At 42.3% G+C, this 139,200-nt stretch overlaps 1 protein-coding gene and 1 long non-coding RNA gene across 5 annotated transcripts; one reads left to right on the top strand and one right to left on the bottom strand.

Moving 5' to 3' along the window:
* Nucleotides 1-25,484: 25,484 nt before the first annotated feature.
* WDR1 (WD repeat domain 1) lies at nucleotides 25,485-52,668 on the bottom strand. Of its 3 annotated transcripts, XM_073342499.1 has the most exons (15): nucleotides 52,438-52,667; nucleotides 51,930-52,051; nucleotides 47,749-47,839; nucleotides 42,810-42,957; nucleotides 38,985-39,165; nucleotides 36,903-36,980; nucleotides 35,966-36,046; nucleotides 35,628-35,861; nucleotides 34,633-34,720; nucleotides 33,233-33,389; nucleotides 32,329-32,416; nucleotides 30,100-30,210; nucleotides 29,465-29,638; nucleotides 27,029-27,173; nucleotides 25,485-26,417 (listed from the first exon to the last, which is right to left on the bottom strand). In XM_073342499.1, the coding sequence occupies exons 1-15, from the start codon at nucleotides 52,451-52,453 to the stop codon at nucleotides 26,308-26,310; spliced, it is 1,824 nt and encodes a 607-aa protein (XP_073198600.1). In that variant the 5' UTR covers nucleotides 52,454-52,667; the 3' UTR covers nucleotides 25,485-26,307. The 3 variants fall into 3 exon arrangements, with proteins under 3 accessions (XP_073198600.1, XP_073198602.1, XP_073198603.1); XM_073342501.1 differs by lacking the exon at nucleotides 36,903-36,980 and having other exon boundaries at nucleotides 52,438-52,668; XM_073342502.1 differs by lacking the exons at nucleotides 51,930-52,051; nucleotides 52,438-52,667 and having other exon boundaries at nucleotides 47,690-47,775.
* Nucleotides 52,669-52,849: 181 nt separating this feature from the next.
* On the top strand, nucleotides 52,850-107,673 carry LOC140910747 (uncharacterized). Of its 2 annotated transcripts, none has more exons than XR_012158722.1 (3): nucleotides 52,850-52,938; nucleotides 85,880-85,931; nucleotides 104,144-107,673. It is a non-coding gene; the product is annotated as an uncharacterized lncRNA (long non-coding RNA). The 2 variants fall into 2 exon arrangements; XR_012158723.1 differs by lacking the exon at nucleotides 52,850-52,938 and adding an exon at nucleotides 53,289-53,467.
* Nucleotides 107,674-139,200: the final 31,527 nt, after the last annotated feature.

Raw genomic sequence — 139,200 nt, 5'->3', positions numbered from 1 at the left:
TCCCAAAGACTCAGGAAAGAAACTCAGGATAGAGCCAAAGGCCAGCATGGTCATAATACTTGAATACATAATACATAATAATCTGAATCATTTCAGGGCAAGAAAAACAGACTTTTCCTAGCACCATTGTAGGGCTGAGACTGTGATAGCCAACATCCTATTCTGGGGCAAATGCCTAAAACAGGATTCTGCCCTGAGCCTGGAGATATTCCAAACTGAATTGAAACAGAGTTCATTACTAGTTCTGAGTCACAAGCCTAAAGCTTTTCTGCTAAGCACATAGGCGTGGAGGGGAGAGTAGGAACACATCCCACCAGTTCCCAGTCTTTTGTTTGCTTTGTTTATATAACTGTCCAATATGGCCAAATTAATCCCCAGTGTAAACTCACCAAAGTTGGTGCATTTATACAGGGATGGATTTGGCACAATTAACAGGGAGTAGGGAATCTGGCTCAACATAAAAAAATAAATGTACCTTTGTCAATTTCCTGAACTATGCCCACATCAAGATTTCAAAAATGGTTTAAAAAAAGAGAATGGATACAGGTCTGTCTAGCAAGACTGAAGCATGAACTGCTGCAACAGCAATTAAACCATTTAAGTTACATAGCGAGTTATGTCTTCCAAATGTAAAACGAATATTAACTTGATGGGATATAGTCAGCAGACTTTATGGACTAAACACAGGGAAGCTAACTCAAAATTAAAGGTAACAAGAAAAGTGATTGAGAAAACTGAGGATAGAACCATTTTTTTTTAAGAACATGGTTTGACAACTACGCATTCATGCTTTGTTATTGCTATGTCTTGGACACTGCTATGTATGATAGGTAGACACCCCGGGTCAATATATTTTACTCTTTATCTTCTTGAAAAGCTGATTGGTGTAAATTATTATTATTTATATTGCAGTAGCACATAGGAGCTCCAGTCATAGACCAGGACCCCATTGTGCCAGGCTCTGTACCAACACAGAACAAAAAGATAGATTGTAAGTTCTTTGGGGTAGGGTCTAAGTACAAGACAAGAGAAAACAGATGGCTACAGGCAGACAGAGAAGTACAAGGAAAGAATATTTTCTAACTAGACAAGCTAGCCTCAACATGGGGGGAAGGGGTTGGACACACAAGCCAAGTGAATTATGTAATGGCAGCAAACATCATGTTAGTTCCACAATTTCTGAAAATATTCCCTTGGCCCTAGGTGGTCCTTAGGACCTGAAGGTCCTTTGGAATAACAAAATGAAAATACTATCGGGGAAAAAATGATAAATATATATGGGAAAGCGAGAGAGAGACAGTTTCTTGGAACGTGCACTAAGAAAGTGCTCAATGAAGTTTTGATGTGAAGCTAAGTGTGTTGACTTGGGATCCCATGTTAAAAATAGAAATTTAAATGGGCAATAAAAGAAGAACCTATCCAAACTCAGGGCCACTTGCCAGTATTTACCTAAACCTGCTTTGCAAAGAAGTGGGTGGAGGAGAGGGTTATGGGTGTTGCAATATTGCATGTGGCACAATAGCCAAAGAGCCATTTTATAGGTTCAGGACTGGCTGTTGCAATACACTGCTGAGTCACTCTTCACAGTGCCTCTGAGAAGGAAGCACTTGACTGCTTCTGCTGATGGCAGGACGCATGCTGGCTCATTGGCAGGCTGTAACCACCACGCAGCCTTCAGACCACACTGTGGTAGCACGTCGTTTTGGGGCTCTTCCGAACAGTCTCAGAAGAAAGAATCTTTCTTTGCTGTGTGCACATCTCACAGTACTAATAGGTTTTCTATGATCTCTCCCACCTCCCCGCAGCAGCCCTTGTCCAGAGCACAGAGAAGGATTTAGTTCTTTTAATTTATAGATGGTTCTTTTTTTCCTGTTTTTCTGTGGGATTAGTAAAAATATTTGAACACTGATATAAAATAATATACTTAGCTTTACTAGAGAAGGCACTCCCATGCCAGCAAATTCCAGTTTACTTTAAAAAGTACATATCCATATAAGTGGTTTTGGCTAGATAAACCCAACAAAGAAAGTTGGGAAGAAGTCTAAAGAGGATAGCCTTTTGCTTGTGGCTAGGATTAGTAGTAATGACAGTAAGATATGTACTTAAATAAGCAGAACTCAAAACAAAGTTTAACACTGACTTTCCACAAGAAATTGAACGCATCCTGCTGCCTGTCTATCAAAGCCATATTGAGGAACAGATAAGAAAAATGGAACAGATTACAGGTGACAAAGAAAGAAAGATACATACATACATACATACATACATCAAGCTGACCCATTTGGAGAAGGTTGGTCTGGCATAAAGGGCCAACCAATCCTCCAAATTAGAACATGTCATCTGTGTGGGTCCCACAGGTATCATTTTGTTAGTTCTCTAGTTTCCATAGAATCAATCAAGCTACGGAGAACCTCAAATTCTAAAGTAAAAAGAGAAAACAAATAAACACTGAAAAAGAGAGGGGAGTTATTTTGCAAGAAACACAACAACTTTCAAGGTTTTGTTTTTGCTTTTGAAAACAAAAGCTCAATATGTTGATCCTTCAGGTCACTTTGGAAATAGAAAGTTATAAGAGGAGCCACAAAAGGCCTTCGCAAAAAGAAAAGGAGTACTTGTGGCACCTTAGAGACTAACCAATTTATTTGAGCATGAGCTTTCGTGAGCTACAGCTCACTTCATCGGATGCATACCGTGGAAACTGCAGCAGACATTATATACACACAGAGATCATGAAACAATACCTCCTCCCACCCCACTGTCCTGCTGGTAATAGCTTATCTAAAGTGATCATCAAGTTGGGCCATTTCCAGCACAAATCCAGGTTTTCTCACTCCCCCCACCCCCATACATACACAGACCCCCATACACACACAGACTCACTCTCCTGCTGGTAATAGCTTATCAAAAGTGATCATCAAGTTGGGCCATTTCCAGCACAAATCCAGGTTTTCTCACCCTCCACCGCCCCACACACAAACTCACTCTCCTGCTGGTAATAGCCCATCCAAAGTGACCACTCTCTTCACAATGTGTATGATAATCAAGGTGGGCCATTTCCTGCACAAATCCAGGTTCTCTCACCCCCCTCCAAAAACCACACACACAAACTCACTCTCCTGCTGGTAATAGCTTATCCAAAGTGACCACTCTCCCTACAATGTGCATGATAATCAAGGTGGGCCATTTCCAGACCACTCTCCCTACAATGTGCATGATAATCAAGGTGGGCCATTTCCAGACCACTCTCCCTACAATGTGCATGATAATCAAGGTGGGCCATTTCCAGACCACTCTCCCTACAATGTGCATGATAATCAAGGTGGGCCATTTCCAGACCACTCTCCCTACAAAGGCCTTGTATTCGGTGGCTTCCAGGGGGAAGAGAAGTAGAAAGTACATCTCCCCCTCAGATATAAGAATCTGCCGGTGTGGTTACCAAGTGAAAGATTTTTCCAGAACTATCAAGGAGGCGTGTGTGATCCGAACAGGACTTTGGGAAGTGTCCAAGATCAGTGTCATTGGATATTAATGCAGTAATTTAGCACCTATATAACTTTTTTCATCTGTGGATCTCGAAGCACATTACAAAGGACTGTAATATAGCAGATTTGCAGATAGGGAACGTGAGTAAAGAGGGGTTACGTTTTCCAAGGGTCACACAGCAAATCCTTAGCAGACATAGGTTTAGAACTCAGAATGCCTGATTCCCAGTGCTTTACCCTGTTAGCCAGACCATACTGTCTCAATAGACATACTAGATCACCAGGTTATTGATGGGGAAGTAAAAACCCAAACACAAAAACAATCTTTTTCCTAGTTTGAGTTTATTTCCTCGTTTCATATTTATCAAGTTCTTGTCTCAGACTGCTATTTAGTCCCTTGTAGCCCCTGCCAACAAATCCATGTGTTTCGCTGAGAAATGCCAAGCCTCTTTTATAATTCTCTCCTAAGGTGAATTCAGGTGACCTGACTGTGACATACCAGAGGTTCACTCAGTAATTGGGTGGACACAGAACTCCCAAGGGCCCCAGTGGGGAAACGGGAAAGCGAACTCCTCCAGCCCAAGAATGTGCCCCTCCAAAAGTGGTCAAATTTTTATTCCTCCCCACATCCCCACTCCCAGCTATGTCTGTGTGGGCTGCAGCCAGCCAGCCAAACTTTGAGTTTTACCTTAATTATGTTGCACACCTCCAATCCTGGATCTTTCCCCAGAAATTTATGACCTGTACTGCCCAGCTCCCTTTGGACAGTTCAAATATACTAAGTCTGTTACTCCTTTAAGGGAATAATATGCCATCTTATTACTTTAAATAGTTACCCAACTCTTCAGCTTAAACTCACTAGATTAGATAAAATAGTAAAATGAGTTTATTAACTACAAAGGAATAGATTTGAAGGGAATAGAAGTAATGAGGCATAAAAGTCAGACATGGTTACAAGCAAAATAAAAATGTTTATTGGTGTCTAACTTAACAAACTATATTAGATTCAAAGCAAAGTTTTCTCACCACATGCTTCCAGCAATCTTAGTGACCAAACTTTTTAGGTCAGGACCCCTCCCCCAGAGTCCAACAGCCACTTCCTTTGTCTTTTCAGATGGAGTGAATGCAATGGGCAGGGTGGGGAGAGAGAGGTGTGTCTTGGGGGTGTCTGCCCCTTCCTTTGATAGTCCTGTCCCTGTTTGGAGAAGCATTTCCAGCTGGGAGCAAGGCGACAGGCAGTCTGTCTGGATGGAAACTCAATGCTGTTTCTTTGCTAAGATGTAGATTTTTGCCCCTGTTCCCTTTCCTGCCAAAGAATGGTCGCTTAGCATGGTCATTAGCAGATAATGGTCCATCAGCCTCATTTATATCTGACTGAAGCATCAGCTGGCCCTTTGTCTCTGAGGAACTGGGTTAGCCACTCCCCAGACTTACCTAGAAAAAATACTTTTAGGGCTTGTCTACACTGGCACTTTACAGCGCTGCAACTTTCTCGCTCAGAGGTGTGAAAACCCCTCATGGAGGTGGTTTTTTATAGGTGCCGTGACTACACAAGCCACATTAAAGTGCTGCCGCAACAGCACTTCAACATTGCTAACGAAGACATGCCCTTAGTCATGCCCTCAGCTTACATTTATAACTTTACATATAACCCTGCTACGTGCATTTTGTCATGGTAATACTGATCAGCAAATTAAGAGCATGTAAATGATACCTCTCAAGGCATACCTTGTACAAACATTATTACAATAGTGTGTAGGGTGTGAACAAGGGGGTACATTCTGTAGCACTGAGTAATTGAACAATGCAACCAGCTGCAGTCCCTCTTCTGAAGAGCTGTTGAAAAGGAAGGAACTCCTATCACCTACTGTAAGGAAGTTCTACTCCTAATAACAGTAATTATAGAAGGTCTTATTGTACATGAAGGCCACCTCCTGAATGTCCCCTTAAGAAAAGCACCCTATTTCAACCAGGTGACCATGAATGATATCACTCTCCTGAGGATAACACAGAGAGATAAAGAACGGATGTTGTTTGAATGCCAGCAAACATACACTGCAATACTTTGTTCTGCAATGATTTCTGACTACAGGCTACTGGCCTGGCGTGGTAAAGTGTCCTACCATGGTGGACGGAATAAGGCTGCCCTCCCCAGAAACCTTTTGCAAAGGCTTTGGGTATACATCCAGAAGAGCTTTATGGAGATGTCCCTGGAGGCTTTCCGCTCCATCCCCAGATACATTAATAGACTTTTCCAGTAGCTGTACTGACCACGAATGCCAGGGCAAATTAATCATTAAACATGCTTGCTTTTAAACCATGTATACTATTTAAAAAGGTACACTCACCAGAGGTCCCTTCTCCGACTGGCGGATCCGGGAGGCAGCCTTGGGTGGGTTCGGGGGGTACTGGCTCCAGGTCCAGAGTGAGAAACAGTTCCTGGCTGTTGGGAAAACCGTTTTCTCCGCTTGTTTGCTGTGACCTATCTACAAGCTCATCATCCTATTCTTCCTCATCCCCAAAACCTGCTTCCGTGGTGCCTCCATTTCCATTGAAGGAGTCAAACAACATGGTTGGAATAGTGGTGGCTGAACCCCTATAACGAGAGTTATAGTGTTTTTGTTGTGTGGTTGCTGTTGAGTATTTCAGGTTCAACCTGAAGCAAATACTTAGGCTTGAATAAAGACTGGGAGTGGATGTGTCATTACACAAAGTAAAACTATTTCCCCATGTTTATTCCCCACCCCATACTGTTCCTCACACATTCTTGTTAACCGCTGGAAATGGCCCATCTTGATTATCACCACAAAAGGTTTTGGGTTTTTTTTTCTCTCCTGCTGGTAATAGCTCACCTTAACTGATCACTCTCATTATAGTGTGGATGGTATATAGCACCCATTGTTTCATGTTCTCTGTGTATATAAAATCATCCTACTGTATTTTCCACTGCATGCATCCGATGAAGTGAACTGTAGCTCACGAAAGCTTATGCTCAAATATATTTGTTAGTCTCTAAAATGCCACAAGTACTCCTGTTCTTTTTGCGGATACAGACTAACATGGCTGCCACTCTGAAACCTTTTGTTATTCACACACTCTGTGCTTGTGAGTGGACAAGTATTGTCTCCTAGAGACACCCAGAGGCAGTGGTTAATTTTCCCTGATTACTGGGTGAGGGGTTGAGCTGGTTCTATTTGTATCGTTAAGAGGAACAGCTAGATATTGAACCTGGCCCTCTTTGCCGCCGACTCCACCTGACAGAAGGTGTCATAAATATAAAGGGAAGGGTAAACCCCTTTTAAATCCCTCCTGGCCAGGGGAAAGCTCCTCTCACCTGTAAAGGGTTAAGAAGCTAAAGGTAACCTCGCTGGCACCTGACCAAAATGACCAATGAGGAGACAAGATACTTTCAAAAGCTGGGAGGAGGGAGAGAAACAAAGGGTCTGTGTGTCTGTCTATATGCTGGTCTTTGTCGGGGATAGACCAGGAATGGAGTCTTAGAACTTTTAGTAAGTAATCTAGCTAGGTATGTGTTAGATTATGATTTCTTTAAATGGCTGAGAAAAGAATTGTGCTGAATAGAATAACTATTTCTGTCTATCTTTTTTGTAACTTAAGCTTTTGCCTAGAGGGATTCTCTATGTTTTTGAATCTAATTACCCTGTAAGATATCTACCATCCTGATTTTACAGGGGGGATTTCTTTATTTCTATTTACTTCTATTTTTATTAAAAGTCTTCTTGTAAGAAAACTGAATGCTTTTTCATTGTTCTCAGATCCAAGGGTTTGGGTCTGTGGTCACCTATGCAAATTGGTGAGGCTTTTTATCCAACATTTCCCAGGAGAGGGGGGGTGCAAGTGTTGGGAGGATTGTTCATTGTTCTTAAGATCCAAGGGTCTGGGTCTGTAGTCACCTAGGCAAATTGGTGAGGCTTTTTACCAAACCTTGTCCAGGAAGTGGGGTGCAAGGTTTTGGGAAGTATTTTGGGGGGAAGGACGCGTCCAAACAGCTCTTCCCCAGTAACCAGTATTAGTTTGGTGGTGGTAGCGGCCAGTCCAAGGACAACGGGTGGAATATTTTGTACCTTGGGGAAGTTTTGACCTAAGCTGGTAAAGATAAGCTTAGGAGGTTTTTCATGCAGGTCCCCACATCTGTACCCAAGAGTTCAGAGTGGGGGAGAAACCTTGACAGAAGGGTTACACATCATTTAAAAAAAAAAGTGGCAAGTGAAGATCCAGACATTTGCTGTTTGTACTAGCTTTTAATTTTCAAATAAAAACAGCTTAAGCCTTGTAGTTGACCAGCAATAAATATCATAGAATATAGGGGTCATCTGGTTTAGGAAAAAATGTTCTTCCCTAAAGTTTATTGTTTTATCAGTCTGTCATCCCACAAGCCATATCTATACATTTAAAATGTGCACCCTCAAGAAAACTGGGACCAATGAAGATCTTATCTATACACTTCAGACACGCTCAGCAAAATAGTATCTAGGGGCTGATTACAAAACTATGTGTGTCAGAAAATTCTTTCTTCAATATGAACTAAACTTCAGCCTTCCCTTATTTTAGCTGTATTCTGTTATGCAGAAGAACATCTTAAGGATCTTCTGCTGCTAAATTATTGTAAATTATTGATGTTTTATTCTGTGACCAGTCCAACAGGTTGTGCATAACAACAAGAGCTTCATAACACCCCTCTCAGACTCTCTGTCTAGGAAGCTCAGCCCTTAACGGTACAGTCCCAGTACCACATCTTCTCTTCCAAGCCATAACTTAATAACAATAACACTTAAAACCTTATTAATATAACACATAATTGCAAATATTTATAAGCAGCCTAATAACTAAACTTACTATCAATGTTCAAGTAGTGCTTGAGGTGTCCCGTGGTTTAGGTCTCCTCTGGAAGGTCAGGATGCAGGGACTCTCATGGGCAAAACATCAGATTCTGTGCCCCTTATCTCCCTCCCTTCTGGGATTGGAGAAGGTGTCACCTATTGCTCTGTCATATGTGCCCATGTGGGGACAACCAAAGCTTAATTTGTGCTGGGTCTTGCTGGGGCTCAGTCCTGGCACCTCTTTTCATGCCGGGGCAAAAATCCCAGCACCTCTTCTGTCAGTGGCATGTAAGGCGTTACCTTGCAGGTACAGCGTGTGCGAGGTCACACTGTGTGGTGGTTGCCATTTTGTAAAAACAAAACGGCTTCCTCCAGGCAATGTGACCTCTCATGTATGGTACATGTGAGGTCATACTGTGCAGAGGACACCATTGTTACTGCTTGAGCCCCAGCACCTCTAGCCTTGCAAATTAAGCATTGGTGACAACCTCATACAACCCCGGGGCAATTGTTTATGACACTACTGCAGTCTGCAACTATTGTTTCCCATCATAGAGATACAGTGTCATTTTCATGACCTGGTGGCAGCTCACCGGATCCCAGTTTATATTGATACTTTTATTTGCTTTATCTCTCTACACACCTGCAAGTCCTCAGGGACTCGGACATCACTCTCTAACAGTGCAGCAATTCATTTTTCTGTTGAACAAAATGTCAGGAGGTAACAACCCAGGCTTCATTGATGCCATTCTGCAAATTAACAGTGATAAACATGGATCAGAGTCAGACTCCACCGCCTTTTTCAGAAGGGTGTTTTATTATTTGACACCGTTTTCTACCAACCCATTGGACTGGGGATAATGGAGACCAGTGGTCACATGTCTAAACCCATATGTCACTGCAGACTACCCACTCATGCCCACTAAACGGTGGCCCATTGTCAGACATTATTATGTCAAGTATGCCGTGTCTAGCAAAACTAGATTTGATATGCACAATCATCTGTCTAGCTGTAGCGTCTTCTAGTCAGATATATCAGCGAAGTGAGAATAATAGTCTAGGACAAGTACAGCCAACATAAACAAATCTATGCCTACTTTGTTCCTAGGCGCCAATTCTTCTTGCGCCACCAACATGGGCTCTTTCACTCGACTTGCCCTATATTTTTGGCATTCACGACAAACCTAAACACCTTCCTCAACGTCACTGTTCATTTGAGGCCAGTATAAAACATCTCTGGCCCTTCTCATAGATGTTTCAATCCCTAAATGACCTTCCTGAATCCTTTTTTTAACATATTTTTCTGTAACACCTTAGGTATCATCGTCCTTTAAACAAAATCCCATCTAGAACTGAGACCTTCCCCTTAAATTAATAATATGGGCTGGTAATATGCTGTCATGGCCACCATATGCTAATAGCCTTAATTGCTTTCTGCAGGGTCTCAGCCTGTGCAGTAGTTCTGGCAATCAAAACCCTCATTTGATCTGAGACCAGACGTGGTATGTTCTGTTTGTTTTTAAAACTCAAATTGACATGTAGAAAATCTAGCTCTGGACTTTGCTGCACTGCATTTTTGTCAAAGGTCTAGCCAGTGTGTCTGCAACCACCAAGTCTCTCCCAGGTTTGTATTCAATTTGCAAATAATAACTTTGTGTCTGAAAAAAACAGTCTCTGTATTCTCACACCCATGTTTGGCAGGCCCCTTCTGGCAACGGCAACCAGTGATTTATGGTCAGTTTCAACTAACACAAACGTCCTGTAAATAAAGAGATAAAACTTTTTGCTTCCATGGACTAAAGCCAGAAGTTCCATTTTTATTTGAGTATACTGACACACAGTTTTTGTTAGCTCTTTTTGACACATAGGCTATAATGTCGATTTTAAAAAAAAAGGTTCCAGGGGCCATCCTCGTGGTGACAATCTGGTAAACCTAACTTCAGTACCAGCCAAACTGGTTGAAACTATAGTAAACAACAGAATTATCAGACACATAGATGAACACAATATGTTGGGGAAAAGTCAACATGACTTTTGTAAAGAAAAATCATGCCTCATCACTCTATTAGAATTCTTTGAGGGGTTCAACAAACATGCAGGCAAGGGTGATCCAGTGGACATAATGTACTTGGACTAGGGTGACCAGATGCTCCGATTTTATACGGACAGTCCCAATATTCACGGCTTTGCCTTATATAGGCCCCTATTGCCCCTCACCCCCGGTCCCGATTTTTCAAACTTGCTGTCTGGTCACCCTAACTTGGACTTTCAGAAAGCCTTTGACAAGGTCCCTCACCAAAGGCCCTTAAGCAAAGTAGAAAGTCATGGGATAAGAGGGAAGGGCCTCTCATGGATGAGTAACTGGTTAAAAGATAGGAAACAAAGGGTAGGAATAAATGGTCAGTTTTCACAATGGAGAGAGGTAAACAGTGGGCTCCCCCAAGAAGCTCTGCAGTCCCTAGAATTCCAGTACTGCTCCTTGTGGACAGAACCCAGTCAGAGCATAGAATTGCCACAGACACAGTGAATTAGAATTTGGCTCATTATTATTGGGATATATGACATAAAGCTGCCTCACAGGCGACGCTAATAATCTCTGTACTAACAAACTTTATGTATGATAATTATAAATCTGTGAGCCAAATTCTATTGGCAGTTACACTCAGGCAACCCCAGTGATGTCAAGTGATGTCACATAAGTGTAAGTGGGAACAGAATAGCAAAGACATAAACAATCAAGCTAAATGCCAAAGGTTTCCATCCTATCTCACAAGGCATGCAGTTGACTTCATGGTGATACAGGAGACCACGCATCCTCCTCCCACCACCCGGTTACTTCAGGAGAGAGAAGAGAACTTAAAACAGAACTTAGGTGTAGGAATTTTTCCCTTCTTCCTTCCAGTCTAATTCTCAGCATCAGTTGGCAAAGTTTTAATATTTCAACCCAAAAATCCATAGAAGGTGTATTTTGGTTGCACAAAAAATAAACTAAATACTCTGTAACAAACCCTTTAGTTTAATAATGCAGTTTATTAGGAAAAGTCAAGGGCTGGCCCTGGTAAAAGGACAAATGTCACAACACATATTTACAAAAGTCATACATTTCCCCTCTGTCTAACATAAGGAAGGAGTTTTAAAACCATAGCAGTAAAACAACACAAGGAATGTCATTTGTTTTGGACATTTGTACAGTCCTGCATCTGGTGGTTTTATTCATTCATGGTTTCATTCAAAGGGATTGTGGTCCATTAAGACTGAAGTCAAGTCTACCCTTTTACACTGCCAGGCTACACATGCTCTATTAATGATATGGCAGAGTGTCTCTAAAAAGACATAACTTTAAAAAGCTATTTCAAGATGAACCAACCTACAATGAATGAGCCTAGGAAGAGGCTTGATAGTAGTTGAAGAGGTCAAAAACAAACATCCACACAAAAGAAAATAGGCCTATAGAGATGTTTTCAGAGATGTTGAGCACCAAGATCTCTGATGGTCTTCAGCTGGAGTCGTGAATGCTAAGCACTACTGCAGTTGGGCTGCTGTAATCAGAGCTCTGAAGGAAAGAAGAAAGGCATTGTAAATGTTGGGATTACCACAGAAGAGCCAAGGCTGGGAAGGGACCTCCTGGGTCATCACAACCACTCTCCTGCTATCACAGGCAACCTTGTCATGTATTGCCATTTATCAAGCTCCATTTTCACAATAGGGGACAGCAGAGCAGCAGCAAATCAGGAGGAAGAAAGAAAAAATGTTAAGGACCAAAGCTCCAATTCCTGCCTCTGGCCAAACCATGACAATAGAAGTGATGCCAAAGTGACCAGAGAGAGTGAAAAAAAAATGCCATGGGAGCTCCATCATGTTACGCACTCATTAGGGGCCTGTGTCACCTTCCCTTGACATTAATGGAATATCGCCCATTGGCTTCAAAGATGCAGGATCAAACCCTAGGTGCATTTTGGAGCTTTCAGCATTAAGTCCCTTTTTAAGGCTTGTGCTCCCTCTGTGACTGACTGAGTTAGCCATAGGGACCTCACATCTCAGAGTCAGGGAGGGTCTTTGTGTGTACTTTATCTCTGCAACAACATTCCCAAGAGCACAGGGAGGATGAATATTTCCCCCCGAGCAAGAGATGGAGCTTGGAAGTCTTGTTGAAAATACCGAGTCACCACTGAAGGGTGGGAACCCCTTCCAGAAGGAGTAGGGCCTTGTAGACTGGCTGAACTGCACAGTTCTGGTTGGTCTTTGTTATATAGTGAACAGGGCTAGAATTTGGTCCTGTATCTATAAAGAGTGACATATTTTTCCCCCTTCATTCATGTTTTCATCATGAAGCCCCACACTGATCAAATAGATATTTTTTATTACTTAGGCTCTATGGCAAGCTGGACTTAAATTCAGTGGCCAGTTCCCCAGATTCCATAGCAGTCAGAGTGGAGATTCTGCAACAGCTCCATTTAAACTAAATCTCTGAGTTTTCAGTGAATTAACTATGAAAATGAGCAACAGCCAGTACAGCAGCTCCTGAGTTATTTATTTTTATATTAGATTCTGTTTGTTATCGTGTTCCAACATTTGCCAGTTTCCAGGGTGCCAAAAAATGTTTGTGCTGACAACATAGATCACAACAGAAGTTGTCAGGAGGTAAAGTGAACCTTTGGGCAGTTCGATAGGGCTTTTGGAACATGGCGAGCCCTGGGACACAGTTTGCAATTGTGGAAAAAGCACTTTGGTTGAGCATTTCTTCTATAATTATCAGCAACGAAAGAGTTAACAATGCTGTTGTTTAAATTGTCTTCTTTATGTTTCAGAGTTAACAACCTACTGGGACAGACAGGGCAGTTCACACTTCTTGTTGCAAGCTGTAGGTTGCTATGTATTTATGTTAGAGAAGGCAAGGTCAAAGAAGTGCGCCTTAGACTTGGAGTGGAAGGTGGTGAGGTTTGTGATGGTCCTTAGCTCCTGGGGGATTTCCTTCCACAGTCTCGGTCTGGCCCCCCAGGAAAGTTCTGTCTCCTGCTACAATAAGCTTTACTTATTGTAGAGAGCTCCATTGTGCCAGAGGAGTGGAGCTGTCGATCCCAGTTTTCATTGCAGTTTAGGTTCAGTTCATGTTTTCACAGTTATTGCCACAACCAGAGCCCTACTTATTAACGTTAATTTATTTAGTATTTATACATCACCCAAAATGATTGTCAGGACAAACAGAAAAATAAATTCCCTCCACGAAAGAGCTTACTATCTAATTTTAGATAAGAGATTCATGTGAACTTTGAGAGGAAATAGTTACATTGCCATTATGATGAGCAAATACTATAAATGAATAGTTACTGAAAAGTTTAATGAATATAAGTTCCTATTAACAGAATGACAGAGGCATAGTGGAAAGGACAGGAGTCGTAGGAAACAAGTAAATTTCCACCACTACTTTTTGGGCATGATCTACCATTGTATTGCTCCACACTGGTGGAGTAATACAATGGCGAATCAGGGACAAAATACCTAAGAAAAGAAAGAAATGTTGATGTCATTGAGCAAGAGTTTAATGTTACAGCATAAATACATACAAAGATTAAAAAACAATATTTTAATTATACTAAAAACTACTTTAATTGCACTTTTAGTGATTTATATTATATGACAAACTTTGAAATAGTACCTTACGTAACATTTGCCCCCAGTGATTTTTTTTTTTAAAAAAACTTTGTTTATATTGAATTTTCATGACTGAAGGAAATGTAAAACCAAACTGTGCAGGCAAATTAAAACTAGGGCACATGTACTGGACTGCAGTGTCAATTGAGTTTTTGGAGATGTCTCTGCAGTGCAGTGTGTGAACTGTAATCAATAGAGAATTAAAATGATCCATGTAGCATTACGATGCTATCTTAAATTGGGTGAAAACTGACATGAAGATCACGTTAATCTATAAACGTGTTATGTGGAATTATATTTGAAAGCAAGCACACACAGAGTCAAAGAGATGATGTTTGAAATTAGAGATGAGGTGGTTCAAAAGGATGCTCCAGTGCCTAAGGCAAGGGGCTGGGTGTTGGGAGACGTGGGTTCTAATGCTAGCTTAGCTACTGACCTACTTGTGTGGGACAAATCATTTTGCTTCTTTATGCCTTAGTTTCCCTATCTATAAAATGGGCATAACAAAATTTACTTTTGTTAAGCACTTTGAGATCTACTGATGAAAAGCACTATAGAAGAGCTGAGTATTATTTGTAAATTGATTTAGGCCAATCTCTAACTATTAAAGACCAGGTTGAGACCTTATGTGGGGGACAGATTATCTCACATCTGCCTACTGTGAGGTTTCTTACATAGTCCTCTGAAGCATCTGGTGCTGGCCACTGTCAGACGCAGGATACTAAACTAGATATACTTTGGGTCTGATCTAATCTGGCAAGTCCTCTATTGCTAAATAATTAAGAAGGCAGTCCTACCTCACAAAATGTTTTGCAAATTAGTGTTAGCATAATCCACTTTAAAACACCACACAGTGAGTTATGTCTATACGGGTCATTTGAGGGCAGACCTCAGGCCACAAATCATGCTGACAGTTTTCATAGTTTTGTTTTCATAGTTCCTTTAGCAATTTGTTCAACATCACAAATCACTACTTACCTAGTCAGATATGCAGAAGTAGGTGACAGAGCAATATCCCCTTCTAGGAAAAAAATGTACAGTTTTATGAGAGAAGTAGGACTACTAACATAGTGCTGTGATAAATAAGCTAACAGCAGCATAATATTAGGAACAGTTCTCCCTGCCATACACATAGCATGTAGCAGGGACTGTAATTACTAACATAATGCATATCATATGCATGATGTGTGATGCTGAAAGACTGCTGAAGGAAGAGTGGAAAAGATTAGATCGATGAAGTCATGTGATAACGCTGAATGTTAGCTAACAATGAAGTATTACATTGCTTAGGCATGCCAGAATAGAATTCTATGCTATATTGGACTGATTAGGTCATTAGTTCATCACCAATTACAGTACAGTACAGTACAGTTACCGGGGCCACTTATACCATACAGGACAAAATATTGGTAAACCACAGCAGCACCAGCCCTCTCTGTGCTAAGGAGGCAATTATACACAGTAGGGTAGCAAAACACACTGGTTGAGCAGTAAAATGATTTTACCCTGTAACTCATTAGAACATTCCAAGCTGTTAGAGTTGGTGTTGTGAATGGAAGAATGGCTAGGTGGCACTCTGTCAACGCTTGATCATCTCTGAAGTGTAAACTCAAAAAATCTCCATAAGCAGTTTCCTGAGGCTACTCACTTGACCTTCCCATATGCATTGCTAAGAGGACAAACATTTACAATGGAAGAGGACAAGAAACAGGAAATAGATTGTGGGAAAACAAAACCAATCAACTAAAACTACTTCTATGTACATACAGTAAAGTTAGACACATATTGTACCAGAGTCCTGCTAGTAATACAGATCATTTGGATAGTTGATTAATGATATGTTAACAAAACAATAACTAATATACGCCCAAAGGAATTTATTAAGTACAGAGTCTAATATAGCTCCACATTCCAATAGAGTAGACAGCACATTAATTGAATTGTTATTATAAAGTCTTGTTATCTTGTGAGAAAGAGTTTATTAAGACAAAAGGAGGCCAGCTGCATGGAGAAAGATTCTTATACTTGTTGGGTAGACCCCTGTACAAGGCTGCCTGGCACAAAATGACCATGAAGGATAATTCATTTTTTTAGAAGCATGGGATTGTGGAGAAACCAACTAGCTACAAATTGTGTGAATACAATATTATAGCTATAATTTAATTATTATTACTAATACTACACATTTATATAGCATCATATATTTATGCAGCATTTTACAATCTGCCTAAAATACTAGGGTTGTCAAGTAATTAAAAAAATTAATCACAATTAACTGCATGATTAAAAAAATTAATCGTGATTAATCACACTCTTAAACAATAATAGAATACCATTTATTTAAATATTTTGGATGTCTTCTACATTTTCAAATATATTGATTTCAATTACAACACACAATACAAAGTGTACAGTACTCACTTTATATTTATTTTTGATTACAAGTGTTTGCACTGTAAAAAGACAAAAGAAATAGTATTTTTCAATTCACCTAATTCAAGTACTGTAGTGCGATCTCTTTATCATGAAAGTTGATCTTACAAATACAGTATTATGCACAAAAATACTGCATTCAAAAATAAAACAATGTAAAATTTTAGAGCTTTCAAGTCTACTCAGTCCTACTTCTTGTTCAGCCAATCGCTCAGACAATCAAGTTTGTTTACATATGCAGGAGATAATGTTGCCTGCTTTTTGTTTACAATGTCTCCTGAAAGTGAGAACAGGTGTTCTCATGGCACTGTTGTAGCTGGTGTCACAAGATATTTATGTGCCAGATGCACATGCTTCAACCACCATTCTAGGGGACATTCATCCATGTTGATGACGGGTTCTGCTTGAAAACCATCCAAAGGAATGCAGACTGATGCATGTTCATTTTCATTATCTTAGTCAGATGCCACCAGCAGAAGGCTGATTTTCTTTATTGGTGGTTCGGATTCTTTAGTTTCCGCATCAGACTGTAGCTCTTTTAAGACTTCCGAAAGCATGCTCCCTACCTCAGTCCTCTCAGATTTTGGAAGGCACTTCAGACTCTTAAATCTGGGGTCAAGAGCTGTAGCTATCTTTAGAAACTCACATTGGTACCTTCTTTGTGTTTTGTGAAATCTGCAGTGAAAGTGTTCATAAAACAAACAACTTGTGCTGGGTCATCATCCAAGACTGCTATAACATGAAATATATGGCAGAATGTGAGTAAAACAGAGCAGAGGACATACAATTCTCCCCCCAAGGAGTTCAGTCACAAATTTAATTAATGCATTATTTTTTTAATGAGTGCCATCAGCATGGAAGCATGTCCTTGGGAATGGTGGCTGAAGCATGAAGGGGCATACTGTCAAAGTCAGATTCAAGACTCACAAAATTTGTCAGACCACTCTGTTTATTAGCAAAGCGCTTTGCCAATGCACCCAGATATGTGAGCCTCCTGCAAAAGCTCAAGCTAACTTATTTAAACAGATAAGGGAAAGCCAATTTAACGTAAGAGACAAAAGGAAGCAGAAACTGACAAATATACATACATATCTTATTTGCATACTAACGTTTACCAATCTCCTAGCTCAGCAGGAGCTCTAAGTTAATTAGTTTGAGGACCCATTGTCTCACACTCCTTAATGTTTCTCTTCCTGACAACTATATTTCAACAAAGCCTTCAAGCAGCATTTCTTTAATGAATTATAATTTCAATATAATTCATTCTACTTTCACAATACAAATGTTTAGCATATCTGGCACGTAAATACCTTGCAACGTTGGCTACAAAAGTGCCATGCAAATGCCTGTTCTCACTTTCTGGTGACATTGTAAATAAGAATAGGGCAGCATTATCTCCTGTAAATGTAAACAAACTTGTTTGTCTTAGCGATTGGCTGAACCAGAAGTAGGACTGAGTGGACTTGTAGTCTCTAAAGTTTTACATTGTTTTGTTTTTGAGTGCAGTTATGTAACAAAAAAAATCTACATTTGCAAGTTCCACTTTCAGGACAAAGAGATTGCACTATAGTACTTGTATGAGGTGAATTGAAAAATACTATTCCTTTTGTTTATCATTTTTACAGTGCAAATATTTGTAATCAAAATATACACTTTGTTTTCACTTACAACACAGAATACAAGATATATATGAAAATGTAGAAAAACATCCAAAATATTTAATAAATTTCAGTTGGTAGTCTCTTGTTTAACAGTGTGATTAAAACTGCGATTAATTTTTTTAATTGCGATTACATTTTTTTAATTAATCGCGTGAGTTAACTGCGATTAATCGACAGCCCTATAAAATACATTCACTGTCCACAAAACCTTATAATCTAAGATATCAGATTTAGTGAGAAAATTTATAAATGCCATATGCCAATACACATAGGCATATTCTGATCATTCAAAGGGCTAAAGAGGCAGAAAACAGAATCTATTATTATGCAGCTGTAGCAGGTACGAGGTAGACAATCAGACACTCAGATTCCCAAAATCCAGGCTTGACCTCCCTATTCCTAAAAAAATACTCAATTGGTGAAGAAATAGTGTGCTGAACCTTATTCAATACTAAGAGACTGGCACACTATATTCCAAGGCCTCAGCCTTGTGAGCATGGCACTTCATTCTTGGTGTAGTTGTCCTCAAGGCCTTATTTACATTGGTTTTACGACACTAGAATTTTCCACAAAGTTGCTTGATTTATATCTATAAAAGTGCGAGCAGAATCATACCTCTGTGAGAAAAAAACAGCTACTCATCTTCTCGTAACTCTTGTTCTTTGAGATGTGTTGCTCATGTCCATTCCAATTAGGTGTGTGTGCGCCATGTCTACAGTCGTCGGAAAGTTTTTCCCCTAGCAGCACCTGTCGGATCGGCTGTGGAGCCCCCTGGAGTGGCGCCTCCAAGGCGGGTAATATAGGTCCCTGCCGACCCATCGCCTCTTCTGTTCCTTCTTGCTGGTTACTCTGACAGAGGGGAAGGCAGGTGGTTTGGAATGGGCATGAGCAACACATCTTGAAGAATAACAGTTATGAGAAGGGGCGTAACCATTTTTTCTTCTTTGAATGCTTGCTCATGTTGATTCCAGTTAGGTGACTCCCAGGCCCTAACCAGGCAGTGGGGTCAGAGTTCATAGAATCGCTGACTGGAGCACCACTCCTGCCGAATGCTGCATCATCTCTGGTGTGCTAGGTAATCGCTTAAGGAGAGGTGAAAGTGTGAACCGAGGACCATGTTGCCACTCTGCAAATGCGCTCTTGTGGAATGTGCTGTTAGTGCAGGAGCCAGTACTTTTGCCAGATCATAGCATGCCCAGATACAGGACCTGATCCACCATCAGATCTCCTGCGATGAGACCAGGAGACCTTTCATCCAGCGTGCAACTACCACAAACAGCCGGTTCGACTTACAGAACTCTTTGTGCATTTAGTGTAAAAGTCTAGCACTCATTGAACGTTCAGGGAGTAGAGCCTTTGTTCTCAACTATCCATGTGAGGCTTAGGGTAAAAGACCGGTAGGAAAATGTCCTAGTTGGGGTGGAATTGGGACACAACCTCTGGGAGAAAGGCTGGGTTTGGTCTAAGTTGCACCTTGTCTTTATAGAAAACGGTGTAGGGAGGGTCAGGGGAGGGGCGCCTCTCCCCTGGCTGCAGCAGGTCCGAGCCAGGCTGGGTTGGGGCTGGGGGAGAGGAATCGCTTCCCACAGCAGCCCTGTGTGCCTGAGTGATGCTAAATAGGCTGCTGCACGGCTGCGCAGCTTAGAGGAAATTTAGGTCACCACCACTTTCATTGCATAATTGATTACTAATTATTACTTATTGCAGATTTGATTTACCCTCTCCTTGATGCTCTGTTAAACATGATCTATTGATAAGTAGTATATTAATTGCAATACCTAATTAATTGATCAGTTTATTGTAAAATTGATTCATTGCTGAATGGTTCCTTTTGTTACTTCAATCCACTAATTCAGTGCACTGTCTTCAACTTCATTGCCATACCCACTGCATAGACTTCCACTGCTGTGTCACCAGTGACACATGCTAACTGATTTACCACCGAATTTACTCACTAACTCAGAACATTCCTCTGTGTCATCGTCACTCTCTGCATGAAAAATTGGCTAGATGATGTGTCTCAAAATGTAATTGTAAAAAGGGAATCATCATTGAATGGCTGTGTTTTTAGTGGGGTCCTGCAGAGATTGGTTCTTGGCCCTATACTATTTAACAGTTTTATTAATGACCTGGAAGAAAAACACAAAATCACCACAGATAAGATTTGCAGATGACACAAAAAATTGGGGAGTGATAAAAAAATGAACAGGATAGTCACTGATAGAGTGGGGGTCAAGCAAACAATGTGTGTTTTAATCAGGTTAGATGTAAATGTATACAGCTGAGAACAAAGAATGTAGCCATATAACAGGATGCGGGACTCTTCCCTGAGAAGCAGGAACTCTGAAAGAGATTTGGTGGTCATGGTGGCTAAGCAGCTGAACACAAGCTCCCAGTATATCACTGTGGCCATGAGGGCTAATGCAATCCTGGGATGCATGAACAGGGGAGAATAAAACAGATTTTAATGAGGAATCCTTGTAGCACCTTAGAGACTAACAAATTTATTTGGGCATAAGCTTTCATAGGCTAAAACCCACTTCATCAGATGCATGGAGTGAAAATACAGGAGCAGGTATAAATACATGAAAGGATGGGGGTTGCTTTGCCAAATGTGAGGTCAGGGTAATGAGATAAATCAATTAACAGCAGGATACCATGGGAGGAAAAATAACTTTTGAAGTGGTAAGAGAGTGGCTCATTATAGACAATTGACAAGAAGGTGCGAGTAACAGTAGGGAGAAATTAGTATTGGGGAAATTAAGTTCATGTTTTGTAATGACCCAACCACTCCCAGTCTCTATTCAGGCCTAATCTGATGGTATCCAGTTTGCAAATTAATTCCAGTTCTGCAGCTTCACGTTGGAGTCTGTTTTTGAAGTTTTTTTGTTGAAGAATTGCCACTTTTAGGTCTGTTATTGAGTGACCAGAGAGATTGAAGTGCTCTCCTACTGGTTTTTGAATGTTGTGATTCCTGATGTCAGATTTGTGTCCATATATTCTTTTGCTTAGAGACTGTCCGGTTTGGCCAATGTATATGGCAGAGGGGCATTCCTGGCACATGATGGCATATATCACATTGGTAGATGTGCCGATGAACGAGCCCTTGATGGTGTAGCTGTTGTGGTTAGGGCCTATGATGGTGTTCCTTGAATAGATATGTGGACACAGTTGGCAATGGGCTCTGTTGCAAGGATAGGTTCCTGGGTTAGTGGTTCTGTTGTGTGGTGTGTGGTTGCTTGTGAGTATTTGCTTCAGGTTGGGGGGCTGTCTGTAAGCGAGGACTGGCCTGTCTCCCAAGGTCTGTGAGAGTGAGGGATCATCCTTCAGGATAGGTTGTAGATCCTTAATGATGTGCTGGAGCGGTTTTAGTTGGGGGCTGTAGGTGACTGCTAGTGGTGTTCTGTTACTTTCTTTGTTGGGCCTGTCTTGTAATAGATGACTTCTGGGTACCCTTCGGGCTCTGTCAATCTGTTTCCTCACTTCACCAGGGGGGTGTTGCAGTTTTAAGAATGCTTGATAGAGATTCTGTAGGTGTTTGTCTCTGTCTGAGGGATCGGAGCAAATGCAGTTGTATCTTAGAGCTTGGCTGTAGACAATGGATTGTGTGATGTGGTTTGGATGAAAGCTGGAAACATGTAGGTAAGTATAGCAGTTAGTAGGTTTCCAGTATAGGGTAGTGTTTATGTGACCATTGCTTATTAGCACTGTAGTGTCTAGGAAGTGGACCTCTTGTGTGGACTGGTCCTGGCTGAGGTTGATGGTAAGGAGGAAATCATTGAAATCTTAGTGGAATTCCTAAAGGGCCTCCTTCCTATGGGTCCAGATGATGATGTAGACGTCATCAATGTAGTGCAAGAAAAGTAGGGATGTAAGGGGACGAGAGCTGAGGAAGCGTTCTAAGTCAGCCATAAAAATGCAAGTAATCATCACCTTAAAATTGCTGGAAGATGAAAGAACATACACACACCAGATGTTACTACTGTGCCATCTAGAGTTAGAACCACACCACTGCAGCTCATTGTACATGTCAATCTGGTATAAAATTCACTTGTGACATGGGGAATCCGGAAGCTAAATCTGACAACAAAGATCATTACTGCTCTCCATACTAAATCTGGCAGTTACAGCCTACCCATGTCTCTTGTAGACTGTAGGAAATACATAGAATATCAGGGTTGGAAGGGACCTCAGGAGGTCATCTAGTCCAATCCCCTGCTCAAAGCAGGACCAATCCCCAATTTTTGCCCCAGATCCCAAATGGCCCCCTCAAGGATTGAACTCACAACCCTGGGTTTAGCAGGCCAATGCTCAAACCACTGAGCTATCCCTCCCCCCATAGCTCATCCTTTCTAAATGGCACCCACTGGCAATGAACATCCTTCTCCATACACAGGTGACTATCACATGCCAGAATACTGTTGCTACTGGGCCCAGGTTGGTAACTACTGGTTTATCTCATCCCTATTATTTATATCGGTCATTGTTTCCCTTCTACCATCTTATTCTAAAATAGTGACAATTTAAGTGAATGGTCTTGTGTTGTATCCCTTATCCCCTTTCTTTGCTTCATCTGTATATACATTTTAAGCATTTATTCTAGTGAATTTGTGCAGTGCTCAAATCAGGCTAAAAACTAAAGGGCCAGATTTTTCCCAGTGCTCAGCATCTGGTTGGTTCTGGATTTTTGGAAGAGCCCAGCAGTTTACAGATGTCAGTTTTTCAAAAATGCTCAGCTGCTATTGAGAGTCATCTGGCCCCTTCCTACAAGCATTTAAATAGAAGCTAAAAGTGCAGAGATCTTTTGAAATCTAGCCCAAAATAAATTAGAGCATTTAAAATTAATGTTTTTGTTTATTTAAAGGCAGAGGCAATCTAGATTTCCTTGAATTCCTCCTCTTTTTTGGAGCCTATCATGCCAGAGGCAGTAGTTGCAAGAGTTGGATTTTAGAGTACAGCTGGTACCTCACCTGTGTCTCCACACACTTCTAAAGGCCTTGGATCTAAAAGTTTAACATGCTGGAAGCAGATTCTCCCTTTTTTTAAAATTATTTTTTCATAAAGAGACCACTACCTAAACTAAGAACAGGCTTTTGCCATCTACATTAAAATCTAATTTTGCATTAATCTAGTTAGTTTATAGGACTCCTACTAGTTAAAATACTAGGTATTTCAGAGAAAATATATTTTCAGTCATGTGAAAAGAAATAGATTGAACTCATCCCCAGAGCTTCTCTAGACCATCTCTTTCTACTTCATCCCCAGCAAGCCTCTGCTGTAATAGGTCTCTCTGCACATTGTTCTCATCTCAGCTGCATGAATAGCCCTGTAGCACTCACTCTCTCCACTGTAGCATAGTGGGTGTTCTTTGATGGATGCTAGCAGTTCATTTAGCCTAGACTAATAAATCCTATAGGCAGCCAATCTACAGACCCAGCAGGCCTTGTTCTTTGCTTTTACCAAAGCACTATCATTAGACTGCAGAAGAAATCACTACCTACCCTATTTTCTGATGAAGATGTGCATCTTTGGAAAACAGGGCCTAATTCCCATACCACTCCCTTAACGGAAACCCCATTCTCAGCCTAAAGGCTCTTTTCTTGAACATCTGAAATACTTGTAATCATGGTCTTCACCCCACCCCCTTAAAGTCTTTAACAGTTCTTACAGGACATAGACACCCACTTTAGAATGGCAGAAGAGGATCTTGCAAGCTATCACTGGACAGCATCACACCAAAGAACTCTGATGAGAATTGTCACGAGTTTGCTATTGTACTTACTGAGAGGACGGTGACAGTCATTCACAAGTGTTATTAGTCAGTACAATAGCAAGTTGGGTCTCTTCATATTTTATTCATTAGGTTCTTCCTCTAGATGGTAGCAGTTTACTGTATTTTAGGAATTTCTATCAGACATTTCTAGTTGTATATTGAGTTGCTACACAACCAAAGAAGTCATCTTGATCTAACCTACCAGATTAGAAACCCATAATCAATGCCAATAATGAATCTGACAGAAGCTGAAGCCCAGAGTATTCCTACACCCTGCTATCTAAGCATTAGTCATAGTCAACACAAGTGTCTCTGGCTAACAAGCACTTACTAGTACTATCAGACTCAGTTTAAGACTAATTTCTATGGGCAGTAAACTTAACCACTTTTGGCAAAACTAGAGAAGAGCTGCCCTCCGCCAGCCAGCAGAGCAGTGCTGGACTCTGCACAGCACTCATTTCCCTTCCACCTCCTGTAGATCACACCCTCCAACTGAGATATGGAGCTACTAGAGGTGGGCTTGGAATAGCTTATTTATTGGATGGCAGGGAGCCTCAATAACTGGTGACTTTTCCATTAAAAAAAAATTCACCACCACAAGATGGTAGAACCACCTGTAGTGAATAACTCAAGTAGTTGTTTCAGTATAATGATAGTGATCATTTCATTGATATCACATTTGCTTGTTCAGAGAAGACAGACTTGACTACCACAGAAAGAGCAGATTCAGTGCTATAGCAGTGCCTCCAGGTCATATTTGAAGAACAGTGGTCACTGCACTATAAGTGTACCTAGACTACTATATAGCCAAGGTTGTTAGCTTGGCACTTGCTCATCACTCTTCACTTCAATTATGTGCACACGTACACTCCTGCAATTTCCTGTCTTGAAGTTCAGTGTACAAAGATGCTGAAAGATAGGGAACGGTGCAAAAGGCCCAGTCAAGAATAGCTGATATAAAATAAATATTCCAGTTTTTCCAGTGAAAGCTGCCTTAGTTGTTGAACTCTACAAGTTGGCTTTATGTCAGAAGACAAAAGGTTGTTTTTAAATTGTAACTTCCAGACACTCAATAGCTTTCCGTTAGAAAGCCCCACACTAAACTATTTGGCAGTGAAAAGTTTCCATGAAGGTAACGAATGAGCAAAGGCCAGAGAGTGGGTTTCAGGAGCAGAAATGCTTTCTGTGCTGCCAAGAGTCATTAGAAACAGTGTGAAAACCAGGTAAGCTGGAAGATTTCCCACAAGCAAGGGAGCATCAATTTTTGGGGGGGTGGGAGAAAGAAGAGAGATTGAATATTAACATGTGATTAGAAAAAAAAAATCCAGCTATTTAAACACTTTGAAGCTGTGGGCAGTGGCAGTTTCCTCTTTGGCCACTAGGACTGGTCATGTATCTACCACTTCACACCAACACTCCACAGATAACTAAGTCTTTTTGTCTGCTCTGCCAACCCTCAGAACTTCAAGTCCCTTCCTTAAGGCAAGCTTGACAGTGAATTGTAGGGTGGGGAAAATGAGTGATATCTAATCTAAACAGTTTGTTAATAGCTCTGTTGTAACAGTGTGTATTTCTGGAAAGTGCAGAAGTAGCAATCAGAAAACATTTAAATTGGTTTGCAAAAATCACCTCAAGTCATAACAATGATTCACTTTGTTTAATTCCTGTACTGAAACAGGTGTTATAATTACTGCAAATTTGTTTACATCAACTTAATTCTTCTCAAAAGGAAACAAATTTATCTTTCAACAGAAGCTAAGGTTCTCCCCTGACACTGAAATGACCAGACATTCCTCAGTTGTTCATAAGGTAACAACGATGTTTCTGGAGTGAGAAAATGCCAATAGAGTTATTTGTAAACATTAAACCGACAACAGTAAGTACATTTAAAATCCCATATTTCCATCCTAAAATAACCACAAAACTTTGACAGGAAATACATAGAGTTTATTATGTGTGTACCCCATTTCATTATGTGGAGGAGGAAATCTGAGGCAACAGTTTGGTGCAGTACAGACAAGCAACATAATATACAGTAGCTGCACACAGCTTGATTTGTTTTGAATCACAACTAAATATTCTTACTATGACCATTAGTACAGAAATGTTCTGCAATTAGAAAAAATGAGAAGTATTTCTCTCATGCTGTACAATCTCACAAGGACTCTGGTAGAAAATAACTGATCATGTTTAAATTTTTCATGCCAACTTGTTCGGCTGTTGCCTCTGGAATGTTCAGCACAAAGGTTAAGTTCCAGACATAATTTAAGTGCTTTTCATGTGCAAACTGTTACTGGCTAAAGCTTTCAAAGTACATTTAATTACAGATATGAACACCCTGTAAAGATATGAGGATATGATAGAAGACCCATAGGCCATTAGAATTTTTTTTTCTTTTAAAGAGAAATGCTATGTTCCACTGCAGTAGTTCTAGTCCCTGATGAGGTCCTTCCAAGTAGGACTGTTCACTTGTAGGAGATAGACCATTCTTTGACAGAAGCATCATGGGATGTTGTTACCAGGGTATGTTCATCCAGCCATGCCAAGCTGCTTACATGATGTAGTCTATGAGCGTCTGTACAGATGGAAGGAGATGAATTTTTTAAAAACTCACAATTTAATATTAAGAATTGATAGGTTATCACAGTCATCTTAGGACAATATTTTTATTTTGAAAAAAATTTGAATTAGAACATAAGAACGGCCATACCGGGTCAGACCAAAGGTCCCTCTAACCCAGTATCCTGTCTTCCGACAGTGGTCAATGTCAGGTGCCCCAGAGGGAATGAACAGAACAGGTAATCACCAAGTGATCCATCCCCTGTCGCCCATTCCCAGCTTCTGCCAAACAGAGGCAAGGGACACCATCCCTGTCCATCCTAGCTAATTGCGATTGATGGATCTATCCTCCATGAACTTATCTAGTTCTTTTTCCAACTGTAGTGCACAAAGTACTTGTAAAATGCAGTTGCCTGCAAAGTGCACTTAGTGAGTGGCCGTCTTGATCCGTAACATTTAGAATGTTAAAATTACATTACAGAGGGTAGACTAGATGTCTCCACCCCTATCTAGGAGGAGGAGAATTGCTAGTGTAGTTCTGACAGAGAAAGCACTGTCCATATTTCGAGAGAGACGAGTAATTCTCAAAACTAAACCTTTCTAGCAAAGAAGAGGTGCACAACGTACCTGGTATCTTGACTCTGGTCTCTGGGTCACTTAAGGTCCAAACATAAACCATCATGTCCATGCCCCCAGAGGCAAAATGCTCATTGTCTGGAGACCAGGCAAGGCAAACAATTTTTGCATGGTGTCCATAGAAGATGTTATGTTCCTATTGTGGAGTTATTGGGAAAATGGTGTTATTTTACAGACTTCAGGTAGCTATTCTTTTACCTGTGACATTGTCCCTCATTAACAGGCAACAAATTTTAATATGTTGCTAGAAAAAGTTAATATATCTGTATACCCCAGGTACACAGTAAAATTCTAAGCTAAGTGCCTTTTACATTTGAAAAGCATGGTTATTGCACAAGTCTGTCATGGGAGTCATTTAAAATGTCCATTTTATGTTATTTCTATAAACATCTGAAAGGAGCCAACAGAATTCAAACCAAAATGGATCAAAAATGGTAGGACTGGATGTTCAAGTTTTCAGCAAAAACAAATTGGAGATCCTAGAACTCTCAAAATGTCCTGCTCAGCCTCAGCTGTAGCACAGAAGGGGTTGATTGAAGCCTTTGAAAGCAGCTGTACAGTAGGTGTTTTGAGAAACAACCTATACTTGATGGTGACCACATCCTGAATGAAATCTTTCCCAAACACCCCCCACTGACCAGAGCACCCCAAATCAAAGTGGCACCAGCCTCTGCCACAACAGATGCAAGACTTCTACAACTTTCTAGATCCCCAGGTTCTCCACATGTGGCGTACCTCATCCAGTCCACTAAGTGCCCCAACAACTGAGTGAGTGAAAAAGACACTACGCTCTCAATTGAGCTCAGACAGAAAAAATGATAGAAAGGAAAAAAAACATAACCGTGGGCAAGCATTTCTCACAAAAATGATCACTCCATATCGGACCTCGCAGCCCTTGTCTTCAAAGGGAACCTATACAACACCTCCAAAAGATGAGCCTGGGAACTTAGGACTGATCCTTGGTGTCCAGCAGAGTTTAATACAGACACTGGATGTATGGCTCATTACAATTATCTGTAACCCACTAACCCTCTGTCCTACAACAACAGAGGTGTTAACTACCCATGGTCACCTTAGGTGGTCTCTTGAATGTGGGTTAAATACATAAGTGGAACAGATAAGGAATTAACTGTGACACAGGGTATGCCTACACTTAAGATGGTACAGCACCACAGCTACACCACTGTAGTACTTCAGTGTAGCCACTACTTAGGCTGGTGGGAGGAGTTCTCCTGTTAGTATAGGTAATTCACCTCCCCAAGAGGCAGCAGCTAGGTCAAGGGAAGAATTCTTCAGTCAGCCTAGTGCTGGCCAGGGGATAGCTCATATTATGTCGCTCGGGGATGTGGATTTTTCACACCCCTGAGTAACACAGTTAAGCTGACAATTTTCTAGTGTAGACCAGGTCTGTGCATCTTTCCCAGATGTGAAGAAGAGTTCTGTGTAAGCTTGAACGGTTGTCTTTCCACCAATATAAGCTGGTCTGATTTTTTTTAAAAAGTAACCTTGACCCACTTCATCTTTTGAGAAGAGAAACCTTTTTAGTTCTGCTCAGAGCCAAGAGTGCAAGACAATAGCATGGAAGAAGGAACAGCCCCCCCGTCCCCACCTCCTCGACATTCCATTTCAGTGCCATTTCAGTCCAGCTAATTTAAAGGCTTCATTCTCAGTCCTTGCTTTCTTTTTTTAAAGAGAGCATATGGATTATCCCCAATTCCTCTTCTGCCCATTTCAGTGCATGGCCTTCACACAGAGTTAAGCACTGTGGCTAACAAGTTTTATTAGAAAGTGCATCTTACAGTTCTGCACAGATTGCAGTCTAATCAGACTACTTACTCCCTCAGGCCAACCCAGTTTCCAGAAGTTATGGAAATCTTTGCTGACATGCACACTGATGGATAGGGAAAGACTTGTTCAAGGTCACTGTGCGTTGGTTGTGATTGAGGTTTCCATTACAGACACACTACAATGCAGGTCAAATAAGGAACTTGCGAGACCCTAGATAGTTTATGTTGAATAGCAGCAAGCCTACCACAGATCAGATTGCCCCTCCCCCTTGCAGGTCACACCCTGCCAAGTGATTTTTAAAAGGCACCTCTGATTGGAAAGAACTTGTTTTCTCTATTTTTCTCGTTCTCTAATTTGGATGAAGTTAGTATCTTTTTTCTAGTAACCAACCTATGCTGCTCTTTCCTTCCCCTGACCCAAGGTCATAATTTTTGTTTGAGACTTCAAAACTGGCTGTTGTGAAAATCATCTCAACAGGAGATACTACAGAATTACACACAAGTAGGCATTAGTGGCATTTGACTTTTTACCCCCAGTACAGACTAAGTCACACCTGGCTGTGCCTTTACTTCTACACACAGTTTTAGGACTAATAAATACTTTTGTTGGAAATCATAAGTCAGATACAGCAATTCTTACCGCATAGCCATCAGCAACACTAAAGACAGTGACAACTTTGTTTGCATCACAAACTGCAAGAAAGGCACCATCGTGAGAATATGCCAGGTCAGTCACAGGACCTTTAGCTTGCAAGGTCTTCTCATCGATTTTCAGAGAGGTTCCTTGGATTGAATATAGATGGACATTCCCATCCTGCAAGTTAATAATGAAAATCAAAGCTTTACAACAAAAATCAGGAAGGTTATTAAGTTAGAGGATCATATGCAATTATAGGTATTTCTCCCTTTGAGAGATACAGTCAGTATTTTTAGGGTATATTGGCCACATGTCGTCAAATTAAAAACATGCTACTGCTTTAAGACATGGGCGGAGAGTTTTGAGAAAAAGCTTACTTGATAACTAACTAGGGAGAATATGTTGGGGAATGTATACTAACCACAAAAGTGGGAGAATCTAATGGAAGGAGGCCAGAAGATAGCAGTTTAACAAAAAGCCCAACAGCACAACTTTAAATTAAAAGCAACAATATTCGTATACTGCCAACTTTGATATCTTGGTGCAGCAATAGCTGAGTGATGTTTAAAGAACAAGCATAACTAAAAACCCCACAACCATGGAATACTGTTCCAGTGTTCACAAGAGTGTATCCTTACCAGGCCTCCCACTGCAGCGGTACCACCTCCTGGGTGAATGGCCACCACTTCTGGTTCATAGCCAGGGTCATCAACTGCAAAACATTTCTTCTTATTCTTCATCAAGATGATCTATAAATGTAGAGCAATGTACCATAGAGACCATTAGGTTCAAAATGCTTGACAGGCTATAGTGTCTCGCCATACATACTAGTGCACTCTGCTCGTCAGCCACAATAGGAGTTACTACTTCATTGGTTCAAAAGAGTATTGAGATTCATTCTCATCTATACAGATTAGAAGTGTATAAAACACCTATACCTTGCGACCAAGCTTTTTCCTCCTATGAGCATTTGACAGGGATGCAGGTACTGCTGCAGACCGCCTTCAATCTACTAACTGCAAGCAGTCAGGACATGCTCTTGCATACAGTTAGCTGAAGTTCATTTAGTCACAACAAAAGAGGGGCATGAAGAACTCAAGCATTTCAAGCAATGCCTACTATCTTTTGTTGGGATGACTGAGTTACAAAGTACAGGCTGTTAATATCATGTGCAAAGGGTCATTTTGCTGTCCAGTTACAGTTTCCCATTAGAGGCAAATCATAACTAAAAACAAGTAATTTGGATGACACAGTTGAGATCATGAAAGTCCAACCAACATCCTTTTTAGTCAAAAGCATTGCAAAGGAATGTAAGTATGGGTGGCTGGTGAACCCTGGGCTTGGGGAAGCAAGTGGCCAGCTCACCCTTTTTGCCTGAGGCCCCGCCCCTCCTGTCAGAGCCCAGAGGCCCTCCCTCCCCCAACTTGCCGCCCCCCGGAGCACAGGCTGGCCCTCCATTAGTCCCAGCCGCAGGGGAAGAGCCCCCCACAACACAGCACCAGGAAGCAGGAAGAGGTCTGGGGGCTGAGTGTGCGTGGGGCCATGCAAGGCTGTTTGGGGAGGCTCAGCCTTCCGTGGCCTTTGATACCCATTAATGTAAGTGCGGTTTTAAACAGACACATCCCTGAAGAAACAAGGATCTTTGGTTCTGCTTCATTTGAATCATGCTGAGGAGCTTGAGTAATCCTCCAACTATCGTAGAGTGTGCTCCAACAATAGCCAAGAGATCCATATCTATGGTGCCAGGTGATAAGCAAGCTGTACACCAAAGATTGATATAACAGCATAAGTGGACTAGCCTGCCAAAAGTAACAAATGTTTAAGCAAGAGACTAAGAGGAGAACTAGTCCCTGCTTCTATATTTTTACTACTGACCAAGGTCCTAAAACTGTTATACTGACCATATCCAATATAGTTATCAGCGACTAATGATTTTGTGTTTCTTATATTAGCAATAATCTCCCTTCCAATTTTTTTTTTATTTTATTTAAAGATGTTAAGTATCTATTGGGATTTTGGTTTTACATCTGTATAATCACTGTATGAGCTAGAAGGTTAGATATGTATTTGCTCCTGCTCATTAACAGAAAAAGCTACCTTCCATATTTAAAGTGTTCACACACACCCACCAAAAGGAGAAAAACAAATTAAAGAAGAAACCAACACTGCTGTAATCAACACTGGATTCAAATTTCAGGTAGATTTTCATGTTGACTCAGCCTTTTTAGGCCACTAAATCCAGTGACCTCATTAGAGGCATATGGCTACATACAATTCAGGCACTGGATTTAACAAACTTCGCTTTTCTACCAGTTTTAAAGTTTGATGCAACCCCATAGCATGGATGCAGGTATACCTTGATACTGGTGTAATGCATCCACACTAGAGGTCTGCACCAATTTAAAATAGACAACAAACTGATTAAAAAAAATAATCAGTGCCAACACTGTATTTAGACAAGTCTTACACCAGCAGATTCTTTGATTTAGTTATGTTTGTACAGAATTTAAAAATAGTAAGGTGCTATGTAAGTGCTACCATGGGCTAACATTAACAGCTGATCCACATTGACAGCTGCCTCTACCAACATAGAATCCCCCACTGAAATAAGTTTTAGAAATTTCTTAGTGTACCAATGACATACTCAGAGCATTAAATACTGTATAGGTTACACAAGGCATGTCTACACAACCAGACCCCTGCAGCTGGCCCATACCAGTTGACTTGGGCTCACAGGGCTTAGAGGTCCTTACAGCAGTGAAACAGCTCTGCAGCCCGAGCCCCACAAGCCGTAGTTGGCTGGCCCAGGCCAGCTGTGGGGGTCTAGTTGCTGTGTAGACAGACCCAGATATTATCCTGATACTTACTTGTCCAATGCATATAACTACTGTATATCCACCAGGACCAACAGCTAAACATTTTGGTTGGACATCCATTTTTACAACATCCTGGCCACTGAAAAGAAAAATACAAATTGCTTTTCCGTGTCTTTATTTTATTCATGTACAAGTCTCAATTCAATAGTCAGCCATTGAGAGATCCTTGAAAAGTTACCATGAAATAGGTCTGCAATATGCAGATTCACAATCACGATCTACAGCTGGATTCCAGTCTTAGGGCTTATCTACATGGGGACACTTGAGAAAATTAACCTGTTTTAAAATTTTTAAAGTGGATTACTTTACCCACATTAAATTCTCATGGGGATACTCCGATTCAGAATTAAAAAGTGACCTTAATTCATCTTAATTTTACTTCAGAGAGATAGAGATAGACTGGGTAATCCTAAAAGGACTCATCTCCTGAGGAGGCAGGATTGGCGTAACCCCAGGGGAAAGAATGGTTTCCAAAAAGAATCTTAGAGCTTGTTTTCCTCTGATACGTGGCTTTATATAGTACACTGTAAGAGCTGAAGCACGCTCTCTCTCTGATATATCTATATCCTATCTAGTGAAGACAAAACCCTACAAAAGTCATGCAATACAAGACAGATATATCTGGCTGCCTAAAAAATAAAAATAAAATCAGAAAATACTAAATTAGTCTTATGTAGGTAGAAGAAAAAAATTTAAATGACTATTGTTTCACAGATAAAGCAAGTTGGGTATTGCAAGCATTTCTAGGATTTTCATGGTAACTTGAAAAATTTTCTCAAGTTGTATGATTAAGCTAGTCAGCATTCCACACTGTACCAGTGAAATTCTCTTGATGCAACACAAAAAACACAACCCAATACATTCAAACACGACCAAATATGGTAGCCTCACTAACCTGTAGTCTCTCTTGGTTAGGCTAGTATAACGCACAGTGTCATCCATACTGCAACTGACCAGCTGATCCAATTCATCCACAGCCATTCTAGAAACCTGGTTTGTATGTCCTTTTCCAGAAAAGTCATCATTCTCCCCAGTTTCGGAATCCCAATAATGTGCAAAGTAGAATTAAGAAAGTTTTTCTTAGGAGTGGGGGGGGGGAAGGGGAGGAAAAAGGCTTGCAGAAAAAACTAGGAGTTCCAACTCCCAATTCCACATAATGAAAATGAACACTGACTCAAGTATTCCATAAAGGAATTAAATAAAATATTATTTGAATAACCATTTTAGAACAGTAAAAAAGTATTGGCAAACAACAAATCATTTAGTGTTAGGTCTCAATGCCTAAGCAACACTTGCCAAGAGGGATACGGATAGGAAAAGTAAAATGAGTGTTTTTTACACAAGGGACTAGTCAATCTGACATGTTATCACCATGAAGGCTTCTTCCTCAGCAAGCCTTCAAGTTTGCTTCATATATTTGCCAAAAGATAATGCAGTTACTGTGTGCATTATGTTCACAAGGAGCGTAAATGTATTATACATCACATGTTGTTTAAGGGAATATATAAAAAAAATTGTATAAACTCACATTTGCCTGTTACAGAAAAAGCTAATGGCGTTCTGCTCTACAAAAAACAAAACCAAAAACTCTCGCAGGCTGACCCACTAACCACACCCTGACCCACACCCTAGATCGCATTCCATGTTTATTGCTCCACAGACCAGTGGGAACTGGGATTATTATATAATTAATAAATGTGCAAATTCTCTGGGGGTTGGGGACCTGATTATGCTTGAGACACTGGCTAGATAAGGAACAGTAATGGTAAGACTGTCACCCACCCATGAGGATAAAAATTAAGGCCATGATAAGGTGGTGAGAAACTTGCAGCTCTGAGAACAATGCAGAAAGCTATGCTTATTAGTATATAAGCCCAGAGGCAGAGCAACAAGGAGTTCATAATCCTTTCAGTTTAGGGATGACTGGATTACCTCTTCTGTTCATTCCCTCTGAAGCACCTGGCATTGGCCACTATTGAAGACAGGATACTGAGCTGGATGGACCTTTGGTCTGACTCAGTATGGCTGTTCTTATTAATGTTAATAGGGATTCAGGTAAGACTATTGTGGTATCAGGAAAGCAAGTTATTAAGAGAATGGTAAAGATTACAGGTAAGTGCCATGTATAGTACAAGTTAGCAGGAATTTGGTTCAGCAATACAATTTTATTCAGGAATGTCAGAGGAAGTTATCTTGTCTTCAGTAAAGTGATTTAAAAAGTTCCTAGAAAGTAGCATACCCATCTTAAAGAGAAGTGGGACTATAACAACACCATTTGATCACCAGAAAGGATATTAATGTGTCCATCATGACTTCCAGAGTAAATATAGGATTTTCCACCATTTTTATGCACGGTCAGACACTGAACTGATTTACTATGACCCTGTGAGAGAATATAATTAGTGGGCAATTCATTTCTCAGTTATTCAAACTAAAAAAAAAAAAGCAATCTATTCACAAAGTGTAACCGGTAAGATTTAGAAAGTAACATCACATCTTGGTTTTGGTCTTTGTTCAATCTCAAAGTTCAAATGACTAGCTGTCTAGGTCTGTTTCAAGGAATCAATACATTAAAAAAAGTGTTATGTTACAGTACTGACATTTTCATACAAATTCTGAAGAATTAAATATTCTGTAATATGAATAGGTATACACTTATTTGTGGACAGAGATCTCTTTAGGACCCTTTCCACGCATATGTGTTATGTTCCATCATAAGCAAGTTCAGTGTTTACAAGATGGTCAAATATGGTCACCTACACATACTGGTTGCCAGAACTACAGCAACAATAGTTAAAAAAAAAAGAAATCTAGGACACAGGTTTCTAGTTCATGTAAAATGTAAGCTCCCATGGGATTGCTTTGTCACCCTGCCAAATAATTCCTAATATTAGAGCTTGATGACATAATGAACCATATCTCCATGTTCATAACAGTTAGCACTTGCAGGACGATGAAATAAGATGCCCATGGGTGGTATTCTAACTCAGGATTCTTTTAGTGTAATTTTAAGCATGTTTAAAAACTAGTGTGGAAGTAAGCTATTTTATTAGCATAATTAAGACCATTACTCACCTACACATTTGCACAAAGTATAACTACTATATTTGACTGTTATGACTCAGGTGTTAGTCAGTGATACGCTCAGCAATATCCAAGCTTGACGGTTCAAAGAGATTCTTTACAGCCACATTTTAATGGAACAGTTACTATTCCCAAACAGATTATTGCTAAAACCAAACTATGTGCAGCAGAAGGTGTCTGCTGCAGTGTGATCAAGGTCACCATACCTTTATGACACGTAGAGGCTTATTTGGGTTATTCTTATCCAAATAGTTAATGTAACCAGAGAGGGAGAGGCTCAGTAAGTGGTCCTTCTGCCACAAGCAACCCAACTGCTGATCCAGAACATCTGATCCCATGTTAAACGTACTGACAAGAGAGTTAGCACCAACATCCCAGATTTTAGCAGTTTTGTCTCCAGAAGCAGAAAGCAAGTGACTGCTATCAGGGCTCCAGCTAATCTGTAAAAACAAGTACCTGCCTTAGTATACCGAGTGCACTTTCCAGCAACAACAGTATAAGATATTTATTGTGCTGCAGTTATGAAACACAAAAAAATACTTACAGCATAAATGCCTCCATCATGAGCCTTATTTCCACCCAGAGCACAAACTTTCTCTCCAGTCTTCCCATCATAGACAAAAATCTTTAAAAAAAATTAATCACATAAGCATATTATACAAAGTGACAGACAATTAGAGGAAGGCTTGCACATATACAATCTCCAAAATGTATTATATATACAGCTAACTCTTTGCTGCAGGCATAAAAGTTAAGTCTTCAAGACAAATGCATACTTGTATATTAAATATTTAAGGTACCAGAGGATGTTCAGGCATTCTAAATAAAAGCAGCAAGCTGTTCCATGCAGGAATTCTGACATCTGAAATATTGGAAAGTATTATGCTTATGGCTCCTACTGTGATAGCTGCAGCTCCCTGCTAGTCATTGGAATCTGCCCATATGCAGGGAGCTATCCATGGCAACAGTGCTGTTGTAATTCTCAACCTCCTAAGCTGATAAAAATGTATAGAGGTAGGCTCTTACCTAGCCATTTATACCGCACCCACCTTCTCAGCCAGTGCAAGGAGTCTAGCAGTGGAAGCACCAGCACGGCTACGTGGTGGTACAAGATCAAGCCTTTCCATAGTGAATTTGGGGATATTTTCCTTTGAGTCTGAAGAAAGCCTTGCCGCTAAAAGCTGTAGGCAGGGGTATCATCCCCCCAGCAGATAGGTAACCTGCGTTGGGGAGGTGCAGCAGGAAGAGAGATAAACCGGTGCAGTCTGATAGGAGCAGCATCAGGTTTTTGTAGAACAGCTGCTGCTGCAGCAGTATCATGGGAGGATAATGACAGTTCTTAAGTCTGTTTTCTCACAGTAAAAAGAATCAGTATGTAGGTTGTGGAACTGCTCCCCAAAACCCCATCCCCCTCAAAGATTGTAACTCACAATTATTCCCCTCCCCCACACGTGAATATCAAGGTGGCAGCTCATTTTTACCTGGCCATCTGCACTAGATGTAGCAAATCTGTTCCCATCAGGAGAGAACCTCACACAGTTAACAAAACGGCTGTGGTCCTGCAGGAGACAGCAATTAGCACCCAGCCAAAAACAGAAGCGCTTTTTAAAGACATCTCATATAAGTTACTTGATCCCCATGAGACCCATTCATTTACAGTGAAATTTTCAAGCAAGAGACTCTCCGCCCTACTCAAGCCACAGACTGGCTGTGAGGAAGAGGCCGACAGTGGAAACTTCTGCACCGTCTAGCACAGGTAAGCATGGAGGGTGACAGAGATAGGTCAAGAGCAACCACAGGATCCATGGTTCTGCAGTTCAAATAACTTTAATGCAGCATACAAATCCGATTAGAAGTAATCACCATGGCTTTGGTTAGGAGGGAAGAAGGCTGAACGACAGCCCCCATCCCATTCAGGATTGCTATTTTGTCTCCACCCCCCCACATCTGGTCACTTCATATGTATAAAGCCTTAGGAATCAGGCTTCTGCAGGTGAGCTGAATTCCACCCATAATAATCAGAAAAATGCATCAGTTTTATGCCCAATGCTTATAATACTCACTGATTTGGATTTTGCTAAAGAAGCTGTTACTGAAAGCTGAACGGTCTGAGGCCGAGTTGCCCATACACAAATCTAGCCACTATTAGTGATCATTTAAACCTTCAGGAATTTGTTCTCCAAGAGGATTGTTCACACTACAAAAAATCTAACAACCCTGGCAGAGAGTCTCAGAGTCTGGGTCAGCAAGGCAGATGTTTCCACTCAGACTTGGAGACTCTTCCACCACCTTGACAGGTCTGAGTCCAGGCTCCAGCCAGAGTGGGAATATCTACACTGCTGTTTTCAGCTCCGTAGCACAAGCCAGCGTTAGCTGACCTCGGTTCTCGGACTCACTGATGAATTTCCCTCCCCGCTTGCAGTAGACATACTGCAAGAGAGCCAAAAAATAAAAAGTAGCTACTGAAGTTCAAATGTATATTCAGCAGTAATGTCACTTAACTGATTGTGGCACTCTAAACTGTTCGTTTGCGAAGTCTGGAATGGAAAAAGGACTAAAAAGCACTTAAGGTTTAAAGTCAGCTTAAGCCACATGCAAACAATAGGTTTCCAATTGCCTTAAAATTAATCGCCAGGTTTAAACTTTTCAAGAAGACCTACTAGTATGGTAAGGACCTTCATCTGCAACAGCGCCAAGTGGCAAGGCCTACCCAGAAGAAGATAGGCCCCAAGTAATAAGGCCAAGAGACTCCCTAAGGGAATACATAATATGAATGGTTTGGATATAGTCATTCCAGTATTTGGAAGTTTTCACATTGCACTAGTGCAACACAAACCAGAAATTAAAGCTGACTTGTTATTTTCATTGTCCAGATAGAAAGTAATAGCAAAGGATGAACGTTAGATTTGTAATTTCAAGTTTAATAACCTGTAGTAATTTTTCGAGATCTAGGCTAACATTTTCAAAGCTGCCCCAAGGGATTTGGATGCCCAATTCCTGTTTAGAATTGAGAATCCAAATCCCTTAAAGAGATTTGGAGATTCCAAACCCCTCCCCCGCCACAGCTCCCCCCGCCCCCAAACTGAGCACTGCTGAAAGTATTGTTAAGAAACATGGTAGAATATTTTGAAATTGCACTAAATGAAGGAAACAAACTGCTCCTCAAGATGGGATACTGAAAATTTTGTTTCCAGTTACACTTCCTACAAACCCACAAAAGGGTAATGAAAGCCAGCACAGAAACAGATCTGAGATGACACTAAACTTAAAATTATACGGTTTTGAAGAATTAGTTTAGAGTTTCCTTTCTAACCCATCATTTATTTTGTTTTTCTGAGCTTGAGCGAGACCTTCAATTATCTTCAAACATGGGTTTTAAAAAGCTACTCAATGCTAAATAGATTTTAAACTGGAAACCAAGATTTTGTTATGGCAATGAGCTGTAACACAAAAAACTAAGTGTACTGGAGAACTGTGAAGACTTTTTAGTATATATCCATACAACTTAACACAGAGACATAACCGAACTTATGTGCAGGAGGAGAAAAGTAAGTTAGACTCACGCTTATTGTAAACTTGAATTTGAATGGCGGTCCCTCAAAGAAAGCACCACAATTGTCATCACTGCCAGTTACTATACGATAGGGCCTTGTTTGTTTTATATCCACGCTGTTGATCACCTTGTTGTGTCCAGAGATCTCTCCGACTGAAGAGCCAGTATCCCATAGGAACACTGCTCCAAATCTATTTAAAGATGACACAATACACATAGTCCATAAAATAAAAATTACATGAAGGCTAACTCCTTGAGCATCAGTAATCTGCATTGAGTGCATGCAGAGAATAGAAATTAGGTCATCTAGTTAATCTCATGCAAGTGCAGCATTGTTCCCTAAAGGATATTCAAGTCCTTTGTCTAGGAGACAGAGTCCAAAAACTCAGACGAGGATGACATCTGCCACATGTACCAAGCAGAGAAGCAAATATACAAAGCTTTTTAAATTAAAAATATCCCTTGGATCTCACTTTAAGGGATCAACTACTTAAAGCTTACTGAGAGGAGCAAGTTGATGTCCCAGGTGGATAATTGCTACAAAACAGATAATGGATAGTATGGAAGGCTGGAATATAAAGCAGCATCAAGTCCATCATATGTAGGGTCAAATTCACCATCCATTTTGGTCTATTTCACAGTCATAGGATTTTAAATATTGTAAATTTAATTATTTTAGCTATTTGTGAAATTTCAGACATAATGGTGTAATTGTAGGGGTACTGACCCAAAAAGAAGGGGGGGGGGGAGAGAACGCAAAGTCACTGTAGGGGTGGTTGCAGCACTGCTACCCTTACCTCTGCGCTGCTGTGGGTGCTGGGCTCCCAGCCAGCAGCTGCCCAACTCTGAAGGCAACGCTACCGCCAGCAGCGGCACAGAAGACAGGAGGACATGGTATGGCATGGCCACCCTTACTTCTTCGCTGCTGCCTGCAGAGCCGGGCCCTCAGTCAGCAGCCACCGCACTCCAGCCGCCAGCTCTGAAGGCAACAGCACAGACAGTGGTATAGTATGGTATTGCCACCCTTCCTTCTATGCTGCTACCAGCGAGGTGCTGGGTGCCCAGCCACTGCTCTCTGGCCGACCAGCTCTGAAGGCAGCGCAGAAGCAAGCATGGCAATACTGCACCCCCCCGGCATATAACCTTGCAACCCCCCTAAAACTCCCTTTTGGGTCAGGTCCCCCAATTTGAGAAATGCTGGTCTCCCCCATGAGATCTGTATAGTATAGGGTAAAAGCGCATAAGAGACCAGATTTCACGGTCTGTGATGCGTTTTTCATGGTGAATTTGGCAGGGCCCTAACCACGTGATTTAGGACAGAACAGTTGATTATTGCTTTAAAAGTCCTGTAGGTATCTACAAGCTGTTAGTGAAGTAATTAGTACTTCACCTATGCTGACCACCACCTAGAGATCTCCAAAATAACTTCTTGTAATGTTTTATAGCGACAGTTCAGTGAACCGCAGGAGAGAGGGACACGAACTACTGAGTGACGAGAAGACAAATCTTAGCATACCAAAGCATTGGCAGTTACTATTTCAGCGGCATTTAAAAAAACCACAAAACGTTAAGTCTGTAACCACAATGCATTAACAAAACAAGTTTTATCAGAACACATGAAAAATCCTTTGTCAGCTTTTGTGTTTTTAAAACAGTAAAAAATACTCATTGCCAGAGTAATGTAGTTAAACAAGCTCTAGACCATCATTTCAGCAAGTTTCTAAAATGAAGCTAGATTTGCTAGAAATGCAATACGATTCGTTAGGAAACCTTAATAACTTTGCTCTATTATTTCCTAAGTTTTCCTAACTTCTGGGCATTTTAAAAGAAACAAAAATAGGAATGCTGATATGCAAGTCACCATACACATTTCTTCAGTACCAACCCTTGAGACATTAGCAAACAAACTAATGCAGGAGGTGTCTCCCCAAAGCATTAAGTTAGGAGTCAATATACAGTAGAATCTCAAAGATATGAACTCCAGAGTTACAGATTTACCAGTCAACCGGACACCAATCAGGCAGCAGCAGCGACAAAAACAAAAATACAGCAAATGCTGTACTGCCCTGGGGCATGGGGGGAGGAGGAGAAAAGGGGGAAAAAAAGAGATTTGGTGCTTCTGCCCTGCAGGAACACTGGGACTCAGAGGAGAAGAGGGAGGGGGGAGTACTGTAGTTTCAGCCACACTGCTCCATTCCCAGCTTCAGCCCCAGCGCTCCCCCCATAGCTAAACCCCTGATGTGTTCCCTGCTAAAACTAGGAGCAGAGCCATGGGGCACCCCCCATGGGACAGAGACCAGGGACAGAGCTGCAGGGCTGAAGCCCTGAGCCCCAGCGCTCCCTCTGGGTCTAATGCCCTGCTCTGATGCTCCCACAGGGCAGAAGTCCTGACCTCTCCACACCCATGCCTAGAACCCTGAACTCCCCATCCTGCAGTTGCAACCCCTCCCTCCCGCCCCCAGTGGCTGAAGTTTGTAACGTCTTTTTCAGAGTTACGAACAACCTCCATTCCCAAGGTGTCCATAACTGAGGTGCTACTGTACCAACCACTTGCACAGAACAGTAATTAGTCTTAAGATACATTTTCAGAGTAACAGCCGTGTTAGTCTGTATTCGCAAAAAGAAAAGGAGGACTTGTGGCACCTTAGAGACTAACCAATTTATTAGAGCATAAGCTTTCGTGAGCTACAGCTCACTTACCAGCAGGAGAGTGAGTTTGTGTGTGTATGGGGGTGGGGGGGATGTGAGAACCTGGATTTATGCAGGAAATAGCCCAGCTTAATTGTCATGCACATTGTGTAAAGAGTTATCACTTTGGATGGGCTATCACCAGCAGGAGAGTGAATTTGTGGGGGGGGGTGGAGGGTGAGAAAACCTGGATTTGTGCTGGAAATCACTTTAGATAAGCTATTACCAGCAGGACAGTGGGGTGGGAATAGGTATTGTTTCATATTCTCTGTGTATATATAAAGCCTGCTGCAGTTTCCACGATATGCATCTGAAGAAGTGAGCTGTAGCTCACGAAAGCTTATGCTCTAATAAATTGGTTAGTCTCTAAGGTGCCACAAGTCCTCCTTTTCTTCTTAAGATACAGTATGTGGTCTATGCCTGGAGGCCACTCTTGCTGGATTTGGTCCCCATCTTCACAGGTCTGCCAACCTTTTGTACTAGCAAGTGTACACATGTACCCGATTGAAGCTATACAACAGGCACATCTAGCCTGACAGACAAGAGGCAATTGGTGGTGAATTATGTTCTTATTGCACTTAACTGCCCCCCAAATCTAGTTGTGCTCATGTGGAAGATGCAAATATAAGTGTGATTCTCTCTCCCCAACAACACATTTTGTAAAACATTAAAGTTTTTAAGATCCCTCCGGTTCTCCCTGCTTAACAACCCCCCTCCCCCAAAAAACAAAAAAACCACCACACCCTCTGAACAGAACAGTCAATCTTGAATTGATTGTATGCAGTGTCGTAACCATGTCGGTCCCAGAATTAGCGAGACATGGCGTGGAAGGCAGTATCTTTTATTGGACCATCTCACCCACCTGTCTCCCTAATCTTGAATTGCTACCATTTAAGGAAGAAAAAAAAAGGGTCGTATGCTCTAGAAAGGTCTATTTTAATGGCATTGTGCTTCTCCAGTGAATAAGCTACACACAGTTCAGCAGCTGTCAAATGCTATGTAAAGAATGTTGCTACTAAACAACGAATCTAGAAGTCTAAACAAGGAGTGCGACACACATTTCTCTTAGAGGAGCTGAGAGCTTTCTCCATCACTGATTTTGTTTTGTTAGGACACAATAGTTTACAGTAGATTGCGAATTACTCACTTCTCCCTGCCTTCCCCCACAGCGGCAAGCCTCTTGCTGTCTTCAGTCCACGCAATATCTTTTATTTTTCCTGCAAATGGCTGATATTCATACTTCAGTAGGTGTTCCTTCTGGGTGGTATCCCAAATTCTAAGCTTTCCAGAGACATCTGCCATAACACAGTAGTACATAAGTATCATTGTTCCAGCAAGTATCAAATAGTCACATGTCTCAGCCATCTGTCACAGTAAAAATTTTCAGCCTTACTGATTGCTAGTGCTAAAAACCTACCATCATATGCCATTATACAGACTAAGATTCCTAAATAAAACTGAATCCAATAAGCATTAAAAATTGGAGAGCTTTAAAATCATATATTCAAAGTTCAGCATGCAGAATTGATGATTACAGGAGTGTCTGAGGTAGGAACAAATCTGCTGTGTGTATGAGAGTCAGGCATTTGTGCAAATATGACTCTAAGTCTCCCAACCACAAACACAATAACCTGGCCTACTCTGTGCATACAGAACTTAAATGCACATGTATGAAGTTTAAAAGCTGGATTGCTACCCAAAGGTCAAATAAGTGTATTCAACAGTCGTTGGCGATCCCTCAAAGTTGAGGATGATGGACAATCCAGGAAAGACAATTTCAAGTTGTTGGAGAGTCTGCAGATGGCTGAGGCGGCCTATTCTAGAACCAGACTCTTCCATGTTGCAGACATTTCCAAGCAGATGGGCGAGCCTGAGCCCTGGCCTGCTCAGTCAATCCCGTTTTTCCATTATTCAACAACAGTGATGTCATGACAGGCAAGGAATACAAGTCTATCTTTTTTAGACCAGAGGTCTCATTTATGCCTAATATTCTGAGCATGCATTGTCGCTTGCCTTGAATCAATTACCACCTCTTCAGAATACTAGAGAGGTGTGGAACATGCTTCAATTCAGAGGAAATATTGTGGTGTTGCTAGTCACAAGCTGGGACGCTCTGTATCTCAGGGGAACACCCTACAACCGCATGTTCATCTTTATAAAATGATTGTGTGGTATCCAATGTAAAGTTTGTCATGTTGGGTGTCTTCGGAAGGCTCATGATGCACTAAGCATGGTGGTTATAGTAACTGTTACAGTAATGTTATAGGTTATAATTTCATGTATATAGTTATGAGGCTCAAAATGTATCTCCATGGCTTAAAGCAAGCATAGGCAAAAAAAACTTTCCAAGAACAGAGAGGCAGTTAACACCTCATTAGGGCACGTATGGGACAAACCCAGCTCAGCCTCACAGGAACAAAGGACGTCGGCCTAGGCAGTAACAAAAGAATGTTAAGACTCTTGAGGGAGTCACCCCTCTTCTTTTGGTCAATTTGGAACTGCAATGAGGTAATGCTCACCTGACTCTGAAGGGGGTTGTGGGGGATACGCAATGCCAAGAGGGAAGAAAGGCTATGATAAAAAGGAGAGTATCAGAAGGGTAGCCTTATTAGTCTGTATTCACAGAAACAGCAAGGAGTCTGGTGGCACCTTAAAGACCATACATTTATTTGGGTATAAGCTTTCGTTGGTAAAAAATCCATTTCTTCAGATGCATGGAAGAAGTGGGTTTTTTACCCATGAAAGCTTATGCCCAAATAAATGTTTGGTCTCTAAAGGTGCCACACTCCTCATTTTTATTTTTTTGATAAAAGGGAGAGACATTTGCCATGCTCTCTCTCTCCCGCCTACATCTACAGACACCACACACCAAATGACTGAAGCACTGATCAAAGGGGAGAGCCTGGCTGAAGAGCAACCAGCCAGCCTGTGGTGAGAAGTATCTAAGTTTGTACTAATAAGATCAGCTGAGAATGCGTTTTGTTTTTATTTCATTTGACCAAATCTGACTTGTTCTGATTTATAGTCACTCAAAAATCGATCTTTATAGTTAATAAATTTGTTTATTCTACTTGAAGCAGTACATTTGGTTTGAAGTGTCAGAGACTCTCCTTGGGATAACAAGCCTGATACATATCAATTTCTTTGTTAAACTGACAAACTCTCAGAAGCTCGCAATGTCCAGCGGACATAACTGGGGACTGCAAGACTAAGGTTCCTAGGGATGTGTCTGGGACCGGTGATATTGGCTAGTGTCATTAGGTTGCACACTCCAAGGAGCAGCTTACATGCCAGAGGTTGTGAGTGAACAGCCCAGGAGTGGGGTTCTCACAGCAGAGCAGAGTAAGGCTGGCTCCCAGAGTCAACGACTGGAGCGACCTAGCAGATCACCGGTCCAGATAACACCAGAGGGGAATGTCACAAGTAGAACATTTTATAATTCAGACAGCGTTAGTCTTTTGTAATATAAAAATGCACAAAATAGATTTGTATTAGGCCTTTAAAAAAGGCAGTTTGAAAAAGTTTGCATATTAATCTATTCCACCCAGCAGAATTCAGGCTTGTGTATTTAAAGTTCTGTATATTTATATGGTCCTCTTCAATATAGTATCTGGCCCCACACAACACCCTAGGTAGGGATTTATTATCCCTATTTTACATATAGGGAAAGAGGCACGAGGTGGATTAAGTGTTTTTTTGAAGAACACCTACAAGTGTGTTGTTGAACCTGGATTCAAACCCATTATTCCCAAGTCCAAGTCCTGTACCCTGCCCACTGAAGTATCACTTGAAGACAACATCTACATTAGCATTTTGTTATTGCTCCTCGCCCCTCCCATCATTTCTCTACTGCTATACTAGCAATGGTGGGAACACTAGCATAAGAAGCGTGCAGGCCTCTGTGCCCCGGGTTATGTAATTCAGCTCAGCAATATCAAGGGAGAAAATGCAGGCATGGTTGTTTCTCAGTGACATTTAAGACTTAATGCACAATTGCTTCAAATTTTAAAAAGTGTTTTGTTCCTAAACAAAAAAAAAAAGTGACAAACTTAAGGGTTAAATGTATAATTTTGATCTGTGCTCTGTATAGTGGCAAGTTACTTACAGGGTATGCCCCAAAAAAAAGTTAAGGGAAGACTTTTGATACTCAGTGTTTGAGTATGTGGTAGGATGGATGATGGCTCAGATGCCCCTGCTAGCAGACTCAGTTAATAATGATCTGTGCTTAGCAGCAGCTTCTCCGACCAGACCACAATTGAGGAAAAATGCAGCACTGATCTCAGTGAGGGGGGACCTCACACACTACTGTTCAGAGTCCCTCAGAGTGGAATTTTATATTTCTAATGCTCTGCCTATTAACAAGAATAAAGTAGATGGGCACTTGGGCAAAGTGAAGTATCAGCATAGAACAAACCCAAGAGTGCTGGGTTTGGGGCAGAGAGACACCACACACAATATTTTAAAAGGAACCAGTTTGACAAACACATGGACTGCGCGCCAGGAAAACCCTGCCTTTGATACAGACTAGTTTATAAGGCTGCACCCTACCGATCTGTGCTCAAAAGATATGTGCAAAGCTTGGGATATGCATGGAGAGGTCGGGGGGGGGGGGGGAAAGAATCACTGAAACTTCCCCCAAATTCAAGATTCTCCATTTTATCTTTCAAAATGGCAGAGAGGATTTAGGTGGTCCCACTCAGATTATTGCAGAGTTGTGCCCCCACTCAACATGGCTGTAAGAGCGCGCTCTCATAGAAGGTCCATAGTGGCTCTTCTATTTACAGAGAGTATGTACAAAGAATATGCACACCCAATGTTCTGTGGAACCTGGCTTCATGGAACCTCCCTGTCCACAGCTCAGCTTTAACGAAAAAGCTGATAGAACCTCTGTGAAGGACCTGGAGGTCTGAGACTAGATCCAAAGCCATGGAGTGGTTCTACAATAAACTGGCCCATAAGATCTTCGCAGTGCTGTGTGGCTATTCAGGAACTTAGTTGAAACCAGGATTCCAGCCTGGAGCAGACGTCATCTTGCAGACTCCAGAAGTCAATTTGGCATGTGTTCACATTTGGAAGGTTTTATTCTCAACCAAACGGGTTGGGAACTTCTTTAAAAAATGAATGTGAAGACAAGTTAGGTGCCTGAATTCAAGTTAAGAAGTTTCCTACTTGTCAATACAGCCACCATGAAAGTGTTATGTAATTTTCTTTTAAAAATCTTTTTGAAGTACTTATGGTTTATTAATATTTATTCTCCAACACGTACCATCTTTAAAGTTTCCTTTATTCATTTTTGTCCTGTCATCTGACAATCATCAATTCTCTAATGGAGCATGGCATTAATGTAGATTCGGGTCCTTGTTTATACAATAGTATCAAAAATAAATTTTAGTTTCTGCCAGGAAGCCAGATGATGCAGCAAGGGCCTCGCTTCGTGTAGATTCTCAAAGTTTTCATAGAATCTTTACACAAAAAGTTTGAGAATCAGCATTCTTTCCCTGCTAAGTTGCTGCAGTGAAAGCTGCAGTTCAGTTTACAGTGCTGAGAGATCAGGCCAGCACCAAGGAAAATGAGGACCTTTTTGTGTGCAAGAGTGAGAGAAAGACACACACACCCCCACACAGAACCAGTGGCAGAATTTCATTTTATAGACAGAATTTGACACCATATTTACAGCTTAGAGAACTTGTAAAGGGCAAAAACCAAAATTAAAAAAATCCACAGTTCACTCCTAATGCTGATGCACATACAAAGCATTCACTATAGCTAAAAGGACCATTTATAATAAGGTAATACACTTGTACACAGACATAAAATTAAGTTTAGAGTAGAGTATATTAAAATAAATTTTGGATTTAAACTAAGAAGTATCACTTCAAAAAGAAATAATACACTACACTGTCTCCTCCATGGGGAGACAAGTTTAACATTAATGGCATATGATTAGGAAAAAAATACTTATTTTTGTTACAGCTTTGTTAAATATGATCAAGCTGTATAACTAAAGTCTGCGCCACTAAGTTTTACCTAAGCATTTTAGCAGTCCTGTCCCATAGCTCATACCAGAATGCGTTCTGATACTTTACCTCCAGAAGCTATGTAGAATCCACTGGGAGCATACTTGGCAACCACAACTTGATGGGCATGCTCAGTATAGATATCAGCAATTGCTGGATTCTACAGATGAAACAGAATTAAAAAGTTACAAGATGACATTGTGAGTTTCAGACAAAAGAGAATCAAAACTGTTTTAAAACTGAGACATTGGAGATACTTAAATCCCATGTATACTAAAGAGGAAGGGAGAACAAAAAGTAAAACATGCCGCTGATCAGTGGAAACTTACTGTTTAGTGTGACAAACAATACAGGGTGTAACATGGCTGCAGTTGTGATAAGTAATATCCCTACTGGCCAATCACACATTAGCGTAATTCCCAAAATACCTGTATACAATACTGGAGGTTGGCAACTCATTGACTGATAAAAACTAAGTTGCACTGGAACGCAGAGAGAAAGGGTTCCAGAACAGGAATCAAGATAAAAGCACTTAGATAAAACAGGAATCAAGATAAAAGCAATATAGAGAACTGCATAGAACGATGGGTAAGTGAGAGAAGAACGTAATGTTCCACTTTGTAGAGTACTAAGCATGTATAAAAGTTACTTCAGTAAAATGTGCCTATAAAGCCTTAGAACAAGAACATTAGAGAGCCCTTTGCTTAGCAGGATATATGCACCTGTAGTTTCTGATGTATTAATACTGTAAGTCTTCACTGCTAGAACTAGAGACATTTTACAAGAGTTGCATCAGCAGGCACAGGAGATTACTTAGTAAATCAATGTGGATTGAAATGTCCGTCTTTTGGGTAAGCTAATTTATAAGCAGCTTTCCCCAAATGGATTTCAACAGAAGGGCTAATATAGAAAAAGTTTTTCCTATGATCAATAGGAAAATTGGGATGCAGAAACAGTCGCATCATTGACTGTCAAGACATTACAATTACAGCTTTTATGCTACTCTTTGGAGAGGTCTTCAAACTCCATAGCAGAAGAGACACTTAGGTCATTCAACACATGCTCAGATGCCTCAAAGTTTAACCACAAAACTGAGACAGTGAATGAATGAGTGTTGATGACTGAGGAGCTCTATCATCCAGACCATATCAAGGAGAGTGCCATCAAAACACAAGAGGTACTTGTCTATATTTGTTATTGCATATCATAACATATATTTATTCCACAGAGTTATGACTGTTCACGTGCAGCATACCAGCTAAATAAATTGCAGAATAGTCCAAAAAAATTAATCAGTTCACCTTTCATCTCCAAAACGACTTGTGTTGTTTGGTCAAAAGGAAAAAAGTGTGGGTGAAACTGTTTTGATGCTGTAATTCATAAACAAACATTTGTTTGACTGCATCATAAAAATCACTAAGTAATATAGTATGATTCGATCATGTGCTCAGGAGAAACTGGACCGTTACAGAGTAGGTACTCTGTATTAGAAAGCTTGCAGGCTTTTTACCAGGAAAAGGTCTTGCTCTTGCCAGTAATATAAGTCTCTCAGAGATGTAATGTAGCTTCTCAAGCAAGGGTAAGCTTTTCTATTTCTGGTCTAGAATACATTTATACTGGTTGAGTGCACTTCTAGCTCTGGCAAGTCAGAAATTATTGCACTATCAAGAGTCACCCAATTCCCTGCGACTCTCCATTTTGCTGGGTGATTGAATTTAAGTAAGCAAAACATGCCAGTCCTACAGGTCAAATAAGTTCCTATTCCTCTCTATTGTAGTTTCATCTCCGATAAGTTCAGGAGGCTCTCTGTATACTGCATTCTATTGCCAACATCATGAGTGGCTCCTGTTTTATAGCAGAGTTACAACAGCTCACTGAAGCTAAGTGGATAAAAACTGGACTTAAGGGGCACTGAATTTAAGACAGTTAAGCTTCTGGGTTTTTGTTTTTTTTTTTTTAAAAGCCTACTGCTGTTAAAGCTTGAGTGCCAAACAAACTAGCTTTTTTTCCAGTTTATTTTCTTTGTATATTTAATAGCACTATTTCCACCCAATTACAGTCAGTTCCCTCATTTGCATGCATCTTTCACCCAACAGGGAAGAGCAAAACATTTGTTTAGAATTAGAAGTTATGAAAGGACCAGAAAAATTAGGAATGGAATGAATCGAAATTCAGGGGCAGGTACAGAATCTAACACCATCATTAACTCTTTAAAAAAAAAAAAAAAAAAAAAAAAAAGAGGACCAGCTAGCAGGAAAAGGAGGCAGGGACATGTTCAACAAGACAAAAAAACCCAGAATTCATTGAGCTAAAGTGGCCCTTACACGGATACCAGAGCTGCTTAGAATAGCTTGGAACTCAAACTGCCTCAGACTTTGCAGGAAGAGGCACCCATATGGAAGTAAAATATTCATGATATATCAGGTCTTCTAAGTATCACTGATCCCTCTTGCCTTAGCAGTGCTTTTCCAACACATCCAAGACGTCAATGTACTGAGTCACGTTTTGGACTTTTGTCATAGCTAAGAGACGATCCTCATCAGCTCCCAAGTACTTCACTTGGGACAATGGATTTGTAAGACACGAATGACCTGTCTGGTTTATTGGCTAGAATGAAGCAGTCCCAGGTGGAACTTAGAGTTATTCGATTGTACAGGAGTCGAATGTAGTGTTCTCCAAGGGTCTGTCCCTTGTTTGTGCAGACATGGGGGTAGAGTTATTTGTCTAGGCTTCCCTATTTTTGATGGGGAGTGTTTCAGAGACTAAGTCAATACGTAGTACAGGCATAGTCCTTTACCAGGAAGAGGATTATTTCCATTTAATAATACTATTAAATTGAACCAAAGACTACGATGCATTCTTTTGTGACATTAAAACTGACTATTGGAACAAATTTTGTAACAGGCTGCAGTCAGCTGATAATTACCAGAAGACCCGCCCCCTGCCTGCCCTTTTACTCTTACTTTTATAGCATACAGAAACATTTAGGTATTAATTTCAATGTTATGACTAAATCAACTGGCTCAGATACATTTCTGTGCATCTGTCATGCTACATAATTTTACCTTCTTAGCTGAATCTTTTGGTATCAAGAAGACTGGGACATTTTTGCTGTTGTGGTCATTTAGCCAAGATGTGGGACCACAACTATGACGAAACATTAAAACTAGAGCCCAAGGAAGTTTTTTTTTAAAAAAGAAACTTAACGTTTAAAAAAAATAGAACCAAATACTAATTTTCAATGTTATGGAAGGCACTTTCAGCACACTGGCAGCTAGATAAGAGATTTGGATATACCCAACAAGTGGGAGGGGGAGCAGAAATCCTGGAGAACCACTGTCAGAGACAAACATATTGTCATGGAAAGCTGAAAATTTCAAGGATCTATAATCGTCCCACCTGTAATGGTTTTTCCCCCCAGAAACAAAGTTTACATTACATTAAAGCGGAAGGGGAAATGAAGGAGAATAGGGTGAGGAGTCTCATTTACCATTTTAAAAGACTATATTGAATCTGGAGCCCCACAGAATAAAACAACAGCTCTACAAGTCACCTTTTGCATGCATTTCAATAGAATGCAATCTTTGCAGCCTGATTATTACCATTTAAATGGCACATTGTTCACTGATGATCACCATATAAGAAACAACCTACTGAACATACCTGTTTTATATATTTCATTCATATGTAGTGCAGTTCCCTAGGATTAAGACTAAGAGCTTTGAATATGCAGATATTACATAAACTTTCAGTCCAATAACTCAGAGCTGTTTCGAGTTCTCAAATGCAACAGAGTAAGCTACACAGCACTGGATTTGATTTGTAAGATTGTGTTTTCTCCAAGAACACAGCTTAGCTCAGCAAGTGGGGGTATTTATTAACTTAATAAATCTATTTTAATGGATCCCTAGGTCCCATAATATATATATATTTGAATTACCATATTAACAGGCCCAAGAAGAACATGGAATACCAATCCCATCCTAAATTCTACAGAAAGGGATGAGGGGAGGAGACTACACAGATTTTGCAGAGATTTTCTACAGATTTCTGTAGTCCCCTCCCTGCCCACAATTTTAGGACTGAGTCATACACCCTCCCTTCTTCATCACAGACATATCTGACCTCAATAGAAATCCCAAAGTATCAGAAACAAGCCAATATGGGAAAGCAGCTGGAAACAAAACAAAAAAAAAATTCAGAGGAAAGAACTACACCATGAAACAAACAAAAACTGTAGAATACATTACATCAACGTTTCTGATGACGACGCATTTTCCATTGGTATACAGAAAGTTGTTGCCCTTGGGATCCCCTCCAATAATTTTGGAGACACCTCTTTCAACCTGGGGGAGGCTGGCAAACACTTTTTCTACAAAAAGAAGAAAATACAGAGAGATGGGGATATGGGGCATCACCAGTCAACGTCTTTCAGAAGCAAGGCAACCCGCCCCAGGGTCTGCGGCTGAACAGCCACTTGTTGCTGCCCCCAGAGCCCGGGACGCTCCGCACCCGGCACAACCCGGGCGAGCCACCCTGGAGCGGCGCGGGGCGAACGTGGGGGGGGGGGGGTCCCCCGGCGAGCGAGCCTAGCGCGGACCCAGGCACCGCCCGGGGCAGCGGCAGCGCAGGCACGGCCGGAGCCCGAGCAGGCGGCTCCCGGCGCGCCGCTCCCCAAGCCAGCCGCCGGGGCGGGCAGCCACGCGAAGGCGGCTCCCTGCGGGGCACGGGAAGCAGCCGGGGGCCCCCCGCACTTACTGCTCTCGAACGGCATCTTGGCCCGTTTGTTCCCGCGGCCGGAGGCAGGCGACGCGCTCGGGTCCCAGGTGGCGGCGGCGGCCCAGCCTCTCTCTGCTCCCGCCCCAGCCCCAAGCTGCAGAGCAGGAAGCGCCCGCCGAGCTCGCCGCTACTCCCCTGCTTTGACCATATATAGTCAACTCCGCGCTCGCCGAGGAGCGGCGGCTGCTCCCCACCGCCGCGAGCCCGCGCCCCACGCCCCGCCCCGGAAATGCCGTAGGCTCGCGCCAGCCCCGCCCCAGGCTGAGCGCGCGCGCGCGACCGAGAAAGAGAGCGGGGGAGAGGCTTCGCCCGCTCTCTGCATCGGGCCTGGGAGCTGCCTCGGCTTCTGCGCATGCTCGCTCCCTCGTGGGCCGTCCTCTGGCGCGTGCGCGGAAGAGCGAGCGAAAGGGGAAGCTGAACGGCGGGGGCTGTTTGTGCTCAGCGAGCCCTGCCCCCACCGCCTTCTCCGAGCCAAAGAGGGTAGGGCAAGGAAAAGAGGGAGCGCTCGCGAGCGGGCAGTGGGGGGAAGGGCAGAGGGGAGGGGGAGGAGCCGCCGCCGTGGGGGCTGAGGCGTGGGCGAAGAGACACTGGAGTGAGGGGGGCTGGGTAGTGGGGTGAGAAGGAGGGGCCGTGAGGGTAGTGGGGTGAGAAGGAGGAGGTGGGGCTGTGTAGTGTGGGGCTGAGGGAGGAGGTGGGGCTGTGTAGTGTGGGGCTGAGGAGGAAGGCGGGGGGGCATTGGGGGCTGTGAGGAGACAGGTGAGCAGGAGTTGATGGGGGGGCGGGAAGGAGCAGCTAAAGGGGGTTAGCACTGAGAAGCAGAGTGTGGGAGGGGATGGAGGGTAGCCCACATCAGGCGTGGGCACAGTGGGGAGGGGGCAGAGCGGGTCAGGAGTGGGGAGAGAGAGCAGGCAGAGGTGGTTGCTGGGAGAAACTGGAGCTAAAGGGAGTGTTTGCAGAGACGGGGTGGAGCTGGTCAGGCCTGGGTGCAAGATGGCAGAGCAGATCTCAGGTGAGTGAAAGCAGATGGTGGAGCAAACTTGGGCAGGATGAGAGAGGATTGATGAAGGAGGAGGTTGGGTAGATGGTGAAGCAGATCAGTAGGGAATATGAGAACGGAGGAGGAAAGAAAGATCTACTCCTAGAAGCTACTTTAGCTTGTCTCCAGTCCTGCTCTGCTTACTTCTGTCCTCTGTGAACTGGGAGCCATTGCCGAGCTACACAACATAGGTGATACGTGAATTTTGTTCTGAAAATTACTGCTTCATGGGCACAACCATGCTTGTTATAACTTAGAAGAAGGTGCCAGCACAAAAACCCAGATATAGTTGTAGTGAACACAGGAATTTAATCACTTGAATTTGGTCCTGCCACCATACCCCAGACCACTGAAGAAATGAAGCCCCTTCTAACTCTGGGTGCTCTCCTACAGGGGTGCTAAGTAGCTGAGTTATACTTGCAATTAGCCTTTTCTGGGTGGTAAAGCTTAGCTGAGCCCTAAAACCCATCAGACTTCCATGCTGTTCTCATTTTTGAAGGCTATAAGGTGGATAGACTGTCAGGCTCAATGGGTAGTGATCAATGGCTCTATGTCTACTTGGCAGCCGGTATCGAGTGCCCCAAGGGTCGGTCCTGGGGCCGGTTTTGTTCAATATCTTCATTAATGATCTGGAGGATGGTGTGGATTGCACCCTCAGCAAGTTTGCAGATGACATTAAACTGGGAGGAGTGGTAGATACGCTGGAGGGTAGGGACAGGATACAGAGGGACCTAGACAAATTAGAGGATTGGGTCAAAAGAAATCTGATGAGGTTCAACAAGGACAAGTGCAGAGTCCTGCACTCAGGACGGAAGAATCCCATGCACCGCTACAGACTAGGGACCGAATGGCTAGGCAGCAGTTCTGCAGAAAGGACCTAGGGGTTACAGTGGACGAGAAGCTGGATATGAGTCAACGGTGTGCCCTTGTTGCCAAGAAGGCCAGTGGCATTTTGGGATGTATAAGTAGGGACATTGCCAGCAGATCAAGGGACGTGATCTTTCCCCTCTGTTCGACATTGGTGAGGCCTTATCTGGAGTACTGTGTCCAGTTTTGGGCCCCACACTACAAGAAGGATGTGGAAAAATTGGAAAAGTCCAGCGGAGCGCAACAAAAATGATTAGGGGACTGAAACACATGACTTAGGAGGAGAGGCTGAGGGGACTGGGATTGTTTAGTCTGTGGAAGAGAAGAATGAGGAGGGATTTGATAGCTGCTTTCAAGTACCTGAAAGGGGGTTCCAAAGAGGATGGATCTAGACTGTTCTCAGTGGTAGCAGATGACAGAACAAGGAGTAGTGGTCTCAAGTTGCAGTGGGGGAGGTTTAGATTGGATATTAGGAAAAACCTTTTCACTAGGAGGGTGGTGAAACACTGGAATGCGTTCCCTAAGGAGGTGGTGGAATCTCCTTCCTTAGAAGTTTTTAAGGTCAGGCTTGACAAAGCCCTGGCTGGGATGACTTATTTGGGGATTGGTCCTGCTTTGAGCAGGGGGTTGGACTAGACGACCTCCTGAGATCCCTTCCAACCCTGATATTCTATGTTTCTATCTCCAGTTTTTATCTGTATTTTTGTGTGTGTTCCCCCCTCCGCCTATCACGGTAGTGTTTGAATGCCTCACAACCAATGAAGTTTTCTTCAGAATATTCCTGTGATTTAGGGAAGTAGAATTATCCATTTATTTTATAAACAGATGGAGGACTGGCCATTAGAGAACTGACTGCCCAAAGATATACAGGAAGTCTGTATTAGAGGCAGAACTTGAACACAGACCTGAGGCCCAGTCCAGTGCCTTCAACACAAGACCATCTTTCCTATCATTTTGAGAGTAGGAGTGGGAGGAGGCACAGGAAACTGACTGAACTCCACTTTGTGAGGCAAACAAAGCGAATAAAGCAAAATGTATGCTGGGGAACATCGAAAGCACAAAGAGTCAGCATTTCTGTGGCTACATATGAAGCAGGGACTTTTGTAGCAACCACACCTAAAAGGGTAGATAATTAGGCTATTAGCATGGTGCATTATTCTTTTTAGAGAATTCTTGCATGGATAGGGCAGCTGGTCCCGTGGATCAGTCCCAAATACAGATCTGGGCCGCCAGCTGTTTTAATCCATCCCTCAAGCTCCTGCTGGGGAGCGGGGTTTGGGGCTGCTCCACACAGCTCCCGGAAGCAGCGGCATGGCCCCCTTCTGTCTTCTACGCGTAGGGGCAGCCAGGGTGCTCCACTCTGCACGCTGCTCCTGCCCCAAGCGCCATGGCCAATGTGAGCTGCAGGGGCGATGCCTGCGGATAGGGAAGCATGCAGAGCCGCCTGGCCGCGCCGCTACATAGGAGCCGGAGAAGGGACATGTCGCTACTTCTGGGAGCTGCTTGAGGTAAGCGCTGGCCAGAGCCTATGTTAGGGAAAAAGGGTTCCCCTCCCGTCTAGGGTTAGGAGGGTAGCCTTCCCTGGACTTCTGTATTAGCCAAACAAAACACAGAGTCTTGGCTCTTTGATAAAGTGAGGCACTTTATTGCTAGCGAATACGACAGCTGAAGGGCTCACTACACCCCTGAGCCTCCCCCCTGCCCCACCCCGATCCTCCTCCTGCCCTCCGAACCCCTCGGTCCCAGCCCAGAGCACCCTCCTACACCCCAAACTCCTCATCCCCAGCCCCACCCCACAGCCTGCACCTCCAGCCGGAGCCTGCACCCCGACCCAGCTGGAGCCTGCACCCCAACCCTCTGCCCCAGCCCGGAGCCCACCCTGAACTCCTCATTTCTGGCCCCACCCCAGAGTCTGCACCCCCTAACCAGAGCACTTACCCTCTCCCACACCCCAACCCCAATTTTGTGAGCATTCATGGCCTGCCATACAATTCCTAATTCCAGATGTGGCCCTTGGGCCAAAAAGTTTGCCCACCCCGACTTAGAATATGGTTTAGATAAGATGTGATTTTCGGTGTCAATTGGCTTCAGTTGGAGTTCCGGCTAGAGATAGCCAGGAAATATTTTTCTCCATGAAAATTTTCATTTTGTTTTTCTAATTTTTTCTACACAAGTTTTGAGAAAATTGTTGGTATTTTTATTCCTCCCTCACAAATTTTTCTATTTTGTCAGTGATTTTTCAGTGAAAATTTTTCACTCAGCTCTAGTTGTGGGTGCTCAGCACCTCTCAGAAGGGAAAAACTGAGAGAAGTCCAAGCTTTTGAATATTTTGAAAATATATGCTTTAATGGCTTTTTCTCAGACCTGTGTGGACACTGAGCTGTAACATTTGCGTCATCTTTGAAAGCATGATCATACAGTAACAATTTTAACATCTATGAAGTCTTTTTAGAGAAAAACTGGGAATTATTATGATTAGTTTCCTTTATTTACTAAAAATGTGCATGCTGGTTTGCAAAGTAGATAGTTTTCAGAGTAACAGCCGTGTTAGTCTGTATTCGCAAAAAGAAAAGGAGTACTTGTGGCACCTTAGAGACTAACCAATTTATCTGAGCATAAGCTTTCGTGAGCTACAGCTCACTTCATCGGATGCATACTGTGGAAAGTGTAGAAGATCTTTTTATACACAGAAAGCATGAAAAAATACCTCCCCCCACCCCACTCTCTTGCTGGTAATAGCTTATCTAAAGTGATCACTCTCCTTACAATGTGTATGATAATCAAGGTGGGCCATTTCCAGCACAAATCCAGGGTTTGACAAGAACATCGGGGGGGGGGGTAGGAAAAAACAAGGGGAAATAGATTACCTTGCATGATGACTTAGCCACTCCCAGTCTCTATTCAAGCCTAAGTTAATTGTATCCAGTTTGCAAATGAATTCCAATTCAGCAGTCTCTCGCTGGAGAGACCTATTTCCCCTTGTTTTTTCCTACCCCCCCCCCCCGAAGTTCTTGTTAAACCCTGGATTTGTGCTGAAAATGGCCCACCTTGATTATCATACTCATTGTAAGGAGAGTGATCACTTTAGATAAGCTATTACCAGCAGGAGAGTGGGGTGGGGGGAGGTATTTTTTCATGCTTTCTGTGTGTAAAAAGATCTTCTACACTTTCCACACTATGCATCCGATGAAGTGAGCTGTAGCTCACAAAAGCTTATGCTCAAATGAATTGGTTAGTCTCTGAGGTGCCACAAGTACTCCTTTTCTTTTTGCAAAGTAGATAGTGCTGCATTCCCTACCACAGAAGGCTTACAGAGGCCCTAATTCTGTGAACATGCTTACCTTTAAGCTGTGATATCAAAGGGACTGACTACTCACATACTTAAAGATAAGCAGCCATGCAAGTGTTTGCAGGACTGGGGCTTATGTAAAACAAAAACAGATTGGAGCATTTGGGAATTTTTTGGGAGAGCATGGAAGACAGACCTGGGAATGGGTTATTATAAAGAACGTCTAGAATGTTATCTACATAGCATCCACTATCGGCCCTGAAGCAGAGCTCTGTGTAAACCTGAAAGCTTATCTCTGTCCCAGTAGAAATTGGGCCAATAAAAGAAACTACCTTACACAAGTTGTCTCAATGTGGAGGATGTGAGGGATATTCCCAAACCTGAGCCATTCTTTTTAGGTGAGAGATCTGAGGAACTGTCCCTGATAGAGGTATAATAGAAAAAGCTGTCCCTGATTGAGGTATCGTAGAATCATAGCAAAAATTTTTTCACTAGGAGGGTGGTGAAGCACTGGAATGCGTCACCTAGGGAGGAGGTGGTGGTGGAATCTCCTTCCTTTGAGGTTTTTAAGGTCAGGCTTGAGAAACCCGGGCTGGGATGATTTAGGTGGGGATTGGTCCTGCTTTGAGCAGGGGCTGGACTAGATGACCTCCTGAGGTCCCTTCCAACTCTGATATTCTATGATCATTGGAGGAGGTTTTGGAACAAACTGATAAATTAAACAGTAATGAGTCACGAGGACCAGATGGTATTCACGCAAGAGTTCTGAAGGAACTCAATTGTGAAATTGCAGGACTACTAACTGTAGTCTGTAACCTATTGTTTAAATCAGCTTCTGTACCAAATGACTGGAGGATAGCTAATGTGATGCCAATTTTTAAAAAGGGCTCCAGAGGTGACCCCTGCAATTACAGGCCAGTAAGCCTGACTTCAGTACCAAGCAAACTGGTTGAAACTATAGTAAAGAACAAAATTGTCAGACACATAGATGAACATAATTTGTTGGGGGAATAGTCAACATGTTTTTTGTAAAGGGAAATCATGCCTCACTAATCTACTAGAATTCTTTGAGGGAGTCAACAAGCATGTGGACAAGGGATCCAGTGGATATAGTGTACTTAGATTTTCAGAAAGCCTTTGACAAGGTCCCTCACCAAAGGCTCTTAAGCGAAGTAAGCTGTCATGGGATAAGAGGGAAGGTTCTCTCATGGATTGTTAACTGGCTAAAAGATAGGAAACAAAGGGGTAGGAATAAATGGTCAGTTTTCAGAATGGAGAAAGGTAAATAGTTGTGTCCCCCAGGGGTCTGTTCTGGACCCAGTCCTATTCAACATATTCATAAATGATCTGGGAAAAGAGGTAAACAGTGAGCTGACAAAATTTGCAGATGATACAAAACTACTCAAGGTAGTTAAGTCCGAGGAAGACTGCAAAGAGTTACAAAAGGATCTCTCAAAACTGGGTGACTGGGCAACAAAATGGCAGATGAAATTCGATGTTGGTAAATGCAAAGTAATGCATATTGGAAAACATAATCCCAACTATACGTATAAAATGATGGGGGTCTAAATTAGCTGTTACCACTCAAGAAAGAGATCTTGGAGTCATTGTGGATAGTTCTCTGAAAACATCCACTCAAAGTGCAGCGGAAGTCAAAAAAGCAAACAGAATGTTGGGAATAATTAAGAAAGGGATAAATAAAACAGAAAATATCATATTGCCTCTATATAAATCCCTGATATGCCCACATCTTGAAAACTGCATGCAGATGTGGTCGCCCCATCTCAAAAAAGATATGTTGGAACTGGAAAAGGTTCAGAAAAGGGCAACAAAAATGATTAAGGGTATGGAATAGCTGCCGTGTGAGGAGAGATTAATAAGACTGACTTTTCAGCTTGGAAAAGAGACGACTAAGGGGGGATATGATAGAGGTATTTAAAATCATGACTGGTGTGGAGAAGGTAAATAAGGAAGTGTTATTTACTCCTTTTCATAACACAAGAACTAGGGGCCACCATATGAAATTGATAGGCAGCAGGTTTAAAAGCAGCCCCCAAGCAAACAAACCAAAATGTAGTAGGAGGTTTAACATAAGGGATTTATTATTTTATGTACAGTGGGGCTAATTTACAATACCTATTGGTCCAATAAAAGATATTAACTCATCCACTTTGTCTCTTTCATATCCTGGGACCAGCACAGCTATAACACTGCAAATACCTGATTTCCAAAAGTTGCTAATGCAATGGAAGATAGGCACTTTAAATGCAAATACAACAACATTAAACAAAAACTAAAAAAAAAAAAATCTTGCATTGTGCTTTGAAATTAGTTGGATTCTTGTTTTGATCGACTTCCAAGGGGACACAGTGGGAATGTGGGATCTAGGTTCAATGAAAAGGAACAGTGCGGAGTGTTGTGAACATATGTGTGATATTGGAGTCTGAAACATATAAAGGGTTCCTCTAATGGGTTCATGCAAATATTAAACAGAAGGTTTGGCCACATGAAACTTGTTAGACTAAGTATCATAAACATACAGCTAAGGGTAGCATAAAATCCCTCCTTGACATGTAAAGGGTTAAGAAGCTCAGATAACCTGGTTGGCACCTGACCAAAAGGACCAATAACAGAAGAAGATACTTTCAAATCTGTGGGGGAAGGTTTCTGTTTTGTGTTTCTGTGTGTTCTCTTGGGAGGCAGAGAGGCACCAGGTAAGGGAAATCCATCTCCTCCAAACAATTCTGAAACGAGTCTCTGATATTACAAAAAGTGTAAGTAAACAAGACAAGGTGTGTTAGGTTGTCTTTCGGTTTAGCTTCCCTGTGCTAAGAGGGAGGGTTATCCCTGGTTTTTGTAACTTTAAGTTTTACCTAGAGGGGAATCCTCTGTGTTTTGAATCTGATTACCCTGTAAAGTTACCTTCCATCCTGATTTTACAGAGGTGCTTCTTTACTTTTTTTCTTTATAATAAAGTTCTGTTTTTTTAAAAATCTGATTGGTTTTTCGTGTCCTAAAAACCCAAGGCTCTGGTCTGTGCTCACCTGGTTTACCTATTTGGTTGGTAGATTATTCTCAAGCCTCCCAGGAAAGCGGATGAAGGAGCTTGGGGGGATATTTTAGGGAAACAGGAACTCCAAGTGTTCCTTTTTCTGAATCTTTGTCTAACTCACTTGGTGGTGGCAGCAATACCCATCTAAGGACAAGGAAGGATTTGTGCCTTGGGGAAGTTTTTAACCTAAGTGGATAGAAATAAGCTTAGGGGGTCTTTCATGCGGGTCCCTACATTTGTACCTCAGAGTGGGGAGGGAACCCTGACACTAAGTATAGGTCTACACTTAACAAGCTATAGCGGCACAGTTGCACTGTTGCAACTGCGCTGCTGTAGTGCATTACTGTAGACAGGAGGGGTTTTCCCATTTGCTAGATAATCCATCTTCCCAAGAGGTGGTAGCTGATGGAAGTATTCTTCTGTTGACCTAGTGCTGTCTACATGGTGATCTAGGTTAGCTTAACAATACTGCTCAGGGGTGTGGATTTTTCACACCCCTGACCTCTAGTTAAACTGACCTAATTTTCTAGTGATGATGAGGCCTAAGATTAGGGACTAGGGTGAAATCCTGGCTCCACTGAAATCAAAGGTGAAACATCCATTGACTTCAGTAGACCAGAATGTCACGCCATTCTTGACCTTGCTGCAACTGCTTAGCACAATGCAGCTGGTCAAAAGGGCCCTAAATAATATTGGAAAACGGACCTGACAAATCTGAGCCTTGCAGATTCTCCCTGACTAAGAGAATGTTCAGGTGGCATAAAACCACAAGAGTGGAGCCTATACCAAAACTCTCCAAGCCCCTGGCTCAGGCAGCGTGGTCAGGTAAAAGGTGGTGTAACTGGTGAATCCCCCCTTCTGTGTGTTTTTCCTGGCTGCTGAAATGGGCCTTGGGGGCCATAGATAGCCAGTGTAAAGCAGAACAGCCTTGAAACTTTATGCTAAGAACTAGATTGTTGGTCACCTTGGTACATGCCAAGCAGCAACAGTCACTGGTCTGGAGCTAGGATCTTGACCAACATGTTTAGTTTCAATCGGCCAAGTCTAAACCTAAACATTGTGTAGCACTTTAATCACATACTCACACCTTCTTGTCAATTGTTGGAAATGGGCCATCCTGATTATCACTACAAAAGGGTTTTTTTCTTCTGCTGATAATAGCTCACCTTAACTGATCACTCTCTTTATAGTGGGTATGGCAACACCCATTTTTTCATGTTCTCTGTGTGTATATATATATATATATCTTCCTACTGTATTTTCCATTGCATGCATCTGATGAAGTGGGTTTTAGCCCACAAAAGCTTATGCTCAAATAAATTTTATAGTCTCTAAGGTGCCACAAGTACTCCTCATTCTTTTTGCTGATATAGAGTAACATGGCTACCACTCTGAAACCTGTCACTGATGGGTATGAAATTAGTTATAGCCTCTCAGGAGAAAGATCTGGGTGTCATTGTCAACAGCAGCTTAATTAAGACCTCTGTAAGGCTCTAGGTTATGTTAAGAAAAGGAAAGGATATAGATAATATAGAAAACATAATACCATTGTATAAATTAAGGGCATGTTTTCACCAGGAACATTGCATTCGGTTTTGGACATCAAGATATTTAGCAGAGGTAATAGACCATAAAAATATGACAACAGTAATTAGAGGCAAAGGAAGGAGTTTACATATAAATTGAGATTAAAATGCATAGGACTACAAGAGAAAATAAATTTTATTCCTCTAGAATTTAAGATTATAAATTGTCCTATAATTCAAAAAGTCATTAAAAGGGCAATTGATTTTAAAATGATAAAAGGAGCATTGGAGAACTGACCCTTGGAATTCCCTGCCACAGGATAATATTGAGGCAAATGCCTTAGTAAGATTCGGCTGTTATAAATATTAGACATAAGAATACATATGCATAAAAATAGTGTCTGTGTTGCTGTAGATAAACATTCGGTTCTCATGATTCAAGGCTGAACATCCTTGTGAGTTCAGAAGAAATTTACCCATTGTGAAGTATTATATAGATATGTGTAGTATGGAGGTTTTGTGCCTTATTCTGAAGTATCGAGGTTTGACCAGTGTCCGATAGGATATTAGACTAAATGGACCAGAGGCCATTGGTCTGCTCTGTGTTATTTAAAAATCATACTCATAGGAACAGACTTATGGAACACATCTTCTTTCTGTGGTGGTCCAAATGGTCAGACGCACTTACTCTAAATTATGTAGGACAGCTTACAATTGTCAATAATATTTAGCATTACAGTTCCTCTCTTCCTAACCACCAACAAAAAAAGGGGTTTTGTTGCATTTTGGGTCATGTATTACATATGCCATAGAATGTGAGATGTTTCTTTGACAGTGTAACAAGCCTTGTGGATGGGGGGAAGTGGCATATCTTGACTTTAGTAAGGCTTTTGATACTGTTGTCTCGTATGACCATCTCATAAACAAATCTAGGGAAATACAATCTAGATGGAGCTACTATTAGGTGGGTGCATAACTGAGTGGAAGCACCCACCGTGCAGAGGGGAAGTCAGCAAGGGTAGCTTAAGGTAAATGCGGATGCGGCAGGTAAACAAACCGGCCTGGCCCGCCAGGGGCTTTCCCTGCACAAGTGGCGGAACAAGTTTGGGAACCACTGGCCTAGGGAGATTGTGGAATCATTGGTGGTTTTTAAGAACAGATGAGACAAACACCGGTCTGGGATTGTCTAGTTATTATTTAGTCCCGCATTGAGTGCAGGGGACTGGACTACATGACCTACTGACCCTTCCACTCCTACACTTCTATGATTATACATTAGTTATTTTTACTGTTATGCTGCAGATTTCCAGCATTAGCATTGTTTCCATGCCTACTACAAGGTAGATGTGGTATTAAAATAGTTGTTTGTAACAACAAAAAAGATATCTAGCTTCCAAAACACATCTAGACTACTTTTCTCTCCAGAGGTATGTACCCTTTTGATACAGGGTGGCCTATCTTTTAAGGGCCCTGGAGCCTGGGCCCAATCCTCTTCATTTATCAGGCTCAGCTGGGAAGGGGGTCTGGTGATGCCTATGAATCGTTAACGGAGCTCAGTTGGAGGAGAGCTGCAAGAGGGAGGTTGGCTCCTGTGTTTGGTCCTGGAGTAGAGAGAGGTGCAGAGTGAAAGATCTCTGGGTCTCTGCAGCTTGTGTTTGCGAGGGAAATAATTGTTTGGTGTTACTTTCTGATTTGTTTTTAATTTGAATTAAATAAACCATGCCCTGATGGAAGGGCGTGAAAGATCTGGGTGTGGTATTTAATCCTTCCAGTAGCCCAAACACCTTCATAATGAGATAAAGCAAAAACTCTACCCCACTCTAACTGGTCATTTTTGATCTGGCTGGATAAGAAAAGCTGCAATTTGGTAATAATCCTGTTGCTAACAGTATGAAGAAACAAATGGAAATATAGTGGAGACAAAAAACCAAGACCTGAGATTACTTACTGTATGTCAGGTCTTAACTATTTTCAAAAAGAAATTCCAATATTACAGCCAGACATACACACGCTTATAAGGCATGCTGGCCTCCAGCTGTCACTAGCATACCTTTGAGTGTTCTGAGGTAGGAGACTAGGCAGTATCCTTTATAGTAGACTATTTGACATCAGCATTTTATTTTGAATACTGGTGCTCTGTTGCATATTGGCTTTGCTACTGGTACCATGCCACACATTCCATAAGCATGTATCACATTTTGTACTGATGTCTGACATATCCTCTGCTCCCATTAGCATACCACTGATGTTATTGGTAAGAGCCAAATTAAATTTGTAATACCATGTGATGTATTGCCCACTGCTCACTATGTATTGCCCACTGCTCACTATAAGTCCTCTTAATTCTGTATCCCTCCTACACAATTCAATGCACTCTCAGTGGCTCTCTTAAGTTTTGATTTATGCAATTGCAATCCAAAGCTAAACATTGTCAAAGTTGAAAGCCTGCAGTTATGCACTTAAATCCACATTTAGGCACCTAAAGAAAGTCACCTGATTTCCAGAAGTAGCAAGCACTTGCAATGCCCATTGAATTCAGTAAGTTTTTGAGGGCACAACATCACTGAAATTCTACAGTATGGAGAGAGACCTAATAGGCAAGACTGAGACAGAAGCAAGCTACACCAGCAAATGCAGCAGGATAAAACTTGTGTCACAGAATACTATCTCACCTTTGGGAAGTTGTTGAGAAGTAATATGTGAGCAAGGTCATCCTTTACCCCAGAGACCTTCAGTAGGAGCTCTGAAACAGAGAGAGGTGCATTTTATTCAGAAGTACGCCAGGTACAGCCTGCATTGTGTAAAGCAGCACAAGTGTTTGTACACAAGGGGTTTACTCAGTCTAGCAGAGGAAACTCCAGTTATGCAGTGAATTACATCCAGGATGTGATCATTTTTCCATCTAGTGAAGATCTGATTCTGAAGTACGTACTTGGATTTTTTAGAAACCATTGTTTGCCAGTAATCAAGTAGTCTTCCAGAATGACCCCACTCAAAAGAAAGCAAAGCTCCGTGAGTAAGATTAGATTAATTCTGTTTGTAACCTGTTTTTTCAAGGCCTATCCCTTATGGCTTTCCCATAGTAAGTGTCCCATAGAACCTGTTTGTTTGATTTGTTTGTTATACATTTTTATTTTCGGTGGGGTGATTGTGACGCTTCCTGGGAGTACCAAGGTCTGTGAGGCACTTTGCTATCATAGGCCCTTAGTCCGAGGAAAACTTGTCTATATCAAAGTATTTCTTCACACAACGCAGAGTCAATCTGTGGAACACTTTGCCAGAGGATGTTGTGAAGGCCAAGATCATAACAGGGTTCAAAAAAGAACTAGATACATTCATGGAGGATAGGTCCATCAATGGTTATTAGCCATGATGGGCAGGGATGGTGTCCCTAGCCTCTGTTTGCCAGAAGCTGGGGATGAGTGACAGGGGATGGATCACTTGATGATTATCTGTTCTGTTCATTCCCTCTGGGGCACCTGGCACTGGCCACTGTTGGAAGACAGGATATTGGGCTAGATGGACCTTTGGTCTGACCCAGTAGGGCCATTCTTATGTTCTTATCTGCCAGAGTTCAGATCCCTGACTCCACCAGCCATGGGCAACACAAGCACTCCCACCTCTGCCTACACCTGCTCTGCTGTCCTTCTGCATAGTGATAGGCATACACAACTCTTGAGCCCTCCAAGCATTTCCCTGGATCATCCAGCTGCTGTTCCACTGGACACTTGCAGTACAGATTGGCTGTCCCCAAAGGAACAGTACCACCCAGCTGTACCAATTACAGCCTAGGTCACAGCTCTGCATTACACAGCACTTAGATATGTTTACAATGAAAACAAGCAAGAGTTTATTTAACAAAGATGAGATTCAGATGAAATATTGGAAACAGAGGATTATATATAAAAGAAAATCATACCTTGCATTCTAAACCCTAGACCTTATTTAACTGGTTCCTTTCTTGTCTTAGAGCAAATGCTCACCCCCAAAGTCCTTGTAGCGTTTTACGGCAAGGCTCAACTGTGACCTTTCATTCATGAGAGAAGCCAAACTGGCAGCTTGCTTCCTTGGTGAAAGATGCAAGGGGTACCTCTGCCCCACATACACACCAGCAAGCCAGAATCTTTTCTCATAAACAGGATGCCATCCTGCTGTTTTATTTCTTCCTGTACATTCCCTCTCTTGAAGAATTCACAATCTCTTGGTTAGCATTTTGACTCCACATGCAAGTAGATGTATATTGTAAAGTGGACAATGCACAGTGGACCTTCTGGTGACCTGCCTTATCATAAGAACATAATTTTCAGTGTAGATACATAATCATTTCAAAATGTATGTACAAGTTATGATGACCAATGGGCCACTGGCTCACAGTAGAGACTGCACATGCCACCCTTTGGTGAATTTCCTGGTGCAAGTGCTAGAGGAGCCAACTGGGGGGGAGCTTTTCTTGACCTGCTGCTCACAAACCGGGAAGAATTAGTAGGGGAAGTTAAAGTGGATGGGAATCTGGGAGGCAGTGACCATGAGTTGGTTGAGTTCAGGATCCTGACATAGGGAACAAAGGTAAGCAGCAGGATACGGACCCTGGACTTCAGGAAAGCAGACTTCGACTCCCTCAGGGAACGGATGGGTATGATCCCCGGGGGACTAACATGAAGGGGAAAGGAGTCCAGGAGAGCTGGCTGTATTTCAAGGAATCCCTGTTGAGGTTACAGGGACAAACCATCCCGATGTGTTGAAAGAATAGTAAATATGGCAGGCAACCAGCTTGGCTTAACGGTGAAATCCTAGCGGATCTTAAACATAAAAAAGAAGCTTACAAGAAGTGGAAGGTTGGACATATGACCAGGGAAGAGTATAAAAATATTGCTCGGGCATGTAGGAATGAAATCAGGAGGGCCAAATCGCACCTGGAGCTGCAGCTAGCAAGAGATGTCAAGAGTAACAAGAAGGGTTTCTTCAGGTATGTTGGCAACAAGAAGAAAGCCAAGGAAAATGTGGGACCCTTAATGAATGAGGGAGGTAACCTAGTGACAGAGGATGTGGAAAAAGCTAATGTACTCAATGCTTTTTTTGCCTCTGTCTTCACGAACAAGGTCAGCTCCCAGACTGGTGTGCTGGGCATCACAACAAGGGGGAATAGATGGCCAGCCCTCTGTGGAGAAAGAGGTGGTTAGGGACTATTTAGAAAAGCTGGACGTGCACAAGTCCATGGGGCCGGACGAGTTGCATCCGAGAGTGCTAAAGGAATTGGCGGCTGTGATTGCAGAGCCATTGGCCATTATCTTTGAAAACTCGTGGCGAACGGGGGAAGTCCCGGATGACTGGAAAAAGGCTAATGTAGTGCCAATCTTTAAAAAAGGGAAGAAGGAGGATCCTGGGAACTACAGGCCAGTCAGCCTCACCTCAGTCCCCGGAAAAATCATGGAGCAGGTCCTCAAAGAATCAATCCTGAAGCACTTACATGAGAGGAAAGTGATCAGGAACAGTCAGCATGGATTCACCAAGGGAAGGTCATGCCTGACTAATCTAATCGCCTTCTATGATGAGATTACTGGTTCTGTGGATGAAGGGAAAGCAGTGGATGTATTGTTTCTTGACTTTAGCAAAGCTTTTGACACGGTCTCCCACAGTATTCTTGTCAGCAAGTTAAAGAAGTATGGGCTGGATGAATGCACTATAAGGTGGGTAGATTGTCGGGCTCAACGAGTAGTGATCAATGGCTCCATGTCTAGTTGGCAGCCGGTGTCAAGTGGAGTGCCCCGGGGTCGGTCCTGGGGCCGGTTTTGTTCAATATCTTCATAAATGATCTGGAGGATGGTGTGGATTGCACTCTCGGCAAATTTGCGGATGATACTAAACTGGGAGGAGTGGTAGATACGCTGGAGGGCAGGGATAGGATACAGAGGGACCTAGACAAATGGGAGGATTGGGCCAAAATAAATCTGATGAGGTTCAATAAGGATAAGTGTAGGGTCCTGCACTTACGACGGAAGAACCCAATGCACCGCTACAGACTAGGGACCGAATGGCTAGGCAGCAGTTCTGCAGAAAAGGACCTAGGGGTGACAGTGGACGAGAAGCTGGATATGAGTCAGCAGTGTGCCCTTGTTGCCAAGAAGGCCAATGGCATTTTGGGATGTATAAGTAAGGGCATAGCGAGCAGATCGAGGGACGTGATCGTCCCCCTCTATTCGACATTGGTGAGGCCTCATCTGGAGTACTGTGTCCAGTTTTGGGCCCCACACTACAAGAAGGATGTGGATAAATTGGAGAGAGTGCAGCGAAGGGCAACAAAAATGATTAGGGGTCTGGAACACATGACTTATGAGGAGAGGCTGAGGGAACTGGGATTGTTTAGTCTGCAGAAGAGAAGAATGAGGGGGGATTTGATAGCTGCTTTCAACTACCTGAGAGGTGGTTCCAGAGAGGATGGTTCTAGACTATTCTCAGTGGTAGAAGAGGACAGGACAAGGAGTAATGGTCTCAAGTTGCAATGGGGGAGGTTTAGGTTGGATATTAGGAAAAACTTTTTCACTAGGAGGGTGGTGAAACACTGGAATGCGTTACCTAGGGAGGTGGTAGAATCTCCTTCCTTAGAAGTTTTTAAGGTCAAGCTTGACAAAGCCCTGGCTGGGATGATTTAATTGGGGATTGGTCCTGCTTTGAGCAGGGGTTTGGACTAGATGACCTCCTGAGGTCCCTTCCAACCCTGATATTCTATGAATTACTGTGCATATATCTGACCTAGGGGATCTCTGTAAAATTCTATGCATCCCTTGTGTATTCTGCCAATTGGCATCAAGAGAGCCCTGGGTTACAGGGATATATTGCTAAGGATAATTCTCCATTGTTAATAAGTAATCTCTCATTAGAAATATTGTACCAAAATAATTCATAAGCCTATACTTGGCTTCTTCTAGACTGATCAGATTGTATAGGTTAGAAACAGGGCACTCTGATTAGGTCGGAAGCAGTAGGGTATGCAAGTATGGATATGCTAGGGGCAGCCACCCGGAGAGTTCTTACTTCCATCATGCAACTCTTTAGTTGCAAGTCTCATATTATTTATTTTATAGGCTCTGATCCAAAGTTCATTATAGTCAGTTGGAATCTTTCCTGTGCCTCAGGCTTTGAGTCAGGCCTGCATAGCTCAAAAATTTGTTAAGTCAAGCTCTCTACTTCACGGGGTTATAGTACATAAATAGATATAGAGATGAAGGATAAAACAAAAATGAAAGTGAAATGAATGAAGCGGTGAAATTTAGTATGGTTGCTAGTTCCATTAATCTGAGTAAAAAATTTACATTAGGACATTTTTAATAGCCATGTTGTTAAAACTTCTAAGGGGAGACAGGATAAGCACCATACATGGTTGACTACAGTCCACACACTCCCTGATGTTTTTGGAACAATTTTAGTTGACTAGCTTCACAGCATGCCAAGTATGAAAAAATCCAATATTTTCAAGGTTGAACAAAATGAGCACTGTTAGAAATACATGGGGCTTTACAAAGTGTGTAAAAAAACAAACACAACACCCCCCCAAACAGAGGCGCCTACAGTCTAATATGACTATTTAGTAACTTGGGTTTACCATTTGTTTTGTCAAAAGATCTACTGAGTGGTATGTAAGGCAACATGGATGTAGAGGAAGTAAAATAACTACCATTGAAAGTACTTTTAGGGTATATAGCAAGTAGGGATGGAGGAAAAATGGTTTTTGAGGGGATATGATAGCATGTGAAAGAGTAAAAAAAATTATGGGCATTTGCTAGTAATAGCAATGGCATGCTGTTTACATGACACCAAGAAAGTGTTAACACAGAATGGAGAGCAATGCCATTTGAATTACTTAGTCAAAAGAAAGCACAGTTATGTTATTGAGGGCTTTAGTATGTCTCTTAATAATGGTGTGTTATCAGGATTAATGGCTTGGTACTGGAGAAAAGGCGTATCAACTCTCACTGGCATGTATACCAGTTTGTTACACAGGCTTGTAGTATGTTAGATGATATCTCACTGAAAAAGGAGAAATTCCAGAAGCAATTGTAACTATGGCACACAGCATATGCTCTAGATCAGGGATCGGCAACCTTTGGCATGTGGCCCACCAGGGTAAGCCCCCTGGTGGGCCCGGCCAGTTTGTTTACCTGCCGCATCTGCAGGTTTGGCCAATCACAGCTCCCACTGGCTGCAGTTCACTGCTCTGGGCCAATGGGGGCTGCGGGAAGCGGCGGCCAGCACATCCCTCGGCCCGTGCCGCTTCCCGCAGCCCCCATTGGCCCAGAGCAGTGAACCGCGGCCAGTGGGAGCTGTGATTGGCCGAACCTGCGGACTCGGCAGGTAACCAGACCGGCCCAGGGGCTTACCCTGGCGGGCTGTGTGCCAAAGGTTGCCGATCCCTGCTCTAGTGGTAATGTCTTCACTTTCGTCACTGCAAAAAGATTACAGAAGGAACAGTATCATAACAGGATCTTCGTTGTAATTTAAATATCTTTAATTCAGATTATTTTGTCTGAAAATTCAAACAACGAATAAAATAGCTTCATTGAGTTTGTCTGCTAGTTTCAGAAAATACTTTTTTTAAGAGAGTTAGCTCAATCACATGAAATGTGTTGTCATAAATATAAAGGGAAGGGTAATCACCTTTCTGTATACAGAGCTATAAAATCCCTCCTGGCCAGAGGTAAAGTCCTTTTACCTGTAAAGGGTTAAGCAGCTCAGGTAACCTGGCTGGCACCTGACCCAAAATGACCAATGAGGGGACATGATACCTTCAAATCTGGAGCAGGGGGAAAAGGCTTTTGTCTGTCTGTAATATACCTTTGCCGGGAACAGGTCAAAGATGCAATCTCTCCAACTCCTGTAAAGTTAGTAAGTAATCTAGTTAGAAAATGCGCTAGGTTTTCTTTGTTTTGGCTTGTGAAATTCGCTGTGCTGGAGGAAATGTGTATTCCTATTTTTGTGTCTTTTTGTAACTTAAGGTTTTGCCTAGAGGGATTCTCTATGTTTTGAATCTGACTGCCTGTAAGATTATCTTCCATTCTGATCTTACGGAGTTGTTCTTATCTTTTTTTGTTCTTCTAATAAAGTTCTGTTTTTTAAGACTGATTGGGTTTTTTGGGTCTTAAAAATCCAAGGCTGGTTTATGCTCATCTTGTTTATTCTCAAGCCTCCCCAGGAACGGGGGTGTAAGGGCTTGGGGGGATATTTTGGGGAAATAGGAACTCCAAGTGGTCCTTTCCCTGATTGTTTGTTAAATCACTTGGTGGTGGCAGCATTTACCTAATCCAAGGGCAAAGACTTTGTGCCTTGGGGAAGTTTTAACCTAAGCTGGTAGAAATAAGTTTAGGGGTCTTTCATGTGGGTTCCCCATATCTGTACCCTAGAGTTCAGAGTGAGGAAGGAACCCTGACATGTGTCTAGGGGCATGTCTACATGACAAAAGAACCCCATGGTAGTGAATCTCAGAGCCCATGTCATCTGAGTTGGTGCTCCCAGGGCTCATGCTATAGGCTAAAAATAGCCATGTAGACATTCCAGCTTGGACTCTGAAACCTGGCATGTGGGAGGGTCTCAGAGCCCAGGCTCTAGCCCAAGTCTGAACATCTGCCTTGTTATTTTTAGCCCTGTAGCATGAGCCCATTGACCGAGGCTGAGACTCAATGCCACTTTTTTTTCCTTCCTGTATAGATGTATTTTAGGAGCTCGATGTTTATTCCAATAATGCCTTTCCAAATGCATGTACCTCTGAGATGCCTTGTTAAATTATACTGTAAAATGAATTATACCTCATCATACAGTCATCTTCTAAGGGTAAAATTCACCCTGTGCAGAGAGACAGCAAAAGGCCTATGTACCTTTTAAAATCTCACTTCACCTGTTTCAGAGGCTTAAGTTGTGCATAGGCCATGCACCTTTGCTTGGCAAAGAGGTGAGGTTCACTTTATATACCCAGAATTTCTGACTACAGCCACTAGTAAGTGGGAAAACTGCAGATCCTTGAGATTCAAGTAAATCTAGGTTTAGTAACTGGTAATAAGAGACTTAAATAATGCACATGTATTCCAAAAATGTAGTTTAGTCTAGTGATGAAAGCAGTGGACAGGGGGTCAGGAAACACGGGTTCTGTTCATGACACTAACTATATAATAGAGATACACACCTCTTGTAAAGGACTGTATGTGAGATCACCACATGAAAGACCCTACTTAAATGCAAAGAATTATAGCATGGAATAAGCTGTCAAGAAAAATAGTCATGCAAGAGAGATCACAGGCATCCTGTGAAAGAACATGGGATGTGACATGTCCTTCAGAGGCCCTTATTGACTTGCTTCAGCTAGAGCTAGAAAGGCACTGCTTTAAACAGGCTTGGGGCAAAATGTGACATGTTCGATTTCCTTTGAATTTGCCAGTTGCCTTTCCTCATAGTGCATTGGTATGTCCGAGGGTTCCTTATAGAGGAGAGCGAGACCCTCTGCAAAGGCTTCTAGTTCAATATTTTTGGTGCAGCAGCCCTAGCTTCACTTCCTATTTTACTATTTTTTGTTTTTGTTTTTTTACACACTGGTTCCTGTTCCAGCTTCTGTCCCCCTTCTCTTTTTGAGAATATGATTCTTTTATTTTTTTAAATACATGAGATTAACAAATAAAGAACAATGTCTGACCTGATGGCCGCTCTAACTCATGCTGGCCACTCTCAGCCCTGCAGAATCAAAATCACAACCAGGGATTGCCCCATCTGCCATATTGGCATTAGTGAAAGAGGTGACATAAGAGCCTCTTTGGAAAGTCTAAGCCACTGGAGGATTTTCCCTTGCACTGGGGATAATTCCCCCAAGGTCAGATACATTTGCTTTATAGAAAGAGACTCCAGTGCACCAGAGTGTGTTTCCTTATGAATTCAACATATTCAGAAAGTAATTCATTTTTCCTTCACAAATTCACATGTCAGCACCAAACGTGAACGTCAAATGTGAACGTCACATTTTTTACAGCTTGTCAGTATTAGCATTTAGTCTTTTGGACCTCTTCTGTTACTTCACAGACAAGGTGGGAGAGGGAATAGCTTTTATTGGACCAATTTATGCTGCTGCGAGAACCAAGCTTTCAAGCTTATACAGAGGCTTAGGCTATGGCTACACTATGAGGTTTTTAGTGACACGGCTGTGCTGCTACAGCCGTGCCTCGAGAAGGCACACAGTGTAGCTACTGTTTGTTGGAAGGAGAGAGCTCTTCTACTGATAAAAAAACTTCCACCCCCCCACGAGTGGCAGCGGCTTTGTCAGCAGGAGAGCGCTCCTGCTGACAAAGCGCTGTTCACATCAGTGCTTTTTGTTGGTAAAACTTTTGCTGTTCGTGTGTGTGTGTTTGTTTTTATGTCTATATCTACATTACAGCTTAGGTCGGCATAATTTACGTTGTTCAGTGGGGTTATTAAAAATCACCCCACTGAGCAATGTAAGTTACACTGACATAATTGCCGGTGTGGACAGAGCTATGTCCGCAGGAAAGCTTTGCGGCTGTAAATTCTCTAGTGTAACCATGCCCAGAGATCTTCAGATCTGGGGAAGATAACTCAAAGTGTTACTGCTAAATACAGTGCAAGATTTGAACACATTGTTTAGCATAAGTAATTAACATATTTCAAGGCACCATTCAAGGTGAAGTGGCTTCTTAACATCACAGGGAGGAAAGGGGGAGGGGGAGTCAGAGAGGGGGATTGTTAGTGGGTTACAGATTGTTGTAATAAGCCATAAATCCAGTGTCTGTTCAGTCCATGAACTCACACAGGAAAATGATAAAAGACAAAAATACCCTATGAACCTGTGGGTGAACATTTTTCATAAAGCCATCTCTATATCTGACCTATCATTCCTCATGCTCAAAGGAAACCTTCACATCACTTTCAAAAGATGGGCCTGAGAGCTTAAATTCATAACTTCGGTAGATACTAAAAATCATGGACTGATAAAAAATAAAAGTATTTTAACCTTGATGAATGTGATTTTATCACTGCCTCCTCAATAACCCTCAAAAGCAGCATAAAGGATTCTAGCAGACATAGTTGCTTTATGATTTTAGAAATAAAAATTACAAGTCACAATTTCCGAAAAGGCTGAATTTTGTAACAGGTCTATACTGTGTTAACATAGTCTGTGCATCTGACAATTCTGTGCTAATTTAAAATTACACAACTTTAATGGTAATGGAGCATGACAACTGGTGTAGTGTGTCAAGTTGAAAATGCTTGTGTTTACAACTGAAATCTTTGAGTGACTGGCAAACCCTGGGTTTGCCATCTTTTTTTTTTCCCCACAGGGACCTTCTTTCATAAAAGCTGCTTGTTTTCTGAAGGTAGATATGGTCTGTGTATTTTCCAAAGATAAACTAAAGTCTCCCAATTCAGGAAATATCTCCAGAACAGAGAAGAATAATTTGGAAAATTTGCATCCTGTAACAATAATAGTTATAAGGGATGATAAATTTGCTCATCCAGGCAGGTTATTTGGAATAGCTCAGGTTTATAAAGACACTAAGTTTAAGGGACTGTTTGTGAAATAAGAGTTTGAGACAACCCTCACTGAAATCAGTCAACTTAAATAGGACTGCTCATAAAATAAGGTATTACTCCACATGACTCTTAGGGACAGGATTTTATAATTGTACTATAAAAATTGATGTAAACTTTGAATTAATTCTGCCAGCCACCCTTTTTGAATAACAGAAAGGAATGACTGTCTGAGATGGGTGAAAACCATCGCAAATATCCAGATGGTCAAGAAAAAGTGAGAGACTTGGAAACACCAGGAGACAATCAGAAAACATCCATTGTATCCGATGCTAAACATGTTAGCAGCATTGATGGCCTCAGAGGTTTCAGAGTAACAGCCATGTTAGTCTGTATTCACAAAAAGAAAAGGAGTACTTGTGGCACCTTAGAGACTAACCAATTTATTTGAGCATAAGCTTTTGTGAGCTACAGCTCACTTCATCGGATGCATACTGTGGAAAATACAGAAGATGTTTGTTTTTGTACACACACATCATGAAAAAATGGGTGTTTATCACTACAAAAGGTTTTCTCTCCACCCTCCTGCTGGTAATAGCTTATGTATGCATCCGATGAAGTGAGCTGTAGCTCACGAAAGCTTAAGCTCAAATAATTTGGTTAGTCTCTAAGGTGCCACAAGTAACTCCTTTTCTTTTTGCGAATACAGACTAACAGGGCTGTTACTCTGAAACCTGTCATTATGTAAAGTGATCACTCTCCTTACAATGTGTATGATAATCAAGGTGGGCCATTTCCAGCACAAATCCAGGGTTTAACAAGAACGTTTGTGGGAGGCGTGGGGGGGTTAGGAAAAAACAAGGGGAAATAGATTACCTTGCATAATGACTTAGCCACTCCCAGTCTCTATTCAAGCCTAAGTTAATTGTATCCAATTTGCAAATGAATTCCAATTCAGCAGTCTCTCGCTGGAGTCTGGTTTTGAAGTTTTTCTGTTGTAATATCGCAACTTTCATGTCTGTAATCGCGTGACCAGAGAGATTGAAGTGTTCTCTGACTGGTTTATGAATGTTATAATTCTTGACATCTGATTTGTGTCCATTTATTCTTTTACGTAGAGACTGTCCAGTTTGACCAATGTACATGGCAGAGGGGCATTGCTGGCACATGATGGCATATATCACATTGGTAGATGTGCAGGTGAATGAGCCTCTGATAGTGTGGCTGATGTTATTAGGCCCTGTGATGGTGTCCCCTGAATAGATATGTGGGCACAGTTGGCAACAGGCTTTGTTGCAAGGATAGGTTCCTGGGTTAGTGGTTCTGTTGTGTGGTATGTGGTTGCTGGTGAGTATTCACTTCATGTTGGGGGGCTGTCTGTAGGCAAGGACTGGCCTGTCTCCCAAGATTTGTGAGAGTGTTGGGTCATCCTTCAGGATAGGTTGTAGATCCTTGATAATGCGTTGGAGGGGTTTTAGTTGGGGGCTGAAGGTGACGGCTAGTGGCGTTCTGTTATTTTCTTTGTTAGGCCTGTCCTGTAGTAGGTGACTTCTGGGAACTCTTCTGGCTCTATCAATCTGTTTCTTCACTTCCGCAGGTGGGTATTGTAGTTGTAAGAATGCTTGAGAGAGATCTTGTAGGTGTTTGTCTCTGTCTGCGGGGTTGGAGCAAATGCGGTTGTATCGCAGAGCTTGGCTGTAGACAATGGATCATGTGGTGTGTCAGGGTGAAAGCTGGAGGCATGTAGGTAGGAATAGCGGTCGGTAGGTTTCCGGTATAGGGTGGTGTTTATGTGACCATCGTTTATTAGCACTGTAGTGTCCAGGAAGTGGATCTCTTGTGTGGACTGGAGCAGGCTGAGGTTGATGGTGGGATGGAAATTGTTGAAATCATGGTGGAATTCCTCAATAGCTTCTTTTCCATGGGTCCAGATGATGAAGATGTCATCAATATAGCGCAAGCAGAATAGGGGCGTTGGGGGACGAGAGCTGAGGAAGCATTGTTCTAAGTCAGCCATAAAAATGTTGGCATACTGTGGGGCCATGCGGGTACCCATAGCAGTGCCGCTGATTTGAAGGTATACATTGTCCCCAAATGTAGAATAGCTATCGGTAAGGATAAAGTCACAAAGTTCAGCCACCAGGTTAGGCGTGACATTATCGGGGATAGTGTTCTTGATGGCTTGTAGTCCATCTTTGTGTGGAATGTTGGTGTAGAGGGTTTCCACATCCATAGTGGCCAGGATGGTATCATCAGGAAGATCACCGATGGATTGTAGTTTCCTCAGGAAGTCAGTGGTGTCTCAAAGGTAGCTGGGAGTGCTGGTAGCGTAGGGCCTGAGGAGGGAGTTTACATAGCCAGACAATCCTGCTGTCAGGGTGCCAATGCCTGAGATGATGGGGCGCCCAGGATTTCCAGGTTTATGGATCTTGGGTAGTAGATAGAATATCCCAGGTCGGGGTTCCAGGGGTGTGTCTGTGCGGATTTGATCTTGTGCTTTTTCAGGGAGTTTCTTGAGCAAATGCTGTAGTTTCTTTTGGTAACTCTCAGTGGGATCAGAGGGTAATGGCTTGTAGAAAGTGGTGTTGGAGAGCTGCCGAGCAGCCTCTTGTTCATATTCCGACCTATTCATGATGACAACATCTCCTTTGTCAGCCTTTTTGATTATGATGTCAGAGTTGTTTCTGAGGCTGTGGATGGCATTGTGTTCTGCACGGCTGAGGTTGTGGGGCAAGTGATGCTGCTTTTCCACAATTTCAGCTCGTGCACGTCGGCGGAAGCACTCTATGTAGAAGTCCAGTCTGCTGTCTTGACCTCCAGGAGGAGTCTACCTAGAATCCTTCTTTTTGTAGTATTGGTAGGGAGGTCTCTGTGGATTAGTATGTTGTTCAGAGGTGTGTTGGAAATATTCCTTGAGTCGGAGACGTCGAAAATAGGATTCTAGGTCACCACAGAACTGTATCATGTTCGTGGGGGTGGAGGGGCAGAAGGAGAGGCCCCGAGATAGGACAGGTGCTTCTGCTGGTCTAAGAGTATAGTTGGATAGGTTAACAATATTGCTGGGTGGGTTGAGGGAACCATTGCTGTGGCCCCTTGTAGCATGTAGTAGTTTAGAAAGTTTAGTGTCCTTTTTCTTTTGTAGAGAAGCAAAGTGTGTGTTGTAAATGGCTTGTCTAGTTCTAGTAATGCCAGCCACGAGGAAGTTTGTGTGGAAGGTTGTTTTTTTATGAGAGTATCCATTTTTGAGAGCTCATTCTTTATCTTTCCCTGTTTGCTGTAGAGGATGTTGATCAGGTGGTTCTGCAGTTTCTTTGAGAGCGTGTGGCACAAGCTGTCAGCATAGTCTGTGTGGTATGTAGATTGTAATGGATTTTTTACCTTCAGTCCTTTTGGTCCGATGTCCATCTGTTTGCATTTGGAAAGGAAGATTATGTCTGTCTGTATCTGTACAAGTTTTTTCATGCAGTTGATAGATTTCCACTCCATACGGCTAAATGCAACCATCCCCGAAGGCAAGACAACAAATAGGAGATAACGATGGGAAACCCAACAATAACCATCAAATGATAACAGCGGAAAACCCCAAGTTTACCCCACTAAAGGACTAATGATTACAGGATGACATTGCAAAATGCATGGACTCAAATGGGAATTTACAAGTATAAAGCTGGGGTGTTTTGCCATGAAACTTTGGGTTCAGTTCTGCCAAAACCTCAGAGCATCGGATCGCGACCAACAGAGCCCAGCGCCTCACTCGTGTTCAAACTAACTGGCCATTAGATTGACTCGAGCTACAATAGACTGGTAACTATAAAAACATCAACTGCCAGGACTGTGTGCATGATGTGTATGTGTGTGTGACTGAAAAGCATATGCTAACTGTTGTATTTTCAATAAATATGGCGTATTTGCCTTCTCTCTTATAAAAGTTCCTGTGTGCTTTGTATAGCGTAACATTTTTGGTGGAGAATTGCGAAAGGGGGAAGAATATGTGCTGTAATTATTGACAATACTGCTAAAAAGGTACACCATATACTTAAAGGTGATCGATCATTCAGGTGTGCACACTCCTGGTCATAGAGATACCGGGCAGTAAAGAGGGAACCAGTTGTGGTTAATATTGTATTCACTATTGGTATCTTATCAATTGAGAATTTTTGTGATTAAAAGGTATTCACACTCTCGGTCGTAGCAGGGCTGAGAAAAAGGGGAGAGGTTTAGCACCTCTCTCTCCACCCCGGACTGCTGGGGGGAATAATTGGAGGTGGGTATACCCCCGGTCGTAGAAGTGTGGGCAATAAAGGGAGGACTAGAGTCCTTGCTCCGACCCATCTGTCGGGGAAAACTATAGGTGCATACACCCTCAGCCATAGCAAGACCGAGCATAAGAGAACTTAGAACTTAGGGGTTTCTCGCTCTGGCCCTGGGAAGGGTTTTTATATTTGGTGTATGACCCCTTGGTAATAGAAGCCCAAGCAATACAGAGGAGGACTTAGCATTTCTCCCTCTGGCCCAGAGTGTGTTAAAATCATAAGTCCCGCACTGGCACGGGCAACAGGGTGAACAAAGAAACTTGTAAGCCCCGACACTGGCACAGGCAAACATAAGATCTTAATTTTAAACAGATCTTGCTCTGTTAAATCAAACTCTGAAGGATACAGGAGTTAGGACAGTGTAGTATTTTTTGAGTGATATTGTGGTGATTTCACAATTTTGAAATAAATGTTTAAGAAAAGGGACCAGGAGTGGTGGGGGCCAGTTGAGAAGCCCACCCTCCTTGCTAAATTGGTAGTGGAACAAAGGGGTAGAAACATGTTCTTTTTGTCTTTCAGAAAATCAGGAAAAGCTGATACCAGCTGAAAAGCAACCCAAAATACCATGAATCTACTGTCATAATAGAAATTGTGTTTTGTGTTCTATGTTTTGTCTTGTCAATGTTTTGGGTAATATCAGGAAACACTAAGTTTTGGATACACTTGCTAAAGCAAAGAAAAAGATTACTGTTTGATACTTAGCAGTACAAATGGACGCAGTATGTTTCTAGTATAGCAAGGCCAGACCTTTTAATTGGGGAAATTGTTAAAAATTGCACACCAACAGGCTTTGGAAGCAAAGATATGGAAAGTTAGCCCACTCCCCATATTACACATGGGATCCTTCTGGCTACCCTGGACCTCGAGCCAGTGGGCTGGGGAGGGAGGGAAGCTATTGGACACTAGAGGTTGTACCAAAGTAGACTATACTAGACACGATAAATTGACTTCCGCTGGATTGATCGCTGCCCGTCGATGCAGCCAGTAGTGTAGACAAGCCCTTACGCTATGTCTATACCACAGTCCTTACAGTGGCACAGCTGTACCATGGCAGCTGCACCACTGTAAGCTCTCCCTTTTATGCCAGTGAGAGACAGTTCTTCTGTCAGCATAATTAAGCCACCCCAATTACTGGAGCGTCTCCCATCAACATAGCGCTGACCATCCCTGCACTTTTGTTGGTGAAACTTATGTCGGTCAGGGGTGTGATTTTTTCAGACTCCTGACTGACAAAAGTTTTACTGGCAAATGCTAGTCTAGACATAGCCTTTGTGAATTACAGTGCATGACCATTCAAACTACAGTTTTTTACCCTTTTTCCATTTTTTTAGGTCTACAAAAGAGCATTTTTAGGTTGATATTGCAATCTGATTTATAATTTATCTATAGGCCTTAAGACACAATTTCTTTTTGCATTTCTGCCCAGCCTTTTAAAATTAAAACAAAAGATAACTCTTGTCAGAGGTTTTACTTTAACTGGGGGCTGACAGTCTGAGATTTATGAATGTTTGGGGCGAGAGGGGGAAGGAATCAAGAGTTTCCTGCAGACACTTTGTTTTTAGCCTTTAATTGCTACAGGCAAGTGAGATACCATCCCCATTTAAGTATTTGTATTAGTATTAAGAAGAGAAACAGACATAATTGTTCTATTTTAACAAACCCTGAGTGGTCAAAAAGTCAACGTGGGTAGACATATGAATATTTCAGGTAGAAGAATAGTCTTGAGTGCTTGACTATGAGTTGCTTCATTTAAACTAGAATAGCTGGTTTTGAAATGACCTACTTGATACGGTAAGTAGCAGTGCCCAATCATCTCAGAAAGGTTTGTCAGCTGGTCTTCCCTACTCTTCATCAGGTATGCTACAAAAACTGTTGCTTCATTAACATTTAGGGCCTGATCCAAAACTCACTGAAGTCAATGGAAAGATTCCCATTGACTTCAATAGACTTTTGATCAGGCCCTTAGCAGATACAGAAAGTAATGATGTATGCTACGCCACATTAGGCATTTAAATGTAAACATCTACCAATCCTGAAGAAATTATTTGCACGTTTATTGGGAAGTTATTCATGATCACAGCCACTCTGAATGCAGGAATTCATGAGGCTAAGTTATACCTACTCCAACCTAACATATCATCTTGTACGTAATTCTCTCAAATTTAGTTAAACTTTGAGTTATTAGGGGATGAACTAGTCTACTGATTCTATAGCATGTTGTAATATATTGATATCTCAGCTCCATTCACAAATATTAACTAAACCTCATGGCAACTTTTCTGATGTAAGGTACAACCCCCATTTTACAAATGTAGAAATCGGAGACAGAGTTTAAGTAATTTTGCACAAGATCACAATGCAAGTCAGTGAGAGTGCTGAGGAAAGAACTGAGCTCTGTCCACCAGTTCACGGCTCTAACCAATACATTATGTGGTTAGGGAGCATGGGCTGATCTGTCTACGGAGGTTTTGTGGCCCCATCACAGTAGCGTCTGAGTGCCTGACAGGTGTTAATGAATTTATCTTCAAAACACAACGTGAGTTATGGAATTATTATATCCTTTAAAAAAATATGGAGAACTGAGGCACAGAAAGATTAATTGGCTTCCCCACCATCAGACAGGAAGTCTGCAGCACAGCTGGGAACGGAAATCAGATCGGTGGAGTCTTAGATTAGAATTTTAAGTACAAGACCATCCTTCCTGCCTGCTAATGGAGCCAACATTTCCCCTTCTAGAAAAAAGGTAGCTTTGTGCTCCAAAAGAGGGAAAAAAGAGCAGCTATTAAATACTATCTTCTTCTGAAATTACATTTCTTTAATTAAAATCCCATTAAAGATAATGTTACAAGATCGAGAAGGTTCTGGAAAGTTCTGTACTATAATAGTTGGAAACTGAGAATTAAGAAACTCAATCATTTGGGCTATCAGACCAGACTGAAGTGAAGGAAGCTGTTACTTGGAGCCTTAAGGAAACAGTTTGGGAATATATACCTTCCTGCTGGTGCTGCCCAAGAAGATTTTGAAGTGTTCTGCTATAGGTGGCATATAGAAAGCTCAATAGATGGTGGCTTTCATGGAGACTTATTAGCTAAAACCTAGGAGGCAACCAGGAGGGAGTGCAGAAGGTCCCTTGCTACAGGAAGCTGCTGCATGCTTTGTTGCTTTCAGAATCACAGCAATGGCCACAGTGGAATCTTCAAAAGTGTGTAGGGCGATGAGGTGCCAGTCCTACTCTACTTATTTGAACAAAGGACTAACATTGAAGGCCTCTTGGTTTAAATATTGGTGAGTCTGGTCACCATTATCCAGAGGAATTAAGCGACACTGGAGCTTTATAGCAACAAGAATATTAGCCTGGGAGGAATGAAAGCTGGAGCAGCTCAGCACCCATTTTAAGAAAATTACTTTTTTTGTTTGCTTCAGCGAGGACTAACTACTTATCCTAGGTACCCCGGCTTCATCAGGGCCCTTTTAACAGTTCTAGAGAGCTTTGTATAGGGTCCCTCACCTGAAGGGCCCCTCTCCTCTCCCAAGCTAGGGGATGTTGTATCCAGCTTTGACAGACAAACCTTCAAAGGCCTTGATGATTGTACATCATTTAAGCACCTGTAATTGGGCTATCTAAAGTCATTACATTGGTTTATGCAAACATTCCAAACTACATACAACTGACTTAACCCTTAGTTATCCTTTAGCAAGCCACACATAACCACAGAGACACACACGGTCACAAAACTGTTACAGATATCTTTCACATTCTTCACATCCATGAGGACATATATATTCACTTGCCTCTTGCACTGAATACAAGTGTCGCACTATTGCACATAAAATAGACATAGAATCAGATTCTTCCCACACCAGCGGCTTTGTGCTCTTCATATACAAAGCAGCTAATCAATCACAGACTTGACTAGCTGGAACAGAATAGGTGAAAAATAGACTGCAATGGGCTTTGGATCAGGCCCATAATGAGACAGCTCAGAATCCCACTTGCTGATGTAACAAAAAAGACAGTTATGGAATAGATGCTTAGAAAATTTAATTGTTTTGCTGTGTCTTACCCTCTGCAGCACTAGAGATTTTGCAAGATTAGCCTTTCAGTGGGGCTATTGTTACCTGTAGAGAGGCTATATCCTCTTCATCAACACAAAAAAACATAGCTGCAAAACCAAGACTGAAATCCTGGTCCTGTAGAGCCAAAAATGTAGGCCTCTATCACTTGAGCTAAAGGAAGAGCCCTTAGCTGTCAGCTATAAAGGGACCCTTTTGCCAATGGTGCAACCATTCAATAGAGGACAACATATTTACACACACATTATATGTGTATATGTCCCAATTCTGTTCCTATCAAAGTCAGTTAACCAGGGCCAGCTCCAGGCACCAGCTTTCCAAGCAGGTGCTTGGGGCAGCATTCAAAATGGGGCGGCAGTTTGTGTCCCATGGCAGCAATTTGGTGGCAGCTCCGCCACTCTTCTGGGCGCGGCGGCAATTCGGCGGTGACTGCTTGGGGCTGCAAAATTGGTAGAGCAGCCCCTGCAGTTAACGTAACGGGAACAGGATAGACCCCTACGATCCACAAAAAAAAAAAAGTTAATTTGCTTGATTACAACGTATGTAAAAATTTCACAGTAAAATTTCAAGGAGATTTAACTATATTGAAATTCGGTCAAAATATCAAATCAGGGTTATGTTTTTAATGACTTGTGGTGCAAATTTTTTGTTGCAAACTTTTCAGAAATATTCTTTTTCACATTCAGATTTAATCTTGCAATTTTCAGGCCAAATCAGTTTATCAAACCAAAGTTATAGGAAGATTATGCAGTGCTTTATCATGGAACCTGGTTGCAACCTTAACTATGTAGAGGATAGTCTATCTGCATAATGCAAACTTTGTAGCTTTTAATCTATAGTGCTTTAGAATTATTATATTCTTGTTAACACCAGAGAATAGGCCCGCATAGTTCTGATTCACATACATGTATGATAATAATTGAAGTTGTTTTTGACACTTAAAAACAATTTTTTTAAAATTTAAGCACTTGTTACCAGGACTATAGTGTATCTCACCATTTCTCACTTTGATTATCTGCAAATCCAATGCTTTTTCAAAAAAAATCTGAAACTCATGTTACTTTTCAGCGAAGATTTAGAAGCAGAGTGCTGTGAGATCCTATGTTACTGGTACCTTTTATAAGTCATTTACAATCCCCTCCTTATTATATTATGTATATTTTAATAGTTAAAGCTAAAACTACTCTTGTCAGCATAAAATAAAGTAAATTTGTGATGTGACATTAAACTCATGATTTGTCACTTACTGAGGTAATTTACAACACTGAGTCATCTGCTGTCGATATCCCAGTCATCATTACAAATGATCAAAGTTGTATTATAAATATAAAAGATTGTCACTGAAACTTAACAGTATTAGAGAAATTATCTAAACTGTCATGGAATGATGTTTCTTTTTTAATGTTTGTCTGTCCTCTTACTGAGGATGCAGCCTCTTTTTTGGATCACCAGAATATTGTTGTAATACATAAATTGTTTTTGTGAGGATGAACCACAAGACAGAACTTGGGGGTGGCGGGGTAATCAAATTAGTATCTTAGATGTCTATATACTAATGTGAGAAGAATGGGGAGTAAGCAGGAAGAATTCAAAATGCTAGTAAATAAACACAACTATGACATAGTTGGCATCACAGAGACTTGGTGGGATAATACACATGACTGAAATATAGAAGGATACAGCTTGCTCAGGAAGGACAGACAGGGAAAAAGGGAGGAAGTGTTGCCTGATATATTAAAAATATATATACACTTGGGCTGAGGTTGAGATGGAAATAGGAGACAGACTTGTTGAAAGTCTCTGGGTAAGGATAAAAGAGGTAAAAAACAAGGGTGATGTCATAGTACGGAAGAAGAAGTGGATGAGGCTAATCAGGAAGAAGAGGTGGATGAGGCTTTTTTTAAACAACTAACAAAATCATCCAAAACACAGGATTTGGTGGTGATGGGGGACTTCAACTATTCATCCTACTTCAACTACTACATCTGTTGGGAAAATAACACAACAGGGCACAGATTATCCAACAAGTTCATGGAATGTATTGGAGACCATTTTTTATTTCAGAAGGTGGAGAAAGCTACTAAGGGAGAGGCTGTTCTAGATTTGATTTTGACAAATAGGGAGGAACTGGTTGAGAATCAAAGTGGAAGACAGCTTGGGTGATAGTGATCATGAAATGATGAGTTCATGATCCTAAGGAACGGTAGGAGGGAGAACAACAAAATAAAGACAATGGATTTCAAGAAGGCAGATGTTAGCAAACTCAGGGAGTTGGTAGGTAAGATCCCTTTGGAAGCAAGTCTAAGGGGAAAACCAATTGATGACAGTTGGCAGTTTTTCAAAGAGACATTATTAAGGACACAAGAGGAAACTATCCCACTGAGTAGGAAAGATAGGAAGTATGCCAAGAGACCACCCTGCCTTAACCAGGAGATCTCCAGTGATCTTTAAAAAAAAAAAAATTAAGAGTCCTACAAAGTGGAAACTAGGTCAAATTACAAAGGATGGATATAAACAAATAACACAAGTATGTAGGGAGAAAATTAGAAAGGCCAAGGCATAAAACAAGATCAAACTAGCTAGAGACATAAAGGGTAACAAAAAACATTCTACAAATACCTTAGAAGCAAGAGGAAAACCGAGGACAGGTTAGGCCCGTTACTCAATGAGGGGGGGAAAAATAATAACACAAAATGTGGAAATGGCAGAGGTGATTAATGACTTCTTTGTTTCAATTTTCACCAGGAAGGTTGGTGGTGATTGGACATCTAACATAGTGAATGCCAGCTCAAATGAGGTAAGATCAGAGGCTAAAATAGGAAAAGAATAAGTTAAAAATTACTTAGACAAATTAGATGTCTTCAAGTCACCAGGGCCTGATGAAATGCATCCTAGAATACTCAAGGAGTTGACTGAGGAGATATCTGAGCTATTAACGATTATCTTTGAAAAGTCATGGACGATAGGAGCGATTCCAGAAGACTGGAAAAGGGCAAATATACTGCCAACGTATAAAAAGGGAAGTAAGGACAACCGGGGGAATTACAGACCGGTCAGCTTAACTTCTGTACCCAGAAAGATAATAGAGCAAATAATTAAGCAGTCAATTTACGTACATCTGGAAGATACTAAGGTGATACTTAACAGTCAGCATGGATTCATCAAAAACAAATTCTCTCAAATAACCTGATAGCTTTTTTTGAGAGGGTAACAAGACTTGTGGATATGGGGGAAGTGGTAGATGTGTGGTATATCTTGACTTTAGTAAGTCTTTTGATACAGTCTTGCAGACCTTCTCATAAACAAACTAGGGAAATGCAACCTAGATGGAGCTACTATAAGGTGGGTGCATAACTGGCTGGAAAACTGTTCCCAGAGAGTAGTTATCAGTGGCTCACAGTCATGCTGGAAGGGCATAATGACTGGGGTCTTGCAGGGATCAGTTTTGGGTCCAGTTCTGTTCGATATCTTCATCAATGATTTAGATAATGGCATAGAGCAAACACTTAAAGTTTGCAGACAATACCAAGCTGGGAGGGGTTGCAAGTGCTTTGGAGATAGGATTAAAATTCAAAATGATCTGGACAAATTGGGGAAATGGTCTGAAGTAAACAAGATGAAATTCAATAAGGACAAATGCAAAGTACTCCGGTAAGGAAGGAACAATCAGTTGCACACATACAAAATGGGAAATGACTGCCAGGAAGGAAGGAGTACTGTGGAAAGGGATCTAGGGGGGCGGTCATAGTGGACCACAAGCTAAATGAAAATCAACGGTGTAACACTGTTGCAAAAGAAATAAATAAAAAAATGCGAACATCATTCTGCGATATATTAGCAGGAGTGTTGTAAGCAAGACACAAGAAGTAATTCTTCTGCTCTACTCCACACTGATTAGGCCTGAACTAGAGTATTGTGTCCAGTTCTGGGTGCCACATTTCAGGAAAGATGTGAAAAAATTGGAGAAAGTTCAAAGAAGAGCTACAAAAATTATTAAAAGTCTAGAAAGAATGACCTATCAGGGAAGATTGAAAAAACTGGGTTTGTTTAGTCTGGAGAAGAGAAGACTGAGAGGGGACGTGATAACATTTTTCATGTACATAAAAGGTTGTTACAAAGAGGAGGGAGAAGAATTGTTCTCCTTAACCACTGAGGACAGGACAAGAAGCAGTGGGCTTGAATTGCAGCAAAGGAGTTTTAGGTTGGACATTAGGATAAAATTCTTAACTGTCAGGGTGGTTAAGCACTGGAATAAACTGCATAGGGAGGCTGTGGAATCTCCATCATTGGAGATTTTTAAGAGCAGGTTAGATAATCAATTGTCAGGAATGGTCTAGATTAGGGGGCGGGGCTTCTCTGACTAGGGGTCCTAAAAGGTAGCCAGCCAGTCAGGCAGTGGCACAGGAGCCAGCAAACAGAGCCTAAACAGGGGAGTTTGAGTGGGCGTTTGAAAGGGGAGTTTGTATTGTGGTACTTGTTTAGGATTTGGTTTTGCTGTGGGTGGTTGTGTTTTGGTGTGTTTTGTGTTTCTCAGATTAACAGGATTTAGGTGGGAAGGCTATGACAGATATGAAGGCAGCAGTGGGAGTGACCCAGGTAGTGGAAGACACAATGAGGATGACTGGATGTGGAAGCTGTGGTATGTACATGATCCTGAAGGGGGCACCTGGTAAGAGTTTTGTCTGCGTGAAATGCCATCTGATAGAGCTGATGGAGGAAAAGATCCAAGGTTTGGAGATGCAGGTGGAGAGTCTGGTTGAGTTTAGGAAGGGGTTTGAGCAGATTATGGAGCAAAGACATGAGGTACCTGAAGGGAAAAGCTCAGACTTGCCGATGGAAGCAGGGCTGGGGAATTCTGAGGGGAGACTGGGTGAAGAAAGTGGTCAGTGGAAGCATGTGACTAAAAGAACCAGGCAGAGGAAAAGATGGGCAAATGAAAGAGAAATAGAGCTCAAGAATAGGTTTGTAGAATTGGAAAATGAAGGGCCTCAGCAGATAGTCACTGAAGATGGAAGGGCAAGGAAGAAGAGAAGAGCAGCTAGTCCTATAGGAAAAGGGGAAGAGTCAATGTAGAATACACCAAATATGAGCCCCAGGAGGATACAGGATGGGTTGAAAAGGATTACAAGGGAGAATAGGAATGGAAAGAACTTGCAGCCGGAGGGAACAGGGGATAGACTGGAGAATAGCACTGTCACCAGGAAAAGGCAGGTCTATGTGATCGGGCACTCTTTACGGAGAAAAATAGACAGGCCTGTAACCAGAGCTGATCCAGAGAATAGAAGGGTGTGCTATCTTCCAGGTGCTAAGATACAGGATGTAGACCTGAGGTTGAAAAGGATCCTAAAGGGAGCAGGAAAGAATCCCTTCATGTGGGAACAAATGATACGGCTAGATTCTGGCTGGAAAGTATTAAGGGAGACTATGCTAGGCTGGGGAAGACGCTTAAGGAAATCGAGGCTCAGGTGATCTTTAGTGGGATTCTGCCTGTTCCTAGAGAAGGGCAACAAAGGTGTGACAAGATTATGACTATCAACAGATGGCTTAGGCAGTGGTGCTATAAGGAGGACTTGGGGATGTATGGACAGAGGACAGTTCTCTTGGGATGGACTTCATCTGAGTAGGGAAGGAAATAGACTTCTAGGATGGAGGCTGGCACAACTGATTAAGAGAGCTTTAAACTAGGAATTTGGGGGAGATGGTTGGGAGATGTCCAGGTAACCTCCATGCCGGATTTTAGCATTGAGAGGGAAGAAAACAAAGTAAGAATGTATATAAGGAGGAAGGGCAGTGTGGATACCAGTCTAATAGGTTATACTGGCTGTAGAATGTCTGTGCCTAATAGGGTACAGAATGCGAGCGAGGCCAAAGAGCAAAAATTAAGATGTTTGTACACCAATGCGAGGAGCCTAGGTAACAAAATGGAGGAACTAGAGCTACTGGTGCAGGAAGTGAAACCAGATATTATAGGGATAACAGACACATGGTGGAATAGTCGTCATGACTGGACTACGGGTATTGAAGGGTATGTGCTGTTTAGGAGAGATGGAAATTAAGGTAAAGATGGTGGAGTAGCACTGTATATCAATGATGAGGTAGAATGTAAAGAAATAAGAAGTGATGGGATGGATAAGACAGAGTCCGTCTGGGCAAAAATTACATTGGGGAAGAAAACTATTAGAGCCTCCCCCTGGGATAGTGCTTGGGGTGTGCTATAGAGTGCCAGGATCTATTTTGGATATGGTTAGAGCCCTTTTTAATGTTTTTAATAATGTAAATACTAATGGAAACTGCGTGATCATGGGAGACTTTAATTTCCCAGATATAGACTGGAGGACGAGTGCTAGTAATAATAATAGGGCTCAGATTTTCCTAGATGCGATAACTGATGGATTCATTCATCAAGTAGCTGCTGAACCGACTAGAGGGGATGTCATTTTAGATTTGGTTTTGGAGAATAGTGAGGACCTCATAGAAGAAATGGTTGTAGGGGATAATCTTGGTTCAAGTGATCATGAGCTAATTCAGTTCAAACTGAACAGAAGGATTAACAAAAATAAATCTGCAAACTAGGGTTTTTGATTTCAAAAGGGCTGACTTTCAAAAATTAAGGAAATTAGTTAGGGAAGTGGATTGGACTAAAGAACTTATGGATCTAAAGGCAGAGGAGGCCTGGGATTACTTTAAATCAAAGCTGCAGAAGCTATCGGAAGCCTGCATCCCAAGAAAGGGGAAAAAAATTCATAGGCAGGAGTTGTAGACCAATCTGGATGAGCAAGCATCTCAGAGAGGTGATTAAGAAAAAGCAGAAAGCATACAGGGAGTGGAAGATGGGAGGGATCAGCAAGGAAAGCTCCCTTATTGAGGTCAGAACAAGTAGGGATAAAGTGAGACAGGCCAAAAGTCAAGTAGAGTTGGACCTTGCAAAGGGAATTAAAACCAATAGTAAAAGGATCTATAGCCATATAAATAAGAAGAAAACAAAGAAAGAAGAAGTGGGACCGCTAAACACTGAGGATGGAGTGGAGGTTAAGAATAATCTAGGCATGGCCTAATATCTAAACAAATACTTTGCCTCAGTCTTTAATAAGGCTAAAGAGGATCTTAGGGATAATGGTAGCATGACAAATGGGAATGAGGATATGGAGGTAGATATTACCATATGTGAGGTAGAAGCGAAACTCAAACAGCTTAATGGGACTAAATCGGGGGGCCCAGATAATCTTCATCCAAGAGTATTAAAGGAATTGGCACATGAAATTGCAAGCCCATTATCAAGAATTTTTAATGAATCTTGAAACTCAGGAGTTGTACCGTATGATTGGAGAATAGCTAACATAGTTCCTATTTTTAAGAAAGGGGGGAAAAGAGTGATCCGGGTAACTACAGGCATGTTAGTTTGACAACTGTAGTATGCAAGGTCTTGGAAAAAATTTTGAAGGAGAAAGTAGTTAAGAACATTGAGGTCAATGGTAAATGGGACAAAATACAACATGGTTTTACAAAAGGTAGATTGTGCCAAACCAACCTGATCTCCTTCTCTGAGAAAGTAACAGATTTTTGTAGACAAAGGAAATGCAGTAGATCTAATTTACCTAGATTTCAGTAAGGCATTTGATACCGTGCCACATGGGGAATTATTAGTTAAATTGGAAAAGATGGGAATCAATATGAACATTGAAAGGTGGATAAGGAATTGGTTAAAGGGGAGACTACAACAGGTCCTATTGAAAGGTGAACTGTCAGGCTGGAGGGAGGTTACCAGTGGAGTTCCTCAAGGATTGGTTTTGGGACCAATCTTATTTAATCTTTTTATTATTGACCTTGGCACAAAAAGTGGGAATGCGCTAATAAAGTTTGCGGATGATACAAAGCTGGGAGGTATTGCCAATTTAGAGAAGGACTGGGATATCATACAGGAGGATCTGGATGACCTTGTAAACTGGAGTAATAGTAATAGGATGAAATTTAATAGTGAGAAGTGTAAGGTTATGCATTTAGGGATTAATAACAACAATTTCAGTTATAAGCTGGGGACGCATCAATTAGAAGTAACGGAGGAGGAGAAGGACCTTGGAGTATTGGTTGATCATAGGATGACTATGAGCCGCCAATGTGATATGGCTGTGAAAAAAGCTAATGCGGTCTTGGGATGCATCAGGAGAGGTATTTCCAGTAGGGATAAGGAGGTTTTAGTAGCATTATACAAGGCACTGGTGAGACTTCACCTGGAATACTGTGTGCAGTTCTGGTCTCCCATGTTTAAGAAGGATGAATTCAAACTGGAACAGGTACAGAGAAGGGCTACTAGGATGATCCGAGGAATGGAAAACTTGTCTTATGAAAGGAGACTCAAGGAGCTTGGCTTGTTTAGCCTAACTAAAAGAAGGTTGAGGGGATATATGATTGCCCTCTATAAATATATCAGAGGGATAAATGCCAGAGAGGAATTATTTAAGCTCAGTACCAATGTGGACACAAAAACAAATGGATATAAACTGGCCACCAGGAAGTTTAGACTTGAAATTAGACAAAGGTTTCTAACAATCAGAGGAGTGAAGTTTTGGAATAGCCTTCCAAGGGAAGCAGTGGGGGCAAAAGATCTATCTGGCTTTAAGATTAAACTCGATAAGTTTATGCAGGAGATGGTATGATGGGATAACATGATTTTGGTAATTAATTGATCTTTAAATATTCATGGTAAATAGGCCTAATGGCCTGTGATGGGATGTTAGATGGGGTGGGATCTGAGTTACCCAGGAAAGAATTTTCTTTAGTATCTGACTGGTGAATCTTGCCCATATGCTCAGGGTTTAGCTGATCGCCATATTTGGGGTCAGGAAGGAATTTTCCTCCAGGGCAGATTGGAAGAGGCCCTGGAGGTTTTTCGCTTTCGTCTGTAGCATGGGGCACAGGTCACTTGCTGGAGGATTCTCTGCTCCTTGAAGTCTTTTAACCACGATTTGAGGACTTCAATAGCTCAGACATAGGTGAGGTTTTTCGCAGGAGTGGGTGGGTGAGATTCTGTGGCCTGCATTGTGCAGGAGGTCGGACTAGATGATCATAATGGTCCCTTCTGACTTTAGTATCTATGAATACTTAGAACTTTCATGAGTGCAAGGGACTGGACTAGATGGTCTCTTGAGGTCCCTTCCGGTCCTATGATTCAATTATTTAGGGCAGTTGGAGTAAGTTCCTGTACCACGCCTTATTTTTGTTAGAAAATATACTGTGTTGTTCAAATAGTCTCCTATATGAAAACTGTATAAGTGACAGGATTTTATTCTAATAATTGTGATGAGTCTAAAGAAAATATTCTGGAACCCATTTAGGAATAAGTTGAATGAAAGTCTCCAACTTCTACGTTTGTGTGTTAAAATACTGAGTGCCCTTCAAAAATGTTAATGAATGTTATTACAATCCTAGGAATTGCACATAGACCTGCTGACCTCAAAAACAACATGAAACCATATGACAAACAGTACATTCAGCACAGACATTCCAGAAACAGGCTTGCAGTAGCTCCATCATCTAGAGTGTCTCAATACAAAATTGAAACATCTCTATGATAAATCATTAATTTCATCAGTCCCAAATTAACACAGTACACTATAAGTAGGAAGCCTTTAAAAATGTTATTCAGTGTTACTTTGTGGAAACAATGAGCTTTTACTGGTTAAATACATTTCCAATAGGCAGAATTGGAAGTCATTCTAAGCCTGGTCAACTGACGTACCAAGCTCCTTCATGCAGGACAATGACATAAGTTTTGATCAGCAAATGGGCATGATTTGCTCTCAGATATGGACATCAACGCCCAGGATTCCTTTTTAGAACTTTTTGTCCCCCTCAAGGGACGGAAGTGGCAGGGCCCACACATTACCAATTCAGATCATCACTCTACCTCACAGTCCAAAATCAGATTTCTTGCAGTCTTGATATGTACCATACCTACCAGAACTACCTGAATGTGGAGTCCCTCTCTAGTGCAGGCCCACTCAGGCTCTCAGGACAGTTACTGGCCACTGGAAGATTTTGGCAGAGAAAGGCACATTTCCAGCAAAGTGATTCCACTTATCGGATGCATCCAATGAAGTGAGCTGTAGCTCACGAAAGCTTATGCTCAAATAAATTTGTTAGTCTCTAAGGTGCCACAAGTACTCCTTTTCTTTTTGTAGACAGACAGATTCTGTCACCCATCACTCTGCTGGCCTTTCTTCTCTGGATGCTGTGGGGCATCAGATGACTGAGGCCTGGTCTACACTGAGGGGGGGAATCTATGTAAGTCACGCAACTTCAGCTACGTTATTTGACGTACTTAGACCTACTCACCATTGTGTCTTCACTGCAGTGAGTCAACCACTGCTGCTTCCCCGTTGACTCTGCCTGTGCCTCTCGCGGCGGTGGAGTACAGGAGTAGACGGGAGAGCGCTCGGGGGTTGATTTATCGCATCTAGTCTAGACGTGATAAATCAAGCCCCGCTGGATCGATCACTGCCCGCCGACCTGGCCGCCACCTCCAGCATGGGTCCATAGATTAGAGGAGCTTGCACTAGCGTGCTAAAAATAGCTGTGTGGATGGTGCTTTGACCTTGTGACTTGGGCTGGAGCTTGGGCTCTGAAGCCCCCACCCTTCTGTCCAGACTTCAGATCCTAAGCTGCAATGTCTACACAGATATTTTTAGTGCGCTAGTGCAAGCCCCTTGAGCACAGGTCTTGTTCGCTCCCAGATGCAATCTAGACATACTCTTTGAAAGCAGGAACAGTGTTCAGCATAAGAATGTTTTTTTTTTCCTTAAGGGACTATTCCACCTGCTCTTGAAACTAACGCTGAGTCTTTCAGTTGACTTTGGGAGTTGGATTGGGCCCTAGAAGAATGTCTTTCCCCACTCTCGTTTTGCCATCTCTCATGCTGACATGTAGCCTACTTTCCTCCTCATCCTCTTGCACTGGTGACAAATGAATCAAAAGAATTAGGAGTGCTGGAAAAATTTCTACAGCTGTAGTAGGAACCCAGATGGGGCAGCATCCTTGGAAAGACTGAGGTATATGTGTGACATTAATTTTGAAGGGCACACAATTAAAAAAAAAATCAAATATATTTTTGTAAGAAAATCTGGAATATGGAGCAGGAACCCAGCCGTCAATGACCTCAGGACCTTCTGGGGCTGTAGGAAGCAGAGAGATTCAGTTCTAAACAAAAGATGTTAGTTAATGCATGAGTGAGCTTTTGTCTTCCTATCTTCCTGAGATTTGATTCTTCTTTTTTCCTCTTTTACATGTGTGTCATTTTCTTGGAGACATAGTAATTCCAAAGGCCGTCCTAATGGCTTTTAGCCAGATTATTTTTAATATCTTGTTCACAGCAGTTGAAGAATCCAGAAATCATCAGTGATGATAGTAGATGTTTATGCTTACAGCCTTTGTTATTACAGGTTTCAGAGTAGCAGCCGTGTTTAGTCTGTATTCACAAAAAGAAAAGGAGTACTTGTGGCACCTTAGAGACTAACCAATTTATTTGAGCATGTCTCTAAGGTGTCACAAGTACTCCTTTTCTTTTTGTTATTACAGTGTATCCATGTTATTCCATGTATCAGAACTAATTGCTGCACATACTCAGTGCAGTTGCACAAATTCTACTGATTTTAATAATACAGGCTGTGACTGGAGTTGTTGGGTGAAAATTGTTAAACTGTTAATAGTTTGTTAAATGTACGTGTATGTTATGCCTAATAATTAGTTTATAAGGATATGGCAGCAATCCAAGATGGCGTCTGGTCTGTCATCTTGTAAACTCCATTTGTGACTCTTTTGTGCCCTGTCATCCTGATCTGGTAACAACTGGATCAAACTGGTTTTTCCCCACCACTGGGCAATCTCAAGAACATTTAACCTCAGACTGTTTCCTTCCTTTGCTGGAACTATACCATGTTTTCCCACCACAAATTGCATAAAAGGACTGCACTCACAGACAAGTGGCTGTGACTGTGTGCACGGTTCAGGTCTTCACAGCATCAGTGCATCGTTGAAAGATACCACCTTTTCTGAAGTGAAAAGAGAAGGTGACATTTCACCTTACCTTCTCCTCGGGACGACATCACCAGAGGGTTCTGTTAGCCGACGGCCAAGGATGTTTGGTGAGGTGCCAGCTATGCCCGTTTATACCATCCGTGACTTTAACCGCTAGGACACACTGTCCCTTCGCGGCGGGCAGCCCGGGCTAGGCTGACGGATGCCCCAAGGTCCTAACCACCCGTGACTTTAACTGCTAGAGCTCAGAGCTCCTTCGCAGCGGGCAGTCAATACTGACTGACAGGTGCCCCAATGGCAGCACTAAGAGCCTCTCCACACCCGTGACTTTAACTGCTAGAGCTCAGAGCTCCTTCGCAGCGGGCAGCCAGGATTGACTGACAGGTGCCCCAAGAGTTTGCCCCGTGGAGGCGGCACAACTCAACGCTAGGCTCTTAGTACTCTCACCTAATGGCCAGGCTTTAGAGCCAAAACGGCTGAGGTTCTTTAATTGTGTTGGTTGCTTTACAGTAAACCAGAGAAAACAAGTCAGGCTTATGCACAAATGGTTACCAAAATTTATTAAGCTAGATTCTAATCACATGGTTACAAAATTTCTAGTGCCTACTTATTTAAATGTAGAGATATTACACACACAAACAAAGCCACAATCCCAAAGAAAGAAAACAAAGTATAGAGCTCTATTTCAAAATATGTGTACACTAAAGATAGGAGATCAGGTGTGGGTGCTTCTTACCCTCCTTGCATCTCTCGATTCCAGCGGTGCCAAGCCAGGATCGGTCACTCAATTCCGCGGAAAGACAAATAAGGGACAAGGCGTAGGGACCCTCTTAGCTGCACAAGCCTTGGGAGGCTGTCACTTATCTGACCAGCAGATAGATAGTGAAAAGCACTCAAAAATCATGGTGCTGTAGGTCCCCTACTTATACCTCTGTACTCCTTTATTCTCTTTCTCCTTTCTTATGCCAAATTGAGGCTGGTCTGTCTGGGTGACACCAGCTTTCGCAAGAGTAGTTTACATTTGCAAGGGAGAGAAACAATAAGTTTCGACTACTGGACATTTCTTTTATCAGGGTAAATATTTTCCCACCTAGGATGTTGGTGTGTGTGCATCACGCTATTTAGTAGGGGCTAAGAGCCATGTCTGTCACAGGGCCTCTGCCTGCTGTGAGCTTAATCGTTGTATATGTTCCCAGAGGCACATTGTAGCAGCACACCTGTGCTTTTCACAGCTTCAAAGGCTGTGCTGGAATATATGTTAAGTGCCCTGTTCCGGCTTCCTCCTGTGTTTCCAGCAATGCTGGTCTGAGAGGTGGGCGGGGGGGGGGGGGGGGGGCTGGCTGTCTGGCTACAGGTTCTCAGTCCGCTTCTTCCATCCCGGTTGACATTGAGGGACTCTCCAGTGCTCCTCCTTTGCGGGTTCCAATTACCCTGTGGCAGGGCAGGGGTAAACCCCTTTAAGGCCCTGCCAAAATGCTGGCTGCAGCCTGCTATCTGTCCAGGAGGCCAGGGGTTGAGACACAGGTATTCAGCAGGGAGCCCAGTGGCAAGCCCTAATGAGGGCTGGCTCCGAGGAACATGCTGAGCTAGTTGCTGACAGCTGGGCTGAGGCATGAGAGGGCTATAAAAGCCCTGGGCAAACCGCAGTGGGGAGGCTAGCCTGGGAGGAGACAGGAGGGTGGTATCGCTGTCTCCTTACCAAAGAAGGAAACCTCAAAAGCCAGGAGACCCTGGGGAGGGTCTGTGGGGCACTAGCTGTTGGGGGATCTGGGAACTGCATGAATACTGTAAACAAAGACACTTGGGTGATCCCACAAAAGAAGGAGTGGAAGACTATTATACCAGCCTAAACACAAGGCGCAGGCTCAACGGGGAGAGCCTGCGGGGACCCTGTAACATACCCAAAGAATGCAGGTCCTGGACTTCACTGCCGCCACAGATGTGCTAATAGTGAGATAATTAGGGTTCTCTTAGTCAGGGTTTTATATGGTTATTGCCAGGGTGACTTTGTATTTTGGGCCTGAGCTTCATGCTCCTGTTTTAAGCTGCTGTTTCCCTGTTCATGTTAGTTTCTATAGCTACTGTTTTCTTCATGCTCATCCCCTTCCCCTTATTGTACTTACTCCCTCAATACAATTACCTATTTTTAATTTTACTTATAGTCAGTCTTTATTTCACACACTACACATAGGGAAGAGGGAGGGAGATCTGTGTGCCAGTCCACCGGTGACAGATACGGCAGAGGGCGGGTCTGCTCTTCTGAGTAAAAGGGGCTTGTCTTATCTCTTGATACCTACACCATTATACATATAGAGTTACCTTGGCTCCCCTTTGAGGTAACATTCCTTGTGACCATGGAAGGACTCTCTGTGGACTGGATTAGCTGTCTCCTTAGGGTCCTCTTAGGCTTGTTTTGTTTGGTTTGTGAACAGCAGCAGTGTTTGTCCGTGAGACTCGGAGGGAGTTCATGCTGGGATAGTATTGTAATAGCTGAAGGGCAAGTGAACCAGTTGGCTCTTCTCCCCTCCCTTCCGCCTTTGGCAAGGGTGGGATTTTATCCCAGCCCCATTGAAATTCTGCTACTGTGGACAAGGGGTCCTGGGGACGCTTGGGGTCCCCCCACTGGTAGTAGGTAGCAGTTACTGGTTGCTCTGTCCAGTGCCGTTAGTGCCTTTTTCCCCTCTAGGGGATAGGTATGGAGTGGTCTGGGTCCCAAAAGGATGGCCACTCGTTTCTTTGGCATAAGGATAGCCTAACCTGGGCCCAGCTGCCATGTATAAAGGCGTGGTTTTCTTACTGGAGCCCTCCTTTCTTTCTGAGTGGTCCTTTTTATCCTGGGGTTGGGTAAGCGACTTCTTAACAGCACAATGGACCGCATCTTTAGTCTTCAAGGGTGGACTCCCCGGTCTAATAACTCTTTGGACCATGTGACTGATTCTTTTGGAAGGGAGGAAATCCTTGGCAGTAGGAATCATTAGCAGGAGATGATTCCTTGGACAAATTCTCCATCTTATGGGCTCGCTATAACACCAGCAAGCCCAAGCTCAGTAAAAGGGAGTAGAAATGAGCTCTAATCTATAGTCTGGCCATGGTCGGCCAGAGCTCAACTCCCAAGTGGTACTGCTGAAACAGCATGCAGACCAGAAAACTGAAAAGAGCAAGCAGCAATTTCAGACGGCCAAACAACAAGCCGCTGAGCTACAAGCAGCAAAAGCCACTGTGCCCACCCTGACACTTCAGGTGGCTCAGTTAGTACAGCAGCTGAGAGACCTTAGCGTTAAGGCTACAGCTGCTGAGAGAACAGCAGAGATCAAAATGCAAGAACTGCTGGAGTCACAAGCAGCAGTTAGGCAGTTAATCAAGGAGGCTGCTGATAACCAGGAAAAGCCTGCCTCCCATGTGGAATGTCAGTGCCACATTAAGCAATCACAAGACCAGCTGCAATTGACACAAGAACTAATGAAGGCAGTAGACACTAATCCTCTAGCTGCCTTAACTATGGACTGGTGTGGGAAACAGCAGCAACCATCCTGTGGAGACCATGGTTACCCAGTTCGAAAACACGGGGCAACCTAGCTTGGTGAAAGACGAGAGTAAAACTCTAACACCAGAGCAAGCTAGAGCCATGGGAAAGCATATGGGCCCATGTAATCGGGATACTGTGCTTAATTGGGTAGCTAAGTTATCTGTAACACCGAATTGAATGCAAGATTGTGATTTGTGTACTGAGGGAGTATATGTCCAGTGCTGACTTTGCAGCTCTTCCTTACAACATGTTAATTGAGGCAAATGAACAATATGTGTTATGCATTTGTATTTAGATTCATTTATCCACATGATAATACAACGGTCAAAGTATACTCGGAGAAACAGAGTGTAGATGAGAGGCCAGAGAAGTACTTTATGAGAAAAAAAAACTTGTTCTGGCTGGCAGGATTAGGGGTAAACCAAAATGGGGTAAATACCTATGACATACCAGAATTGAGAGAATTGTATATACAAGGTTTATCTCCTAGCACACGGTTAGCAATGTGTCCAACAGACATATGCAATACTCAACTGCCTTTATTAGGGGCAAGAGCAAAGGAGATTTTTAAGCTCCAACAATCGGCCCGTATAGGAACATCAACAAAAAGGAAGATAGATGCCTATAGTAACAAGGAGTCAAGTGAGCTGTAGCTCACGAAAGCTTATGCTCTAATAAATTTGTTAGTCTCTCAGGTGCCACAAGTACTCCTTTTCTTTTTAAGGAGTCAACAGATAGCAAAGGAAACAACACAGGACAAAACACCACCACTAAAACTCTGGAGTACAAGAACTTTATGTTCAGAGGGACTGGTGATGAAATGAGAACTTTTAAAAAGATTATGTTGAAGAGACTGTCTCAATATGAGCCATGGGACAAACTAAACAAGCAAAAACTGTCAGCAGAAGACATGTTTTTGAAGCTAGCCAAATATGAATCTGGACAAAGAGCTGGAGAACAAAATTCCAACACTCCAGTAGAATTTGTCTCCTCTAATGATACATACTGAGGAGGCCGAACTTCCCAAGCCCCTGGAGTGGTAGCCTCTATAGTCAATGATGAGTGGGGCAGGCCTACAGTAAAAATCAAAATAATGGGAAGCTTCAGAAAATTTGAACAGCCAATGCTAGTGGATACAGGGACCTCTACTAGTCTATTATGTGCGAAGGGAAGTCCTACAGCCAAAGATTTACCAGTAAAAGAACTAAAATCTCTGGTATCCTATAATGGAAAAGAAAGTGTTATTCCTTTTACATATGCTATCACTTGTCATATTGGGTCGTTATCTACGCAGGCATCTTTTGGACTACAGAAGCTGGATAGCACCAGCACCCTAGGAATAAATCTATTACAACGATTAAATAAAGCCATCGATTTACCCAATAGAATGCTAATCCAAGCAGAACAAGGAGAATCAGGCAGCATAATCTATGCCGCCCACCTCATCTGTGCTGTCAAGGCTCCAGAAAAACTGCAACTCCCTGTATGGGAAGAAGAGATCCAACGTGTTACCAACAAACACAGGGAAGTGTTTGCTCCCAGTAAACTGAGTTGTGGTAAAGTTCAAGCTGCAAATTGGAAGGTCCTGACCCGAAACCATTGTGTCAGTATCAGTATTCTGCAGAAGCAAAAGAAGGAATTTGATCTACCATAGAGGTCTTACTACACCAGGAAGTACTAACACCTTGCCAGAGTGTCTGTAATTCTCATATCTGGCCAGTTAAAAAAGCAGATGGAAGCTCCTGGAGATTAACTGTGGACTACAGAGGACTAAATAAAGTGACACCCAGATTAGCTCCTGTTGTTGCCAAGGTCCCAGAAGTAATGAACTTAATTACTGAGGGTGCATGCTGGTATAGTGTTCTGGACATTTCCAACACTTTCTTTTCTATGCCACTGCATCCCTCCTGTTACTATAAGTTTGCATTCACTTTCAACGAATAGCAGGTTACATTTACAAGGGTTCCCCAAGAGTATCACAATGCCCCAAGCCTATGTCATTGAATTGTTGCAGCATTGTGGAAAACTGCCTCTTACCGAGATAACATCATTAGCTATGTGGATGACATACTGATAGCTACAAAGACCAAGCAAGACAATATCAAAGGTTTGGATGAATTTTTGGGAATTCTGAAGAAAGCTGGATTCATGGTGAACCCAACTAAAGCGCAACTAGTACAACAACAAGTCGTCTATCTAGGAGTACAACTGGGTCCTGCTGGAAGAAAGCCAGCTACTAACCGAATAGAACTGATATCCAAACTGCCTGCTCCAACAGACGTGAGTACCCTCAGATCTTTCTTGGGCCTGGTCAGTTTCTCTAGAGACTTTATTGAAGTCTATAGTGAAAAAGCAAGGCCACTATACCAACTACTCAGAAAAGGCCAACTGTGGAAGTGGGGAGAAACAGAACAAAAAGTGGTCCAGCAACTCAAGAAAGCTTTAATGGAAGCACCTGCATTGGCGTTCTCACAGGTAGACAAGCCCTTCCACCTCCAGTTAGCCACTACCAGCATGGCAATTAGTGCTATCTTGTTACAACACAATGGAACTTCTTAGTACCTTAGAGCCATAGGCTATAGGTTTCAATCAGCAGTAGAACAAAAATTCACAGAATGTGAGTGAGAACTACTAGCTCTCATATGGGCACTGGCGCATTGGGAGTACATAGTAGGTATGGCTCCCATAGTACTGAAGACCACACATACTTCTGTAAAGTACGTACTGACTGGAAGAGCCAACTCAGAGAGAGAGTCACCCTCGTTTAGCTAATTGGACATTGGCCTTGATCAACAAGGAGATACAGGTGGAGAAAGTCACACACCCTAGCCTGGCACTATTTGCACGTTGTGCTCCAACAGAGTCCCAGACAAATCATGAATGTCCACTTCCGGAAATCAAGACTCCTGAAATTGTATTTCCCTTTAAATTGGAATCAATGTATGAAGAAGCTAAAGCATGTAATCGAGACACATGGGTTGTAGATTGTAGTAGCATGTACATTAACGGAAAAGCAGCCACAGGATTTGCAGCCTTACATGTTGCTACAGACAAGGTGTTCCAAGGAACCATTAGGCATAACTCAGCCCAGGCTGTTGAGATAGTAGCAATTATTGTAGCCTTGGAGAACGCCAAAGCTTCAACGAACATTACCATCTGTACTGATTCTAATTGGGCAATGACAGTACTACTGGACTGGATGACAGTGTGGAAAACAAGAGATATGAAAACTACAGACAACCAGCCAGTGACTTACGCAGGATACCTTCAATATGCGTGGCAGCTAGCGGAATCCGGGGGGTGACACATTTTTGGTCAAAGTCAAGGCTCACCGTAAAAACCAGGCAGAAATCACCCTCCTAAACAGCAAGGTAGGCCAACTAGCAAAGCAAGCTGCAAGCTTGGGACCAGAGTCCAGATGAGACAAAGTAAAGGCAACTATTGATGTCTTAACAACAACAACAGACCCCTCTGACCATCAGGAGATTATACAGTTGCAGTTACGAGACCCAGAAATTAAACAGCTTTTAAAGAATGGAAAGTCTAAATCATATAACATTCAGCAGCATCCATCTGGCTTAATCATGGCAACAAAGAACAAAGGTAAAGATCAGGAATCAGAGAAAGAGAACATTCCACTGCTTGTAATTCTGAATGTGCTTAGTCAGGAATTAATACAATTAGAACATAACCAAAGTCATTTTGGGGTATAAAAGACACTGAAGAAGTTGGCTACTGTGGCCTGATGTCCAGAAATTGTAAGGGACACTGAGCACCTTATTAACAATTGTCTAAGATGTGCTCAGAATAATCCAGACACTAAAATTGTAAAGGGACCTCTTCTCCATCAGCCAGTGGATGGTCCACAGCTAAGGGTATGAGTTGATTACATCAGTCCCCTACTTCGTATGAACAGAGGAAACCAGTACTGTCTAGTATGTATCGATCCCTTTTCCAAATGGATCGAGGCCTATCCATCACGCAACTGTACTGCCCAAACTACCATTAAACTACTGCTAGAAAATGCATTTAGTCGATTTGGCTTACCAACAGTCATTGATTTGGACCAAGGCCTCCATTTCACTGGAGAAGTGACGAAACAACTCTGTATAGCCCTGGGGTGAGACAAAGATATCACGTAGTGGGTGACCTCCAAGCTTCAGGCCTCATGGAAAGGTCAAACTGCACTCCGAAAAGTTATAGACGCCTCAGGCAAAAACTGGGATAGACATCTCCCATTGATCCTCATGACAATAAGATCCACAATAGGATCCCATGGTTTTACACCTCATGAGGTGCTCTTCGGAAGGCCTGTGGTAACACCGGAGCAATGATGGGTGCCAGGAGGGGTGCCCCCTGATGAATATCAACCGAAAGTAGTAACTGACCAGTATATAAAATCTTTACTGAAGGTACTCTCTGATGTGCAAAAAATGGTAGCTATCACCCTGAAGACCAACTGTAAAAAGATGGACCAAAGATTAAATAATTGTTACCCAAAATTGGGCCAGCTAGTAAGCTTAGGGAGGACTAATGACCCACCAGAGTTTGGCAGAAAGCAGCACATTTATTATGGTGATAGCTAAGCTCAAAAGAAGTGGACATGGGGGGTCACGCTCACATACTCACGCTCCCAGGTCAGGCACAGCACTGGAGATGTCAGGATCCTTCAAGGTAAGTGTCCCACAGTGCAGCAATAGATGGTGTGATGAAGGTAAGTCTTCCCGAGGCATGATGGAATGCAATGTGGCGAACCACTGGCCAGGCGGTCCGGGCAAAGGGCCTTCACGGGAGGTACAAGCTTGTGAGTGAGATTCCACCACCTCCCTAGGTAACGCATTCCAGTGTTTCACCACTCTCCTAGTGAAAAAGTTCTTCCTAATATCCAACCTAAACCTCCCCCACTGCAACATGAGACCATTACTCCTTGTTCTGTCATCTGCTACCACTGAGAACAGTCTAGATCCATCCTCTTTGGAACCCCCATTCATCCCACAAGCAATCCAGGAGAGAGGGGGAGGGGAAAAACCACTTCACTGGTATTCAAAGAGGGAGAGGAGACGGAGGGGTGTGGAAGAAAAGTGTAACAGACCTTTTGAGCATACAGGTTATACATAGCATACAGATCACGGCTGCTCCTAAAACAATAATAACCTCCAGTTTATTGAATGGCACGTAGGTGACCAAGTTTTGTTCAGATATTACTCAGAGAAGAACCATCCACTCAGCCCCAGATGGTTTGGTCCTGTCACCATTGTCAACAAAGTGAGTCCCACCACCTACCAATTAGAGTTAAGATCTGGAAAGAAACGAGTCACTAAGTGGTTCCATAGTACACAACTTAAAGCATGGAAAGGGAATATCTGTCCTGATAATTCTGAGAAGGAAAGAACAAGGAAAAGTGATTATAAGCCACCATAGGTTATTTAACATTTTCATGTTCTCTTTTATAGGTGCTGGAAGAAACATGAACATTTCTGAAAAATGTCTAATGTATATAGTTATGGCATGGTTATGCCTATGGACTTGTCAAAGTTTAGTTGTTCAAGAGAATGAACATTGGTTTTGTAAAGTAAATGAAAGTCTACTCTACAAGTGGAAAATCCCTATCTTAGAGTATGACCAAGAGGAAGATTCAAAAGAGAAGACTTATACATCAGAGGAATCAAGGAACTAGAATCCAAATGATGGGAATGGTACCACCTAATGCTCCTATGAAGCCCTTCCCTGAGGACATTAGAACAGAACCACCACCTAACAGATCAGTCTAGGTACGCACTTTTGGATTTGGACGAAAGGGAAAATGAAATCTGCCAGCAACTCAAATCCCTCTCACCCCTGCGCATTGGGTTATCCCTGAAAATGAAGATTGGATATGTCAGACCAACTACAATAAAGCAAAACTTCAAAATCAGGAAAAACCATGGAAGGAAGCATCTCCATCACCTACTATGAAAACAACAACAAATTCCCCTCCTACTACCATACCCTTAAGGGCAGCAAGACCTAGAAAAATAGAGGAAATAGGGCTAAGAAAAGGGATGCAATTTGGAAGGGAGATCAGAGATGAGGAAAGAGAATGGGCCACGTTATCTGCATATAAATCAAAGGGATTGTGCTATTTAACTGTCACCAAACGTCTGCAGAATGTCACCAAACATCTACCATGGAGGGAGATGAGACTTTTAATAAAGTGCATCTAGTGAGGTCCCTAGAGCAGTTTAAAAAATATCTTTGTGGGGACCTGCCATACACATTCTGGGAGAGATTTGTGTATAGGGCCAAAACCCCTCCTCATACCAACGAACATCAGAGTATGACTCTATCCTGCCAATTATGTACAGATCAATGTTCTGTTTAACTAATTATGTTTCATCCAAGTTTTGTAAATAGGACAATTCAGAAAAACACCATAATGTTACCTGAATTGGAAATCTTCAACTCCAGTATTCTGCATTCTGGACTATGGGTTTTCAAGGGCCCCTTTGAACTGGAAACGTCATTCAAATTAACCATTGCGCCACCACCAAAAATTAGTTATGTGGGACCTTTTGTCATAAAAAGAGATGTTTCAAGAACTGTAATGATTAAACCTTAGTTTGCTTTAAAGAAAATCATAATGCCAATACAGATATCCATCATTCCACTACACCTTCTACGTGCACCCTTTGTGACACCTTAATTGATGGGATGTAAAGCGTGGCTACAAGGCATCTTACCATCCTCTGTACAGCAAAGAAAGAAAAGGGATATAATAGTCAAGGTGCTTGGAGATGTAGGAGTCAGGCTTGGAGTAATTAATACCATCGACCAGAACTTTCTTGCCAAAAGAATAGGCGATCTAGGGCATGACGTTTTGACATTAACTGAGCCATTGTCATAAGCGTTGATGGAGTTAGGGACCACCGAGTTTGATATTGTTAATATCCTCCCTTATTGGCTGGATATACAAGAACAAGACCACCTGCAAGTCTTGGGAGCACTGAGTATTTTGCAATCAAATCTGTCTGAGGCACTGACCTGCATAGAGGCACAACAATGGTTACTGAATGTGGCAAAATCAATCATGAGAGATGGTTTGAATGGAAACGTGCCCTTAGAATTAAAAAGAATAATTGGAAGTAATTCCAATAAATTTGAAAAGAAACATCATGAATCGTGGAAACTTGTTAGCTTTACATATTATCCCCACAATGAAACAATCATAGCCCTTGTACTTACCTTAAAATTAGCTGTTGAGGAAGTCATCTGTCCTCTAGTTTCATTGGAAATCTTCGCCAACAAATCCCTCATGGTATCTATAGAGGATAGTAAATGGGTACATTTTAAAGGAAAAGAGTATAAACCAGTTAATCTACGGGCTTGTATGGAGCAAAAGGGACTGGGGTATACTTGTACTTCGGGCATATGGGAAGAGGCATGTGTGTCTAAACTCTTTATTGGGGACATGCAATTATGAGTTACACCATCATTCCCTTGAAAATCAGTCAGCCATAGTCCAGGTGGACAAACATATTTGCTTGAGAAGCCCGTGTCCAATGTTTGTAGTAAATAAGTTCTATCATATAGCAAACAACTTTACTATAAATACTTGTTTGTGTCAAGTGTTCAGTTTAACAGGATGTGATATTAACCTAACACTGCGTGATTTAGAGTCCAAAGTTATACAACTTGAATATCGGTTATATAATTATATAGAGCCCATACATATTGGAGCTAACTTAGAAGCTATTAAAAAAACTATTGCATCACAAACAATATTTTATTACTTTAAAAACAGAAGGTCTCAAAACCTTGCTCACAGTCCATCATTCAGTTGATAAATGAGTCCTTAAAAAGGTGAAGGATGAAACTATTCCATTATATTGGTGGGAAGGTATCTTACCACCAATGCAGGTGAAGCTCATGCCTCCTGGATTGTTATGCACCACCCAATCATGGTGCTCTTTATAATACAATCCCTTTTAATCATATATGTGGTTATATTACATGTTTACCTGTGTAAGCTCAGAAAAGGTAGAAAGAAGTCTAAGCAAATTCCTTTTGATATCTCTGTTTTAAATACCTTGTAGATGCTTGCCTGTTATATTATTTGTGAATCCTTTGTGCATTGTTATGTTAATATGTATTGTTATCATTCTACATGGTTTGAGGTTGATTGGGACCTTTTATAATTAGTTAAGTAAAAAGGCCCCAAGGAGGGGATATGTTGGGTGTAAATTGTTAAATTGTTGTTAGTTTATTAAATGTATGTGCATGTTATGCCTAATAATTAGTTTATAAGGATATGGCAGCAATCCAAGATGGAGTCTGGTCTGTCATCTTGTAAACTCCATTTGTGACTCTTTTGTGCCCTGTCGTCATGACCTAGTAACAACTGGATCAAACTGGTTTGTCCCCGCCACTGGGCGATCTCAAGAACATTTTACCTCAGACTGTTTCCCGCCTTTGCTGGGACTATACCATGTTTTCCCACCACAAACTGCATAAAAGGACTGCACTCACAGACAAGTGGCGCAGTCCATCCTAGTGACTGTGCGTGCATGGTTCAGGTCTTTGCAGCATCAGTGCATCGTTGAAGGATACCACCTTTCCTGAAGTGAAGAGAAAAGAGAAGACAACATTCCACCTTACCTGCTCCTGTTCCTGGGGACGTCATCACCAGAGGGTTCTCGGTCCGCTTATTCCATCCTGGTTGACATTCAGGGACTCTCCAGTGCTCCTCCTTTGTGGGTTCCAATTACCCTGGACTTCGATGCCACAGATGTGCTGATAGTGAGATAATTAGGGTTCTCTTAGTTGGGGTTTTATATGGTTATTGCCAGGGTGACTTTGTATTTTGGGCCTGAGCTTCATGCTCCTGTTTTAAGCTGCTGTTTCCCTATTTATGTTAGTTCCTATAGCTACTGTTTTATTCATGCTCATCCCCTTCCCCTTATTGTACTTATTCCCTCAACACACTTACCTGTTGTTTTTAACTTTACTTATAGTCAGTCTTTATTTCACACACTATACATAGGGAAGAGGGAGATCTATCTGTGTGCCAGTCCACCGGTGACAGACATGGCAGAGGGCAGGTCTGCTCTTCTGAGTAAAAGGGGCTTGTCTTATCTCGATACCTACACCATTATACATATAGAAAAGGAGTACTTGTGGCACCTTAGAGACTAACCAATTTATTTGAGCATAAGCTTTCATGAGCTACAGCTCACTTTGATGAAGTGAGCTGTAACTCATGAAAGCTTATGCTCAAATAAATTGGTTAGTCTCTAAGGTGCCACAAGTACTCCTTTTCTTTTTGCGAATACAGACTAACACGGCTGCTACTCTGAAACCTATATATATAGAGTTAGCTTGGCTCCCCTCTGAGGTAACTGTGTCCCAGTGGGGGCCAGCTATGGTCACTCAATTAGGGTGAACTGCAAAGAATGGGGCAGACAATCCCCAGAAAGCTGGTGAATATTCCAATACTTAGATTTACCAAGCCAGCATAAAACAGCTTCTTTATTACCTTACTTGTTACTCAGAAGTCCAAACAATGCAGTTCCCTAAAAGCGATCCAGCCTCAGGCCTCCATCCAGGTACTTAAGTCAAATATGATGATTTCTGAAAATTTTATTTCATCATATAAAAGAAAAGGTTCTACCAAGCCCAAAGGATCGGACACATTACCTCCCTGTTAATGAATGTTTCAGATCTTACCCAGATAAATGCTACAGCCAATTCTTATGAACTAAACTAAAATTTATTAAAAAATAGAGAAAGAGTGTGGTTAAAAGATCAATATCCATACAGACATGAGTTCAGTCCATTGAGGTTCAGATTCATAGCAGAGATGGTGAGCTTTGTAGTTGCAAAGAGTTCTATGAACTGAATTATAAAGGGTCATAGTCCAATGTCCAAATATACTATTCAGGGCATACCAGTATAACTGGGACCTCAGTCTTGTGACTCAAACTTCCCCTGATGAAGCTTAAGCAGATCTGAGATGACAGAATCGGGACCCAAGGGTCTTTTTATACAGTGTTCTAGCATCCAGTTGACCATGCAGTCCTGGTTAGTAAACAATGATGTAACCACTTACTTAAACACCACCAGTAATTACACACATTAACATAGGTCAATTTATCCATTAGGCAGTCTATCACAGACTTCAGAGACATATAGACAAAGAGACATTATTTTACCGAAGATTCATCTCAATGATAATATTACATTTTGATCTCTGAATCAATAGTTAGAGTGATAGACAGGAACTGTCTGATTACATGCATAGCACCGAAGATACACACAATTACTATTACCTCTAACTTCTAACATAGGTTTGCATTTCAAAATTCTAGCCTACTTAGCATGCAATGGCCCTAATTAACATTTTTAGCATGTCTTTAAAGGTTGGCTTTGGGTCATTCAGCCTGCAAGCTGTTTAACCCTTTCTGGCCATGAGTTATATTTTGTATAAGATTTGCTGCAGTTATATAGCAGTGGTAGCAACAATGGTTTGCACAGTTATATTTTAATTAGACAATGTCACACAGGCATCTATGTATACATAGATATTGTCTTTACTAGATAAATATTAAGATGTACTTTGATTTATGATCTGTGTAGAAGAATCTTTGAGATTTCTATTAGCATTTGTGCAATAGAAGTTCTACTGGAGCAAGCATTTACACATACTCAGAGTTTTCAACATGAAATGTGCTGTGGGGAGGGCTCTACTCACTGTAGGCGGTGCTGCCTCCTGGCAGTTCTGGCAGGGGTGATGGAACAACTTTTATAGTGGGTGTGCTGAAAGCCATTGAACCAAACTGTAAACTCTCTACATCAGTGGTGGGCAACCTGTGGCCCATCAAGGTAATCCACTGGCAGGCCGCGAGACAGCGTTTACATTGACCGTCTGCATGCACAGCTGCCCGCAGCTCCCAGTGGCCATGATTTGCTGTTCCCAGCCAATGGGAGCCCCCCTGCGTCCTGCACCACTTCCTGCCCCTCCCATTGGTTGGGAACGGCAAATGGCTGCCACTGGGAGCTGTGGGTAGCTGTGCCTGCGGACGGTCAATGTAAACACTGTCTCGCAGCCCGCCAGTGGATTACCCTGATGGGCCACAGGTTTCCCACCACTGCTCTACATAATGGAAACCACTTCAAGCCAGAGTGTGCGGCAGCACCCCTAGTTCCAGCACCTATGGGTTCTGGGGATTATCTTTGCATGGCTGACCCCCTTCACACTCCATCTGTGTTTCTCTCTCTTGGTCTTCAGCTACTTTCTCGCTTCAGTTGCTACTGCTGCCTCTTCATGACTCAGCTCCCTGGTCAGGTCACTCAGTATTCCCCCCTTCTGAGTTCCATGGTATCAAAGTCCCTTCCTGTAAACAGGCTCAGGCAGTCTTTTCATTCCTTGCCCAGATGGTGCCACTTCCTCAGTGGCTGGTAGGGGAACTCAGGCTTACCCTCTACTCTGGGTTCCAGTTCAAGGATCCTTCTCTCTAGTCAGCAGCCACAGTCACAGTCTGCTCCCTCCTGAAACTTGCAGCCTTTCCCTAAGCGTCTTCCATACCTTCTGTCTCTTCCCACTCCTCTGGGTTTGTCAGCCCAACTCCTGGGAGTAATCATAGGCTACTTACCTCTATAACCCCCAAACAACCCTTTCTTCTCCTAGGGAGTGACTGCAGACAACTTCTGTCAAGGCTGAATCCCCACTCTGTCACTTTGAGTGCAGAAGGTAGGGGCCTGCAAGGATTTTGAAAATTAATACTTGCCACTGCAGGCTTGTATTAAACTACCCAGGTTATAGCTTTTCTCTGACCTTGGCTTGGTAAATGCTGCCACCACGCAAATGCAAAAAAACCCCTTTGAATCCAGGAAGGAGCACTTGGGAATTCCTCCCTGTGGGGTATCCTCAAGCCCATTCATCCCCTCCAGGGAAGAGCTGAGAAAGAAAACAACTGAAATTAGCTGTGTCTGCCAGCTAATTAAACAACATATACATAAGCCTCTTAGGACACCAAAAATCCAATCCTGTTCTTAAAAAAGGTAAATTTTATTAAAACAAAAAGAAAGAAAATACATCTGGAACTTAGGCTTTTGGTAGATTTTAAAGGAGCAATTCCAAAAATCAAGCACCCAAAATAGCTTTCTTGGGGGTTTAGCTTAACGGTTACAAGCAAACAAAAGCATCTGTGGTTAGCATAGAGGAGTCCACAAGCCAAAATAAAGAATAAACCTGATTGCATTATCTAAACGTTCCCTATCCCCCAAAGCTTATTACGTCTGTTAGTCTATAAGGTGCCATAGGACTCTTTGCTGCTTGTACAGATCCAGACTAACATGGCTACCCCTCTGATACCTATCCAAATGATTCCTTCTAGGTATGGAAGATAATTTTTCATATCTGGTTCAAACTACACACAGCATTCCTGCTTATAGCATTGCTGCTCTGTCCCTGCTTCTCCAGAGAACAAAGGGAAAGTTTCTTTCCTATTTTAAAAAGTTCTAGCCTTCCCATTGGCTCTTTTGGTCAGGTACCCACTCCTTTTCTTTTACCTGTGGGCTTGTTAACACTTCACTGGTAAAGCAAGCCAAGAACAGTTACCAAGAGGAATTTTACAGCTAACAGGCTGGCTGGCTATCTATCAAAGGGAGCTACCTCCCCTTTCATTTATCACAACCTCGTTACATCCTTCCACACTATTTCCAGTCTCCTGGATTTATAGAAGCCCTGCCTGTTCCTTCAGAGGTAAGCCTCCTTCTGATTAGCTTCCTCCAGCTTAAATCTCTCCCTTTTGCAGCCTAATTGGCTGATTGGGTCTAGCTGGATTAATTCACTCTTGCAGGGCTAGTGTGAGGCGTACACCCCATCACAAAGAGATTTTAAAATTTGAGAATCGCAGAGAAGAAAAGCATTTTTAGGTCACTTCATCCATCTTCCCACAGGCAACATAGATAGTTTTTTAAAGTGTATTTTCAAGTGTTTTGTTCATGTTAAGATGAATGTTTGTGAAGCAAGCCTGTCAGAACTGCATAAGCCAAGGGGACTTAAAGGAAAGCTTAGAGACCAGTGGGATATCATTTACTCAACAGCAAAGACTGATATCTTGCCCCTGAAAGGACAGAACACAAACACTTTTTGGCTTTCCTAAGTCTAAGTCCCAAAAGCAAAAATATGAATTGTGGTTTGCTTCAGCCAAGTCCCCCAAGCCACAAATTACAGTGTGGCTCATCTCCTTCAGTATTCAGAGAGGGGAAAAAAGTGGTTCATTCCTAATTTACTTAGATTTAAGTACAATAATAATTAAAAAAAAAACCCCAACTCTATGAAAGGCTTTAAGCACTCTAATACATCACTGATAGTACAATAAAATCCCAGCAGCATTAATCACTTCAACAGGAATTCAGTCAATCACCTCCAGAAACTCCTCTCCACCCCTTCATTGTTCTGGAAAGCATACTGTCAACCCTCTCCAAAAAGCCTATCAAAGCCTACAGATATTTTTGTATCATGCCCAGAAGGTCTTAGCTCCACCCCTCTTCTTATAGGTTTTTCCTCCTGGACTCTTGTTCCCAGACAACTTTTAACTGTCAACATTATATCCATTGCAAGCAGTGGAAGACAATCTCCAACTGATTTCAGTGCAGCAGGATCAGTCCCATGGGGTTCTGTAGGAAGTTAGGGGTAGGTCCACAAAGCAAACTTTGACTCAGCAATGCAGCATTAAAAGTGAATGTGCCCTGCTGCTAGGGTGACCGTACATCCTGTTTTGGCTGGGACAGTCCCTTTTTTAAGCCCTGGCCCAGCTGTCCTGACTTTTTAAAAAAATTTTATTTTTGGCAAAAATGGGCATTTGTCCCATTTGCTCTTGCCAACTTGTGGAGTGCGACAGGGGGTGTGGGCTCTGGGCTGGGGCTGAGGGGTTTGCAGTTTAAGAGGGGCTTCGGGTTGAGTCTTGGGCAGGAGGTTGGGGTGCAGGCTCTCAGAAGGAGTTTGGGTGCAAGAGGGGGCTCAGAGCTGGGGTATGGGAGGGGGTGTGGGCTCTGGCTAGCCAGTGCTTACCTCAGGGCAGCTCCCTGAAGCGAACAGCATATCACTGCAGCTCCTAGGCTTAAGGGCGGCCAGGTGGCTCTGTGCACTGACCCCGCCTGCAGGCACTGCCCCCGCAGCTCCCATTGGCTGCGGTTCCCGGCCAATGGGGGCTGCAGAGCCAGCGTTTGGGGTGGGGGCAGTGCGCAGAGCTGCCATGATTGCCCCTGTGCCTAGGGGCCACAGGGACCTGCCGGCTGCTTCTGGGAGCCGCACGGAGCCAGGGCAGGTAGGGAACCTGCCTTAGCCCCGCTGCGCAGCTGACCGGACTTTTGGCCTATTAACATCCTACAAATTGCTTTCAATAGCAACTAGGAGACTGAGGCCAATTCCAGGAGACTCCTGGCCAATCTGGGAGGGTTGGTAACCCTAAATATACTTAGAACACTGGGTATCACTGCAGTGTCTTAACCCTCTGAAATAATTTTTTTTATATCAAAATTTAAGCAGCTTTTACCTAGCTAGAACAACACTTCCCAGAAGGAAGGAAAACAACAGAGTGGCTGAGTCTCCCTAGAGGGCTGGATAAACTCCAGGAAAGGGAAGCTTATAAAAAGTACTCTCCTGCTGTGAAATTCTCATTCCATGCTGAAGTCAGTAAAACAGATCAACATATACCCTTCTGTGTGTATTTAACAAATATTTATTTAGTCTTTGCTGCTGACAGTTACAAGTCTTACCAAATATGTTACCCCTGCTATGTTGAACACTGATACAAAGTCCCATGTTCCAGAAAGAGATAGTAACTTCATGCAGAGGGAGAGGAATTACTGACAAGTCAAACAGGAGGGGAGGTATGACTTCTGACCCTTGATTTGGACTATCCAAGACAGCTTGCTTCAGAAACATTACTAGCTCTTTATCAGAGATAACAGGATATGCTGAATTCTTAATGGGAAATTACCTCCCTAGTGTAGCTGATATTTCCACAGGGAATTTGAGTAAATCCATTTTACTTTTGCAAATGTTGAGATTTGTGGCAAATGCCAGTACACATAGGTTGAAGGTATGCAGCAGTTTAAAACTAAATGGAGTTTTTTTGCTCAGACAACAGCCATATGTCTAATCGCTGGCTCAGAACGGAGTTGTATATGGGTCTGAAGGGTGGGAAGGCTTTGAGGATTCACCCATCATTTTGCATAAGCATGCCTAAGCCCAGAGGAAAGGTTTGAGTGAATTGTTTGGAAAGCATGAATCTGCCAGATCTGAGGAAGCTAGCTCCCATCAGTACATAAGAAGTATATATGTATTTTCCTGCCTCATTTAGTCACTTATAAACATAAGATGGCATGCAATATTGCAAAGACTGACACAAGAAAATGCAAGCCAATGTACTGCTTTATTGGACTGCTTATGATGCATACACAAGCATATGCCTTGTCAGATGAAGTAGGAGAACGAGCCCTCTAATGTGCTTACTAACTCTTGGTTAGGAACAAGGGAAGCTGTCATAATAAGCATAGATAGATTTTAGGGAAATTAATTTCAATTACTTAATTCTTTCTACTAAAGAGACAAACACCTTGACAGGTCCTTTGATTTTTTTTTTTTAAAGATGGTTAAAAGTTGCAGGAGTGCAGGTTCCAAAACTGATTAGGGGATGGAGACGAACTCTGCATTACAAAATGAACAAAGGATGTATAAGGCTACTGGTGTTTCAGATTTGTCAGAATTAATGCTAATAGAACAAACATTGCCTCCTTTAGTCAGATATGGATATCACCATTTGAAACCGGTATAATCACCACAGGGAGAAAATTAAGGAGATTTAACTTTGCTTTTAGGATCCATTTCATTTCAGAAAAATGTACATGAGGATTCAAGCAGTACTTGGAGATTAATAATATGCTGGAAATAACTAAAGATGTAATTTGACATGTAGCCAAAATAGTTTTAACAGACTGCTCTGTCAGCACTGAGTGTGGACAAGAGAAATTAACAAATTGAGGAAATAATTAACTTTTATTTTTTTAAATTAGCACAAGCATAATGGAGATGTCACAGTTTTTTTTTAAAAAAGGTAACCAATTAAAAGGGGGAAATTAGTATTAGATCCACTGTTGCAATTGAAAATTCCATGCTTGATATTTGCACATTGTCTTTGAAAATGGAGATAAGATTGATAGATTATGAATGGCATATAGACTTATGAATGATGTGGGATTTTGTTTCAAGTAGGCACACCAAAAGCTGGGAAAGCCTCATGCGAGAGATGACCTGAAAATCCCAGCGGCTGCTCAGGCTCCTAGAGCAAGGGCTACATTTTCAAAACTCAAGCACTGTTCTCCCTCTCCTTTTGAAAAATCTCTGTGTTTTCTAGGGATTTAACTAAGTGCTCAAATGATGATATTTATCTGTATTACAATAGTGCCTAGAAGCCCCGACTGAGATCAGGATTCTATTTTGCTAAACGCAGTACAAATACATAGTGAGAGACAGTTCCTGCCGCAAAGAATGTACAGTCTAAAGAGAAAAAGATGGGGTGAGAAAAAATAAGAGTAGTATTCCTGTTTTACAGGGCAGGATTGAGGCATAGAGAGATTAAGCGATTTGCCCACAGCCACACAAATAGTTTGTGGCACAGTTAGGATTTGAATTCAGACAATAGTCCAATAAATCCCTAGAAACACACCCAAATTGCCACCTCTGAAGATTCTTCGGTACATCTTTAAATGACAGAGTGTATGAAGATAAACTTCAAACATATGACGAAGAAATGTCGAACTACACTGTGACTTCTTGTATCATAGTCCTAATTGAGTGCATCAACACCAAAATACAGTGACCTAGATAAACTACAGAGCAGTGGTGGGCAACCTGCAGCCCACGGGCTGCACGCGGCCCGTCAGGGTAATCCACTGACGGGCTGGGCTGTGTGACAGTGTTTACACTGACCATCCACAGGCACGGCTGCCCGCAGCTCCCAGTGGCTGTGTAGCGCCATTCCCAGCCAATGGGAGCTGTGGGGAGCCATGCCTATGGATGGTCAATGTAAACACTGTCTTGCGGCCCGCCAGCGGATTACCCTGAGGGGCCGCATGCAGCCCATGGGCCGCAGTTTGCCCACCACTGCTATAGAGACTCTGAAGAATAGTTTTTAAATTTTGCATTTTAGTAATATATATAACAAGTTTGCTTAAATAACATTTTTTCAAAATTGTCTGTTAATATGAGCAGGCCTCTAGACTTTATTGGAATAGAAATAAGAACATTTTAAAACTGCATTGCAACTTACATACAGTGGTTGTGTATATTCAACATCAGGAGGAAGTGGGAAGGAATAGAGAAAATTACTTTTCTGGGGAAGAATTTTTCTGAAAGTAGATTTTCACACTACAAAATTAGTTATTTTAAGCAGAAATCTTAGAAGATTAGCAACTCAGGACTTTCTTAGGAATATGTATTTTGGCCTGGCTTGAATATGAACAAAAATAAAGTGAAGTGGGCATAAGCAGAGGGTAAAGTTTGGAAGATTTCATATTGGGCTTGTTCTTAAATCTTTTTGGTTCAGAAGCTTTCCAGGAAAGTCTGTCTGCTACAACATTCTTCAAAGGGGAGTTCCACATCAGGATTGCAGTGCAGGTCTCACTGCTTTGCAATGTACAAAAATGTAACTAGTCAAAGCTTGGGTTTCACTGTTTTAAATAGGTTTTAGAGTAGCAGCCGTGTTAGTCTGTATCCACAAAAAGAAAAGGAGGACTTGTGGAACCTTAGAAACTAACAAATTTATTTGAGCATAAGCTTTCGTGAGCTACAGCTCATTTCATCGGAATGCATCCAATGAAGTGAGCTGTAGCTCACGAAAGCTTATGCTCAAATAAATACGTTAGTCTCTAAGGTGCCACAAGTCCTCTTTTTCTTTTTACTGTTTTTAATAACTGCAAAAGCATAGAAGATAAGGATTAGACATTATTAAGAATAACAAGAATATCCAGAGCTATATATATATATATATATATATATTCAGGCCATAGTCCAACCTCTATTTGTGGTTTCAAAGGTAACATTTCCTGGATGCAGGTTTTCCCATAACTGCCCACTGCAGGATTTCTTGCACTTCCCTATGAAGCATCTGATACTGGTCACTGCTGGTGATGAGATACTGGACTAGATAGATAAGTGGTCTGATCCAGTATAACAATTTCTATGTTCCTGGATAATCCACTTCATCTCCCTATAAATGTAGGATTGTTCCTTACATTACAAGTGCTAGCATTTGGTTTGGTCTAGGCTACTTTTAGTTTACTCCAGTGTGCCTGGCTACTGCTGAGCTTGTGTGTGTGTGGGGATGGGGGGGGGAGGGAAGTGCAGGGGAGAGTTTTCTTCCCACTCTAACAAGAGACACGAATTCTATTGCCTTGTACACTGGGCTGAACAGGAATCAGTGAAACTCCAGATGTCTGAAAAAGTGCCTCTTTACCCCCAAAAGAGAAGCACAAGACCTACGCAGTCCTAACTGGAATTCTACCTGACCCATTTGGGTACAAGGTGAAGCCCAGTGGCCCCTGAGCAACAGCATGTGGAAAAATTTAGCACTGTGAGGTTACCCCTGACTCTTGCTAGCAAGCTGCATATATACATACATACGCATGATCCAAGATTGTGCAGGTACGTCACCCATGCCAGGGATTGGGAACCCTCCAAAGGGTTTGGATGATTCACAATAGCAGGGGTAATCTCTACCCCTTGTCAATAGATCCCTTTCTAGGTCTCAGCTACCCCCAGAATACACCAAGCCAAGTCTTAAGCACTAATATTAAATGCAGGCTCCATAAAACAGCTAATCTGGATTTGCAACAAGAAAAATAGCATATATAAATATTATCAGACAACTTAATAAGGGGATCTCATGGGGAACCCACAGGATTCTTTTAACTCCCCAGAATAACTGACCACTCCCAACACGGCCCATTTGTCATGTGTAAGCCCCTTCATTTTCAGTTTAAACTGATTTTTATCGAAAAAATTCTGTTACAAAAAAGTATTATTTGTTTTTTTTCCTGATCATAGAATCATAGAATCATAGAATATCAGGGTTGGAAGGGACCCCAGAAGGTCCCAACCCCCTGCTCGAAGCAGGACCAATTCCCAGTTAAATCATCCCAGCCAGGGCTTTGTCAAGCCTGACCTTAAAAACCTCTAAGGAAGGAGATTCTACCACCTCCCTAGGTAACGCATTCCAGTGTTTCACCACCCTCTTAGTGAAAAAGTTTTTCCTAATATCCAATCTAAACCTCCCCCACTGCAACTTGAGACCATTACTCCTCGTTCTGTCATCTGCTACCATTGAGAACAGTCTAGAGCCAGTCTAGAGTCTGATTTTTACCATACTTTTGTATCGTTCAAATATATAAAAATAATTTGTTTTATTAGGAAAAAATGCATTGTATGAGATGCATGTATTATGAAAATACATTAGTCTGTGTATATGCAAAGCTGCCTGCTGAAGTAAGACTATGTATCAGTTTAGAAGATACACACAATAAACAAACAGGCACGCATGCAAGCTCAGAAGTGTGTGCACATCTGAATGTAATGATTACTCTCATGCCCATCCCATACACAGTTCAAGCTGTTAGTAGATAATGGTTTAAAGATCTGACACACTAAAATGGGAAGAAGGCAAAAATCTGTAGCAGAATATGTTTCAGAACACAAGTATTCAAAAGCTTTAAACAAACAAAAACAGGAGAAAAGGATGAAGTTGTGGGTATGCGCTGCAAATGGTTTGGCCCAGCTATTAAATGTAAATATTTATAGGCTAATTGTTCTAAGTCTACAATAATAAACTGTTTATTGAAATGAAAAGTTTTATTTGAGGATTAGAGAGATATTTTTTCTTAAATTCAGAGGTGGCATTGTGTTTTGAATTCTGTTTTACTTCTGCAGCAAACCACATTGAATTCTCTTCATCAAAGCATTAATCTCCTGAACACTCCTCCCCATCCTTCCGTCCACCAAAATAAATCCCAATATTTACCCAGAAAAATTATGAATAGTTTTCCTACCAATTTTCACCTGTTTCTGTTGATGTACTAATAAACAATGATAAATTCCCAGGAAAAACTAAAAACGAAGGGCCCTAGTCATGTGGTAGGATTAAGTTAGTGACATCTGTCCTATAGAAATGTGCAACAACAGTGACATCTGGTGTCCAAAGCTCAAATGGCAAGCTCCAAACCATGCTGTTATGTTGTTTATGTATAGACTCAGTAGCAGACCATACTGAGACAATTCTAACCAGGATGTGGCCCCTCAGCGCTTCCCAGATAAACCAACTTTATTTAGACCTCAATTCCTGTCACTGCCATGGAATACATCAAGGGCCTTAAAACATATTCCTGTGCAGGATAATGGAACTTAGGTAGCAATCGTTACTAGTATTATCATTTCATTATTTGTGTTACTGTAGTGCCTAGGAGCCCAAGTCATGGACCAGGACCCCACTGTGCTAGGCAGTGATCAAACAGAACAAAAGATGGTCATAGCCACATGGAGGTTACCATGCCACAATGGCATGGATTCCATCATCCCCCAGTGATTTAGTCATACTACAGTAGCATCCAAAATATTCTAGGCAGACAGCAGTACATAGTGCCTGTTCCAACAGTCAGAATGTTCAGAATGATGATTGGTATGTGTTTTGTAAGCTCCATGTTTATCTCCAACTGCCCCTTTATCCAATCATTGTTAGTTTCTGTTGTTCTTTCAATAAAAAGTGAAATGGAACCCAGCATTAATTTGGGAAAACACCACAACCATATGACTATACAAAAACACCCACTCCAGAGTATGTTGGGCAGTGTCCTTTGCCTCAGTTTCTCACCTTGTGGTGTGAAAGTCTGATAAACATGTCACTCCCCTCTTCCTCCACTGCACCCCCTCACAGTTGCTGTTCATGGTCAGCAAAGACCCAGAGTTCAGAGGTGCGTTCACGTTAGTTCACCTCCCACTCCGGGTGGGTGGGAGGCACAAGCATCAAGCAGAGAGTACCTCAGCTGCCACCATTTGCTCTGCTGCCGCCCCCAGCCACTGCTGCTGCTGGCCACCATCCTGCTGCCACTGTCCTCTGCTACTGCTTTGTCTCTGCTGTGACATCACATTCTGATGTTCCACCACTTAACCCAGCTCTTGGTGAGTAGCCTCCTGCTAGTGCAGGCTGTCCAGTCCCTTTCACTGCAAGATGGTCCCACACCAGCTCAAAGATTCAGCACCTGGTTATTAGTGATTTCAGCTTTAACAAATACCAAACAAAACAAAGACCCTCAATTGAGTCCCATCAGCCCTGTCTTTAAACACTGGATAAGGGAGGGTCAAATGGTGTCTAGGACTTCTTAAGCAGAGCCTACATCACCAAATAAGAACACCTGTCTCCACCCACTCTTCCCTTCACTGGGATTTAGCATCCCTACCCCTGCTTAGTGAGTGAGGTTCAGTTTAAGGTGACCCCCTCAATCAGGGCAGGCTAAGTATAGTTCTGCTGCCCTTTACTCATGCAGTAAGAATAACAACATTTCATTACTTCTGCACTCAATAGTAAAGTGATTTGTGACCCAACACCAGGCAAAATTGATCACTTTGGCAAAGCAGCTCCATCATGCTGTGTACCTAGACAGAGTAGGTGTGTTTATGCAAATACGGTCTGTTCCTGAAAACACTAGACATCAGGGGAGAGCATACTGACAGGCTGAAGAATCTTACATGTTACATTTTCATTGAGAGTCAAATTATTTTCACATAAAAATGAATCTAATAAAGGCACACAATCAAAATTGTCATCTGTTACAGGATGACTCCACAACTGAAGCTTTTTTATCGTGACTTCTCCTTTGTCTTGCACATCAAATGTGGCCACTGATATTCCCTGGAGACCTAAAAGCAGTTCATTTAACTGAGAAAATATGTCCACTAAGTATGCCAGTTTGTGATAGCCAATTTTCATTTTTTAAGACCGTTAGAAAGTTCAGAAGGATAATCCATGGAAAGCATAATGAATGAATTTTGAAGAAATGGGTCAATATCTTTCCTTAGGATAAATGGACTTCTGCTTGTAGAAGTAATGTTGAATGTTTACTTCCCATGTCACTGCAAAGAGTACTAAATATGCACAAATTCATAGATGTGAATTGATAAAATTCACGAGTTTAACTGCATCATTAAAGACTATCTTTAATTCTGTTGACATTTTTTCAATGCTAACACAACTTCAGGTTGCCAAATGTCGACTACATTAATACCCCCAAGTCATTTAAAAAATAGCCCCAAAATAGCCAAATCTATTTATTGGCTACTTGCTCAAAAGTAGCCCCATCAATTTATTAAAACAAAGGTTTTTTTTATTAACACACTGAGCTATACATCAAATAACAAATGAAAGCTTTCATTAGATACCTAATACAGAACTGATTTTAGAAAAAAATCAATTAAAAAATTTAAAAAAACATTATTATATATTTATTTCTAATTGCATTCAGTGATGGTAGTCAGCGTCCATATTTTTTGTTGAATTAGTTTGTTACTGTTCATCTGTAAAAGGCAACATTTCATCCTCGCAGTTTTCATCGGAAGTAGAATGCTTCTGCTGCAGGTCATACATATCAGCAGTGATCAGTGCAATCACTTCTTTCGTTGTTGCAAACTGTTGGCAACAGATTTTGTGTCGTTGCATGTATGCCCTAACACAGTGGTTCTCAACCTTTCCAGACTGCTGTATCTCTTTCAGGAGTCTGATTTGTCTTGTGTACCCACAACTTTCATTGCATTTAAAAGCTCGCTTACAAAATCAGACATAAAATATACAAAAGTATCACAGCACTCTATTACTGAAAAATTGCTTACTTTCTTATTTTTATCATATAATTATAAAATAAATAGACTGGAATATAAATATTGTACTTACATTTCAGTGTGATACTTGTGCCTGTGTTTCGCTTGTCAGCCTCGTAATTCTGGGAGGCAGTGAAGCGACAGCAACAATTAAGCTTTTCTCCACATTGGGTCTATTCCTGCTCTTTGACTTGACGGCAGTTATAGCAGAAAATGAGACTTCACAAAGATACATTGACCCAAAAAATAACAGAACATCCAAAGCACAGTTCCCAAGGTCAGAGTAGTCTTTCTGTACTAAGCACCAGAACTGAGTTAGTGTGGAGTCCTTAATTTTCATTCGCAGACCATTGTCTGAGGACAGCTCAAGAAGATTTTCTTGCTGACTGGCAGAGCGGTGGCTAACAACTGACAAAATGAATGGGTTTCTTACTCAGTCGTGTTGAGCTGAGTTGTGTTCAATGTTGGGGAAATATGACTTGAACTCAGATGTCAAGTGGGCCAAATGATCTACTATTATTTCTTTAATTTTGCTCTGCTCAGTTTCCCCTGTGCAGATAATCAGTGACATACACAAGAAGCAGTGGAAAAAAGGTAGAGTCTTTGTCTCCACATTTGGACTTCCAGAATTCAGTTTTCTTGATAAAAGCCTTCACTTTGTCATAGAGATTCAGAATGTTAGTGTCACAGCTTTGCATGGAGAAATTTAGATCATTAAGCTTGCTAAATATATTTGGGAGGTAGGTAAATTGAGCTAACCACATAATATTGTCAAGCACAGAGGCAAGAGGGGATGATTGGTCAGAAAGAAACATGTGAACTTCTGTGCGTAATTCAAACAGTCTACTGAGTACTTTCCCTCTTGAAAGCCAGCAAATCTCTGTGTGAAGCAACAGCTGTGGGTGTTCTGAGCCCGTCTCTTTGCAAAGAATGCGAAACAGGTGAGCATTGAGTGGCCTGGACTTGATAAAATTGCCAATTTTGACAGACTCATTTAAAATTTCATGCAGCACAGAACTCATCTTTTTTGAAGCAAATGCCTCTCTGAGTATGATACAGTGCACCCACTGCAAGGAAGGGTTTTCTTTCCTGATTCTAGCTACAAGTTCATTCACTCTCCTGGTCATTGCAGCAGCCCAGTCAGTGCAAATGAATTTGCATGAATTCCAATTCAAATAGTGTTCAGGAAAAAAAAAGTCAACTGGTTTAAGAATGTCCTCTCTGGTTGAGTATCCCTTTATACATTCACAAAACAGTATATGCTCATTGATATCAGTGGTTTCAGGGTATCGAATGTAAGCAATCAGCTGAGCTTCTTCACTAATATCCTTGGACTCATCAAGCTGAAGGGCAAACGATTTTGCCATTTTAAGTTTCTCTACAAGTTGAGAGACAATATACTCCGCCATGTCTACGATACACAGTGTCGTTTGATAAGGGTACTTTCTTGAAAGTATTAGCTGCTTTTATTATCAAGCATGTGCTCTGCAAGTGCCACAGCGCCAAGCAGAATCAGATCTTCTTCAGTTGTGTACGGCGTCTTTGATTTTGCTACAAGAAGGGAGACAGCATACGAAGCTCCAAGTGCTTTTGTAGAAATAGTTGACACTTTTTTTATTTGAAGCTGGCAAGTCTGTAACTCAGAAAACTTTCTTTCAAAAAATTCCACTGGCTTATCTGCATGCACGGGATGTTTCGTCTTCAAATGTCGTTGCAAACGTCGTTGCAAACGTGTCGGCTTCATACTGTTATTTGATAGAGTTTCTCCAGAAAGTAAATGCAGGCTTTCAGGTGGATCGCTATTTGAAGATGTGAATCCAAAAGCAATATATTCCTCGCAAAACTGACAATGTTTTATTTTTTCAGTCATTTTCAATTTCTTAGAATTTAATCACTGTCGCCATTACCGCTGCTTCCAGCTGTCCTACTGTCCAAGGTTTGTACAAACACAACACAATGTTAAAAATGACGTCATTCAGGACTGAGCACAGTAGAAAGACTTAGTACTGCAAGCGATTTAATCACCTGGGCATTTGGTGGCAACCTCTGTTTCACAGACTCCAACTTGAAATCTCGACACCTATTTTTGACGCCTTCAAGAACGGGAACGGTTAGTGTGTATTTTGAAAGTTCCAGCTGAAAAGCAACTCCAAAATCAACTGCGCAAAGCGGTAAGTAGTTTGACTCATAGGTGATTTCATAGTTTATCAAGCAGTCCAGTGCTCAAAAACACATGGTTTCACAACTCTCACTCGCAGGCTCTGGTAGAATGTCATCAATTCCTGCAGCAGCTTTCCTGTATTAACACTTTCCAACTGAAAGATTTGGTTTATCCTCCAGGCTTCCTGAAGGACTGGAGGTAGAAAAATCAGGGAAATTTTGTTCACTGGATCATTGTACATATGATAAAGGACTTTGGCATTGCAGTTTCTTTCTTTGTCTTTGGCTATCTGAAAGCGTAGCTTCAGTTCACCAAACTGATCAAGAATTCTGTTCACACAGAGACTAATGGAAAGCCGGAAAAGCTGCAGTATCTTCAATGGTGCTTTGCTGACATTAATAGTAGCGTAGAGCTCATGGTATGATTTCTGGCTCAGCGTGCTGTGAGAAAACTAATTGTGTTTGTGAAATCATATCATCAATATTTGAGGAAGCAGTGTAATTGCTTTCGATGAACAAAGTTGCAAAGAATGACACACACACTTGGTAAACACAATATTTGCATGAAGATCGCAGAGCCTGGATACCACAGAGGTTTTTGTCGCATGTTGTGTTGCAGCCATCAATAGCTAGACCGATAGAATTACTAATCTGCATATTGTTCTCTTTAAGAAATGTCACTGTGTGATGCATTCAGCATCTCTGCCCAGTAAAGTGATCATGCCACCAAATGCTGACGGAAGTTGCTTCTCTGTCTTACTGTAGTCCCTCAGAACCACACACAACTATTTGTTAGTTGTTGTATCAGTTATTTTGTCAATCAAAAGCAAATGTGATGCATCTTTTATGTCTGTCATACGTTTGTGTGACATCATAGCGCCATGAACATTTTTACCAGTTCTGTGCATTTTGTTCAGTGCAAACTTATGTCCTTCTTAGACAGCTCAGCTACTGTAGGTTCAAGATGGTCTACGGTGAGAATACTTGAGTGACAAGCAATGTAAGCAGCTAGTTTAAGCTTGACAGTTTTCAATGAATTATCAGCATGTACTGACTTGAATCCAGAGTCAAACAGGGTTCATTAATTCAAAAATGGAGCAATATTCCTTATGTGCAAAACAAGATATTTATGATGTGATTGTAATTCACATTTGCAGTATTTACACATGGCTTTCAATTTATTCCCTTGTACATTCTTTATCCATTTTTTAAAGAGATTATCTCATTTCCAATCTTTGTTGTATTTCTTGCCGTACTTCGCTCACTTGCCACGATGCATGACTGACTAGGTGGATAATAATGACAACATTGACTTAGGCCACTACAAATGAAAGAATTTTAATATTTTAATGTAGTTGGTAACTACTTATGCACTTTACTTTCTGCATTTCTCTAAGTGTAGACAATGGAAAAAAATCAGTTCTACTACTTTTAATTCATTTCACGTTCAGTGTCTTAGTTCTCCAGGGGGTGTAGGTGCACAAGAATCTTTGTCTAAGGACTATTTTCAGTCGGATATGTAGCCTTTTTTGAAAAAAAGGGTTTGGAAACTTTTTAGTAGTCTGTGGTTTTATAATTTGGTATTTAAAAAAATAAATCATAGGTATTGGAAGTAGAGGTGCTGGGGGTGTGGCAGCATGGACCTATAATGAACAAATTTTGGCAGCCAAATCTTGCAAACTGTTCAAAGTGGCTTGGGTTTCTGTGTACTGAAGGTTTATACAAATAGTTATGATAAATACAAAGGATTAAGTTGGAAGAAGGTTTCTAGTGTGTTGCTGTAAGGATTTGAGAGCGTAAACATCACCTCAATGAAATTCACAGATGATACTCAAGTTCGTGAGACTCTGGCCTTGTCTATACTGGGGGGGGCGCGAGCTAAGTCGATCTAAGTTATGCGACTTCAGCTACGAAAATAGCTACCTAGAGCTACTTACCATGGTGTCTTCACTGCGGTAGGCTGACTACTGATGCTCCCCCGTTGACTCCGCCTACGCTTCTTGCTCTGGTGGAGTACCGGAGTTGACAGGAGAGCGCTCAGTGGTCCATTTATTGCGTCTTCACTCGACGTGATAAATTGACCCCTGCTGGATCGATCGCTCCAGAGGTAAGTGTAGACATGTCCTCTGCCACCCTCAGAAATATTAAAGAGTAAGAACAACAGGAGCTAAGATTACTTACCAGCTGGAAGAGAAGGCCATATAGCAGAGCAAACACACAGCTGTAAAATGGCTGCTTGAGGGCAGCAGTTACTTGTTTTTGCACATATAAAGGACCAGCAGCTCCTCAAAAGGTGTTCTGGGAACAAGGTTTTAGAAAAGTGCAACCCTTGGGAGATTTGGTAAGATTAAAGCATTCACAGAGGAATTACTATTTCTCTGTAACAGTTTTATGGACCTACCTGGTAACCTGACACAAAACCCATTGTTGGCAAAAGGAAAGACTCTCACAGACAAGCGGGACAAAATGGCAGAATAAATGGGCACACTGGGATACTGCATTCACTACAAAATTAGGGAGTTGAAAAAAAATTGGGAAAGTTTTAAGTGTAATTTAAACAATATTTGTGGTATGGCAGCACATGCTTGTTTCTTCACATTAGGGAAAAATTACAGGTGGTCATTCTGCAGCGCTAATCTTGCATCCTGCAACATCCAGCTGGGCTGGCTGTCAGAATAATTATCCCTGCCCTGAACGTGCTGGGGGCAGTAGCCCCCTCCCCAGCATGGCCAGTGGGTAATGGAGGCTGGGGGAGGCGAAATGTCTCCAAACCTCTGCTAATACTCTCCACTGGAGCCCCCAGGCTGGGCCGCAACAGGGCTCAGAGCTCCTCTGGGCAGCCTTGGTTAAGGGCTCAGCCCCAGTGGGCTGGCTGGGGTTGAGGGCTGCTCTGGGCCCCAGTGGGCTGGCTGGAGTTTGGGGCTGTGCTGGTGGGCTGGCTGGTTAGAGTGCGTGTGTGGGGGGGGAGCGCGGAAGAGGCGGAATGGGGGCAGGGCCTCAGGCAAGAAGGGGGGGGTGAGGCCCTGGGTGGAAGAGGTGGAACAGGAGGCTAGCCTCCCTGAATGGAGGGGAGGTGCACGTGCTGCCCATGCTCCCCAGCTTGAGCAGCCCCAAAGCATTGTCCCGACCTGCACCCCAGACATTCTTAGCAGGGCAGGGGCTGGGGCAAGGGGTGCATTCTGCCCACCTAGGAACATGATGGGTGGGGGCGAGGGAGACCCTGACCTCTATCCCCGCCAGGTTCTGTGCAGATTAGGAAGCTCCCACAGCTGCTCCATGGATTGGGGAAGGGCAGTACAACAGCTGCAGAGCAGATGGCAGCAGAACAGAGTAGGGCAGTGGGAGTGAGAGACTAAAGGGCAGTGCAGCAGCAACATCTTCCATACATGCTGCACACAGTCACTTGGGATGGGGAGGGGGAGGGACGACATCACATGAGACAAGAGGATGGGGTGTCTCAGCAGGGGGCGGGGTGGATCAGGAGGCTCCCTCCTGACTCCCTAGCAATGCGGCCAATGGCAGCAGGGCAGCAAAATAGCCCAAAATACCTCAACCCGCAACTGCTAAAAAACCCCCCGCAACTGTCAGTTAGAAATAGCCCGATTAGGCTAGAAAACCACGACCTAATGCTCAAGCTCTGTCAGTAAACAGACCAACACGAAGCTCCCAACTGAACATTGTTTTCTGTTAAAAAAAAGAATTATTCAAAATTCAATGAATATCTTCTGCTGCTGTGTGTGTGGGCAAACAATGACAATTCACCAAATCTTCAACCACTGAATCATCAAAAATATACCAAATGCATGAAAGAAGATTAGCCACACCATCAACATCTGTTGCTTCATTGAGCTGCAAGGCAATATACACCTCAATTGCAAGTGAGAGACACCAGGTGTTTTTCCACATTATCGCTCAATGTCATGTATTCTGCTAGATACTATGTTGTTCTCAGGCAGAATAATTTCTAATGGCTTTCCTTGCTGCTCTCCTAGTTATGTTTGCCATAAACTTTGTTGCTGGAAGAATCAGTTTTTCAGCCATTGTGTGCAATTTTCCAGCCTGGGCAATTTTGTAACTAACTGTTTTCCAGTCTTCAAGTCACCCAATTTTTGTTTAAAAAAATTCTACACAGCATGTTTTGTAGCTAAATGGTGGTGGAATTTGCCTGGTTTTCTGAACACATTAGAAAGTACATTGTAACATAAACCACACAGTGGCAACTGTATGACACAGGGAAATCCAAATTTAATGTGAAGTTCATCGTACTTCCTGTTGTTCTTTGTGCTTTGTCGTCTTCTGTATATTTATGTTTCACCTCAGTGACAATTATTGATGATGATTCCCTATCACGAATTACACTTTTGTCGTCACTTTGATCCTCATGGATTTCACATTCTGTTTCAATAGTAGATAAATGTGTGTTCTTAATGCTTCCACTTTTTAACCTCTTATCCTTTTTTGTCAGATCACCTTTATTTTTATTTTAACTAATATTATTTTGTGGTGTAGTACTGAATGCTCAAATACTGGTTCTCCTGCCCTCGCCAGCATGGGAATGCCCCACCAGCATGACCTCTCATGCATGGTGCATGTAAGCTCACTCTGTGTGAAGGAGGCAATTTGAGAACAAAATGACATCCTTCATGCAGCAAAAATGCTGGAATGCCATCCCATCACGTTCTGGCCCCACTCCAGTATTCTGGCTCAAAGGATGGACCCCTGCATAACCCACAGTGGACCCCAAGGGTTGTAACCCCACTTTGGGAACCACAGCTCTAGGGCAGTGATTCCCAAACTTTTGTCTGCTGCGGCACACCTTGAGACCTTTAATTATTTTGGGGCAAACCACAATATTTTCTCCAAATGAACTCTCCCTCTTATTGCCTCAGTTTCAGCTGTTTCCACCCTTTCCATTCACTGTCTCTGTGTCACATTATTAACTTTATTGTGCAGACTGTGACAAGTATTTTCAACTCACACATTCACAAGAACAAGACGCCAAATAAAAAAATTAATTGTTTTATATGATGAACAGCAAATAATACAAAAGTTGTACCAATCAAAAAACTTCAACTAACAATATTATTATGTATCAAGACTTGTGGGATTAACTTTTCATCTTTGAGGCACTTCCACTTTTATATGGCTTTGGAAGTGAGCAACATCAAATACCGAACTCCAGGTCAGAGATCCAAACCTAGCACTGTCTGACATGGAATGGAACTCTGGAATGCTGCCCTAACTCGCTGAACAGAGTGGTGCTGCATGCTGTGATTCACAGACTGTGATGAATGACCACAAATTATATTAGAAGATGAAAAATAAATAACAAAAAAACTTTTAATGAGATATCTGAGCTTCTCTTGATGTGCAAAGTAATTTAATCCTGGGAGGAAGTGTTGACAGTGCCACTCTGAGCTCTTACTCCAACGCATATGCTCTCTTAGTTTGTTCTTGATGTAAGTAAGGCTTGGAAAATGTAACCTGCACAGCTATATTGTTGAAAAGGGCAACAGAATGGAGATAGCATGGTCAGAGATTACAGGACATTCGTCTCCCATCTTCAACCAGAAAGAGTCCAACGATGCAGTCCATCCTTAATTCAACAAGCTGACCTAGAGCCATTATTGTAACATTCTTAGTGTTTTGCAATGCAGAGAAACTCCAAGGATCTTGAACCCAGTCAAAATCTTCTATATTAATTGAAGAAAAATATGAACTAAAATTTTCTTCCAGACTTTCCAAACACTCAGACATGACGTTGACCAAAATACAGGATCTGCTGCAGTTGCCAAGGGGAACATCTCTGTTGTTCCTTTTGCTACTTTTTCACAACTGAGGGCTAATTTAGACCTAAACTTGTGCAGTTTATCTGTGTTGCAGAGAAGATGCTCATTTCTACCTTGCATTTTCTAGTTGAGTTCACTGAGGTGACAGAATATATTAGCCAGATAGGCAAGCTTTGTGCACCAAGCTACATCAACGATCGAGTCCATGTACATTGATTTCTCTGAAGTTAGGAACATTTTGATCTCCTCTCTCAGCTCATACAAGCATGAGAGAACTTTTCCATGGAAAAGCCAGCGTACTTCAGTGTGCAAAACTAAACTCTGGTGCTCTGCTCCCATTGCCTTACACAGCAAGGAGAAAAGGTGTGATTTTAAGGTCAACAATTTTGTAAAGTTTAAATTCTATGTGTATGAAAGTCAAAGTTAGAGAAGTAAAGGCTGAACACACAAAAAATTCATTTCTGAAAATTTTATGGAAGGAAGCTAATGTAAGAAAAATAGAAACATGGTTGATCAGAGATACTGAAGTTCTAAGAAGCTGCAAGATTTTCTCTAAAGACTTAAGAAACTAAGTCTGAGATCTAAGATTGGTACATGCCCCACATTAGACTTTTTCCTATTTATTACTGAAGACAAAGATAAATGCATACTGTGGCGAAGTTGAGCCACCTGATTTCAGGCTCAGTTGTTGGGAGAGGTGGGATCAGTTGTTGGGAGAGGTGGGAGCCAGCTGATCCACCACAAGCTGAACCTTAAAGGGCCCAGTCAGCCTGTGACACATGCATTAAGTAAAAGTTAATTTTTGCTCTCACAGAAGGGGTGGAGGGGCTTGATTGATAGTTGAAATCTCTGAAAGAAATAAAGGAGTCCAGCTGCCCAGGAAGCATAATTCAAATAGAATAACCAACAGGGTTTCTGCTGCCATGTTTCTGTTGTTCAATGCGCAAGTAATTAAATTGTATTTGTACACATTTCCTCTTTGCCTTCTCTTTTAAGTTCCTTTCTGGCTGCTCACAAAGAGTCGCTATTGTGCTTTGTTCCTCTCTCTGTTCTCTATACCACAAACCACATGTGCAAAAGTACTGGCTGGCACATACTGCAGAAAGCTACTATTTCATGGGGAAGTGTAACTTGTTTGTGTGCAGTAGGATTTCTGTTGTAACACTGCACCCTTGAAGCCCACAGTGGAAAATTGTCAAATCATCCCAGCATCTGAGAATGAGTGCTGGAGAATAGAGTTGAGAGAGATGATAGTATGTGGATTTTTGCTTGTGGATTTGTGCTTGATCTTTTCTCCCTCTGCATCTTAATCTCCAGGTTGTCTTATCCACTCACATGGTTTTGGGTATTATCTCTATGCCGATGACTCACAAATCCACACCTGCTGGTCTTTGTCCAGTTCGCATTTCAGACCTTCACTGATATGCCTTGGTGGATGACTCACCAGCAGTACAAGCTGAACTCTTTATTTTTCCTCCTTAATCCTCTCCACTGCTGCCTTTTCTCCATGACTGTTCACAGCACTACCATCCTGTCACTCAGGATCACAGTCAGTCAGCCCTCACACCCCATCTAGGCGCTGACTAAATCTTCTTGCATCTTCTCTCCCTGGGGTCAAAATCAGTCTTTCACTCTGTCCCGATGGGTAAAACACTTGCCCTCATGCTTGTCTCCCTCCTCAATTGCTGAAACTTCCTTCTCTGCAGCCAACTGATGTCCTAAAAGAGTTGCATTTTGGATGAATGGGACAGAAATGAGATGGGTATATTTCTCACCACATCACTCTTCTATTGAGTCCGTCCACTGATGCCCCCTTGTCCATGATATGTTTTAAACCCTATGAATGTAACTTCTGGCTTATCTGCCCTGCTATGACCTGGCGTCCGTCCAGACTCTGCATTTAATAATAATTTATAAATAATTAGTATGAATAGTGATAAACATTTTAGATACTTTTTAGAACCAATTTTTCAGTTTTATTCCTTTACATAAACCCACACGCTACACTCATCATGCTATTTATGTGACTATGCTCTTTACACTTTTTTATAGTTTCCATTGCCAATTTGAAAAGTATTTTTGATGATTAGGGCAACACCCATCTTGCTTCACTAATGATGCCAGCCTTGCTGCCCAGTTCATTTTCTTCTTCCATCTTTTTCCATTTTGTCCTTATATATGTAGCATGGCTTTCCCATCTGAGTATGCCAGAACCTCTCCATCTGCTCACTCAAGCCCCTTTTAAAGACTGAGTATTTCTAGGAAGCCCATGGGAACTAATTCACACTGAATGACCTTCCCAGCTCTGCATTTCATAAAAAGATACAAATGTAGCTTGACTTGCTCCTTTGATTCTCCCTGTGTCTGTCATTCAGACTGTAAGATCTTTTCGAAAAGGGTTAATCCTTTTTTAAAAAAATTTTGTATAGAGCCAAACTCATTGTTGATGTTTAACAACTAACAGTGAAAAACCTCATCATATTTTACTATAGATTTTAAGGTTGATACAGTCTTTAGGGTTTTTAAGGGGCTGTGGCCATCCTGGTACACCCTCTGCTGGCCAAGGTTTGGTATGGTCCCTCTGCCCATGTTGGGATTACCTTCTCTGCTAGTTCCTTAATAATTAACTCACAGACACCTTGTAGCATGTTAAACAACTCAGTTGCCGGTATTTTTATTTATTTTATCAATCCCATTCTCCTTCACTAGGCTGTGTAGACCTTTGATTGTCTTTTCTTGGGGTGCAGTCCTCAATTTCCCCTCATCTAGACAACCCAAATTAATGTCCTCCCATTCTGTGATAATCATAGTCTTTTAGAGTTCATATAAATGCCCTTCCTGGCCCACCTTCTCCTGAAAGGTTTTTATGAAGTTCCCATTGTTCTTTGCCTGGCCTCCTCTTGGGGCTTACTGCTATTTAGAGTTCAAGTCTCTATCCTTCCTGGGCCTACCTTCTCCTTGGAGGTTTATGCTACTTCTTACAGCTGATAACTATTTTTGTTATTGCCCTTCCCAGACTTACCTTCTTCCTGTAAGGTTTTCATGCAGCTTTCTACAGCTGGACATAATTCAAGACTTCTGCCCTCCCCATCCTATCTTCTCCTGGAAGGTTTTTCATTCAGCTTCTCAGGACAGAGCCTTTCTTTAGGTTCTCTTCCCAGCCCACTGTAAGCTGTCTTGCTGTAACCTTCTCTTTCCTCTCTGCAAGTCCTTGCTTATTCTCAAAGCCAGGTGGTGTTGCACCCCTCATCAGGCCCCAACTGGGCACAACTGCCTAGTCATCAGGAGGCTGGTCCCTCTTCATTTAAAAGGGCCAGTCACCCTTTGACAGGGTTGTATCAAACATGTTAGCAGCTACCTTCTTAGTACAAGCGGAAAAACTGTGAGGCTGTACTTTGCAAACTATTTGCAGACATCAGGAATAATCTTTAGAATAAGTGTCTTCACCCTCACTCAATTTGCACTCATAATGCTGTTTTGGTCATGCCCTTGTTCCCTCAGGCTTTCTTCTGAATGTTCCATAAAAAGACCCATTATTCAAATGCCTCTAAATTCAGTGAAATCCTTCCATGTTTCCTGACTACTGTTCTCACTCTACTCATATCCAGAAGCTTATATTATCTGGCCTTAGGAGAGAGATAGGGTATGTCTACACTACGGAATAAGGTCGAATTTATAGAAGTCGGTTTTTTAGAAATCGGTTTTATATATTCGAGTGTGTGTGTCCCCACAGAAAATGCTCTAAGTGCATTAAGTGCATTAACTCGGCGGAGCGCTTCCACAGTACCGAGGCTAGAGTCGACTTCCGGAGCGTTGCACTGTGGGTAGTTATCCCACAGTTCCCGCAGTCTCCGCTGCCCATTGGAATTCTGGGTTGAGATCCCAATGCCTGATGGGGCTAAAACATTGTCGCGGGTGGTTCTGGGTACATATCGTCAGGCCCCCGTTCCCTCCCTCCCTCTGTGAAAGCAAGGGCAGACAATCGTTTCGCGCCTTTTTTCCTGAGTTACCTGTGCAGACGCCATACCACGGCAAGCATGGAGCCCACTCAGGTAACCGTCACCCTATGACTCCTGGGTGCTGGCAGACACGGTATGGCTTTGCTACACAGTAGCAGCAACCCATTGCCTTCTGGCAGCAGACAGTGCAATATGACTGGTAGTCGTCCTCGTCGTGTCCGAGGTGCTCCTGGCCACGTCGGCTGGGAGCGCCTGGGCAGACATGGGCGCAGGGACTAAATTTGGAGTGACTTGACCAGGTCATTCTCTTTAGTCCTGCAGTCAGTCCTATTGAACCGTCTTATGGTGAGCAGGCAGGCGATACGGACTACTAGCAGTCGTACTGTACCATCTTCTGCCAGGCAGGCAAGAGATGAGGATTGCTAGTAGTCGTATTGTACCATCTTCTGCCAGGCAGGCAAGAGATGAGGATGGCTAGCAGTCGTACTGTACCATCTTCTGCCGAGCAGCCATGAGATGTGGATGGCATGCAGTCCTTCTGCACCGTCTGCTGCCAGCCAAAGATGTAAAAGATAGATGGAGTGGGTCAAAACAAGAAATAGACCAGATTTGTTTTGTACTCATTTGCCTCCTCCCCTGTCTAGGGGACTCATTCCTCTAGGTCACACTGCAGTCACTCACAGAGAAGGTGCAGCGAGGTAAATCTAGCCATGTATCAATCAGAGGCCAGGCTAACCTCCTTGTTTCAATAAGAACGATAACTTAGGTGCACCATTTCTTATTGGAACCCTCCGTGAAGTCCTGCCTGAAATACTCCTTGATGTAAAGACACCCCCTTTGTTGATTTTAGCTCCCTGAAGCCAACCCTGTAAGCCGTGTCGTCAGTCGCCCCTCCCTCCGTTAGAGCAACGGCAGACAATCGTTCCGCACCTTTTTTCTGTGCGGACGCCATACCAAGGCAAGCATGGAGGCCGCTCAGCTCACTTTAGCAATTAGGAGCACATTAAACACCACACGCATTATCCAGCAGTATATGCAGCACCGGAACCTGGCAAAGCGATACCGGGCGAGGAGGCGACATCAGCGCGGTCACGTGAGTGATCAGGACATGGACACAGATTTCTCTGAAAGCATGGGCCCTGCCAATGCATGCATCATGGTGCTAATGGGGCAGGTTCATGCTGTGGAACGCCGATTCTGGGCTCGGGAAACAAGCACAGACTGGTGGGACCGCATAGTGTTGCAGGTCTGGGATGATTCCCAGTGGCTGCGAAACTTTCGCATGCGTAAGGGCACTTTCATGGAACTTTGTGACTTGCTTTCCCCTGCCCTGAGGCGCATGAATACCAAGATGAGAGCAGCCCTCACAGTTGAGAAGCGAGTGGCGATAGCCCTGTGGAAGCTTGCAACGCCAGACAGCTACCGGTCAGTTGGGAATCAATTTGGAGTGGGCAAATCTACTGTGGGGGCTGCTGTGATGCAAGTAGCCCACACAATCAAAGATCTGCTGATATCAAGAGTAGTGACCCTGGGAAATGTGCAGGTCATAGTGGATGGCTTTGCTGCAATGGGATTCCCTAACTGTGGTGGGGCCATAGACGGAACCCATATCCCTATCTTGGCACCGGAGCAACAAGCCGCTGAGTACATAAACCGCAAGGGGTACTTTTCGATAGTGCTGCAAGCTCTGGTGGATCACAAGGGACGTTTCACCAACATCAACGTGGGATGGCCGGGAAAGGTGCATGATGCTCGCATCTTCAGGAACTCTGGTCTGTTTCAAAAGCTGCAGGAAGGGATTTACTTCCCAGACCAGAAAATAACTGTTGGGGATGTTGAAATGCCTATATGTATCCTTGGGGACCCAGCCTACGGTTAATGGCATGGCTCATGAAGCCGTACACAGGCAGCCTGGACAGTAGTCAGGAGCTGTTCAACTACAGGCTGAGCAAGTGCAGAATGGTGGTAGAAGGTGCATTTGGACGTTTAAAGGCGCGCTGGCGCAGTTTACTGACTCGCTTAGACCTCAGCGAAACCAATATTCCCACTGTTATTACTGCTTGCTGTGTGCTCCACAATATCTGTGAGAGTAAGGGGGAGACGTTTATGGCAGGGTGGGAGGTTGAGGCAAATCGCCTGGCTGCTGGTTACGCGCAGCCAGACACCAGGGCGGTTAGAAGAGCACAGGAGGGCACGGTAGGCATCAGAGAAGCTTTGAAAACCAGTTTCATGACTGGCCAGGCTACGGTGTGAAAGTTCTGTTTGTTTCTCCTTGATGAAACCCCCCGCCCCTTGGTTCACTCTACTTCCCTGTAAGCTAACCACCCGCCCCTCCTCCCTTCAATCACCACTTGCAGAGGCAATAAAGTCATTGTTGCTTCACATTCATGCATTCTTTATTCATTCATCACACAAATAGGGGGATGACTATCAAGGTAGCCCAGGAGGGGTGGTGGAGGAGGGAAGGAAAATGCCACACAACACTTTAAGCACAGCACTTTAAAAGTTTACAACTTTAAAATTTATTGAATGACAGCCTTCTTTTTTTTGGGCAATCCTCTGTGGTGGAGTGGCTGGTTGGCCGGAAGCCCCCCCACCACGTTCTTGGGCGTCTGGGTGTGGAGGCTATGGAACTTGGGGAGGAGGGCAGTTGGTTACAGAGGGGCTGCAGTGGCAGTCTGTGCTCCAGCTGCCTTTGCTGCAGCTCAACCATACACGGGAGCATACTGGTTTGGTCCTGCAGCAGCCTCAGCATTGAATCCTGCCTCCTCTCATCACGCTGCTGCCACATTTGAGCTTCAGCCCTGTCTTCAGCCCGCCACTTACTCTCTTCAGCCCGCCACCTCTCCTCCCGGTCATTTTGTGCTTTCCTGCACTCTGACATTATTTGCCTCCACACATTCGACTGTGCTCTGTCAGTGTGGGAGGACAGCATGAGCTCGGAGAACATTTCATCGCGAGTGCGTTTTTTTATCTTTCTAAGCTTCAGTAGCCTCTGGGAAGGAGAAGATCCTGTGATCATTGAAACACATGCAGCTGGTGGAGAAAAAAAAAGGGACAGCAGTATTTAAAAAGACACATTTTATAAAACAGTGGCTACACTCTTTCAGGGTAAACCTTGCTGTTAACATTACATACATAGCGCATGTGCTTTCGTTCCAAGGTCGCATTTTGCCTCCCCCCACCGCGTGACTACCCCCTCAACCTTCCCCCCTCCCTGTGGCTAACAGCGGGGAACATTTCTGTTTAGCCACAGGCAAACAGCCCAGCAGGAATGGGCTCCTCTGAGTGTCCCCTGAAGAAAAGCACTCTATTTCAACCAGGTGACCATGAATTATATCTCACTCTCCTGAGGATAACACAGAGAGATAAAGAACGGATGTTGTTTGAATGCCAGCAAACATACACTGCAATGCTTTGTTCTACAATGATTCCTGAGTACGTGTTACTGGCCTGGAGTGGTAAAGTGTCCTACCATGAAGGACGCAATAAGGCTGCCCTCCCCAGAAACCTTTTGCAAAGGCTTTAGGACTACATCTAGGAGAACCGCGAATGCCAGGGCAAAGTAATCCTTTCACATGCTTGCTTTTAAACCATGTATAGTATTTTAAAAGGTACACTCACCAGAGGTCCCTTCTCCGCCTGCTGGGTCCAGGAGGCAGCCTTGGGTGGGTTCGGGGGGTACTGGCTCCAGGTCCAGGGTGAGAAACAGTTCCTGGCTGTCGGGAAAACCAGTTTCTCCGCTTGCTTGCTGTGAGCTATCATCTTCTTCGTCCCCAAAACCTGCTTCCGTATTGCCTCCATCTCCATTGAAGGAGTCAAACAACACGGCTGGGGTAGTGGTGGCTGAACCCCCTAAAATGGCATGCAGCTCATCATAGAAGCGGCATGTTTGGGGCTCTGACCCAGAGCGGCTGTTCGCCTCTCTGGTTTTCTGGTAGGCTTACCTCAGCTCCTTCAGTTTCACGCGGCACTGCTTCGGGTCCCTGTTATGGCCTCTGTCCTTCATGCCCTGGGAGATTTTGACAAAGGTTTTGGCATTTCGAAAACTGGAATGGAGTTCTGATAGCACGGATTCCTCTCCCCAAACAGCGATCAGATCCCGTACCTCCCGTTCGGTCCATGCTGGAGCTCTTTTGCGATTCTGGGACTCCATCATGGTCACCTGTGCTGATGAGCTCTGCATGGTCACCTGCAGCTTGCCAAGCTGGTCAAACAGGAAATGAGATTCAAAAGTTCGCGGTTCTTTTCCTGTCTACCTGGCCAGTGCATCTGAGTTGAGAGTGCTGTCCAGAGCGGTCACAATGGAGCACTCTGGGATAGCTCCCAGAGGCCAATACCATCAAATTGTGTCCACAGTACCCCAAATTCGAGCCGGCAACGTCGATTTAAGCACTAATACACTTGTCAGGGGTGGAGTAAGGAAATCGATTTTAAGAGCCCTTTAAGTCGAAATAAAGGGCTTCATTGTGTGGACGGGTGCAGGTTTACATCGATTTAACGTTGCTAAATTCGACCTAAAGTCCTAGTGTAGACCAGGGCATAGTGGTCTCATCTGCAATTAAAGTTACAAAGTGGTTTAACTCAACTTGTAAAATCTTTCTTTTCAACTGCATGTAAATCAATTGAAATACAGTGAGATATATATGTATATACATGGCATATCTTCAAAAAGAAAAGGAGTACTTGTGGCACCTTAGAGACTAACAAATTTATTAAAGCATAAGCTTTCGTGAGCTACAGCTCACTTCATCGGATGCATACAGTGGAAAATATAGTGGGGAGATTTTATATACACAGAGAACATGAAACATTGGGTGTTACCATACACACTGTAACAAGAGTGATCAGGAAAGGTGAGCTATTACCAGCAGGAGAGCTGGGGGGAGGGGGGGGACCTTTTGTAGTGATAATCAGGGTGGGCCATTTCCAGCAGTTGACAAGAACAGTAGGAGGGGAAATAAACAAGGGGAAACAGTTTTACTTTGTGTAATGACACATCAACTCCCAGTCTTTATTCAAGCCTAATGTAATGGTGTCCAGTTTGCAAATTAATTCCAATTCAGCAGTCTCTCGTTGGAGTCTGTTTTTGAAGTTTTTTTGTTGAAGAATTGCCACTTTTAAGTCTATAATTGAGTGACCAGAGAGATTGAAGTGCTCTCCTACTGGTTTTTGAATGTTGTGATTCCTGATGTCAGATTTGTGTCCATTTATTCTTTTGCGTAGAGACTGTCTGGTTTGGCCAATGTACATGGCAGAGGGGCATTGCTGGCACATGATGGCATATATCACATTGGTAGATGTGCAGGTTAATGAGCCTCTGATAGTGTGGCTGATGTGATTAGGCCCTATGATGGTGTCCCCTGAATAGATATGTGGACACAGTTGGCAACGGGCTTTGTTGCAAGGATAGGTTCCTGGGTTAGTGTTTTTGTTTGTGGTGTGCGGTTGCTGGTGAGTATTTGCTTCAGGTTGGGGGGCTGTCTGTAAGCAAGGACTGGCCTGTCTCCCAAGGTCTGTGAGAGTGATGGGTCATCCTTCAGGATAGTTAGTAGATCCTTGATGATGCATTGGAGAGGTTTTAGTTGGGGGCTGAAGGTGATGGCTAGTGGCGTTCTGTTATTTTCTTTGTTGGGCCTGTCCTGTAGTAGGTAACTTCTGAGTACTCTTCTGGCTCTGTCAATCTGTTTCTTCAC

The sequence above is a fragment of the Lepidochelys kempii genome, chromosome 4, assembly GCF_965140265.1.
Source record: "Lepidochelys kempii isolate rLepKem1 chromosome 4, rLepKem1.hap2, whole genome shotgun sequence".
In the NCBI taxonomy this organism is placed as follows: Eukaryota; Metazoa; Chordata; order Testudines; family Cheloniidae; genus Lepidochelys; species Lepidochelys kempii.
Note: the sequence above shows the minus strand (reverse complement) of the source record. Positions and strands in the feature narration are given on the sequence as shown.

Excerpts from the sequence above, each read along its gene's own strand:
- WDR1 (XM_073342499.1), bottom strand. Across the intron at positions 39,166-42,809 it reads GTGGGGGAAGGCAGGGAGAA|ATTTGGAGCAGTGTTCCTAT; the intron begins GTGAGTAATTCG and ends ATCTTTAAATAG. Across the intron at positions 26,418-27,028 it reads GACCAGAGTCAAGATACCAG|ACGCTCATAGACTACATCAT; the intron begins GTACGTTGTGCA and ends CCATCTGTACAG.